This window comes from Hyalella azteca, unplaced genomic scaffold, assembly GCF_000764305.2.
Source record: "Hyalella azteca isolate HAZT.00-mixed unplaced genomic scaffold, Hazt_2.0.2 contig9858, whole genome shotgun sequence".
NCBI lineage: Eukaryota > Metazoa > Arthropoda > Malacostraca > Amphipoda > Hyalellidae > Hyalella > Hyalella azteca.
In genome coordinates this window covers 333,324-477,502 of record NW_025939917.1, presented here as the reverse complement: position 1 = coordinate 477,502, position 144,179 = coordinate 333,324, and the positions used below count along the sequence as shown (strand labels likewise).

Here is a 144,179-nt window from a genome sequence, read left to right as displayed (position 1 = left end):
ACACACAGCAATCAAGGACACTTGACTCACTCCTGACACACAGTGAGGCACATGACTCACTCCTGACACATCTCCTGGACGCCGTGGCCTGCAGTGACAGCGAAGAGACCAACAGTGTCGGGCTGACCGCTGCCAGCAGGAGCTACGAAGTCAGCCAGGCAGCTGTAACTGCTGTCGCTCTCACGGTAGCTCTGTACAAACATAAAAGTATTAATTCAATCCATTCATGAATGGCTTTTAGTGGATTTATGCAAATATTAAAAAAAAAACTATGATTTATTTTGATATTTCTGTAACTAGGTGCCTGGTTTCCAAAAGGGTATTACTGGAGGTAAAGGTATTACTAAAATTATAAATTATATCAAAAATCTAAGATTGAGAACGGTATTTACGGGTAAGGTAGGAGTAAAAATATTTCATAATATAGACCTCGAGATTAAATTTGCATAACATAATATTTACGGTTATTATATGGGCATTATATGAAGTGCGTTCTAGGCGGTTGAAAGATGTACCTACACGATGCCAAAGTTATAAAAAAAAAAGAACACTAGCGTAAGGCTCTTGACATTGATATATTAAAAAACATAGATGGTTCTTATGGTTGATTAAAATATNACACGATGCCAAAGTTATAAAAAAACACTAGCTAGCGTAAGGCTCTTGACGTTGATATATTAAAAAACATAGATGGTTCCTATGGTTGATTAAAATATACCATAAAACAAAGGTAATCAATGAAGAGGAAAATTGTCCTGTTGCCATAGGGCAAGAAACCCCTTTTTTACTAACAGTAAACTCTTGATACAAGGCCTTCAGATATGAATAGCAATAGAGTGTAGCTGGCAAAGCTAAGGTGAATGCTGGTTAATAAAATTGGGTAACAGAAACTTCTTGAAAATAATACACCAGTAGTAATGACTAGCAAAGCTTAGGTGAATGCAATTGACCTGGCTTTAAAAAATTTAGTACCGTACAAAAGTTCTTGGTAACACAATGCACTAGTAAGTCAAAAAGATTGTTACAAAAAACACAAAGCAAATTACAAAATTAAAGAATCGACGCACCCGTTGCCTCAAACCATACAAAGTCTCGATGGTAGCACCTTGGTCGTCCAGTATAAGAATATCATCGCCGAGACTACAGGCGCAAAAATATTGCTATAAAAACAACAAAGCAAATTACAAAATAAAATAAACCACGCACCTGTTGCCTCAAACCATACAAAGTCTCAATGGTAGCGCCTTGTTCGTCCAGTATAAGAATATCGTCGCCTTTACTACAGGCGCGGTAGAGGCCGACGACGCCGCTGCAGCGCAGCAGCCTGCCCGCCTTGATGCGCCCCAGCAGCGCCTGCGCGTCCGCGAACACCTTACGTGCTTCTTCGCCTGCCCACACAACAAAATTTTAATACAAATTAAATAATACAGAATAAACATTTCACTTTGTGTGCTTTTCGCCAGCCCACACAACAAACTTTTAATCCAAATTAAATAATACAGAAAAAACATTTCACTTTGTCTGCTTCTTCGCCAGATTACGGGATAAACTTTTAATACAAATATGATAATACAGAAAAAAACATTTATTGGAGGATCGTTCGGATTTAAAATCTTCGCCTGACCACGGAACAAACTTTTAATACAAATAAAATAATACAGAAAAATACCAAAAAAATATATTGGTGGATTGTTCGGATTTAATAAAAATAAAATGAGAATCACAGATATACCTATAGACAAAAAAAAAATAAAAATCATTTATTGGAGGATCGTACAGTCGAAAGTAAACAAACTGAAAATCGACGAAATGCGTTCACTAAAATTGAAATTCAGCGAGAAGTAAACGAAAAGTATTCATAGAACTAAACTTTAGGTAAATAGAAAACTTATGCCAAGACATACGGTACCTACGTTACCGTATAGCAATTATTGAACAATACAATTAAATGTAAGCATCACAAAATATAGCCAAAGATACCAAACGAAATTCGGATCCTTACTTTTATGGTCGTTATGGCTTGGCTCTGTTGGTAGTTCGCTACCTCAACAAGGAGCGCTCCGTTCCTGGTCTCGGTGATCTTAGTTGGTTTGCCTTTGATGTGGCTGGCAAAGCTTAGGTGAATGCAATTTACCTGGTTAAAAAAATTGAGTACATTGAGTACAGAAGCTTCTTGGAAATAACACAAAGCACTAGTACCTATGTAAAAAAGATTACTATAAAAAACGCAAGCAAATTATAAAATTAAAGAAACCACGCACCTGTTGCCTCAAACCATACAAAGTCTCAATGGTAGCACCTTGGTCGTCCAGTATAAGAATATCGTCGCCTTTACTACAGGCGCGGTAGAGGCCGACGACGCCGCTGCAGCGCAGCAGCCTGCCCGCCTTGATGCGCCCCAGCAGCGCCTGCGCGTCCGCGAACACCTTACGTGCTTCTTCGCCTGATTACGGAATAAACTTTTAATTAATTTGTATTAATTATTAAAGAATTAAAGAATTAATTTGTATTAATTTGTATTAATTGCCCATGCAATTAGTAAAAATAAAATAATACAGAAAAATAGAAAAAAAACATTTATTAGAGGATCGTTCGGATTTAAGACAAAAATAAAAAAAAAACACAGAAATATAGACAAAAAAATATACATTTATTGGAGGATCGTTCGGATTTAAGACGAATAAAATAAAAACACAGAAATATAGACAAAACAAATAAAAAGCATTTACTGGAGGACTGTTCGGTCGAAAGTAAACAAACTGAAAATCGACGAAATGCGTTCACTAAAATTGAAATTCAGCGAGAAGTAAACGAAAAGTATTCATAAAACGAAAATTCAGGTAAACACTGAAATATAGACAACAAAAGCATTTATTTGAGGATCGTTCAGTCGAAAGCAAACAAACTGAAAATCAATGAAATGCATACAGTAAAGTTCAAGTGAGATTCAGTGAGAAGTAAGAAAAAAGAATTCATAAAACTAAACTTCAGGTTAATAAAAAACTTATGACAAGACATAAGAATTATTGAACAATGTAAGCATCACAAAAAATAGCCAAAGATACCAAACGAAATTCGGATCCTTACTCTAAATTTTAAAAGAAATACAATATGAATTCTATAAACCTATTTCACGCGATGAATAGGAAGAACTTTAACACATCTACAGCCTTCATTTTGTAACCTAATTCATTTCTTTCACAGTTTCATTACCTATAAAGTCTATTTCTAAGGAATGAAGAAAAATTCTTATAATCAACAGAAATAACGCACCCACAGTTTTGTCCTTGAAAATCTTAGGATATCCCCGGTTAGGATATTTCCCTTTCAGCTGCCAAACATCAAAGAAAGGCTTCCAGTCAATATATTCCTCGAGTTCCTCTATGGGGAAATCATCATAGACTTTCGTCCCATAGAAAGTAGGAGGTTTAGGAGCGAGCGTGAAATCAATCACAGGTTTCTTTGTCCTCGCTTCAGCCAGGGATAAATATTTTTTATCCTTAAGTCCCTCATAATGCATCTCCTGGATAGAGGCGTAGTCTTCTTTGAGGTCTTCGTAGAACTCGGGGTATGAGTTAGGGTCTAGCAGGGATGAACAGACCACGACACTACGGGATGCATCTAGCACGTGTACGACGGGTTGACGGTATGCGGGCTGGATCTTGACCGCGGTATGTGTCCGGGATGTCGTGGCACCGCCGATGAGCAGCGGGATGTTTAGACCAGACCTCTGCATCCCTGCGGCAACTGTCGTCATCTCGCTCAACGATGGCGTGATCAGACCTGCATTAATAAAACTAATATATTAACAAGCACAACATAATTTTATATTATATTGAACATATTAACAAGCACAAGATTATATTATATTATAACACAAAGCTGGGATCGAAGCCGCACCTCTCTGCTCCAATCTTGGAACTCATAACTTTAACCACTGGGCCTCCCAGCCCATATTAACCTCTACCGCCTGACACGAATAACCGGAGCAATATTGTGACACAAGCCTACCAAAAAAGAATTCGTTCCAGTGAGCGCAAATTGACTTGCACTGATGGTTGCCGCCATGTACGACAACTTTAAAATGTTCTCTGTTGCGTACAAACGTCCTCAGGTTGCTACGTACTCTCAATAGTTTATTTATAATTTGAGTAAAAAGTTATTTTCCCGGAGAGTGACATACGGCGGTAGAGGGTTAACAAACACAACATAATATAATATTATAACACAAGAAATGGAGTTACCAGGTGCGAAAAAGTTTAGTTTTTGATCGTCTCGTTCAGGAGTATCATCTCGATATCATATCGGCAGGGTTCTCACCTGCCGATTTCGATTAGCTTTCGTCCTGTTAAAAATGTTACATTTTCATCTCAAGTACGGATCCTAAGGGATTTTCAACTTCATTAACCAAAGGTAAATGGCAGAATGACTAACTAAAACATGGCAGCTTTTCTCTTCAACGACTATTAAAGAAGTTAATCCCATAAGAAAAATTTTGGCAACAATTAACAAATATCCCCTTAATGCCGCGAAAACACAAACACACAATGTTCGGTATTCATGCCAAACTTTATAAAACATTACTCATAATTGAGTGCATTTTCAAGGCTTTCCGTTGTATGGGATAGAAATCATTATTATTCAACTATCAAGGTATTAATGTAAAAATATTAATCGCTAATATTTATCGAATAAATTATCGATTGTCCAACATTTTAAATAGTAATTTTAGTTTAAAGTATACTGCAGACTAACTGCGGAAGGATGAGGTGATAGGATTGTTGTGCCGTGGAAAGCCGGAGCGGAGATATTTACTGGGTAAGGATGTGAATATGTAAATATATATGTGAATATATTTGATTATGAACAAATTATGTGAATATTTAGGTTATGTATATATGAATACATTTAATGTTTAGCCTTCTGTTATTTATTTATCTATTTCAGTTGTTTTTTTAGAAGAGCGTCAAATCAAGAGTTAGCCACGAATCTCAGCACTTGAGCTGATAAGCAAGGCATCACAAGATGGAAGCTGTGAACTTGAAATGTTGACGTGCTAGTGTTGTTCTTTATCATACTTTGTAACACGTTGATTATTTAATTTGTTCATATGAATGTGAGGTGTAATACAGGCTTTAATAATTATTCATCATTATCCCGAACCTATAAAGTCGAAAAGGTTAATTGGGATTTCCGAGAGCCCAAACATCGTCGTGAATTACGGTAATTTACGTCCGTACCAATAAGCATTTAATTAATAATTCCGTATTAATTTACGTCCGTACCAATAAGCCTTTACTCTTCGCCTCGAGGTATCCACGTGCAATGCTAACATCAAAGGCAAAAAAAAAATCATTTTAAACAACAAAAGGAGCCGGAAAATAGCTGCACCTACCTTGAATACAGATTCAAAAACTGTTTCACCTCATCGCCCGGCTTACAAAATTCTTGGAAGACTTACATAAATTTAAAATTCTAGAAGACCTACATGAATTTAAACTTTCTAGAAGACCTACATGAATATAAACTTTCTAGAAGACCTACATGAATTCAATATTCTAAAAGACCTACATAAATTCGAAATTTTAAAACATCTACATAAAAATAAGCTCTCGTAAATTTTAAATGCATATGTCGTTATGTTAAAAATCTATCATTATTATGTAACGATTAAATAATTAATTAATAAGAATCTCACCCGAGAGACCAACGATATCAGCTTTTTCTTTGACGGCAGCATCAAGTATTTTCTCCATAGGACACATGACGCCGAGGTCGACGACCCTGAAGTTGTTGCAGCCCAGCACCACGGCCACGATGTTCTTGCCGATGTCGTGAACATCACCCTTAACCGTAGCCAGCACTACCGTGCCAGCGTACCTGCTGTTCTCATCTGCACGGCACACGATAAAATATTGGTCGTGTCGCCAGCACTACCGTGCCAGCGTACCTGCTGTTCTCATCTGCACGGCACACGATAAAATATTAGTCGTGTCGCCAGCACTACCGTGCCCGCGTACCTGCTGTTCTCATCTGCACGGTACACGATAAAATATTAGTCGTGTCGCCAGCACTACCGTGCCCGCGTACCTGCTGTTCTCATCTGCACGGTACACGATAAAATATTAGTCGTGTCGCCAGCACTACCGTGCCCGCGTACCTGCTGTTCTCAACTGCACGAAACACGACAAAGTAAAAAAAAATTCGATAAAACAGCAGAGAGTCTCGATGCTTTTTGACAACCTCATCTGCACGACACACGATAAAAAACGTCAAAATATTCGCTAAAACAGCAGTGAGTCACGTTTTTTTGACAACTTCATTTGCACGACACACGACAAAGTGAGTCGAAAAATTCACTAAAACAACAGAGAGTCACGACGTTTCTTGAACAACAGTGAGTTTTTTTTTACAATCTCATCAGCACGGCACACGACAAAGTAAAATAAAAATCGCTAAAGCAATAGTGAGCACGATGCTGTTAGACAATCTCACCTGCACGGCACACGATACAATATTAGTCGTGTGTATTGCTTTAGAGTGATTAAATTCCTGGGTTTCAGAGAACTCTCGAGTTGAATTTAAAAAGTTATGAATATTAATTCTATTTTATAAATATTCGCTAAAACAACATTCAGTCATGAGGCTTTTTGGCAATCACACAAGAAAAAACATCGACTGAATTATCGTCTTAAAAATAACACTAAATACAAGCGCATTCATAAAATATATATAGGTCATGTACGTAGTCAAAATAGGGACACACATTCTGCATGTACTACTAATAAGGTCTTTACCAGTGCTAAACTGGGTCAGGCAGCCTCACACCATAACAAAAGGTGCATCGTTTTTAAACCTGGTCTCGGTAATTACTTTGAGTGTAGGTCAAAAAAATTTTTGGAAATATACAAAATTTTGTGTAACACAAAAACAACAAAGCGCCACTGCATAAGAGGAGCCATGTTTGAAAAGATAGAACCACCCAACGGTGGTGTATGTTGCAGACCTTGAATATTAAATAAACTCAACTTCATTGTTGAATGATATAAAATAATTACCGTATGGATAAGAATAATTCTATTTAGAGGAATACAATCAAACTTACTGGAAATTGGTAATTTTAGAGCACTGTCTCGGTGCAGAGAATGTTTCGTAACCAAAAACAAGCTTCCAAATGATAGATGATGTACGCGGTGATTAGCATAAACTCCCAATAATACAGAAATTTTCTTTCAAACATATTAGTATATTTTAATCAGAAAAGCGCTGATACCACTAATTCCAATTAAATTCAATACCGTAAAATGGGGTTACTTTGACCGGCGGGGTAACTTTGACCACTTTTCGTTTTTTTAACAAAAACCCCCAAAACTCAAAAACGATTTGACATAGAAAAATTTTTTCAATGGCCATTAAAGGCCTAATACTGAGGCTATGTAACCAATATAGAAAGATTTAAAAAGTTTGAATATCTAATAGGTTAAAAAATTAATAATGTGACCCACAAAAAAGAGCTATTATTTAAAGCCTGTCGGAGTACCCCCTCCAATTTTTTCTCATTTTTTGGTAAAATAACTTCAGGTTTTGATGCATTGTAGTAGAACTCTTCTAGTTACATATGCAACAGACAAATTTTAGGAAAGTGTCATAGTTTGCAAATGGGGGGCGCCGCCCTCCAATGGGGGAACTTTGACCACCTAATGGCAGCCATGACAGGGTAACATTAACCGGCTTGGAAATTAAGTTAAAATTACCATAGGTACCTATATAACATATTTTATGTTTGATACACCTATTAATGTTTTTTCTTTATGTTTCAGACTCTACAGAGTCTTATATATGGTAATTTTAGCTTAATTCCCAAACCGATCAATGTTACCCCGTCACGGCTGCCATTAGGTGGTCACATTTTGCCCATTGGAGGGCGGCGCCTCCCATTTGCAAACTATGACACTTTTATTGATGATTAGATGTGGTAATTACCTGCAGTAATTAATAATTAGACGCAGTAATTAAATCTGATAATTAATAATTAGAGGTAGGAATTACAGCTAATGATTAATAACTAAAGGTAGTAATCACCTGCAATAATTGATAATTAGAGGTAGTAATCACCTGCATTAATTAATAATTGCAATGGTAGTAATTAATGGTAGTAATTACCTATGATAATTAATAATTATAGGTAATATTATTATTTGTTATGTTCACTTAACTGATACCTGTAATGTTATATATCTTATATACATTTTTATGGTTACAAAACCTTTATACCCTAATTATATTTTTTGGGCACTTGTACATGTAATGCCATTACCTTGAAAAACACGATGCATGATTAACAACATAATTTTAGGACAATTCTGCCTCCATGAAGGGAATGAGGTGAGCTACGGCGCGCTTCATTACACGCGCTGACTTGATTACCTGTGGTAATTAATAACTAGCAATAATTCATAATTAGACATAGTAATTAACTGTAGTAATTAATGATTAACAATAATTCATAATTAGACATAGTAATTACCTGTAGTAATTAATGATTAACAATAATTCATAATTAGACAGTAATTACCTGTAGTAATTAATGATTAACAATAATTCATAATTAGACATAGTAATTAACTGTAATAATTAATAGTTAGCAAATAATTCATAATTAAAGGTAGCGATTACCTGCAGTAATTGATAATTGGAGGTGGTAATTACCTGCAGTAATTGATATTAGAGGTGGTAATTACCTGCAGTAATTGATGATTAGAGGTAGTAATTTTTAAAAACTTGCAGTAATAATAATTAGCAATAATTCATAATTATAGGTAGTAATTAACTCTAATAAATAATAATTAGAGGCAGTAAAAACCTGCAATAATTAATTAGAGGTAGTAATTACCCGCAATAGGTAATTAATAATTAGCAATTATTAATAATTAGAGGTCTAACCTAATCTACCTCTAATTAATAATTAATTACCTGCAGTAATTGAAAATTAGAGGTAGTAATTACCTGCAGTAATCGACAATAAAAGGTCGTGATTACCTGCAGTAATGATTAGAGGCAGTAATTACCTCTAATAATAATAATTAAAGGTAGTAATTACCACTGATACTTAATAATTAGAAGTAGTAATTACCTGCAGTAATTCATAATTAGAGGTAGTAATTACCTCTAATAATTAGAGGTAATATTATTACATGTTAGGTTCACTTATTTCTACGCTTTTAAATCATGGGCATACTTGATAGTATTATTTATTGGGAAATAATACCAGTAATGCTGTTAGGTTTATACCTTTTTATCTTTTTGATCTCCAAGCTCCAGCTAGAAATTTCGTTCGGCTTATCGAAAAGAACAATAAGAAAATCGTAAATAAAAAGTACGCTCTGGTCTTCAACCAAACCTGTATAAATGAAGAACTTCTGCCTAACTACACTAATATATATATAAGAATATATGTTTAATATAACAATAAAACTGGTCTTCCCGGTTGATATGACAATATAGGTATATGATAACAATATACCGGTATGTATAATATAACAATAGAAGTGGTCGCACCTGTTAATATAATATATGTAGGTATAATATAGCAATAAAAGTGTTCCAACCTGAGGTAGGAACATTTTGCCATAATAACAATATATGAACAATATAGCAATAAAAGTGGTGTTACCTGAGGTAGGAACATTTTGCCATAATAACAATATATGTATAATATAGCAATAAAAGTGCTCTTACCTGTTAATACAACAATATATATAACAATATATGTATAATATAACAATAAAAGTGTTGTAACCTGAGGTAGGAACATTTTGCCGGCCCCGAAGAGGTCGCCGACGGTGGACATGCCCTTCATGAGAGGCCCTTCGATGATGTGCAGAGGGCGGGGGTAGTCTAGGGTGCGCTGCCGGGCCTCTTCTGTGTCTGCTACTATGTACTGGTCTACACCCTGTGTAATGTATGTGATTGTAATGATGTAATTAATGAGGTAATTATTATGTATTATGTACAACCTGCACAATACTTGCGGCATGTGACATGTACATAGCATCATGTAATTAGTGACATAAGCCAGCGTAGTGACGCTGCTATGTACTGATCTACACCTGCATCATACTTGTGACATGTGACATGTACATAGCATCATGTAATTAGTGACATAAGCGAGTGTAGTGACGCTACTATGTACTGATCTATACCCTGCATGATATTTGTAATTGTAATGTAATAATTGTAATTATGTAATTATGTACAACCTGTATAATATTTATGGAATGTGACATGTACATAATATCATGTAATTAGTGACATAAGCCAACGAGGTACGCTACTATGTACTGGTCTACACCCTGCATAATATTTGTAGCATGATTAATTAGTGATGCAACTATGTACACACTGCATAATATTTATGTCATGTGACCTGTACATAACATCAAATACGGTAATCAGTGACATAAGCCAGCAAGGTAGACTACTATGTAGGTAGTGGTGTACACCCTGAGCACCATTAGTGACGTAATGTAATAAGTCAGCAGTACCTATCAGCCAACTGCTATTATAATTCCACGACAGAGAGCAATGATAATATAAAACGATACTCAAGCTCAGGTTTCAATAGACTAAACTATAGGGTTAAAAATTTTATCGTTCCAACATCACATGACCAACTAGTGACAATGTAAAAACGCCTAAAATAATCCTTTGCAGGAAGTTAGAAAAATATTTTAGCGATACTTCAACAATATAAGTACATATCTCATTAACAAATTAACAACATCTTAATACTGAACAATATAAGTACATATCTCAGTAAATTAACAGCATCTTAGCAATACCTCAACAATATAAGCACATATCTCATAAGCAAATTAACACCATCTTAACAGTACCTCAACAATTCAACTACACAATTCATTAGTAAATTAACAATACCTCAACAATATAAGTACACATCTCATTAGTAAATTAAGACCATCTTAATAATAACCTCAACAATTCAACTACATAATTCATCAGTAAATTAACACTATAAATTAACACAGTACCGGTACCTCAACAATATAAGTACATAATTCACAATTCATTAGTAAATTAACACCATATAAATTAACACAGTACCGGTACCTCAGCAATATAAGTACATAATTCTCAATTCATTAGTAAATTAACACCATATAAATTAACACAGTACCGGTACCTCAACAATATAAGTACATAATTCTTAATTCATTAGTAAATTAACAATACCCCCTACCTTAACCAGCGAGTACACTAGTCTCTCCTCGAGAGGTTTGGTCCGCCAGTCCTCGACAGCGACGCTGGCCTTGCCCTGACTGCTCGAGCTCTGTGCGTACTGCAGCAATTTCTCCGTACCTGTACAAGTTATTCTCTTTGTTACTTAACTAAAACTCAAGTAGTACTTTGTTACTGAATTAAAACTCAATTGGTAATATTATAATTGGAAAAAATCTAAATGTTTCAAGGGCATTGGCCATTCAGTGCTGAAAGTCACAACATGACACCCAGAAACAAGGCGGAAGGTTTTCATCATCGAACTTTTTATGTATCAAAAATCATATATTACCAACATCACAGAGCGGGAAGTTTCAAATGATCTACTGCTGAAGCCGGTGAGGAAAAAGTATCACTATCATCGTGGAGAGACAAATAAGTGCTAGATCTTAACAGTAAAAGTAACAGACAATCAGTCATAGTTGTTATAAGTAACAGTGAAAGTAACAGACAATCCGTCATAGTCGTTATAAGTAACAGTGAAAGTAACAGACAATCAGACATTGTAGTTATAAGTAACAGTGAAAGTAACCGACAATCCGCCATAGTTGTTGTAAGTAACAGTGAAAGCAACAGACAATCCGACATTGTAGTTATAAGTAACAGTGAAAGTAACCAACAATCCGTCATAGTTGTTATAATTAACAGTGAAAGTAACAGACAATCTGTCATAGTTGTTATAAGTAACAGTGAAAGCAACAGACAATCCGATATACCGGTACCTAGTTGTACGTAACAGCAAAATTAAGAAACAATCCGTCATGGTCGTTATACGGAACAGTAAAAGTAAAAAAAAAATTATAATTAAAGAAATTATTAGCATACCATTGGGGTCAGTATTGAAGAGCAGTGCCTCGCAGAGCTGCAGCAGCCGAGGTTCGATGTCGTCATAGACAGGCAGGCAACCTGCATTAACTATGCCCATGTCCATGCCGTGCTGTACAGCGTGGTACAGGAACACGCTGTGCATCGCCTCCCGTATTGTCTCCATGCCTGTAGTGCACAGCAAAGTCGTGAAATATTCTCTTTAAATCCAAAATATTTAAATTGGTTCAAATTTAGGTTAAAAAATATATAAAATGAAGGTACAGGATTTCTCGATATAGATCTGGCAGTGAATAAATGGCCCCTGAAATATTTTATTACACAACACAATATTGTATGAAATTTTATTTCTACAGCAATATTCAAAATGAATTCATTAGGTTATAACGAGTACTTCCTAATTTATTAAGCGATAAAAAGTTCTTACTTCATGAAGTGTTAAAATAAATGTTTCGGGCTTCAATAAACCTATTTTTCAAACGAGCACATTTACCTATAAAATGTGCAACATTAGTTTAATTCAAAGTTCATTCCAAGCTTAGAATTGTTTCATTAGTTATTACATTTCATCATTAATAACAAAGATAAGTTACTCACCTCTGAAGGCGAAGCTGAAATTGCTGACACCGCCGCTGATGCGAGCGCCTGGACACTTGGCCTACAGAACAACATATGTGATGATTTATACAACATATATGATGATTTTTACAACTTATATGATTTATACAACATACGTACACAATTTATACAACTTATATGATCTATACAACATATATAATTCATACAACTTATATGATTTACACAACATATACAATTTATACAACTTTGATAATTTAAATCAACGAATTCTCGGGTCGTTAATCGCACACGTATGAATAAACAAATTCTGACATCTAAAACTAATTTATACAACATATACATTACAAAGTATACAACATAACTCTTGTTCCGCTTCAGCTGCCGCACTATACAAAGAGTTACGAGCTCATAAATCAGTCGTATCTTTGAGACGTACCATGAAAAATATTATATATAAAATACGGTATATAATAATATACCTATACTAACACCGTCAGACAATCACATACGGCTTTTCTAGGTAAACCTACAATCACAAACGAAAAAAAAATAAATTGCTTATTGGACGCTACGAGTACTTATGCGAATTTTGATAGCACAACCTCTGAGAACCAATTGGGCAGACTAACCCCAAAAAAATTTTTACGTCCGGACCTATGCAGTTTGTAAATTTCATTTAAATTTTTATGTCCGGACCTATGAAGTTTATAAATTTCATTTCAATTTTAATGTCTGGACCTATGAAGTTTGTAAATATCATTGCGAGGTCTCAGGAATAAGTACGGCCTTGAGAGCAATCTCTGGAGCTGTATTTGTCCATTATTCAGTGAGTGTGTAAGATTTTCAGAAAACTCCCAAGACAAACAGATCTGTTGCTTTAGAGGAATAATAATACTTACAGAGATAGTTAGAACAAAAGCGCACCTTAATTTCATTCACAAATAAGAACGGGACTTCCAACGCACCTTGATTTCATTCACAAATAAAAATGTATCTAAAAATCACTTAAATTTCTAGCGCTTACAGAGATGAAATAAAAGCGCACCTTAATATTATTCACATATAAAAATTGATCTAAAAATCACTTAGATTTATAGCGCTTACAGAGATAAAAACATATATAAAAATGGATCAAAAAACACTCAACTTTCCAGCGCTTACAGAGATGAAATAAAAGCGCACCTTGATTTCATTCACAAATAAAAATGGAACTAAAAATCACTTGAATTTCCAGCGCTTACAAAGATAAAATAAAAGCGCACCTTGATTTCCTTGATTGATTTAAGGAAATTAAGTCCGTATTCATTGTGTTCTGGGATGCCGGTGGCGACAGTAAGGATGTTGGGGTCAAAGATGATGTCCTGAGGGTCGATGCCAACCACTGATGTTAGCAGCACGTACGACCGATGACAGATACGAACTTTGTCCTCCACTGTTGTGGCCTGTAATGGAAACTTGTGTACAGTTTACAGTCATAAATGCTGTAGCCTGCAATGAAAACTTGTGTACAGTTTGCAGTCATAAATGTTGTGGCCTGTAATTAAAAGTTTGTACAGTTTACAGCCATAAATGTTGTGGCCTGTAATTATTTGTGTACAGTTTACAGTCATAAATGCTGTAGCCTGTAATTAAAAGTTTGTACAGTTTACAGTCATAAATGCTGTAGCCTGCAATGAAAACTTGTGTACAGTTTACAGTCATAAATGTTGTAGCCTGCAATGAAAAATCCGTTTCATTTTTTAATGATAAAACTAAAACAGGATTCGTCAGGGATCCCTTTTGTTGATTTTACGACATTTTAGAAGCAGTTAGAAGTGTAAAGCAGTTTACCATTTATCCTTAGTACCCTTGATTTACCACTGCGCACCTGTCCTTATTCATCAAAGGCCATGACGTTGCATCAAAGGCCATTTACCATATATCCTTAGAATCCTTTGTTTACCACTCCGCACCTGTCCTTGTTCATCAAAGGCCATGACGACTAAGGCGGCTCCATATCGCTTCACAAGTCGCGCCTTGGCAAGGAAGTCCTGCTCGCCTTCCTTCAAGGAGATGCTGTTCACGATGCCTTTGCCTTGACTAGCCTTTAGGCCAGCCTCCACCACCGCAAAGTCAGAAGAGTCAATGCACAAAGGCACCTGCCGAATAAACACATGTAAAAATAAAAGGCACAAAGGCACCTGCCGAATAAACAGCATCAAACACGTGTAAAAAGTACTTATAAACGTACTAAGTACTAAAAACTTATATTATTTAAAACCCTGAAAACCCCTAAAAGTAAACAAAAATAGAAGTACTTATAAATGCTATGAAAAAGGCATGCATTTCAGAGGTGATATTGATGGATTAATAAAAGTAAAAATCAATATACAATGGTATCAATTTGACATACATTATTTAAAATATAAATTAAACTTGCATAAGATCGAACATGGTTATGAAATTAATATGACGGTTAATTAATAAAATTAATATGATGAAAATATCATGCACGTCTCGTACCTAATATTTTTAGCCACTAATGTGTTTACACTTTCAGTTCTTTAGTTTCAGGAAATTAATAAACGATTTCATATTAGCGCTCAATTACATAATTCCATATTTTTATTTAACCCATGTGCCAGCTAACGTCAAGTAAATTTTGCTTGCTTCTTTCTCGTTAATATAAAGTGCTTAACATCCGCTGATAAATCAAACATCCATAATTCAATTTGACATCCAATCAATAAACAGAAGCAGTTTAGCCCAACGTACGGGTGGCTTTATTTCATTAAAAATTTTATATAGACCTACATGCGGAAGCCACTCTAGATTTAATTTTCAACTATCTGCCTTGAAGGTACAAACTTCATAACTTTAACTACCAGAAATTCATACCATCACAAGCAATATCGTGTAACATGACTGGCTAATTATACACGTGAAGAAGTAAAAAATTACAACAATTTCTTGTGGAATATGTAGCATACTGTAATAATAAAGTAACATACTATAACAATGTAACTAATTATAATAATAAGACTAAAGTAACATACTATAACAAAGTAAGATGGTATAAATGTACCTTGCAGACATCAGGCTCGGTGGCGATGAGGTTGAGGAACTTGGTCATGGCGGCCACGCCGTCCAGTAAGCCTTCGTCCATGTTGATGTCCAGCACCTGGGCGCCGTTCTCAACCTTCGATAAATAATTTTATTATAATATATAATTATATGTTATTTATACAACACTTTCAAGCTTCAATACATACTTTTATTATAATATATGATTATATGTCATTTATACAACACTTTCAACCTTCAAAAGATACTTTTATTATAATATATAATCATATGTTATTTATACAACACTTTCAAAACTGAGAAAATTTCGCTTTTTACGGAGAAGAAATGGAATAAGGCTAAGAATTCAATTCAAAATGTAAGCTGATTGTTCAAAAATTTTTTTGTCCAGTGATCTGTGTAAAACTTTGCAACATTTTTTAAAAATCACTGATGTGCAACCGAAATGAACTTTAAAGAATTTGTTGAAAAACTTGACGAATTTCTGAAGAGTTTCTCAAGTTTTATGACTTAAAGGGACCAGTCATTACAATTGAGAAAATTAGTCATAACATTCACATTACAAAACCAGTAAACGAGTAAGAAAATCCACAGTAATTATAAACCATAAAAAATTAATAATTAAAATCATAGAAAATTAACGATTATAAAGCGTGGAAAATTGATGATTATAAACCATCAAAAATTAATGATTATTAATCATCAAAAATTAATAAAAATTCTGTGTACTATTTATATTTATCCATAAATATCCATTGAGTATTTCGTCACACATTCATCCCACGTCAGCACCTGGGTCTTGGCAATAGCTAGCGCCTCGTCATATTTATTCTTTATACACGTGAAGAAGTAAAAAATTACAACAATTTCTTGTGGAATATGTAGCATACTGTAATAATAAAGTAACATACTAAAATAAAAATGTAACACACTATAATAATAACAATAGTTTAACATAGTATAATAATAATAATGTAACATACTATCATTTTAACAATAATGTAAAATACTATATTAATAACAATAATGTAACATACTATAACAGCAACAATGTAACTAATTATAATAATAAGACTAAAGTAACATACTATAACAAAGAAAGGTAGTATAAATGTACCTTGCAGACGTCAGGCTCGGTGGCTATGAGGTTGAGAAACTTGTAATAATAATAACGTAACCTACTATAATAATAATAATAATAATGTAACATACCATAATAATAATAATGCGAGATACTATAATAACAATAAAGTAAGATAATATATCTACCTTGCAGACGTCAGGCTCGGTGGCTATGAGGTTGAGGAACTTGGTCATGGCGGCCACGCCGTCCAGTAAGCCTTCGTCCATGTTGATGTCCAGCACCTGGGCGCCGTTCTCTACCTTCAATTCATACTTTTATTATAATATAGAATCATATGTTATTTATACAACACTTTCAACCTTCAATACATACTTTTATTATAATATATATTTATGTGTTATTTATTCAACACTTTTAGAACAGAGATAATTTCGCTTATTTACGGCGAAGAAATGGAATAAGGCTAAGAATTCAATTCAAAATGTAAGCTGATTGTTCAAAAAATTTTTTGCCCAGTGATCTTAGCGCCTCGTCATGTTTATTCATGAGCACCTGGGTCTTGGCAATAGCGAGCGCCTCGTCATGTTTATTCATAAGCACCTGGGTCTTGGCAATAGCGAGCGCCTCGTCATGTTTATTGGTCTTGACGAGGCGGCAGAAGAGACGAGACCCCGCGACGTTGCAGCGCTCGCCGATGTTGACGAAGTTCGTGTGGCTCGTCACGTAGGAGGGCTCGAGTCCGCTCAGTAGCAGCGTGTTGGGGTGCGGGTTACTGGGAGGTGTGCGTGGTCGACACGACTTAACAGCTGCTGCTATTGCTCTGTAGGGACGGAGGATATGGTGTTATTAAATTAAAATTGAATGTAAATTATTTTTAATGTTGGTTAGAATTGAATAAATGTGGGGGGCATGAAGCCCGCCCTATAGCATCACCTGATATCTAGCACTTTCATCTTAATTGAAGATGCTCATATTATGAACCAGTAAGAAGTTCCCGTATTTTAAAGCCTGAGAGCATCACCTAATATGCTGCTCTTTTGTCTTGAAGGTTTAACAATTAGCTGAAAACGCACATAATAAAGCTGTGAGAAATAATCTCCCTTTATAAGGCATGAGATTCGATGTGTCTTGTATCATCACCCGATGTGATGAGATGTGGCTGTATCATCACCTGATGTATGATGTGCCGTGTATCATCACCTGATGTGGTGAGGTGTGGCTGTATCATCACCTGATGTGCCCTGTATCATCACCTGATGTGGTGAGGTGTGGTGCCACAACATCCTGTATCATCACCTGATGTGGTGAGGTGTGGTGCCACAACATCCTGTATCATCACCTGATGTGGTGAGGTGTGGTGCCACAACATCCTGTATCATCACCTGATGTGGTGAGGTGTGGTGCCACAACATCCCCCCACGACGTTCACGAGACCATCACGAGCGAAGCCTCCCACGATCTCCGCCATCTCCTCCGGCGTCTCGTCGTAAGCACCGAACGCGTTCGGCAGGCCTGTTCATAATAATAATAAATATTAGTCCAAATGTACATAATAATAATAACTGTTAGTCCTAAATGTTATTCCTTTAGTAAATAATTAAGGTTTCAGTTATTCTATTATTAAAAAGCTCTCGTTCGGCGTCTCGTTGTAAGCGCCGAATGCGTTCGGCAGGCCTGTTCATAATAATAATAAATGTTAGTGCTAAGTGTTAGTCCGAGATGTTAATCCTTTACTAAATAATCAAGGTTTTATGTTATTCCATTGTTAAAGAGCCCTCGTCCGGCATCTCATCGTAATCGCTGGGCCTTTTAATACCGCGAATATAATGGACATTTATACTCTTATTTAAACTTCATGTTCCGCGATAGATTTATAGACTTTATTTATAGATAAGAGATTTTAAACTCGTATTAAAGAGCTAAGGTGCCATGTGTAATTTTTATATACCATAGTGAAGAGTATTGAGTGGTTGCCAAATGATAAAGTTGGTACAAAAATGAAACATTCCGACATAAAGAGCTTAGAGTAGGGAGTCGATGATTAAGGTAGAGTGGATAAGAAACATTACTAGGAGTGAAGGTATATAAATGAGATGTTAATCCTCTAGTAAATCGCTACGGTTAATGGGTAGATAGGGCAAAGATATCTCCAGTTTGGTGAGCGTGAGGGGAAAGAGCAGGTTAAAAAATTAAAAACCAGAATTATACCGTTACTGCCAGTTAAGTAAAATTTTGATTATTTTCAAACGAGATCTTTTAAAACATGATAAATAAATTTAATGATAAATTCAAAGTTCGTCAGGTAAGTAAACGTGCATGATTGGCATTTGACTTTTTTTTTAAATGGCGCTTAAACTTAGACACCAGTAGGAACACTAATAATACAGGCAACTGCTGTCTTCGCATACATTTAAGTATAGTTGAAAGAAAACTAAAAATCAACAAAGCGAATGAGTAAGTTCACTGAAAATTATGGTTCAACATTGACCAGCATCTAAATATACAAATGCACTGAATACACTAGAAATAAGGACTGATTTACAAATGCACTCAATACACAAGAAATAAGACTAAGTATTGACCAGCGTTCATGTCTACTAATGCACTGAATACATTAGAAAAAGATAAATAAGTATTGATAAGAAATAGGTATTGACCAGCGTTGATATCTACTAATGCACTGAATACACAAGAAATAAGGACTGATTTACAAATGCACTGAATACACTATAAATAAGGACTTTTCTACTAATGCACTGAATACACAAGAAATAAGACTAAGTATTGACCAGCGTTCATATCTACAAATGCACTGAATACACTAGAAATAATGACTGATTTACAAATGCACTGAATACACTATAAATAAGGTCTTTTCTACAAATGCACTCAATACACAAGAAATAAGACTGAATATTGACCAGCGTTGAGATCTACATATGCACTGAATACACTAGGAAAAGATAAATAAGTATTGATAATAAATAAGCATTGACCAGCGTTGGGGTAGCACAGCACTCTAGCGGAGGTGTTGGCTGCGATACGCGACAGGAACGGCCGCATCTCTGCGGCACCCAGCGCGCAGTTCAGACCCACGCTGTAAAGAGGGACATTGCAGTGAATACGAGCACCATACTACGATTCACATTCGTTTTATTAGCATAACATTTTCTTATGGCATTCTATAGTCCCGCGCTGCAAAGAAGGACATTGCAGTGAATGAGAGTACCATTATATGATTCATATTCATTTTATTAGCACAACATACTTTCACGGCAACCGAGTCCCAAAATGCAGGGCAGACATTGCAGTGAATGAGAGCACCATTCTACGATTTACATTCATTTTATTAGCATAACATTTCTTGTGGCATTCTAGTCCTGCATTGCAGGGCAGACATTGCAGTGAATGAGAGCACAATTCTATATTTCACATTCATTTCCTTAACATTACATCTTTTCCCGGCATTCTAGTCCCAGGGCAGACATTGCAGTGAATGCGAGTGGCATTTCATAAGAACTTTCCTTTTAACCTTCCAACAGAATTCAAAACAAACTTTTGCGTAAAGAATTTTTTTTCAATATGAAGCTAGAAAAGGGGAGGACATAATAAGTGACCAAAATTGCAACAAATAAAAATAGTACATCCAAAAATTTCAATATTTCTAAATAATACTAGGCACATATTATTGAATACAAATTTAGGAAGTTCTTAATTCGTTTCTTCTAGATCACTCATAATTGCATTCAACTTCAATTTTTTTTTCTAATTCATTACGAGCAAACTAGGATTCCAAGCCGCACATTGTTTCAAGATTCACCACACTAGCATGTCTCACCACACTAGCATGTCACACCACACTAGCATGTCACACCACACTAGCATGTCACACCACACTAGCATGTCTCACCACACTAGCATGTCTCACCACACTAGCATGTCTCACCACACTAGCATGTCTCACCCCACTAGCATGTCTCACCACACTAGCATGTCTCACCACACTAGTATGTCTCACCCCACTAGCATGTCTCACCACACTAGCGAGTCTCACCACATTGGCTTAGCATGCATCACGCTGATGAGGAACGCTTCCCCCGTCTGGCCTGATAACGTGCGTCCCGATTTGTCCACAATTGTGCCTGAAACCTGCATAATAATAACTAGCGTACAAAGATGGTACAAATAAAAGCCTCGATATCAGGTACCTATGCAAAACCTTGATAATAAACAGAAAAGGAAAAGAGCAGTTGCAATAAGATGAAAAAACATCAGGGAAAGGCAGACGCCAACATATTTATCAGTACCTATAAATGTAAAAAAAAATATTTTTAAAATCAGTGAAAACATTGCAAGAAGGCGGTAAAATCATCAGGACACAGATGCTAGGTAACATATTTATTGGTACCAATGGACGAAAAAATGCAATAACAAAATAGACTCTCACAATGATACAAAACAAAGCATCAGGAACAGGAATGCAGACATGAACATATTAATGTAAAACAAAGTGGGANACAACAACAACAATGTAAACCAATATGGAAAAATTTTTATAATAAAAACACATATTCGCAATATGACAAAAAAATCATTAGGGATGTTTAGCTAACTCACAAAGATGGGTCTAGGCAGATAATGGCCTTCATCAAAGAGAGTTTGTATAGCGAAGAGAGCTGCCCTGGCATTGGCCGTGTCAAAGATGGTTTCAACAAGTAGCAGGTGCACTCCTCCGTCCAACAGGCCTCGGGCTTGTTCTGTGTACGCTGCCACCAGCTCGTCAAACGCTGCTCACGAAAATCAATCATTGTATTAATGTATTTACAGTAGGTATATTGTGTATTTAAATTAAACTTTATTCATTTCAATGATAAGTTTAAGCATTATTTATCTGGGTTGTATGTAACCATAAAATTTCAGCTACGACGCATGGCGTTTGGGAAGGAAATGCAAGGTTCTGACAGTAAAAACAGATAACATGGCAGGATCTTGAACGCACACAGCTATACAGCCTCTGTAATTAAGAAATTTATCATCAAAAAATGACATTACCTGAGAGATACGATTTGTTGTGGGTTTAAATTTACTTATTTTGCCCGCTGTCACATAGGTACTGATAAACCACAAAAGAAATTTCCCCCAAGAGATGCAAATATGGTAAGCTCACTGACGTCCGAAAGCTCGGTTTACATCAGGCGATATGGAGTCTTGGGTTTCAATATACATATTTTGACCTATGTCACATACAGTAGGTACTGCAAAACCACAAAAGAAATTTCTCCTCAGAGATGCAAACATCAACTCACTGACGTTCCGAAAGCTCGGCTGCTCGACATCCGGCGATATGGAGAGAGTGCGGTTAGTTAGGTAGGTAGGTACATATTTTGACAGCAGTCACGTACTGATGAAACACATAGGAAATTTCCCCTAAGAGATGCAAACATCAACTCACTGACGTTCCGAAAGCTCGGCTGCTCGACGTCAGGCGATATGGAGAGAGTGCGGTTGGTGGGGCCCATGGCGCCCGCTGCAAATTTTGGTACACCGCTCCTGGAGCTCGCGGCCTCGGCAGCTGCTACTGCTAAGCGGGCTGAGCTCAAGTTCAAACTGTTGAATAATAATCATTAACTAAAATTTTTAATAGGCAATCAGTAGGATTTTCACACAAAGTAAGACTTAAGGTTAGCTTGAAAGTTTTCAAATGTGCAATTAAGTGGTAAAATCTGGAAATTATGCTTGCAATAAATGGTAATAAATAAATGCCAATAAATAAATATTGGCAAATTATATTCTTGGAATCAGCTGTTGCTTTCAATTTCTTTTGGTACTAGCTACCAGTAAGTACCTATATGCAGAAGCAATTAGTCAAAGGCATAGAAGCCCCAGAAGTCTAATTTTCAGACACATTTTCACAAAATATATATCCTCAAATAGTTTGAAAGTTAAGATTTGCTAGATATTACTTGAATTTGACTTTAAATCCTGTAACCATGGCAATTGATGATAGAAATTGCTCCCACTTTGTAGCTGAAGTAACCTAGTACAGCAATCCCTTGATTAGCACGGTTTTGAATACCGCGGTTTTGATTACCGAGGGAAAAAAATTTGCAACCTACCCTTAATCTACGCGGTGCCAGTTTTGATTAGCGCGACTTTTTTTTCACAACGCATCATTTTCATGCCTCTAGCCAGAGGTGTTACATTCGTAACAAAAGTGTTACCACTTTTTGCTTATTAGATCTTATGTTGTTACTTTTGTTATGACTTTTGGAAAAATTCGCCAAATGTTGTTACTTTATGAATTTCAGCCAATAATTTAGCAACACCCTGACTCGGATACACAAGTAAAATTTTATGTTGATACAAACAATTCATTTTAAAAATCTTCGTGGTGCAGGAAGGCAATAAAACGTTGACTCTGATTGCTGCATCTTGTACGTACTAGGTATTATTTCACTTGTTGTACTTTAATTAAATACACAAATTGAGGATTTATATTGATTTTTCATTGGACCTAAGCATTCTACTACCGTACCTGAATAATATGTATAATGTGTTAGTAGTACAGTAAAATCTATTTTGAAAAAAGTGTTAGTTAGTAGTACAGTAAAATCTATTTTGAAAAAAGTGTTAAAGTAATTGAAATGGGACTTATATGTATCTATCATTACTTATACTCTGAAGGAATACACCTTGTGGTATGCATTTGTCATTTTGGAATTAACATTTTTAATTGACTCACTTGTAAACCTGATCCTGCAATCCATAGTCAGCTTGTGCTATAGAAGTGCCACTGAATGTGTTGGTCTCAATGATGTCGGCACCTGCCTCAAGATAAGCCTGAAAACCAGCAATAAATGACAATCAAACAACCCATTAACAAACGTGTGTTATTCTAGACAGATACCATGAGCAGTGCTAGACACATTAACCTAAAAATGTCAAAGAATTTAAATTTCTTAGCATACCTCCAAAATTACAATACAAACATTCAACTTCAGTCTCTCAAATTATTTTAAAATACAAGAAATTAATAGATTCAATCCAAGATCCAGATGAATTAATTTAGTTCAAGTACTCCTATTGCTAGAAATTATTACCATCTTCCTTCAAGACTGGCCAAAGCTTAGCAGGTGAAATTGTGATAAAAACTATAGATTATATACCTACCGTACTACTATATTTAATTATTGATCATGAGAGTTTAATGTTTTATATTACACTGCTTCTCATTGTTATCAGCAAACTAAAACAAACACTAAAAAGAAATCTTAATCAGTTGATGTCTTCACTTACAAAATATGCACCAAATAAATTGAATGCATTAGTATATACCATATTTTAATGGGGTTGTGATGTTCAGAAATGAATTATACAGAAAAACTGAGTTCCATGCTAAATCATAACTGTATTTACACAAACCTTATGGATTTCAGTAATAATATTAGGCTGTGTAATGGAAAGAACATCATTATTGCCTTTGAGCGGCATGTGATGATCTTTGAATGCCGTGCCACGATAATCTTCTTCTCTGAGGTTATGTTGCTGGATCATCGTACCCATGGCACCATCAATGATAAGCACACGTTCTGAAAGGGCTGCATCCAGTGCCTCCATCTGGCCTGTCATGAAAATATAGGTGAAATAAATATTGGCAAATTATATTCTTGGAATCAGCTGTTGCTTTCAATTTCTTTTGGTACTAGCTACCAGTAAGTACCTATATGCAGAAGCAATTAGCCAAAGGCATAGAAGCCCCGGAAGTCTAATTTTCAGACACATTTTCACAAAATATATATCCTCAAATAGTTTGAAAGTTAAGATTTGCTAGATATTACTTGAATTTGACTTTAAATCCTGTAACCATGGCCATTGATGATAGAAGTCGCTCCCACTTTGTTAGCTGAAGTAACCTAGTAGTGTTACTTAGGCTGAAGATGCTACTGTAGTGATTCATCTTGATATTAAATATCCTGATTGCATAAACATTCAATATTTGTTATGTAGGTACATTTCTATAGATATTTAGTACAGCAATTTTTGTTTGTTGGACCTCTTCTGGAGGTGGCTACTACTACCTAGTAGAGGCTACTGGCCAGTACTACTACTATTGAGTAGGCCTCGTTGATATACTAACAAAATTCACAATTACTCTAGACAGGGCACAATGAAATAACATAATTATAATACCCAAAGACTGCAAAACACACTAATGACTAATGACAGTTTGAAACTATCAGTATCACTGTGTCTCACACAACACTGTCTACACACAGGCACCCGCACACACCTCTGATTGCAGATGTATTTTCTTGAGGAGGCATTTTGTTTTCATTTGCTGTAGCCAGTAGGATTTTTTGAATAACAGTTCTGCCTTTAGCTGTTGTAACTGCCAACCTGTACCTGGACCTGGCAAGATTATTCAACTCACAGTCACAGCCACTCTTCAGAGGTGGGCAGTAGCGTGCTACATTTTCAGTAGCGGCAGCAGCGCTACATTTAAGGCAATGTAGTGGTAGCGGTGGCGCACGCTACATATTTAAGTAGCGATACAAGGTTTTGCCGCTACAGTGCTACCGCTACATTTAACCATTTATAGATAAAGCCTTTAGATTTTACTTTATAGCTTAATATATTATTTAGAAACCAGCATGATACATACATAATATATATTGCAGAATAAAACTATACAAAAAGGTGCTTGTACATGGGGACAGTACTGGCAGCTAGTAGATCAGAAAAATGCCAAATGTCTGCCGCTTGGTGTCTATCCTGCAAGCAAGCATAGACAAGCGACAAGTTTAGAGTGCCACCGTGCCGGTATCTAGTTGTTACCAGCACGGCGGCACCTAAAACTTGCCTCGTGTCTAAGCTTCCTTGCGGGATAGACACCAAGCGGCAGACATTTGGCATTTTTCTGATCTACTTGCCGCCAGTACTGTCCCTGTGTACAAGCACCTAAAGATTTCACTTTCGGTGTAATGTTGTCAACCTCAGCCTGTTACTAGGCTATATAGTGTCAACAATCACCATGTTAGTTGTTACTTGATAAATACTTGTTAAGTTGCTACTTAGCGGCAGTCTTAGCCTACTTGTTATATGAAGCATAAAGCACTGCAAGACTGATAGATCCCAGCAGTAAAAAGCGCCTCGTGTGAAAGATTGCGCAGTAAATACTGCCGCGGCATTTTTGACGCGGCAGTATCTACTGCCCTGTGTGAAAGGGGCCTTAGTGATTTAGAGCATGCTGCATGTAGCGGCACTGCAGCAGGCGCCAGGCGGTAGGCTAGCAGTAGCGCCGCTACATTTCAAAGTAACGCTGCCCAGCTCTGTGCACTCTTACTGACTTACACTGTTATTTAACAGTATGTTTTTCCTAACACTCAAGTTAAGCTGGAGCTGGTCCAGCTGGACTGCAGGAAAACAGTTAGGAATGGGAAGAAACATTCTATTAATTCGGGGAAAGTTTTTAGATTGCATACGTTCATCAGTAACCAGACTATCAGACATATTTGCAACTAAACTCAATAAAAATATAGTTCAAATTTATTTTTTCCTAACTGTGGTAACTGGTAGGTGGTAGGAAGTATTGTTAGCCTATAATTGTTTCATCACTTTCACGGCATGTCGTTTTGTTTACATCGGAAAGTGTCTGAACATCACTTCGTCTTCACGCTTATTCTGTTCACGTTTCGTAAGCAGAGGTAAACGGAATGGAGAATTTTTATATAAGAAGCTTAAAATATAAGTACTCTACAATATTTCATCATCAAAATTAATAATTACGTTCATATTTCCTCAGCATTCATATACGTTACAGTTGCATCGCAGAATGCCGTCATGCCGACACTCAGTCAGTCGAACACAGTGAGAGTAACACGTGATCATCAGCTGACGTAAATCCCGGCAACTACGCAAATGATCCATCATCCACAAACGAAATATTCTTACCACGAAATTTGGTGAAGAATTGTCAACAGCTTTCAATGAAATTTATCACGAAAATTATTCAGCGTTTGGTCTATTGTCAGATCTTACCAAGCTTAAAACAATATTTGAATAATTAAATTTGTAACGAGGCGGGACGACCCGATGACCGAGTGGTTAAAAGTTGAGTTAGAGCCCAAATTCGGAGCAGGAGCAGTGTGCTTAGGGCTTAGGCTTGATTTTAATAGGTAGGTACCAGCAGCAGCTAAGGTTCGAAAAGTTGTGTTCATAATTGGCGAGGTGGCTGGACCCGGACATTTAATTAAGCACACTGGAACTGGATATTAGATGCTTAGAGCAGTGAATTCACTGAATTGCCTTTTCGTCTTTCGAGAAAGGCGAGTGGCGAGCTCTTCAACTTCAAACATTCTCTCTGGACAACTCTTAACCACCCGTGTTTAATTCCTGAGTTGTGCATTTTGCTTGTCACTAGATGGGAATTTTCCTACTCAAGCATAAAATCTCGCAGCTTCAAAGTGACCAATTCTTATTTTCACTTCTGAAATTTCACTGACCAGTGACCAATTGTGCAGTTTCATTCACATTCACTAATCACAATTAGCTAGGAGATACTAATACATCTATTCTAGGTTAGTAGGTAGTGGCGCAGTACGGCACTAACGGCAGTAGTGGGTAGGTAGCTAGCAGCTTTAAAAATGATGGAAAGCTCAAGCCTTGCCCTCAGGCCTCAGGTTATGGCTTGAAAGTTGAATGTGATTGGTAATTATTATGGTTGATATAGGTAATGACTAAATGACGTAATGTCAAACGGGGTAGCGGGTAGCCTAATAAGATAAGGGATGGGGGGAGGGGTAAAGTGGTACAGTCGTCCTACATTTTGGAGAAATGTTGTAGCAGGTAAACTAATCAAAATATTGCAAAACTAATAAAAATAGCTAGGCTAGTGGCATTATTGGCATAAAGTTCAACATTTTTACTTCTGAGTAGCCTAGCCTAGTAGCAGTAGCGGGTAGCCAGTAGGTAGGTTATAGGTAGGAGGTGTTGCCTAGGCTAAAGCAAGTTAAGAAATTGTATATTTACTACCTCTTAAAAAGTAAAAAATCCCTGAAAAAGTGTGAAAAGTGAGATTTTGGAAAATTGCCTCTGCTAAGGTCTGTAGCCAATAAAATAGCCATTAGCCAAAAACATTTGCTGTATCAAAAAATTGTACATGCCTAAAAGTTCACACAGGTGTTGGCTTGAAAGCATGGTTGACAACTTGACATTTGACAGAATTTGCATATCTCATTCCAAAAACAGGTGGCCATTTCTGCAAGATGGGGTAATAAGGGACACTCCTAAAAACACATTACTGTCAAACCCTGATTATCAAAGGCTCCATTTAATGAAAAAATCAATTAGGCTAACAGCAAACAATTTTGATTATATTCACCACACCTGGCAAAGAAATTTCACTTAACAAAAAATTGATGCATCACTGGTCATAACAAAATTGTGCAGAGAATGTAATAGAACATAGATAGAATTGTGCACAAAGCAACATAAAATGAAATGTTAATAACCTAAACTATGATTTACCTACTTCTCCAAAAAAATTCAATGGTTGTCCCTAAAATATTCCTTTCTGTTTCAGGTAGATTTTTTACAATATTTTTTTTTTTTTTGTTGTAATGAATTCACTTGACCAATTAAAATGGTGTGAAATTACAAATTGTCCTGTAAGCTTACAGATACAGAAAAATGCTATACGGCTGCTGATGGGAAGCTTGCAGTGGACAAGGTTGTTGTAAATGCCCAATGGCATGTTCATGGATATGGTAATATCACATCAATAATACAGGAATGTATGGATATTGTAATATATCTTTGTTTTGCCATGCAGCATTTTTTTCAGCTGATCAATGGCTAATTTTCTTATTCAATTGTTGATCTAAAATCATTGCCCCAGTTCAGTATTCCCAGCTGTCAGATGGCTGGTAGATACGCTTCTCTTAAACGGGGATAAAACAATACAAAACACACAACAAGGCCTACAGCACTAAAATTACATTTCTTCACAGTGAGAGATAAAATATAAGTTAATAGAAGCAATGCTTCTATTTACTTGAAAATGAATGTTGATACATTCGAAATGTTGTTAAATATATTATAAATCCTTGCTGAGACCTGCCTTTTGATCTGTTAATGTCATCTGAAGAATTTTTACTCCCTGCAAATTGGAATAAAATGCATTCTCTGATCATTCATCCTATGCGTTCAACTATAAAATCCTACCATCTAATGCTATATATCACTGCCATATACTGGTATCTGTTTTTGAGATGGAAAGATTTTGCTTGCTATATTGTTTGTCTTGTTATATAGGTATATGGTAGTATCTCTACCCTCTTACTTCCTACCTAGACTAGTATTTTATTGTTTCTAGAAGTTCAAATTGTATTTTGCTTATTATTTTCAGATGGGAAGAGAGTCGCCATTGGTGACGTCAGCAGAGTAATAAAAGAAGCAGCCAACCCAGAACTTGTACCTAGAGGATACTGTGAGCCTTGCAATTTAATTCATATTCTTTATTGTTTTATATTAATATCCTGCCATTTCTTGCATCATAAACTTTTGCACTGATTCTAAAGTGAACGATTACATATAATTTATTTAGCCAAGTTTGCAAGTTATACATCGATTTTATGTTACTGTGATTTCTTCTGCCTTATTCTGGTATTCACCAACTATCCTGGATTAATTGGATTTTTATTAATAACATGTCAATGCAAACATTATGTGATAAAGTGATTAGAATATTTCAGAAAATTACTTGTTGAATATAAAAATTATATTCATGTTTGGATGATGAGGAAAGCAGGCTGTTGATAATGATTACATTTGTATTGGGGTTCTAGAAATAAGATTTTAAAAACACGTTTTAGATGAAGACTAACTTGATTTACACCAAATGAATTACGGTATCTTCTAATGTCTTTAATTCAAAGCTGTAACTGTAATCGGTAGGTATTTCTTGATGTCTGTTGCAAGTTATATAAAGAATTTTCAATAATTATTTTTCTAATAAAACCTTTATTTATTTAAACCCAAGCATGTACACTGTAGTATTTTTTAAAACAGTTATTGATTTGAATTTTATTTTCAGTGAGTGGCAATCTCACCCAATATGAGCTACGTCATCTGCGATGGCTAATGCAGAAGGATGCAATGGGGCAAGATGTCTTCCTGATAGGAGGGCCTGGCCCATTGAGGTGATAAATTATGAATTAATTGTTTCTATTTGATAATTTTAGCGCATTTTCTCATTTATGGAAAAAATGCACTATAGTGCTCCCCATGTCCATCTGTCTGTCTGTCCGTCTGTCTGTCTTCTGTCCGTCTGTCAGTCTTCTGTCCGTCTGTCCGTCCGTGACTTCAAGTTTTTTTCAACAAGAAAATGCGCTCTCTGTCACTCACTGCAGTGAGTACTGAGTTACATTTTTTCCAGGCTGTACAATTAAAGATTTATATTTGTAAATTATTTCATTCTTGTACTGGAGAAATGGAAGTCGAGACTAGGTATCACTGATAATCTATATACCTATAGGTAGGTAGTATGTACAACTAGAGCAAAATGCTTAGCTCCAAAACATTGATAACAAATTGACTAGGTATTAGATATCCACAAGATGAAAACTAATTTTTTATGATTTCATATGATCTTCTTATGCCTTCTCATATACGGGATATATTGTTCTTTTTTATGAAAATTATGTGGAAATTGTGGGATATCTATCATTGTAACATATAACATTCATAACATTCTGTACAAGAATAGGTTATTGTTCAAAAGACTAGATAAAAATTTCATGCCGCAGCAAGTAAAAAATTGATTTCATGCTTTTTGTATGGTTTTACTGTCAATTAGGTGTTTATGTAAATTTTGCTTAATTTATTGCTACCTGCTCAAAGTTGGTGGCTTCAAAAAAATTCCTGCTATCAAAGTAATAAGCTTCTAGGTACTCATTTCTATTAACAAGTGTCTTCTTGTTAACTGCTCACTGTGAGTATGTGATTGATGGTCCAGCACAAATGTTTTCCCTGAATAATTTTTAAACCATAATTTACTTGAAAATTATATATGACATGCAAGTATTTTATATGAATCAGCAATGTGGCTCCTTGTCTGCTTTCAATTGAAGATAATTTCACCCAGTGTCTCTAATAACTACTATTCATATTTATGTTGATGTGACTGTGATGTATGAAATATTGATAATTTCCACAGACGGCACATTGCTCTGGCTTACCTCGAGCTGACACGGCGAGAGGCGGAATACGTGACACTCACGCGTGACACTACAGAGGCTGACTTGAAGCAGCGCCGGGAAATTCGGGATGGTACCAGTTACTACCACGACCAGGTAGTTATAGGTACCAGTTACTACCACGACCAGGTAGTTCTAGGCACCAGTTACTACCATGACCAGGTAGTTCTAGGCACCAGTTACTACCACGACCTGGTAGTTATTGGCACCAGTTACTACCATGACCAGGTAGTTATTGGCACCAGTTACTACCATGACCATGTAGTTCTAGGCACCAGTTACTACCATGACCAGGTAGTTATAGGCACCAGTTACTACCATGACCAGATAGTTATAGGCACCAGTTACTACCACGACCAGGTAGTTCTAGGCACCAGTTACTACCATGATCAGGTAGTTATAGGCACCAGTTACTACCACGATCAGTTTGCTGTGATTCCTACAATGCTGGGATTACGATGACCTGGTCAGTAAATGTATGCACAATGCAAACGAAGTGAAGAGTCATCATAATAAGCCTCGCAATCACCTATAGGTTATTAAGATTGTAAGCTCCACAATCACCTTGGATAATTAAGATTGTACTAATTCGTAACCAGGATAACAGCGATTTAGGTACAGACGCACTCACTAGAACGAGTTTGTGATTTTTCTTCTGCATTTAAAAGTTGAAGTGCTTGCATTATGCAGGGTATTGTTCTTCATTTTTATTGTAGTTATTACCTATATCGTGTTGTTATTAGTCTTGGTTGTGATAATCTAGGGATTCAAGCGCTTTAATTGTATAGGGTGTTTTATTTACAATGATTGTTGTTACTATATTGCGTTTTTGTTAATCTTCGTTGTGATTATCTTGTGATTGAGGTGCTTTAATTATGTATGTTGTTGTTTTTAGCGCATTTTCTCATTCATTGAAAAAATGCCCTATTGTGCTCGTCACGTCCGTCCGTCCTTCCGTCTGTCTGTCTGTCTTCACGTTTTTGTCGTTTTTGAGAAAATACGCTCTCTGTCACTCACTGTAGTGAGTGACAGAACTGTTGGAAATTGAGTTATATTTTATGTATAACTGAGAATTACTGGGAAGTACTGAGTAATACATTTTTATGTATTACTGAGAATTGCTGGAAAGAACTGAATTATATTTTTATGTATTTGTTGTCATTAAGTAGGGAATTAATTTCGCAATGCAATATGTGTGTAGGCTGCAGTTCGGGCGGCGACACAAGGCAGGGTGCTCGTGCTGGACGGCATAGAGAAGGCAGAGAGGAACGTCCTGCCCGTCCTGAACAACCTGCTGGAGAACAGGGAGATGAACCTTGATGACGGCCGGCGTCTCATACCCCACAGCAGATATGACGCTCTCGTCAAGGTGATTACTTATATCTTGTGTCACTAGTATCACATGTCACTAGGTATCCACATCCTGCCATCCTAGTATCCATTGAAATTAATTACGGTATCTTAAACTAGAAATTAATGAATTGCCATTAATTTCTAGAGTTTTTAATTAGATATTTTTATTGTCTCTGTAACGTTATTATTTTATTTAAAAAAACTGTATATTGATTGAATTCATTAAATATTGCCTACAATCTTATTACATGACTTATTACGTGGCGCATTTCATTCTATATATCATATAGTACAATTAGGTATACGGCGTGTTTGTGGGTGGCCTGAACGTGCTGCCGGTGACTTATTTCATGACTTATCTCTTCTATAAATCATATTATCACTGACAAAATATATATTTAATTATCAGTAGCATGGCGAGGTGGGCGGCCTGAAAGTGCTGACGGTGTATTTCATAACTTATTTATTCTATAAATCATATCAATGACGAAAAATATATATCTTATTATCAAATAATCCAATCAAATCTAATCATTAGCAAGGCGAGGCGGGCGGCCTGAACGTGCTGCGAGTGATTTATTTCATGACTCCTCCATTCCATAAATCATTTCACTGACAAAATATATATATCTTATTATCATATAATCCAATTAGGACCATGGCGAGGTGGGCGGCCTGAATGTGCTGCGAGTGACTTATTTCATGATATATTCATTCTATAAATCATATTATCATTGACAAAATATATATTTTAGTATCAGGAGCATGGCAAGGCTGGCGGCCTGAACGTGCTGACGGTGTATTTCATAACATATTTATTCTATAAATCATATCAATGACGAAAAATATGTATCTTATTATCATATAATTCAATCAAATGTAATCAGGATCACGGCGAGGCGGGCGGCCTGAACGTGCTGCGAGTGTCGCCAGATTTTCGGGTGTTTGCTCTGGGCCTCCCCTGCCCCCCTCACCAGGGACAGCCCCTGGACCCGCCCCTCAGGTCCAGGTTCCAGGCCAGGGAAATATCCCATGCGCCTTTCCAGGTTAGTTTTTTATTTAAAAGTTCCAGGCCAGGGAAATATCCCATGCGCCTTTCCAGGTTAGTTTTTTATTTAAACTCTTCTCTCTATTACGACCCTATTTTCTTGATTAACTTTTGTACCTGAAATTTGTAAATTTATTGGTGAAATATGTGGGTTTATTCTTTCATGAAATTAACTGTCATTTATGCTCAAATATTATTCCATTTCAATTAATTGCTTATGTTTTTCATCTTATTAAAACATTATTTCGTATTCTTGTTAAGGATATTTAATTGTGTTGTTGTTCTCTTTAAATTCCTATTTACATTGTGTTGGTCTCCTAAATTAAAAAAAGTCCTTAATTTCCAAAAAGTTCTTGATTTGTTATCATTTTAAATGCCTCCTTAGGTGAGAAGACTGATTACAAAATGGCTCGGTTGTTGTCACGTTCTATGACCCTGTACTTGTCCCATATATGACGCGATGTTTTCCATGGCTTTATTCAAGATTTATATCAACGTTCTCAAGGACATAAAGTTTTCCTTATTATCTCAACAGAACGAACTACATAAGCTACAAGCGCTGTACCCGTGCGTATTTACAATTGTCTAGCTTTTCGCCAAAAATTCTCCATTCCTTTATTCTACTCTAACATTCATAAGTGGCTAGAACATTCCTTATTATCACAACAGGACGAGCTTCAAAGCTACAAGCGCTGTACTCGCGCGTATCTACATTTGCCTAACTTTACGCCCAATATTCTCCATTCCTTGATTCTTCTTTAAAATTCATAAGTGCCTAGAACATTTCTTATCATCACAGGACGAGCTACAAAAGCTACAAGCACTGTACCCTCGCGTGTCTACAATTACCTAACTTTTCGCCCAAGATTCTCCATTCCTTGTTTCTACTTTATTATTTCTCTCTACATTTATAATGGCCTAAGAACATCACTTCTTATCACAACAGGACGAGCTACAGAAGCTACAAGCGCTGTACCCGCACGTGTCGCGTGACGTCATCACGCGCTGCCTCTCTGTGGGTCACGCGCTGCTGGCGGAGGAGAGCAAAGCCCTGGCGCTGCCCGACTACCCCCTGCACCTGCTGCATACCGTCCTGGCCGTGCTGGTTAGTTAGTCTGAACTACAGTGGTTGTCAGCCTAAAATTTTCGTCTTGATTCTTTTTCTGTCAGCCTAAATTTTTTTTTTTTGTCTTAATTTTAACTACAGTGGTTGTAAGCTGAACTCCTGTGGCTGTTAGTCTATAATCCAGTGGTTGTAAATCTAGAATATATTCTAAAGTACAGTGGTTGCTGATCTAAAATGCAGTAGTTATAAATTTTAAATACAGTGGTTGTTAATTTAAAAAACAGTGATTGTAAATCTAAAATACAGTGGTAAATAATCTAAACCACAGTGGTTATTAATTTAAAATACAGTGGTTGTTAATCTAATATACAGTGGTTGTAGATCTAAAATACAGTGGTTATTAATCTATATCACACTGGTTGTTAATCTAAAATACAGTGGTTTTAAATTTAAACCACAGTGGTTATTAATTTAAAATACAGTGGTTATTAATCTATACCGCAGTGGTTATTAATTTAAAATACCTACAGTGGTTGTTAATCTAAATCCAGTCGATTTTCATCTCAACTTCATTGGATGCATAAGGTAGTTAGTGCCTCTCCAGTTAAATCCCACTCCTCACTCACCAAATTGAAAGTGCATGTGAATTGTCATTCTTTCAACCCTGATGCTGTTCTTGCCTGAAACACTTTAGTCGTTTTTATAACAATTTGTTTTATTATTGAACACATTAGGGCATCAAGGGATTTTTATCACAATTTTTATATTATTCTACATAACAAGCAATTTTTATCATAATTTGGTTATTATTGAATGGAACATGGGATTTTTAGCGCAATTTTTGTAATTTTCAGCATGACATGCGATTTTATCATAAGCTGGTACTTATTTAACAGAATAAGGGATTTTTACCATAATTTTTGTATGATTCAACAGAACAAGGGATTATTACCATAATTTCTGTATGATTCAACAGAACCAGGGATTTTTACCATAATTTTTGTATAATTCAACAAAACGAGGAATTTTCTTCATAATTTTTGTATAATTCAACAGAACGAGGCATTTTTATAATAATTTTTGTATGATTCAACAGAACGAGGCATTTTTATAATAATTTTTGTATGATTCAACAGAACAAGTTTCCCAGCGTTGCCCCCGAGTCAGTGCTTAGACTCGCGTACCCCCACAGCGTGTGTCTCCCCAGCGAGTCTCANTCAACAGAACAAGTTTCCCAGCGTTGCCCCCGAGTCAGTGCTTAGACTCGCGTACCCCCACAGCGTTTGTCTCCCCAGCGAGTCTCAGGCCCCTCTCACTGACCTCCTCAACACCTTCGACCTCAACCTTCCCCAGCAGGTTATTAGAAGATAATAAATTTATATACGTGATCTACTTTATAACTTGCATTTATTCATTCATTTAATAGACCGTTAATTAATATTTATCAGTGTTTGTTACTTGTCCGACCTGAGAAATATTCATCTTCGACCTCAACCTTCCGCAGCAGGTTACTAGAAGATAATAGTTTCATACATGATCTACATAATAATATGCATTTATTCATTTATTTGATAATCTGTTGTTTAATATTCATCAACACTTGTTGCTTGTCCAAACTGAAGAAAAAGTCATTTATTGCGTTGCCGAAAATGTTAACTTCAACCTACCTCAGCAGATAATTAGAAGATAATCATTTTGTATATGATCTGCATAATAACTTGCATTTATTCATTCATTTAATAGACCGTTGATTAATATTTATCAGTCTTTGTTACTTGTCCAAACTGAGAAATATTCATTTATTGAGCTGCCGGAAATTTTGATCTCAACCTACCTCATTAGTTGAAGCTTGCTTCTTTTACATTATAATTTGAATTATTTCTCTATTTATTATTCTTTTGCGCGACCTATTCTTTATTATTTCGTTACTCATGAATATTTGTTACTTGTCCAAAAAGAAGAAGGAAAATTCATTCACCAGCTGGAAAAGTTGCCTTTATTCTTATTCATTAATTATTTGCAATGCACTGGATAATTCATACTTTCGTGCACCGAGTTTGGAGAATAATATGGGGTTAAGTGTAACTTGAAAGATGAATCGTGAAGTTTTATTTAATGCAAATTAATTTGGTTCAATTTTTTAATAGCCTAATTTCTTTTCTGAATTAGTCGAGTCAGGAGATACGAACTGCCAGCTATCCATTAAAATATTTCCCTGTGCAAATAAGCATTTGGACTGGGAACCTACTCTTCTTTTCTTTGCGCCATATTTCAATAATTCCCCTTTTGAAGGTACTAGTATTCTATTGATGGCACCATGTTTAATTCTCCTATATTTGATAATGGCGAAATGTACACAATCAAAGGCTCACAGACAATCAGAAGCAGAAAATGATAATTAAGGTATTTTATTATTGCAGGACGCAGCCATCCTGACGTTGGACGCCGTTCAGAGCGTGGCAGTTGATGCGGCTGGCGGCTCTGTACAGCTCAACATGACGGTCAACGGAGAGCCTGCTACGGCTCAGGTTGGGGCATGACTGTTAACGGAGAGATGATTAGATTCCATTTTGCATAATTAACAATTTTTAACAAGTGCAATTATCTTCTATAAGTGACCTGGGGCCATACTTTCAAAACTCGCTAAGTGAACGTAAGTACTTACACTCTATTTTCTTATCTATGATTGGTGGATTTTGCTTGAAAGACCGTCAATGATTGGCTGATGAACTTACGATCACTTAACTTTTTTTTTGAAAGTATAGGCCCTGGTACAAGATCCAATATAAAATAAAAATTTTCATGTCATTTTTTGTCTCAAATCTGGAGGTTTCTTGCTCGTCTTTAAATGCTCTTACATTTCAGGGTGGTTGGTGGTACATTACCTCTTAACCTCCCGTGTGATGGTGATGGTTCACCATCAGCAATTATCAGCACACCATACCACAGCAGCGTGCTGTGGTATGCTGTGCTGACATTTCTTAGCTTCAAACATAGAGGTTTCTTGCTCGTATTTAAATGCCCTAACATTCCAGGTATTTGGTGGTACTTTACCTCATACCATACCATGTGGTGGTGATGGTGCACCATCAGCAATGATCAGCACAGCATACCACAGCAGCGTGCTGTGGTATGGTGTGCTGGCATTTCTTAGCTTCAAACATAGAGTTTTTCTGCTCGTATTTATATGCTTTAACATTTCAGGTAGTTGGTGGTACTTTACCTCTTGCCATCCCGTGTGATGGTGATGGTTCAATTTAAATTGCATTACTTTGCCTCAAACATAGAGGTTTCTTGCTCGTATTAAAATGCCCTAACATTTCAGGTGGTTGGTGGTACATTACCTCATACCATCCCGTGTGATGGTTCACCATCAGCAATGATCAGCACAGCATACCACAGCAGCGTGCTGTCATCACTGCTGCAGCTGCATGCTGTAGGCAGCGACGTCTGCATTGTCGGGCCCAGAGGCTGTGGCAAGAGCACCGTAGCCATGCAGATGGCCAGGACTCTGGGCTACAGAGTCGAAACTGTTCTGTTATACCAGGTATAATTTGTAGTGACTAATTTGTATATTTGTATTTGTATTGACTATGACTCTTCCGATTAGAATATACCAGGTATACTTTGTATAAATTTTTGCTTAGAATATACCAGGTAGGAATTTCTGACAAACCTTCGCTTAGAATATACCAGGTATAATTTCTATACACTTCGGCTTGGAATATATCAGGTATATCTGATAAACTTCGGCTTGACCTATACCTAAATGGTACGGTATACATACTTCACCTATGCATAAATGAAATGGCGGTGGCTACAGAGTCGAGACTGTTCTATTATACCAGGTAAATTGACTAATTTGTGTATTTGTATTGACTATGACCATTCCGATTAGAATATACCAGAAATTTCTGATAAACTTTGGGTTAGAATATACCAGGAATTTCTGATAAACTTTGGGTTAGAATATACCAGGTATATCTTATTAACTTCGGCTTAGAATATACCAGGAATTTCTGATAAACTTCTGCTTACAATATACCAGGTATATCTTATTAACTTCGGCTTAGAATATACCAGGAATTTCTGATAAACTTCGGCTTAGAATATACCAGATATTTCTGATAAACTTCAGTTTCACCTATACCAGGGGACTTTGTATAAACTTTGGCTTAGACTATACCAGGTATACATTGTGTAAACTTTGGCTTAGACCATACCAGGTATTTCTGATAAACTTTGAGTTATAATATACCAGTTATTTCTGATCAACTTCGAGTTAGAATATACCACGTATTTCTGATAAACTTCGGCTTAAACTATACCAGGTATAATTTGTATAAACTTCCGCTTAGACTATAACAGGTATACTTTGTATAAAATTTGGCTTAGACTATACCAAATATATCTGACGAACTTTCGGCTTAGAATATACCAGGTATTTCTGTTAAACTTTGGTATACCAGGTATAATTTGTACAAACTTTGGCATTGACTATACCAGGTATATCTGATAAACTTCCGCTTAAACTATACCAGGTATACTTCTTCTTAGGGTCTACCAGGTATACTTTGTATAAACTTTGGCTTAGAATATACCAGGCATACTTCTCGTAAACCTTGGCTTTAATTATACCAGGTTATATTAGTATATATACTATGTAATAAAAATGCTTGCATTAGAGTGATTAGACCCTGCATTCAGGTTACAATATATTGTCTATTAGTGCAGCACTGAATTTCTTTAGTTTTATTTCATCAAAATTTGATAAAAATTCCTTTACAATAAAGACACACAGCCTTGCCTGTGGACATTGTTTTGGTTGAGATTTTTTGCAGTATACGAGTTTCGTATATGTTAGATAAAAATTGACCTCTATCTAAATAAATTATCTATCTCTAAAAACAAGCTATACGGTAGTATTGCAGAAGCATGCTGATCACGGCAGGACTTAATTTTTTTATTAAAACTGGTAACAATTTTAATATCTGCTTATTATCATTGATATTGAATTTTTAATTAAGTATAACATAAAAATTATAGGACATGACGTCGCGCGACCTGAGCCCTGGTGACAATTTTAATATCTGCTTATAATCATTATATTAAATTTTCTATGCTAATTAATTATTACTGAATTAATATACGCTTATTATCGTTATATTGAATTTTTTCATTAATAGTGACGTAAAAATATCAGGACATGACATCCCGCGACCTGAGCCAGCAGCGGGCGACTGACGTTTTTATCGGCAGTTCTGTATAGAAAGAGCAGCTTTGTATAGCCTGTATTTTCCTAGTTGATAATACTTATTTTATACCGGACTCTGTTATGACTGCACCCAGTTGTGGGGTCAAGTTGTTGTGTAGGCAGGGCAGTTGTGGGGTCAAGTTGTTGTGTAGGCAGGGCAGTTGTGGGGTCAAATTGTTGTGCAGGTAGGGCAGTTCAAGACCGCGAGTTATTATTTCGCTTGTGATTTAAAGTTGTTTAAGTATTATTTTATTAATAATAATACAGTAAAATACAGTAATACCAATTATTTCCTACAGACTCATTCAAGACCGCGAGTTATAAATGCGCATGCCATTTATTATATTAAGTATTATTTTATTCCTTACAGTAAAACTATTTATTTCCGACAGACTCATTCAAGACGCGACTTATTCTTATGGTTGTCATTTAAAGTTGTTGCAGTATTATTTTGTATTTACAGTACCTATATTTATGACAGAGTTTTTTTTGACCGTGAGTTATTGTTACGCATATCATTTATAGTTGTTGAAGTATTATTTTATGCTAACAGCAATACCAATTATCACTGAAATACTCATTCAAGACAGCGAGTTATTATTATGCATGTCATATACAATATAGTTATTGAAGTAAATACTATTTTATTCCTACAGAGTAATACGACTCATTCGCGACCGCGAGTTCACGACCGCGAGTTATTACTCATGTCATTTATAGTTATTGAAGTATTATTTCATTCCTACAGTAATACTATTTACTTCCGACAGACACATTCAAGACCGCGAGTTATTACTCATGTCATTTATAGTTATTGAAGTATTATTTCATTCCTACAGTAATACTATTTACTTCCGACAGACACATTCAAGACCGCGATTTACTATTACGCATGTCATTTACAATATAGATATTGAAGTAAGTACTATTGTATTCCTACATTAATACCGATTATTTACAACAGACTCATTCAAGACCGCGAGTTACTATTACGCATGTCATTTACAATATAGTTATTGAAGTAAGTACTATAGTATTCCTCCAGTAATACTATTTATTTCCGACAGACTCATTCAAGACCGCGAGTTACAGCTGTATGACGGCACACGTCTCCTCCGACACGACAAGTTCGATGCCCTCGCCACCGAACTTTCCCTCAGTCCTGACCAGATGGAGGCGCGAGGGCTGCTGCGCATACATCCCGCCTTCAGGATTGTTGCCCTCGCCGACCCTCCTCAGCTGGCTGATGTTCAGGGACAGTGGATGAAACCTGAGACTTTGGCGCTCATGCCTTGGCTGGAAATGCGGCAGCCTACGCAAAAGGAAATGATGGAACTCGTCGTAGAGTTGGTGTGTGAAAATTAAGTTATGTTTGTGAAATTGAGAGAAATAATCTATAATAATAAATAATATTTGTGAAATTGAGAGCAATAATGCGATGATGGAACTCGTCCTAGAGTTGGTGTGTGAAAATTAACTTATGTTTGTGAAATTGAGAGAAATAATCTATAATAATAAATAATATTTGTGAAATTGAGAGCAATAATGCGATGATGGAACTCGTCCTAGAGTTGGTGTGTGAAAATTAAGTTATGTTTGTCAAATTGAGAGCAATAATCCGATGAGACTATGAAGCTTATAAAGCATAAGAGTTCTTTGCTTTAAAAAATATATCGCAATTGACCCAATTGCGGGCATTTTCCTAAACTCGGCCTTCAACACGGCATTTATTGTCATTATTGACGATTGTTCAAAATAATCTTTATTGGCATTCCAAAACCAATAACATTCTGTATGGGAAGATGACGATTAGTGTACTTAATAGTAGGTACTATGCTCTGTAAGAGTAATGTACTTAAAACTACTGTTCTCTGGTGAAGAGTAATGTACTTTAAAAGTACTAGTATACTCGGGAAGAGTTTAACTCGTTATGTACGCGTGTGCTCAGTCGCTGAATCACATCAATAAGGCAAGATTACGTTTGTCGGTATTCCATAGCAGTAAATCTTCTTAGTGCGAGAATATTATTTCTGGGGAAATTATTTGACATTCCCACTAATTAGAGACTATGTTATTGCATGACAACCTGAAGTTAATGTGACCTATATAAGTTTTATACAACCAAGGGCGGGATAAAAGCCGTAAAACACTAACGTTTATTTATTCACTCCAATGATAATACGTTATCCGTATGTGTGATGACATAATTTACTCCTATTTTGCAAGCAACTAACATGTTGGTTCCACTTCCGCTAAGTTAGAATCCAAGTATACTTTTTGTACGATCAATTGCTGCCTCGTTTAGTATTATATTCTTGCCTAAAAGCTTGTCTGTTCGTCAGGTAAATCCTCGTGAAATATTACTGATCTATTAAAGTTTGAGTCTTAATATACTTATTTTACTGTCAATTGTTGCCTCGTTAGTGTTATTCTTACCTGAAATCTTGTCCGATTGCTAGATGAAGCCTCGAAATTTGTTACTGATCTATTCAAGTTTGAGTCTTGATATACTTATTTTACGATCAATTGTTGCCTCATTTAGTGCTATTCTTACCTAAAAGCTCGTCTGTTCGTCAGGTAAAGCCTCGAGATTCGTTACCGATCAATTAAAGTTTGAGTTCAAGTATACATATTTTACGGTCAATTGTTGCCTCGTTTAGTGTTATTCTTACCTAAAAGCTCGTCTTATCATCAGGTAAAGCCTCGGGACAGCGCGACCCTGCAGCAGGTGGAGCTGCTCACCGCCGTCAGCTGCGCCGTCAGTGACAGTGTTGGCAGCCTCTCGTCCTTGGCACATTCTCTCTCGCTCCGACAGGTAATGAAATTAAAAAATTAAAATCGTTTAAAATTTAATTTGAAAATCGTCATCATTTGAAAAAAAACATCAAAAATTTAATTAAAAAATCGTCACTAAATAATAAAAATTCAAAATTTAATTGAAAAATCATCATCATTTAAAAAAACGTTCAAATTTTAAGTAAAAAATCGTCATCATTAAAAAAACATTCAAAATTTGATTTAAAAAATCGTCATTAAAAAATCAAATTTTTATTCTAAGCCATCGTGGCTGAAATATTTCTATAAATATCGCACGTAATGGAAAATTGTGTAATAATTGGTTAATCAGCAGGGTGGCTTAATAGTTATAGTTCAGAGTGGTAAAATTGGAACAGTGAGTTGTGGTTTAATAAAAGCTACCTGCAACTGTTCTTGTCAAATCGGAGTTGTCCGGGCGTTTAAGCTGCATAAAATTGGATCATATTGAATTTATAATTGGTTTATAACATCTCTATATCATATTATTATTACATTTACATCGCTATATTATGTTATTATTACATCGCTATATTATATAGTTATTGCATCGCTATATTATATTATTATTACATCGCTATATTATATTATTATTACATCGCTATACATTATCTTTATTGCATCGCTATGTTATATTATTATTACACCGCTTTATTATATCATAATACAACATCCCTATATTATTATAGTATATAATTATAAATGCAATGTGCAGGTCGTGCGCATCGCTCGCCGTCTCACAGCCTACCCCGGCCACCGCAGCCTGCACGAGCTGGTGCAGGACGCCTGCTTGGCCCGGTACCTGGACATATCATCTAACCTGCACCTAACTAAAATTGATAAAAAATGTTGTCAAATTTTATCAAAATTCGTCCGTTAATTTTTGTCCTATTTACCTGATAGTAGTATATCAGATTGAACAGACATCATTATTAAACAACCAAACTGTTTCAGTTCTTTTTGATTTCACTACTATAAATGCTGATATTTTTAACCGATTTTTGAGTGGGCCGACATCAATGGTTATTGAAAGTAATTAATTCACCTGGAGGCAGGTTTCTTCTCGTGATTTAGGTCCTTATGTAACATAGAATATGATAATATTCATTAGGTGCATTAACATTTAAAATATTTTAAGGAGAATCAAGTCCGCAATAACAAAATCTGCCGAATAATATAAGTAATGAAAATTATTTTTACAAATTAAAACACAATGCAGAGAACTTTTTTGCAATACTAATTCTATGAAAATATAGAAAGGCAAAAACATGATCATCAAACGATAACAATTTTCTGAAATTATTATTATTAGTTGAACTAAATTTCTTGCTCTGTTAATCCTCTTATCTTATTTAAAAAATTTATTTATTTTGATATTCCACATTCCTGCCCATGTTGGTAAAGCAAGCCTTGGAGAGACGCCAATGTTATTATTTTATTAGTTAAACTAGATTATTTTAAATTAATTATTATTCACATTAAGCTTTGGAAGAGACCCTAATAAAACCCTATTATCTAATTTTTCAAATTGCATTATTTTAATTACATTACTTTAAATATATAAATTAAATTATTTTAATTATTTGAATAATTTATTTAGTTTTGATATTGCAGATTCCTGCCCATGTTGGTAAAGAAAGCTTTGGACGAGACACTGGTTTTATAATTTAAATTAAATTATTTTAATTATTTGAATAATTTATTTATTTTGATATTACAGATTCCTGCCTATGTAGGTAGAGCCTTAGACGAGACACTAGTTTTATTATTTAAATTAAATTATTTTAATTACGTATTTGATTAATTTATTTATTTTGATATTACAGATTCCTACCTATGTTGGTAAAGCAAGCCTTGGACGAGACTCTAGACTCATTAGGTGTCCAGGCGACCAAGAACCCGGCAACCGCAGAGGCCGAGCTGAGCTGCACGGTACAGGGCAACCATGTCACCATCGGCAACACCACAGCCCTGCGCTACCAGCCTTCTAGTACCACTAAGATACCCAAGACGCTCTTCTTTGACATCCAACAGGTGGGAATTGATGCCTTTCTTTTGACCTCAAAATTTCAAAGTGACCATGACGTTCTTCTTTGACATCCAACAAAAAAGAATTATGTACTGACCTTTTCTAATTACATATTTTTCGTGCAGAGGTCAATATGTTTTTCTTTGAACGCTCATAGGTGTGAGTGTAAGTACCAACCAAAAGTGAATTTTAATTAGAGCAAACTCCGTTTTAGGCTGTTTGCTTTTAACATTTAAAAGGTTCTAGCTCTAATGAATTTGTCTTTCCAAAATTGGAAAGACAAACTCATTACTTCTCAATTTTACCGAAGTAAAATTGAGATTTTTTATCAGGCTCTAATCTAACGTGTGTTTTGCAGCACGTTGAGGTCCGAGAGAACCTGCTTAAAAGTACTGTGTTTTGCAGCACGTCCAGGTCCTGGAGAACCTGCTGATAAGTACTGTGTTTTGCAGCACGTCGAGGTCCTAGAGAACCTGCTGATAAGTACTCTGTTTTGCAGCACGTCCAGGTCCTAGAGAACCTGCTAATAAGTAGTGTGTTTTGCAGCACGTCGAGGTCCTGGAGAACCTGCTGATAAGTACTGTGTTTTGCAGCACGTCGAGGTCCTGGAGAACCTGCTGATAAGTACTGTGTTTTGCAGCACGTCGAGGTCCTAGAGAACCTGCTGATAAGTACTGTGTTTTGCAGCACGTCGAGGTCCTAGAGAACCTGCTACAAGACTGGCAGCTCGGCGAGCATCTGCTGCTCATCGGCAACCAAGGCGTGGGCAAGAACAAACTCGCCGACCGCTTCCTCGAGCTCATCAACCGACCCCGCGAGTACCTGCAACTGCACAGAGACTCCACCGTGCAGGTCAGTTAGCTAAATCTGCAAGTCAGTAACCTAGGTCCAAAAAAAGTAACTTAACTTATGCCTGCTGTCATATCAACCGTCGTCATAGCATTCATATTTAAGGTTGGTGTGGAGACCCACGAGGCTACGAGCAGGCTCGGCTCTTCGCTATGAATTTCTTCACAAACTAGGCTGGATTTTACTCCACTCGTAAATGAGAAAGCGATACGCTTTATCCATGCTTGCCCAGTTATTCATTTACAAACGGTGGATAGTATCAAAAAATATGTAAACTTTGTATTAAAAGAGTTGTGATGCCGGAAATTTCAAGAAACTTTGAATATCAATGTTCATCAAGTCTGCGACTTATACAATTTTTTAGACAGGTTATAATTCTCATTCTCCACTGAATGGTATACTCATCATTTCTTGATCATCCTATTTGTATCTACCAAAAGCTAGTTATGACCGACTGTAATGCTTCTAAAGCAGTGGTTCCCAAAGTGGGCGATATCGCCCCCCTAGGGGCGGTGGAAAGATTTTGTGGGGGCGGTAAGGAAGAAGAGGGTGGTAGGGGGGCGATAAGGGGGGCGGTAGTCCGAAGTCAATGTCAGAAGTTCGAACGTTTGATTGATGTTTAGTACACAACACGTGCCGCACATGACTCCCAGCGATGGTTTTTTCACCCAGATCTGTTTTTTGACCTCTCCTGGGTCTTGGACAAATTAACGGCCGGACTCGCGGCCGGTCTCACGGCCAATTTCCAGATTCAATAATCAAGGAATATCTTTCAAACTAATGGAATTATCTCGATGAAACTTGGTACACGTTTTCATTAGGACCTAACGATAATGTTTTGCTCGTGAAAATTGTTTGAATGCTGTCATAGTTTGTTTTTGCCGTTGTTATATGGGAATACGGGCCGAAATTCACAGTGATCAAGTAATTTCTTCCAAACCACTGAACAAATTCGGACGGAATTTTGAATTTAAAGTCCCAAGTACCGAACGGTAAGGTTTAACTCGTGAAAAATTTTCCGATCGTGCCTTCGTTCGCGAGTTTTTTTATTTATTTCACTTTCATGTGTAATTTAAACAGCAATACGTGATTAAATTCGCAGTAATCAAGAATTTTTTTCTAAATTTCTAAGCAGATTTGAACGAAACTTAGTATTTAAATACCTAACCTCAGCAACGATGATGTTTACAATTTTTTCGTTTTGCCTTCGTTTGCGAGATATACGGCTATACGTATAAGGCTCTTGGTTAAACCGGCCGGTAGAAAATCCGCTCGTTCCTCCTATATCTGTAGAACTCGCAAACGAAAGCAAAATAGAAAAATTGTCACGAGCTAAACATCACCGTTGAGAGGTTAGGTATTTATACACAAAGTTTCATTGAAATCTGTTCAGTAGTTTATAAGAAATTTCTTGATCACCGCGAATTGAAGTGACAAATTACCCGGCGATACGGGCAGAATATAAGGAAGTGTGATATCAAGAATGACGGTGAAATAAAAAAAAAACTCGCAAACGAAGGTAAAATCGAAAAAACTTTATAAGCTAAAAATCACCGTTTGGTAGTTAGGAATGTATATTCAAAATTTTGTTCAAATCTGTTCAATAGTTTGGAAGAAATTCTTTGATCACTGCTAGCTTTTGGTCTCTGGTTTATTAATTTTTTATTATAATATGAGCTTTGCATAACTTTTAATATATTCTACTGCATATTCATTTGTGCCACTTGAAATTTGTCGGAAAAACTCGTAAACCTTCAAATCCCTTTTTAAATACTCGTTATTTAGTACTATAAATATGTCCTAATAAGATTTCTGTTTTTTATTTTATAAATTATGTGTTGTACCATTTATTGAATTCAACTTACACTCTCCTCCTAGCATATATAATATTCTCCACGAGATTCTACATGATCAATGTAACCTTATTTTGGTTATAGAGAGACCTTTTTTCTGTTTTTGAGGTTGAAATAATATCGAGGTTTATCAATATCTTTAATAATTGATGAATAATTACGAGGTTTTGTTTATATTTAATTAATTTTACCTGACCACGTGACAGGACTCGCCGCTGGTGACGGCGGTGAAGGAAGGCTCCGTGCTGCTGCTGGACGAGGCTGACAAAGCGCCCACGCACGTCACGTGTGTGCTGAAGGTAACACGTCTCCATTAGGGCTAACTTACAGGTCTTACAAATATATCGATGACTGGTAAACATTTTTTGTCAATTTCTTACAAAAACGAACTGTAAATATAATTTCCCGTTACCTCCGACGAAACCATTACCAAAAATATTACATCCGACCTGTTATGAAAATACACGAAGAAATGAAATGGCTTGTAATGCTTGTTTCGAACATTTTTTGTCGATATAATGGTTGCCTTGCCCTATAGTGACTTATCCCATCATAACCAATCGTAAATGCCATCTAAGGAAATTAGATAAATATATCATAAAAATGTTTTTTTTTATATTTATGTATAATCTTTATAATATTATATATATGTATTTTATATGAAATAAATATAATATATCGTCATGTTTCAGACTCTGGTCGAGAGCGGAGAGATGTTATTGTCAGACGGTCGCCGTATCGTGCCTTCGTCGCACCCTCTGGCCAGCTCCGCTGACACGTCTGACATCATCGTCAGCCATCCTGACTTCAGGATGATCGTCCTCGCCAACAGGCCTGGCTTCCCCTTCCTCGGCAATGATTTCTTCGCTGTACTCGGTGAGCTGCGGTTCTCTTCTATTGTACATGGGGCATTTTGTACTCTCCGTGACATTTTTGAACTCGTATTAAAATTTTTGCCCGAATCGTAAAGTTATGTTATGTGAAGTGTAGAAAGGGTAGAATAACTTCCGTTATAATCTTGAAATCCAAAATTGTGAGCATATGATTTTAATACGACCTGTTACTGTTGTTTGTTAATAGTTGCATTGGCACTATAAGTCATTTGTGTCATACCTGGCACTTAGGGTTGTTAAACTTCAGTGATTTCCTATGTGGCGTTGAACTATACGTTTCCATATCGTAGAATGTCCCGGTAGTTTATGACAAAAATTTATTCCTCAAATGTAACAAATCATCATTCACAGTGAGATAAAAGTGAACTGAAGGTGTTTGATGCAAGTATAGGACTAGAGAATTTGTTCGGAACCTTGTTTACAGTCGGAGAGGTTGCTTGCATGAAACTGTTTGAGAAATCACTTCACTCTCATCATCTGTATTGTTAATAGTATGTACTGCGATAAATGGATGTTAGTACGTGTTAATTAAAATGTAGTTTTTTGAATTACAAGAATGGTTTTCATTTTTTCGCTCCGACTGCTTCGTTTTTTTTTTGCTGACCATTTTAAAAGTTACGATTCTCATTGATAAAAAAATAGTTTTTCTCGCTTACGGAAATTATAGTTTATTATATACCTATGAATTATTTATTGACTTTAACATTCTCATATAAAAGAAACACTTCAACCAAGCGAATCAATTTATTGTTTTCTCATTTACAATGCACTTTCACGACCAAATTGATTGGTTCCTTATTCACCAAAACTTCATTGCTTTCTCATTCACAATGCATTTTCAAGACCAAATCAGTTTCAGTTGCTCATTTGCCAACTATATTGTATGTATGCTGTGCCCCATTCGAAATAGTTTTTCAATACTGCTGGGCAGAAAATTTAGCACTGCTAATTCCAATATATTCGGCGGAACTATTTCCCTGTACAATATTTCTTAGAAATCCTCGCACATAACTTCTTGATTATGAATTTTGTTAATTATTGCAAGGACACGCTTGGGTTCTAAGTATGCTAAATACTAATTCCAATATATTCTGCTGAACTCTTTCCCTCTACAATATTTCTGAGGAATCCTCTTATATAACTTCCTAATTATACATTTTATTAATTATTTGCAAGGATACACCAAATTCTAAATGCAAATTATTTCCAGCACTACCCCAAAGACGGCGTGTCGTTGGCCATACGCAACGTGTTCGACTTCGACGCGTGGAGCGCAGACGCTCGAGACGTCGTCATGAAGACGTTAAACAAGCATGGCTTACCTGTACAATCCTCGGACGCTTCTACGCGGCTCGCTACCAAGTAAGAAATGTAAGAACAGGCACTGTAAGCTTGCCGAATACTTCTGAATTTATCATGTTGGATATGTGGTTACCCCATTAGTGTCTTGGAGGACAGTAATCCGACTGAGACAAAGTAATGACATCCGTTTCTAGCACTTTCGTTACTTCCATATCTAATCCCTCTCTCAAATGGACTGGAATCAGATGTACGTTTTTCCTTATAGGATCTGTCGTTGTCAATTTTATTTCGACGACGGTGTTGATAAGGCCTGACGCTTTGAAAAAACTCCTCCAAAACTACGCATAAGACTTTGTGCCTGATGAATTCGTTCTATCATGTTTTATGAGGTTACAATGTTGGTTTCTTCAATTAAAAAGTTGCGAAAAAAAGTCATATGGGTATGAAGCCTAACAGAAAAATTACGGTTTGATTTTGAACCCCAAAATTCAAGCATAGTAGTTGGCATTCGATGAAAAATATCTCATAATCGTTGATGCCCTCGGATTCCCTCACCAGACCCCTGACGACCCTCTCTCTTAATTCGCTTGTGCATTTGCTCCTATTGATTTTGTATAAATTTCTCTTTTCATTATCTAATTGAGTTTTGCGATGCTCTAAAATTTTTTATTCACGATATAATTAATTAAGTTGCCATTAATTAATGACAACTTATTAATTAATTACTTAACTTGTCATTAATTAATGACAACATTAATTAAGTTGTCATTAATGATCATGATTATTTTGTTTTAGTAGTATTTCTCACTTCGTAGGCTGGAATTTATCAATGCATTTTGGGCATCGTAATTCAGTTGAAATGCAAGATGTTACATATCTATTGTGTTTCTACATCACAGCGAGACATCAATGACTGCATGTCATCGTCGTGCTTTAGTCTTTAATTTGTCTTGTTCTACCGCAGATTATCTATAGGTGTCATCGTCGTGCTTTAGTCTTAATTATGTCTTGATCTACCGCAGATTATCTATATGTCATCGTCGTGCTTTAGTCTTAATTATGTCTTGATCTACCGCAGATTATCTATATGTGTCAACGTTGTGCTTGAGTCTTAATTACGTATGTCTTGATCTGCCGCAGATTATATGTGTCATCGTCGTGCTTTAGTCTTAATTATGTGTTGTTCTACCGCAGATTATCTATAGGAGACCCCCAGTATTTAGGCCGCTGGCACATTTCCCGTCACAACGCCAGACCTGTTGAGGTCTCGTCTGAACGCATCTCGTACCGCGTAAGTTATGATTCATTCAGATGATTTTATGCATTCTACTCTTTATTTGCAGAGTCTGCTTATGAATGCACAAAGTGTAAGTAAAGTTCAAGTTTTTGATGCTTGTTCGGAATTACTGTTAGACGACAATTGTCAACTGGTAGTATTGACCTTATTCTTTACAGCTGGATCTCGATTCGAGGTGTTGCATTATATCGAATCCATTGTTATCATATTGTCTCTTACTGGTATATTTTTTCAATTTATTCATTAACAATGTGGATTAACGAAATAATTATTCAGATTTTTTAATTACATTTAAGATTTTTTTTCAGGGCCCAATCTATGTTCCGGTGACCAAGCAAAACCTCGCCGCTCTGGAAGCTCGCGCCAGCATTTTTACTGAGCTACACAGCTTCTATTCTTTGCCTCTGTCTGATACGTCGCTCATTACTGACATCATGACATCCTCTTACAAAGCAACAGATTCCGACAAGTTGTCGGGAAAAACAAGTGGTCGGCAAAGTCAGATGACCGACACCATGACTATCTTGCACAACCATGCACCTCAAAGTACCAATGGTAATGCCAAAAGTGTATCTGCCGCAGTACAGGCTTTAAAAGATCCTTTTGGCACGAGTAAACTTCAGGCCACGATTCATGTAGTTACAGTTGCACCGTTGGCTCTTCATACGTTGATGCCATCAGATTCCCTCGCCAGACCCCTGACGACCCTTTCTCTTCATTCGCTATTGCCTAACTTGGGCGGGTCTCATCAACCCAGGCTGAGGTTGTGGCCTGGTGCTGATGGAATGGTTGGGTTATATGAAGAACTCACAAACACGGTGCTTCTGGCAGACCCCCACAACGGAGAAGTTCTACAACTGAATAAAAATTCATTCTTGGAACGGATCAAGTTGCCCCTAAGGCAGCTTATGCAACAGTCTGTTGATAACAGATGCACACCTTCTGGAGACTCACTTTTTGTGTATACTCTAGGCCAAAATTTTGTTACCGTCGTTAACCCTAAAGAAGGAAGCATTGATTCTTTGGCTCTGCCTATCGATGTGGATGCGGTCGTTGCCGATTGTCAAGGCGGATGGATTATTAAAGATGATCGTGGTTCTCAGTGGCTCATCGGAGGAGAAATGGGATTGGAAACCATAACACCTTTCCAACTGGGATCGGAAGTTGGATCGAATATTAAACATATATCTAAAGTAGGGGACATAGTCATAAAAAATGCACTGAATGTAGATTCAAGTGCTGAAGAAATCTTCCATGTTTCATCGACGCACGGTCAAAATTCTGAAAATAGTGCAGGAATGTTATTGTCGTCTGACACGTCACAAGCGATGCTCTTGCCTGGCTTCCCATACGAAGCATCAGGTGGTGTCTACGCCTGGCCCAGGAAAGATAACCCCCAGAAGTCGAAGAAAATGACTCAGTTCGACAGTGTCTCACACACTCGTTCAGTGACACCCGTGTCTGACTCCGGAAGAAATTGCGTGGTGTTTCCAGCAAGTGGTCAAATTGTTCAAAGTCTGAAGGAGTTGCCGCCCAGTGCTCCCGACGTTCTCAAGTCAGTGCCAGCTTCGGGCTATCTTGAAGTTACGGACGTCGCTGATAAAACGGTCTCATACTTGCCAGTTCCGCAGGTCGAAGAGCACAACGAATACTGGCATTGGACCGTCGGGCGATTGGCACCCAAGTTGATGTTGGCAGGGGACGAGCATGGGGGAGTTGTGTCCGTTGACCGTGCGGGAGGCGTGCGAGTGTGGCAGGTGGGAGGGCAGGAGCTCAAGGCTGGGATAGCCGAGTGGGAGAGTATGGTGGGCCAAGGTGAAGGTGAGCGTCTTGAACTTGAACGTATCGGTGGAGACATGTCCCTCAGTGCACCTAAGCACGGCAAAATTGACACTAACAACGCACCACATGTAGGGGGAAACACGTGGGCCGGAGGAACTGGAGGCCGGGACACTGCCGGGTTAGGGGGCGTGGGCGGACCCTACCGTCTGGATGCGGGTCACGACGTGCATCAAGTGAGCGACGAGGTGAAGGCGACGGTGCCTCCTGAGATCACCGAGGCGGCGCGCAAGATGGCCAAAGCAGCGCACGCGAAGCGTCTCAAAGAAATTCAGATGTCAGAGTACGACCACGAGCAATACGAGGCTGTCAGCAGCAATGTCAGGACGCAAGTCAACCAAATCCGCGCTGTGCTGAGCTCCCTGACGGCCAAGGCTGGTGAGCGGTGGTGGGTGAGGCGGAGACCTGACGGGGAGTTGGACGATAATGCACTCGTCGATGGCCTCGCGGGTGCCACTAACATTTATCGGCAGCGCCGTGAGATTCCTCCTGAAGCTGGACAACCGCAAACCAAACCTAAACGCCTTCGACTCTTGTTGGACGCTTCAGGTTCCATGTATCGCTTCAATGGTCATGACCAGCGTCTGCAAAGATCCTTGGAAGCAGCCCTCATGTTGATGGAAGCTTGCCAGGGCCATGAAGCCCGCTTGGTGTACGACATCTATGCGCACAGTGGCGAGGATCACTCTGTCACGCTCTCACGCATCAAGAATCAACCTGACAACAACAAAAAACGTCTCGACTTACTTCGCACGGTGCTAGCGCACAGCCAGTTCTGTATATCGGGTGACAGCACTGTGATGGCCACCAAAAATGCCGTCGACAAACTAGCTCAAACTGCCGAGGACTACGACCAAAATTTTGTGGTGTTATTATCAGATGCTAATTTAGATCGTTATGGTATCAGTCCAGCCCGCCTTGCCAACGCTATGACGGCGCAGAGTTCAGTTCAGTGCTACGCGGTCTTCATTGGATCCCTCGGCAACCAAGCCAAGCGCCTTGCGGACGCCTTGCCCGCAGGCCGAGCCTATGTGTGCCTTGACACCAACGACTTGCCGCAGATACTCCAGCACATCTTTACTCATGCCATGACGCAGTAAAAATAAAAAAGTACACAGCGTTTTCATCATTAATTGAAGGCACTCAAATTAGCCAAACTGGTGCTGTTTATGCAGCTCATGATTATAAAATGACTACTTTGCTGGTGCACCCAACAGTGTTAGCGCATCGCCTCAACAATGCGTTTCATTTTCAAATTAGTGTTGGAACAGAATAGGTTGTTTTAGTTATTAGGTTCAAGGTAAGAGACACGTTCAATATCGGGATCTGTGGTTGTGTCGAGACAGGGGAATTATTACATAGGATATTTTTGATAAGTTTGAGCTAGTATTCATTAGAGTTCATTATGATATGCTTTATGTACCTAGCGCCTCGTTGACTCTTGGTTACTGTTTTGTATTTAATTGCTTGCTAATTAGATGTGCGTTTGCACTATTATGCGGGTGAGATGTTCAGTCGTACGCATGTACCTGCTTGGTATAAGCCGGCAGTTCATCGCAGTAGTACGCATGTAAGGCGTATAATGTAAGCGAGTGATACGCGAAGTCATTATTACACGAAATTGTGTAGCGCAAACCACTGACCTAACCCGAGGTCTCCAGGGATGTGCCACACTTCTGCTACACATGTGACCGTAGTAATGTTTGTTATTCATGGCCCTTGTAATGTTATTAGTTATTTCCATCGTATAAATACTTGTAATAATGATCAACAATTTACTGGCATACAATATCAATTGTAAATTGAAGTGACCCAAGGTATACGAGAGTGTAGTCACAAAGAATAACTTGATGCGTTTGGAGTTTTGACCTCTGCTTTAGAGTTGTCTTTTTTCTTGTTAGGTAATTATAATTTTTTATTAGTTTTAAAAGACTATAGAGAAAAGTTTTGATTTTTAAAATTTAAATATACATAAAGCGCCTTTGATTCATCCACTACAACATTACGCTCTGTAAATAATTTTTGGTGACTTGGATGCATTTGTTGCGAGCTCCACAAGTCGTCTTTCCTAGTTCCCGAGACTAAAATCACACCGCAATGTTTGCTATGATGCTCCCAGTGCTGTAGCGTTGCAAATTCTAGACTTGTAGTAACGTGGTTATCAAGATAATTGTGCTCCTTTGATACAGTTTCAGTAGAGGCTTATTCAGTGACGACCACATTCAAGATTTTATACGTATTTTATTTGGAGTATTTATATTTCGATTTTCGACACTTGTAACGCCGTGTTCTTACACTGTGTTTTTAATTCCTGTTAACAAATTTTGTATGAATATCATGCTACTTAGTTACAAAATTATGAACTTACCATACATAGCAGGTGTTGTTGCTCTACCTGGACTTACCTTTGCGATTTTTTGCAATTGTTCACCATTGATAAAATAAATACGGAAAATTTATGTTACCAAAAGACGCCGGTAGTTTTATCTCTCCGCTCCGGTGTTTTTGTGCGATTACTTCTACTGTTTAAATTGTATGGGTTGTCGGTAAGTGCTAGTTTTATCAGCAATTTTTATTACTTTATTAAAAATTTGATGTTCCTAGCAGTTTGTTATCTGAAACTTGATGCCTTCTTTGTATATTAATATTAACAATAAGAGAAATACTCAGTCCATATTTAAGAGGAACTCAGGAGTCTAGTTCGCTGAAGTTGCCGCTGCCTTGCTCACTCTCACTCCGTTATGGTTTGATGTTCAGCCGCTAAAATAATAGGTAGAGTTATGTACAAATGATAAATATATATTTTTGTGGCAAAATGAATCTAATTTTATCCTTGAATGCATGATTTTTGTATTCAATGCCGATGCTTCAATGGTTAAAAGCCATTTTCTTTTGATAATCTGAAAAGCAACTGATATTTCTCCAGACGATTGCTACTGCGCGTTCTCAGCCTACTCACCTATGGATTAGCGGAGTCGGCAATAGATTGTGATAAGCCCGGCAAAGATAATGAAGATTGTCATCAGTTACGCGGGTGCATGAACTGGTACGGTGATACCCAATACTTATATAGCAAGCAAAGTACGGATTCCGATCACAAGCCTCCGTAGAAAGATGTTTAGGGTTCTTTAATGTTTAGAACAGTCAGGAAGTAGTTCCATGGCGGCTAATATCCATCACGGAAATCCCATCCAAAGTTCCGATTCTAGTTTTGTACAAAAAATGAACGTAGCTGTATTGAAAAAGTAAGTAGTTTCCTCCCATATTAGTAAAATAATTTCCTGTTTGTTCAGCGAACTTTGATTTAAATTAGTAAGGAATTAATAAACTTCAGTAGAAGCAACATTATTTTTCATCTTATTACGCCATCGTGCTGAAGGAATTTGAGTCGTTTCGTTACTCGAGGCGTTTCGTTGTTCCGCCATATATTTGGCTTGGCGTAAATACCACAAAATTTTAGGAAGTAAATAGTGGCTTCTTGTATGATAGCTTGTTAGCTATCATAGAATTCATTTAATCGTCCGCCAAATACGAAAATAGACACATAAGAAGTAACACAAATTTGTTGAACCAAGCTTTATTGGTATTATGAATATGTGTATATCAATTTACAGCAATTCCTTTACACAAACTTCTGTTCTCGTATATATTTGACCAAATCGTTAATATGTGTGGCACCCTACGAACATTTTTCGAGATAATATACAACGAGCATCCCAAAATTCTCTAGCCATCTTTTTACTGCCGCTACTTCGTTAGTAATCCGATAACGGCCAAAACTCGGCAGCGAAAAGCCAGCGTGTCTTGATGATTCGCCTGCCCATGAAGTCTTCTTAAAGTCAAATAAAATAATAGGTGATGTGGAAGCCAAGATAAATAGTGTTTTGTAACATTCATTAAATGCCATTTAAACTTGGCTATTGTATAAGTAGATAGATAAATTTGTATCCTATGGTTTGTCCGACACAAGAATTCTCACCTTGTTGATTGGATCTTATTCTTATTGCTATGCTATACATGAAGGCAATGTAAATGCGCAATTATAGTTCCTGATATAACTTCCTTGCGTTACAGTGTTTTAAGTATGAGCGTTATGGTATGAGAGGTCACTTCATTGATTAGCGAAAAATATTACCCTTTTATCATCAATTGTGTTAGCTTTTTTGCATTAATTAGCGAAAAATGCTACCTTTTTATACTCGCGCATAACGTCTCCATTTAGGTTTTTAGTTCACGTTTTCTTTGGTGTTTTAGGGCATAAACAGACATATTTGCAATGTAGTACTGTAAGTTTTCACCAAACTCACGATACCATTATATCTAATTGGGATTTTCGAACCTTTTCACCATCGTAGATTCAATGTATATATATTCATTTTAGTTAAATGTTTTCTCTGTAATTTTAGATAACAGTATTGCTTACTTAGCGGATTTTTCGCTTGCTGACAAGGTGTACTCTGTCAGCGGCGGCTCCATCCGACCTCTCGGACCCTTTTCCGGCCGGTCTCCAAGATTCAGTGAAAATAAAGTATCTCTGTAACTAATTAAACTATGAAATTTTGCACATGCATTCAGTGAGATCTAATTGTAGAAGTCTTGATACGAGAATCTGTTGGTGAGTTACACTTGTATGAAGCCTGTAAGCGTGTTATGCTCGGTACGTCATGCTGCTTTTACCAAAAGATGGTCGATTCATCCTTCAATTCTGTGTGAATATAATATATAATTAAAATATATAATTGTAAAATATATAAAAATATAATATATAATAAAAATTGATTACAGATTGTCGTTGTTCTATCGCATTTTTTGCGATATTTTTAGCGTTATTTTTAACCTATTATTGCAGTGTTTAATGATGATAATGATCAGTTCACACAAATTGCATCGTGAAATCATCCATTTTTTCTTCTCGGCAACATCATTTCAATTTCTATTCGGCTGAGTCGGTTTATTCGGCAATTTCTCTCGAGTCTCTTTATCCAAAATGGAATCGCTGAACCTGACCAAATTTCAAGATTATTAGTTGCCACATCGACACTCTGTAAAATTTGGTCGAAATAAATGTAATTGTTTTAAAAATTGTAAATCTTTTGTCGGAAGAATATATTAGGCTTTTTTAGTTTTTGCGTGAATAATATCAAATACATAAAATCGGGGGCGCAGCCGTGCACCAACAATTTTGTGCACCAATAAGCCCTGAATCGAACGCCTTGGATCTCTCCGGACCTACACCAATCAGCCGTGCACCACTCGGCTTTCTCCTCTTCCGGCCTTGACCACCACCTGCCGTGCACCACCAGGCCGCGGATCGAATATGACTTTCAGGCATCGTTAAATTACGTGATTTTACGTTCACCACATCTGAGGTTAGGTTTCAGATAGCATAATTCTGTTCCAAAATTTATCGTCCTTCGACAAGTGGCCGTTCGACCGAGGGCTGGTTCGACCCACGGCCTAGATACGGACGGCTTGAAGTGTTGAAGGCTACGTTCCGGAAGGCAGGAATTATTATGGTCCATTATATCCAGAGCAGTGATGGTCTTCGGCAGGCGACCCCATAAAATCGTTAAACCTGCTAATAAATATGAAATTGGATCATCATAACGAAAATTCCGTGCCAGACGCTGAGTCAACGCGAAGCGAAAAATTTACCGACTTGTGACAATAAAAAATTATCATTAGCACACACAAAGAATAATATATATTTTTTCATTTGATGATGCGTGTTTGATGCATTAGTCGAAATGGTTGGCGAACTTTTTCATCCTATTTAATACTGTGAAAAGCTATGTTAAGCTATACAAGTATACAATGCTGTACCTATGCTAGTATTTCCCCTTGTGGTGATCTCACTCGAGATGGGAACGCGTAGGCACCACTGTAATGGTCTACCCCTTTAAAAATGCTTCGTCTTAAGCTGTAAAATAACATAAAGTAAAATTTTACGCTATTGTATACTTTCTACAAATCTTACTGTTATTATTAGTAAGGAAAAGAGCATATTTCGTTGCTCGTTCGCTCGATTGCCGGATATATCTGAGTGCAATCTAATAATGTTACTTAATTTCCGAGCAAATTTATATTTTTTAGAATTATCGCTATTCGAAGATCTTCAAAATTTCACAAATTTTTCTTTTTCTTAGATTAAATTCCTTTCTTTTGAGTTCAATCCTTATCTGTGCTTTCCTGTAAATCAAATATTACGACCAAAGACTCAAAGAATTCATATTAATATTAAATGTCTTATTAAATTCGTGTGTAAAATTCGCATATTGCGAATTTTTTACACGACGTATGCGAATTTTACAGCATATAATTTTTTACAATATTGTTTGCAACGTAGGTGCAACAAAACGGGGTTTAGGCGTGATTAAATCTTTAGCTACCAATTTTCTTGTGAGTGTAAAACACCACATTGCGCCCTTATCATATTACGGAAATCTATTATCTGAAAAATATCTGACAGGCAACATATAACTCCACATGGTCATATCGCAGCCTGTAATTAAAAGCCACATATTTGTCCAACATATTCGCCGTGTTAAAAGGTGATATTTATGTGTACAGCTAAACGCTAAAGGGTTAAATTGATAACGGGTTAAATTAAAGTCACAAACCGATCACTTACATGTTTAATAATATATCATGATCGTGTTGCAGCTACACATTCAACTATATTATCGAAAGCAGGACACATACCTATATGGGTGCAAAATATATATTAAACTTCGAATAGACTTTTTCTCAAATAATGAGTTTATCAATTGTTGAAGCATTAAATACACATTAATCATCGATTTCTGATGGTTGGAACACAACAATCACTATAGTTATTTCTATACACTGAAACAGCAAATGTATATACTTGGGCTCTGAATCACTTGCATGAACAAGCATTATTTCCACACTTATTTTTCTAACACTCACCTAGAGAAATGAGTGGCACTTTGTCCAAGATGTGATGCACTTTTTGCGCATTTGTGGGTCATCCTGACATAGTTTGCCACGGCAAACTGGCGTATCAGCCTTAATATAAGCAAAATTGTGTCACTATTTGGGCACTGTGACTCATTCATTTGTCTAGGTGCTTGTTTGTCTTGTACACTACAGTAGTAGAATCTCTGTAAAGTGAAAATCGGTTCCATAAAGGTATGTAAAAATTTAGCTCGGGAATATTATATAGCGCCTTATAAGGAACAGCAGCCTCGCCGAATTTAACAAAAAAAGATTGAGTTTAATTATTAATTTATTAAATAATCAAATAAAATTAAATTAAATGATAAAAAGTATTAGTTAATTAATAATTAAATAGCACAGTTTGCTTTTGAATCGTTCACAGTATGTGCGCGCGTCGTATGGAGTGACACTAAACTGCATTTACGTGCAAAGCTCATCTATGTACGTATATAGCGATTCTATAGCATCAACCGTGCATTTAAATTTACCGTTTCTATTTATAGTAGCATCACTCATAAGAATTCCCCCAAAATATATAAACTTAATTTACTCTATGAAGTACTTGTACGAAGAAAAGCAGACAAAAATATTAAGAGTATTTCTAATAAATGGAAGAATGACTTTGGTGTCAGAAATTGCTCACTTAAAAAGGCCAAGTAATATCCCGACACGATTAGTATCCTGGATACACGCCCGAACAGCGCTTGTGTCCGGCATGTTTTTATCCACTGTGCTAGGCTTCACACAAAAACATATGAACTTGGCCAAATATTGATAGGATTACATAATTTCGAAGTTTATTAATTCTTCTACGCCAAATATTTATAAGATTACATATTTTTCGAAGTTTATCAATTCTTCTATGCCAAATATTTATAAGATTACATATTTTCGACGTTTATTAATTCTTCTACGCCAAATATTTATGAGATTACATATTTTTGAAGTTTATTCATTCTTCTATGCCAAATATTTATAAGATTACATATTTTTCGAAGTTTATCAATTCTTCTACGAATAACTTGGGGGAGAACAGAGGCTATTCGAGCTCATATCTAATACAACAAACGTATCAGGGTTTTGCCTAAAACTTAAATTGTAACCTGACGTTATTTCAAAATTATAGAGAAGGCAGTTATAATAAGGGTATTATACTTTTGTTTTTAGGGCACTATGTCATTTATGAAAAAAATGCGCTTTTATGCTCGCCATGTCCGTCTGTCTGTCTGTCCGTCTATTTATGAGATTACATATTTTCGAAGTTTATTAATTCTTCTATGCCAAATATTTATAAGATTACATAATTTCGAAGTTTATTAATTCTTCTATGCCAAATATTTATAAGATTACATATTTTTCGAAGTTTATTAATTCTTCTACGCCAAATATTTATGAGATTATATATTTTCGAAGTTTTTTAATTCTTCTACGCCAAATATTTAAAAGATTACATATTTTTCGAAGTTTATCAATTCTTCTGCGAATAACTAGGGAGAAAACAGAGGCTATTCGAGCTCATATCTAATAAAACAAACCTATCAGGATTTTGCTTGAATTGTAACCTGACGTTATTTCAAAATTATGGAGAAGGCAGTTATAATAATGGGATTATACTTTTGTTTTTAGCGCATTTTGTCATTTATGAAAAAAATGCGCTATTATGCTCGCCATGTCCGTCTGTCTGTCTGTCCGTCCGTCCGTGACTTCACGTTTTCGTCGACGAGAAAATGCGCTCTCTGTCACACACTGCAGTGAGTACTGAGTTATACATTTTTATTTAGTGTTATTTTTATAAAAGTTGAATTTCGAAACCGGAGATAGATGGAAATTACATTTTAGCTGTAGAATTAAACGAATTTAATTCAACGAGTTGAATTTAACTGCACTTTGATTAAAAATTTTGCGCAACAAGATTATATATCCCGAAATTGGGATCTTTGAAATTTAGTTTCTTCTGACTATTCTCCTCATGAAATAATTTAATCAAAGAGAAAAAGTGTGAATTCGTGCAAATATCAAAATATACGCTAATACTCTCCTCTCCTATCCTACCGTCTGACTCATTTACGTGTACATGGCGATAATTCACGTGTACATGGCGTTAATTTTCGTGTACATGACGTTTAATTCACGTGTACATGGCATTAATTCACGTGTACATGGCATTAATTCACGTGTACATGGCGTTAATTTAAGTGGACATGGCATTAATTTACGTGTACGTGGCGTTAATTTTCGTGTACATGGCGTTAATTCACGTGTACATGGCGTTAATTTACGTGTACATGGCGTTAATTTACGTGGACATGGCATTAATATACGTGTAAATGTCGTTAATTTACGTGTACATGGCGTTAATTTAAGTGTACATGGCGTTAATATACGTGCACATGGCGTTAATTTGCGTGTACATGGCATTAATTTTCGTGTACATGGCATTAATTCACGTGTACATGGCGTTACTGACCTGCACTGCAGCAATTGCGTTATTAGCAACGATTTTATAATTCGTTTAGCCTTTAATGTGATGTTAAGAACACATTTAGATGACGAGCAAGTGATGATCACTCATTCATCGATGATACAGGCATTAGAAAACTATCATTTTCCGTGCAGAAATAGCCATGCTGTCTCATAACGCAAACGAGATGTATGATTATTAGGCAACTATACAACTATAGGCCAACTTATTTTGGTGAAAATCAGACACTTAATAAATTTTTTGTGAAAAGACTAGAGCTTCACCTCCAAATTCTGTACGAACATCATCCTCTCGTACTCGTACATAATATAAATCGTTTCTGGAGGATGACCTATCATAATCGACATTCCCTTACGAAGAAGCAAACACTCCGTATTTTTAAGCAAAAAATACATTTTCTTGTTTACACCAAATTGTTTAGTATTGACATTGAAAAGTTCACATTAATAAAACAAATTAACATTAATATGTCGAAAAATTATTGAAATTTCAAATCTTTATGACTTTATCTTATGTGACGTTTATGGTTCATTTCGTGCACTGAACAATGAATGAACCTCTGATCGAGTGACGTTAGTATTTTATATGGAGAACATCACGTTAAGTTACACTAGAAATATCTTAGTGTAACTGACTGACTTGAGTGCACATGTTAAAGAGTGGCTAATTAATTATTCATTCATCAAACAAGTATAGCTCAATGCGTTGGTATTATTCACTTTTAACAACTAGTTAAAATAATAAATAAAAATTACATTGGCATTTTAGTAAAAGTGGCAGAGTGACGAATTGAAGTGAGGTATATATTTTTGAATTACATTAATCGTAATCATTAATTGAATTAATCGTAGTATCCCAGCAGCCATTGACGTATTCATTGAAAGATAAAAAAATTTTCAACTTCGTTTATTATTTTTTTGCACGGATACATATTTATTTTCCAATGTTATTTGTATCTTGAGCGCATCAAAGTAACTTCCCCTTGGTAGACAAAAGGTCAAAGATGCTGTAAACTTATCATGAACTCAACCATCGATTAAATTACTAGAAAGAAATGATACGTATCATTCAACTTATAGTATAATTATATGTCAACATCATTTTATATAATTTTTGTATTAGACCTACAATAAATACCACTTATACTGAATAACCTCAAGGCAAACCCGAAATAACATCGCCTTGCCTACACGGGAACTCGTTCTATAGATACGGTGAACATCAGTTATATTGTACATATATTTCTTGAACACACAATATATATTTTTCTTGTAGAGGACCATTTTCACACATATATTTCTTATGGCTATTATAATATTTATATATATTTCTTTACAAATAGTTTTGGAAATCAATGTTTTTCGTTTCACCTCCATACTTGTTTCGTTTTCCTATTATTTCATTGACTGAGCAGACAAATTTCGCAAATTTTTTAGTCCTACTGACTCAAGCTTGTACTTGTCGTTAATTTAATTTGTCATGCTCGCCTTTCAACTTAATGTTTGTGTTCAACTTAATGTAATGTTCAACTTAATGTTCACATTAATGTTTATCATAAAATACTATTATACCTTGTTGGAAAAAGCATTTTTCAACAAGCAGTTGAAAAAAGCAGAAAGCATGCAGTGGAAAAACAAAAATTCTCATTAAACGATGAAATATTTTGAGATTTGCCCGCACGAGCCAATATTCCTATTTTATTTTTATTCTCCCGTACGTATCGGCCGTCTGTTAACCTAATTTTTTTATTATTTATGTAGTAATTTGCATGTCTTTTCAATGGTATTGTCCAGATCACCAGACCTCTTCATGTTCGAACAAGATGACGTGACACGGAACATGTTCGAACATGGTGACGTGACGCGGAACATGTTCGAACATGGTGACGTGACACGGAACATGTTATAACACGATCGAATACATGCTCGTCGCTACACATTAACATGATTGAAACATGATCCTGTCACTCGGTTTCATATTAACTTCATCAGTCCAGAGGCCGAAGCATTGACAATCATTCTCTACATCCTATTTATAACAAAAAAACTGCAAGCTAAAATTTTGCACGTTTCAGATTTTTTGGAACTCAGCAAATATTGCAAATTGTGAGTAAGCTTTTCAATGTTTCGCCTAGGCGTTTGGTACGTAACCTTGTATAGATAAATTATTCCAGCAGTTGGATCAGTATATATTTAATAATAGAACATTTATATATTCTTATACTCGTATGCTGTTATTATATTCTAGCTATAAAATTTTCTTTCAATAAAAATATTCCAGATGATAGAATCGAACAAGTTCCTCCAATCTCTCAGAAAGTCTCGATAATTCCTGTCAAATATTTATTTGAAACTATGACTGGAATTTCGAAGCAAATGAGAAATTGTCTCTGAATCGTTTTATATGCGTAAGGATATAAATACAGAAGATATGTAGCGTAACACTGGTATTGCAAAGAATACTCTACGATTAATACAAATTATTTATGTTTTAAATAATACAACTATTATGGGATGGAAAATTGGAAAACAACAAACTGGAATGTTTTGAATATATAAACCAAATAAATCATTTTAGCGAATAAATAGAATTTGAATGAATTAGACAATACCCGATATTACGAAAAAACCTAATTTCTCTGAGGTGGCCCTGAACATGTCCTAACATGATGACGGACATGAAACATGTTCCAACATGATTACGAACACGTCATTAGGAACATGTCCTAACATGATGACGCGATAGAAAATTTGGATTCTAAACGAATTTCCCTTCCACCCAAATGAAAATCGAAAATCCAATTACGTTTCAAACATCTAATTGTTATCTTTGCAATCGTCGGTGGTCAAATAGTAAGACAATGACTCAGCATTCCCGACGTCCGCGTTCGTGACCTGGGACTGAATTTATGAGGTTGCAAAGTCTGATGTTTCACCGCCCAGCGGATCGGCCTACATGACTCTTATTTAGCACTACGCTCTTTGTAATACTATACATTACTACTTACATTAATATAGTAAGATTTTGACTATTCTCTTAGTACTAGTGTATTGATAGTGTCGCCCAGTGTATTGATAGGAGGTCGTTACATGAAGCTTGTATCTGCTTTAAATGACGTTTTTGATGTATAGCAACCTCCGACATTGGTATAGGGGACATATTATTAAATATTACTGTATTTTTAGACTGGGTATGTAGACAATAGAAATGTGCAATTTTTATTAGCAACTGAGTTGTAGACTTCTTTTAGCGCTCTCCTAATCACTCCAATTACCTGTTTGTGGTCTTTTTCATCATTAAGCAAATCAGACTAACTATTGTACAAAGCTTCACCATGACTTCTTTTTAGCGGAGTAACATAATAGCTTTCTATTGCTGACTATATAAGCGAACGTCTTTGTGTATTTGTGTACGTAGAAACACAGCTTGGTTACACTACATAGAAAGTAGCTTAATCGAACACATGCTTTCTTTGAGTTCCTAAAGTAGTGTCATAAGAATTTTTCAACCACGCAAAAAGAAGCTCAAATCTAGGGCAGCAATTCACTAACGTTGTTTCGGGACAATCTTACCAGCGAATGCACTCACACCATGCAGCCGTGTTCTCGATCTTTCTTTTTTTTTGGGGCTATTGGTTACTGGACATTGGATCGGTACTGTTAAATTTAAGTTCAATTGGTCATTTTGTGAAAATTGAGTGTAGCTTCTGAGCAACACGGAGGTCCAATTTATTTTAAACCTGGAAAACTAAACTAAACATGTGCAACTAATCTTAAATTCTCATGTAACATTCTTTACCAACATGAGAAAATATTTCAAATACCGGTAAATACGCCTTCGGATCTTCTTATTATTGACCGTGATTTGGAGCTAAAAATCTTGTTGAATGTAAACATTTCCGATTGTTGTATTATCGATTAACGCAGCGTAAAAGATGGAAAACATTATTCCATTTTTCGCTCTTTCGGTGTCTCTGAAACCCAATCTTAGGTACCTGCTGCTTTGGATTTAACCATTAACAAAAGTGTTAGATATGAAATACTTATAGTTTATGACAGCTTGAACCTGAATTGACTTTCAACTAAATTTGGAGCAATAAGTTGCTTATTTTCAATGCATACGGCCTTTTCAGCAAGGTTTTAAATTATGTTGTGTTTGAAAATTCTGGTGCGGTTATTAATATTTCATTAAAGTTTTATAAGCGATAGAAAAAATTCTGAAAATTAACTTATTTACTAATTTTTTGCCTTCCCTGTATTTTCATAACTAAAGGTGTAGAGAAAAAGAAATAATTCAAACCCTATCAAAATTTGGCGAGCCTGGCGAGCCTGAATTAGGAACCGCCTAGGACTCGGACCGAACGTAAATCAGCTTCTCTATGTCCGCTTTTTAGTCTACATTCCGGCCCCCGAATCAGACAGCTACCAGAGCCTGGTGAAGGGACTGAGGGGTTTCTGCCAACTCTTGCCCTACTCTCAGGAGACTATAAAGTCGGCCAGGAGGTTCTGACTAGTCGCTGATTGCGATCAGTTGGCCAACTGACCCAGAATAACTTTGCGCCGAGTGTAGTGACTATTCGGCCGAAGCCTATGCGGTCCCCTAATTTTGTTAGGGAAGTTTTGCTTACTCATTTTGATCAAAATAAATTATTTTAAACTAGATATGTAACATAAGTTCATTTTGGTTAAAAAGCAAACATTGAGAAACCTCTTCACTATCGGCAGGCTTCTACTCGTATATATATAGGTGCCCAAAACGTTTATCTGAAACTCTCCTACCATTATTTCTTGTTGATGAAACCGATCTAATTACGTGGTACTTTTGCCTGGCTAATTTCAGATCAAGATCTTTCATTCACATTTTACCGCTGCTCAACTTTATCGCTATTTCGTGCATTCATTGTCATTGAGACATAATTACTTCATAGATTTCATTAGATGAAACACACCCGTCCTTTCTAATACTGACTGAAAACGGCGTAGCTGAGATCAAGATCAATACTCCACATCAACCTTCTATTCATAGGGACTTTCTGCCACAGCCACCAACTATCATCACATAACGAACACTTATTCTTATTCATCGGCTTTTTCTCCCCGTCTCCTTCCATTTGCCAAAACAACGCACTAAAAGCTATGATCACATTCTCGTGTTATTTCCTTGGGCTTTATTCTTACGCAATGTTTCCCACTAAGCAATATGAATAAGTGTCTAATAAAGTAAAAGTATCATTCTGTATCAAGTCAACTGCCTCTTCGGAGTGTACTATTCTGACGATGATAACAAAAAAATGAATCTATCTCTCTTCCGAGTATCATGCGATTTTAGTTGCCCAAATTATTAGACAACTGAAAGGAACATCAAAAATTGTCGCTTTCCGCTTCAATAAATCATACATCAAATATCTCCCAACAACGCAATGTAATTAAATTTTCAAGTTTTTTCTATGGAGCTGTTGAGGTTTCACTGCCTATATTTTTTCATTAACCGATGTTGTTCTATCCCTCCCTATTTCACGTCATTTGCAAACGGCCAAGGCCACTTGCATTTAATCAAAGTTCCCCAACGTAAGTCCATGGTGACACCGATTTATTTCCTTTGAACGTATAATTATCATTAATATATTCACATTCTCTTCTTGTTCTCGTGTGCTTTTTTAACGATGGCCAGCTTAGAATGTGGATCAGGAGCAGGTAGGTGCGTGTATGGGGCATCTCGAGTGCCATGCAGCATCAATGTCCACTCCTTCACCACGGCCTCCTCCTGACGACCTCCAGAGTTGAGGTGAACCTGTAGCGGAAATCCAGAGTCTTGGCGATGTTGCAGCATCAATGTCCACTCCTTCACCACGGCCTCCTCCTGACGACCTCCCGAGTTCAGGTGAACCTGTAGCGGAAATCCAGAGTCTTGGCGATGTTTCCGATATGATAATTATTGTAATAATTAGATGTTATTCAGATAATGAACTCCTCGAGGAAAAAATAGTACGCAAAATACTGAAGTACATAGCTGTGTCGGGGAAACTATCGTAAGCCCGACCGTAACATACGGGACCGTCCCGTAACTTGTAGTTAGTAAGTAATGTTAGTCCATTCTTCCCATTTATGTCAGTCAATCTCCAGCAAGCGTCCATATCACATGTCAAACTAATTCAATTTGTGTGTAGTCATTCATATTCCTGTTAATACTTCATTGTCCGTCATGTGTAAATAAACCATTCTAAACCATCGCCGACTTATACTGTAGAACCCGGGTTTATTCCATTGTATAGCAAGCCCTTTATATCATCCGCCACAAGCTGAGTATGAAATGTGATTGTTATTATCGATTATCGAGAAGATTAAACAGTGTCCAGTGCAGTTCACAAAGGGTATACTTATGCTCGTAATACGAATAAATTACATTATTTTACTCACTTCTTTGATTAAAATCTTAGCCTAGAACAAGTTTTTTTTTCGGTCGATTCCTGATATTTTATACGGAATATTTCTTTCAATACAGCAACAAAAGAAAAATTCTAAAACTTTTCATTCATCATTAGGAAAATAATATCAGTTAAAGTAACGAAATGAAATTAAGTCTCATTTTGAATTTTAATTATTTTTTTGTTGTATTATCAATATTATTCACCTCAAGCTTCCAGGTGCCCTTGGGGTTCTCGGCCCAGGTGTGAGTAGTCATGAAAGGCCATTTCGTGAAGCCGTCTGTGCTGTCGTCGTCATTGGGACGCTTGCTTAAAATCATCGACCTGTGCACCAAAATAAAGCAGGATTATAATGTAAACGGTAGGATATTTTGTATGGAGTAGCGTTGCATCTATTCAGGTTATCGTGTAATATAATTAGGATTAAAATTTTTAAATGGTTTAAGAACTGGGCATGAATAAAATTTCCAAAAAATTTAAAGTACACAGAAATTTTTTTATTCCACTACATGGCCATGACGACCTAAGTTGTACTTTTAGTAAATTATTTGAACTTGCACTTTACAATTAATGTATTTTTAGAAAAAAGTGTTGCCAATAGCAAATTAAAAATGAGAGAATATTTATAACCAAAGTTAAAAACATTTTTGGTGCTTGCATCTTCTTTTTCATATGCGCTTATTCATCGGTCAAGAAATATGACACCATGTCCCGAAAAAGCAAATCTATCAACCAACGCTGAAAATATAGGATTGAAATGTTGAAGTTGTATGTTGAAGATGTTGAAGTTGTATGTAGGCAAATCATAATCGATTTATTTCAGAACATCTCAAGTGCCATGGCTAACCTATTTGTTTTCATAGTTATGTCGGCGCTGAAGAATAGGCTATAAGTGGACCGGTTCTGTTTATATTGCATAAAGGCACGCGTTCATCACGCAAAGTAATATCTCATCAATCATCTGACGTATAAAAAAACATTGATGAACGTTGTTTCAACGATATCCACATCTACTCGTAGGCAACTATGTTTCAACTTCATTGCCTGAGGAGTAAGCACTTCATAAGACTAAATATTCAAGGCAAGGCTTCGTCGTTTCCCTTTAAACTTCACCGCAACCAGATTCAACACGAAACATAAAGTGTTTGTACATGGTAACATTAGTGGCGTTGAGAAAAATATTCAAATACAAAAAGCCTTGACATGTTATCCTGCATACATGAAACGTATTGTGGTGTTAGCACTCGCAACATTGCGTCATGGTGTTGACACGTTATCCTGCATACATGACACGCATTGTGGTGTTAGCACTCGAAACATTGTGTCTTAGTGCTGACATGTTATCCTGCATACATGACACGTATTGTGGTGTTAGCACTCGAAACATTGTGTCTTAGTGTTGACATGTTATCCTGCATACATGACACGTATTGTGGTGTTAGCACTCGCATCATTATGTATTAGTGATGACACATTAGTAGCATGCCTACTCGATCACGTATGCTCAGTGTACTATACTCACGTATGCTCAGTGTACTACTCACGTATGCTCAGTGTACTACTCACGTGTGCTCAGTGTACACGCCTCCATGGCAGTGGTAGCGAGGCGGGACGGTCTCCCAATTTTTGGCCAGAGCCACCATGGCGCCGGCGTCCAGGACTCCAAAGCCGAACAGGTGATTGTACTCCAAGCCCACGCCGTTCATCTGCCACGAGAAGCGCCGTTTCACGTCGAAAAGCGAGTTGCGCTTCGACGTCAGCACCGTCAGATGTTGCATGTCGCGCCATGTCAGCCGAGGACTGCGCAACAATGTTTGTGAAACTCATTACAATCAAGGATATACTTCGATTTTTATATACAATCAATCATTATATATTATTTACGATCAACGATATATTTCGATTTCTATACACAATCAATCAATATGTATAATTTACGATCAACGTTATTCTTCGATTTTTATATACAATCAAATATTATGTATCATTTACAATCAACGATATACTTCGATTTTTATACACAATCAATCAATATGTATCATTTACGATCAACGTTATGCTTCGATTTTTATATACAATCAAACATTATATATCGTTTACAATCAACGATATATGTACTTCGATTTTTATATACAATCAATCATCGTACATCATTTACACACAACGATATACTTCGATTTGTATACACAATCAATCATCATATATCAATTACGATCAACGATATACTTCGATTTTTATATACAATCAATCATCGTACATCATTTACACACAACGATATACTTCGATTTTTATACACAATCAATCATCATATATCAATTACGATCAACGATATACTTCGATTTTTAGACACAATCAATCATTATATATCATTTACGATCAAAGATATAGGGCAACATGGGGCAGCGCGCCCCCCACTTTTTTTAAACTAAATTTTTGATGAAGTTTTAATTGATACGAGGTGGTTCTTTGTTTTTTTTTAAAGGTGCAACTAATGAGGAATGTATGATGTGAATTAGGCGGGTATAGAGTTGTTCAATTTTTAATGAAACACTATTTAGTAAAAAGTGTCAAAATGGGCCCATTGCCCCACCCCTGGGGCAATGGGCCCATGGGCTTGGGGCAAGGCGCCCACCCTTGGTCCCTTTACCTCAATTAATTAATTTAACACTGACTTGGCCTCGATAGCGAGAGCGAAAACTCCGGCCGCTTCCGGAGCCGCGGCCGAGGTGCCGGAGTGGGTGAGAGTACACTGGTTGTAGAGGTCCGTGGTCGCCTGCCATCAGAACGACAAGCTTTTACGACAGTCAAAATTATTTAGTACAAGCAGATTAGTGCGGCCTTACTATATCCCTCTCTAACGAATATAACTAAATGTATTTTTGATGGATAATGATCCTTTTAACTAATATTTTCCACGGAATATTTGATTTTCTTTATAAAATATGGAAACAATTATAATCGTCTTCCGATTTAAATTTATTAATACAAATTTAATAATATACGTTTAAAAATTACTTTTTAAAGACAACACTTCCAAAGAATCCAGTGTCTCCAATCTTACAGATGTACGATGAATTTCTCATTTAATTTTCGAATATTAAAAAAATTAATTTTTCAATTTTTTTTAATATATAATTTTTTTTATTTATAATTTTTTTTCAAAATTATTTTTTCTATTAATTGATTCATGCATTGCCTCTGACTTCACACAAGTGTGCAAAATTTCATATCAATTAGACAGGTAAAAGTGTGTCAAATATCAGTTATAAGATTTGTAGCTGACAAAATTGTTTTTTCAATTTTTTAATATAGAAAATTTTTTTTAAATCATTTATTTTGACATTTGATTCATGCATTGTCTCCAACATTACACAAGTGTGCAAAATTTCAGATCGATAGGATAAGTAGAAGTGTGTTAAATTTCGATTACAAGATTTGTAGCAGACAAACAAACCAACAAACAACTAGAAGTGAAGTTAAAGAGAAGTGTTGTAAAAATCAAAGGTAATTATTTTATATAGTCCTTTCATCCCTGTTTTGTAATGTATTTGGACACTAGGAATAACTCTCAGGCTACAGATACAAGCAAAAATGCAAACACACCATAACCCAAACTTAAAAAAATATAATTTAGGAAAGGTACAATGTTCATACCATAAGTGGTACTAGCATTTGAATCATTACTTAAAAAACGTTGAAAAATACAGTATCGTCAATTATTCATTTCAAGTAAATTATAATTATTCATAAAACACATTGAAATAAGAAATTATTGACTGAATCTGAGTCCTACGAAGTTATGAAGCAATTTGCTTCCTATAAAACAGATAAATAATTAAAACGATATTCTGAGGTTACTGAAACCAAGTTTAAATTGAAAGCCTCCGAGTTCCTCATTTTTTTATTATTTGTCTAATTAATTAGCAGGGATATTCCCGACACGGCAGAATCGCGGTGATTTTCCTGGGCAGAATCGGGTAAGGTCGAAAAAGCTCGGGAGGTTAGGTATGACAACCAAGCTATTTTTTCTTTAATTATAGGAATTTTGGATGTCTTACATAACCTTCCGAGCTTTTTCGACCCTACCCGATTCTACCCGGGTAGAATGGTATGGGTAACTTTCACCCCATATAGTAAGTATCTTAAGGCACCAAGTTATTGTAGTTTTATTTACCACGCCGGTGCTCGGGTCCTTGGCTCCGTTGCTGAAGATGGAGGCGAGTGTGGATGAGCAGCTCTCGTCGTAGTGGGCGTTCTCAATAATTTAAAACTAGTTCTGAATCATCTCAAACTAGTTCTGAATCATCTAAAACTAGTTCCTAATCATCTAAATTATTAGTACCAAATAGCATTAGCAATTCTTATTTACCACGCCGGTGCTGGGGTCCTTGGCGCCGTTGCTGAAGGTGGAGGCGAGTGTGGATGAGCAGCTCTCGTCGTAATGGGCGTTGGAGCCGTCGTTGATGGCGCTGTTGATGCTGATGGTCCACATGCTCGCTGCGTACCCGTCACAGTTACAGTCGTCGTCAGCGCCGCCATCGCCTGATGCCCATACGTAGATGTTGCCTAGACCGTTACGGCCCTGTGGTCATCAAATATGTAAAAAATTAGAAATTTTATAGTAATATTCAGCTATTCTGTAATTGACCACATTAATGAATCAGAGAAATTCAATAAGTTATTATGACTTACAGAATAAGCGAGCGCAGTCGTTTGCGATCCAGGCCATGCAATACGGTATGCACGAATTTTATAGCAGATATTTAGCCATTGAATGACACGGAACTTTATTCATATATTGCCTGGAGTGAGTAATACACTGTTAGAAAAATTCCCGTTAACGGTATTACCGGCGTTTCAGTGGCCGGTCGGCACGTGAGAATAAACACCGTGTCGCCGTTTTTATTCTAATTCAACACTAGAAATCCGTAAAACATCTGATAAAAACGGCGAAACAGTTTATTTTCACTGGGCGACCGGCCACTAGAACGCCAGTGGGACTGTTTTTTCACCGTTTTTTCTAACAGTGTAGGCTAGGACAACGTATACCACAATCAAGCCTAGGCTATAGCAACCCTGACAATCAAATACCCACTCATTCGATAACAAATATTCTGCCAGCTAATAAATGCGATATATTATTAGAATACCATGATTTTTCTACTATTATGAATATTAATAGAATATTATTTGAATAATGTAAAGTATGATTCATATTTCGTCAGGGTTGATAAATACCAGCGCGACAAGGCTGTTGCGATTATGGCTGTAGGAAATAAGAAATTTAACAACTTAAATTATTACAAAGATAAAGAACTTTTCTTTCTTCTAGCATATATTTGCCTGTGATCACCTTACATCCACACGCGTATCTAGCAATTAGAGGAGACAAAAAGTAAAATAATTTTACCAATAAATTGACTTTCATAATATAAGGAAAAAATAATAATGGTCAAGCATTAAAAGAACTAGATTCTAGTTATATTCCCTCAAATGTGACTTATTAAATGGAACCATACTTTCCTTCGGGTGATTATCAGCACTCTATTGGTGGGACTTGCAATTTAGTGGGACGATCATAATTTTATTAATAATGAGCGACGCCACCCTTCCCATATCACTTTATCGAACTCTCATTCACTTAAATAACCTCACAACGATAATTGAAGTAGAAAATGAAAATAATTTTCTCACATGTTCTAACTCGGACATTTTACAGTTCCGAGCTTAAATTTCATAAATAGACCATGAAGCCAACCGTCATTAGTTTGTCAAATTATTCGACTACGGTAAACTCGAAATAACGACAATCGGCACCAATTTTCATTATGCTGTGTTAGGAATTGTGAAGCAGCAAATCGACCGCTAGGTTAACTTGGGCAACAAATGGTCGATTTTGCGAGTTGTTGGTACGTTTCCAAACAACAGCGCGTTGAATGTTAGCCGTAAATGGGATTCAACTTCGCTTCCAACTTCGGCATTTTGTTTTAATTCCTCCATGAGGACTGGCTGTAACGAATTTGCGACACTGAAGTCATTTCCGAGAATGATGAACACTATTAAATGAGCTCATGTGTTGAGAAAAGTAATATCCCGTGACGCAAATTCGTGCGACTTGAAAAATTAACAGCTTAATGCGAGATAATGTAAAATAATGACATGGAATTTTTAAATATATTTTTTTAATAATCCAGTAGGAAACTTTGGGGTTATAACTAAGGTACTGTTAATGAACTGTAAAGTACTTATTAAGAAAATACAGCAGCAAATCAAAAATTAATTCAAATAATATATGAATTTGCGACCGGATTCAAAGTATGTACGTACGAATTTCTAAAAGTTTGCGCTAGGCAAACAGAATAAACTTAATCTTTTTTGTATGTTCAGGCATAAAGTATTCTGTTACGCAACTTTACGTATTTGGGCCTAATTATCACGAAATTAGTCTTGAATAATTTTAATTAACATTGAATTAATATTTTTAATTAAGTATTGAATAATTAATTTGTTTTTATCTTTTTATCTCGTATTCATTCCTATAAACAATACACTAATTAATACAATGAATTTATCAATCAATTAAAAGGCGGACCTCGTTGACGCCGCGCACGATGGCCTTCATGGTAGCGTTGCGCGGCCCGTCCACCGTCTTGCCGTCGTCCGTCGGGCCCCACGAGGCGCTGTAAATGTCGATCAGGTTGGGCTCATGGCCCATGCTGTTGGCCTCAATCAGGTCCGTCATGTAGGGCTGGTCTAGCATGCGAATACCTGCATCATACGAACAAACCTATTATACAATAATGCGTTTATCATTTAAACTTATTATTGAATGAACGTATAATCCATGCTTTTATTATCTGTTCCTTTAAATAGTTCACTCTACCATGTAGGGCTGGTTCAGCATGCAAATACCTGCGAAATAAGAGCAGACCTATTATTCATTAATTTGTTTATTATTATGAACTTAATATTGAATGAACGTATAATACATGCTTTCATATTCGGTTTCGCTAAATGGTTCACCCTCGTCAAACTTGCGGATACCTGCGGCGAACGAACAAACCTGCCAATAAATCAATTAAGAACCACCAGCTTAATTAATTATTAATAACGTTTACAATATTCTTTTACAAGTGCTTCCATTCACAAGGTATCGAGCTAAAACTTCATGATAAGGTAGCGCAAATACTATGTCGCCAAGAATAAAGTTATAATGTTCCAACTTACCCAAGCGTATGGCTGACAACGTCAACGCACAAACATGATATTAGAGCTTCTATGTTGCATAGCGCAAATTAATTAATTAAATTAATTAAGCGACAAGAAGGTGAATAAATAGCTATATCACTTAGCAACATAACCAGACTCGCCACTAGGCTGTCGTAAGTCGTAATTCACCCGCCACCAGGCTGTCGTAAGTCGTAACTCACCCGCCATCAGGCTGTCGTAAATCGTAACTCACCCGCCACTAGGCTATCGTAAGTCGTAACTCACCCGCCACTAGGCTATAGCAAGTCGTAACTCACCCGCCACCAGGCTGTCGTAAGTCGTAACTCACCCGCCACTAGGCTGTCGTAAGTCGTAACTCACCCGCCACCAGGCTTCCCATTACTTAAGTGATTAAAGTCTCTTTGCGTTTCATCTCGGTGTTGAGGCGTACAGTTTGAACTTGGATGTATAGCTTGGCATATATGAATAGGGAATTGGGGAAAGCCACTGTATGATTGATACAGAAAGTGCACTCAAAATGTATTATTTCGTTTGAAATGATAATTTTTTGTTTGTGAAAAGTAGAGTAAATATCTAAATATAAATAAAAACAGAAGGTTCATAATACGGCTTAACATAACTCATGACCAAATTCTAAGTCCTTGATTACTTTGGATTTGAAATAACATATTTCCAATATCAAATTGTATGAAATAAGCAATATTTGTCATACAGCTATCTGTATGTACCTCTGTACCTAGGAGCCTATGTCCCTGAAAAATTTAGGTAAATTTCGTTGATGGTACAGCGCAAAGTGGAAGGTATTGATGTTTTAAGATAAACCCATTAGGATAGTAAGACAACCTACTAACAATTTTTGATTCAATATTAGTTGATAAATATTCGGAACTAGATACTACTCGATAAATATTCGTAATTTCATATTACTTGATATGTCGTCGTAATTCAATGTTCCTTAAAAAATCATAATTTGATATTACACAGAAATTGGGTTTAAGTTAAAAAATGCAGTTAAAACATTGATAAGGTGGATAATTGCAAGGGTAACACATTTTGCATAATTTTTACATTAGTTGATTAAAATTTATCGTTAATATTAAATAAATTAAAAATTGCATCATTTGTAAGGAAAGTGGACAGTTTTTATTACAAAAATTATAGCTAAATGCTAATTTTTCTAATTCTAATCAATTAATTAGGTCTAATTAGGCTAATATCATTACCAAACAATGAAAAGTGAGTACAATATTTTTGAACTCTGGCATTGAAACCCCTTTAAATATGAGAAACTTTTTAGACACTATCAAATTAAATGAATTCGGTTCGCGATTCATCAACATAAGCCGCAGTAAAAAATTAAATGGAATTTGTAAAAATTTGTATAATGAACCATCAGACATAATTTTCTCAGTCTGAAGCTGCAGCTTGAATAAATAATCGAAACGTAACTAATGAGGAAGAAAACTCTACTAATCCTGGACTATTTTATTTTACAAATTATTTCGTTATTATTTTCATGAAGTATGCCGTGAGATTTGGAATTAAGCTTGTGTTAAAAGGTAAACCCTAGCTTGACCCCTAGGATGTTTTTGCTATTATAGAATATCTGGACGCAGTTTACGGAAGTCCCAACTTGTTCGCATCGTGCAAGAATAACCTAAATAAAAAAGAGACATTACATTTATTCACTGGAAATGTTTTCGATATCGACAAGCCTGTCATTTTTGAAATCATTTGTCGGCATGGAGATCTATGACTGACATCGGATAGTTGATAATGAGCACGCTTCAAAAGCCAGGCCATGATCGGTCGTGCTATAACATGAGCGGTATACTTGTGATCCCGGAAATTGCGAGCTTCTTTAGCTGTTTTCCAGAAAGTTTTTAGATAAGTTTCACTGAAGTTCATATTATCCTTTTCGTTATTTTCATTTCCAATAGAGCCGTGCGTCGAAAAATAATATATTTTCACAGAGCCAATGCATGATTCTCATTACAACTATTCATTGATATATGCCCAATTAGTTTTCAAATATTCGCAACAGAAAACCGTAACTGCATCACGATCAATAATCGAAATCAATTTCTCAGAGCCAATTAATTCTTCTCGAGGCCATCGTAAACGAGCTAGAAGAAAAAGAGCATGCTAATCCTAACAGTATCGAGGGCGGCAGCAATTGATCAACTTTTTAGTTATTAGTTCCGAGTACAGGTACCATCAATCTCGTATCGAATGTTGGTTGTAATTAACTATACGTGCAAAGGAACGAGCGGTAACTTGGTAATCTTTTGTAGCCCACATGCGGAGTAGTCTAGTAAAGTTATTTGCCCACGACACTATAGGCCGTGAGAATTTCTCTCCGTAGGGAAACTTCCCAGTTCATATGCTATAATTTTCTTTGGGATCAATTAAGTAATAGTTGACATTTTCTTCATATATTCAGGTAATAACATAACATAACATAGTGCTGTCGGCGCTAAAGAGTAGGCCTGATGTGGCCAGTCGCCGATTCTTGAACTTTTCGTGACTCACAGAAGATCTAAAATCGTGTCATTTGACCGGATATTTTTATGACTGACGATGCCACGATAGTTTGAAATAGCTCCTAGACTTCCACCGGGTTCGATATGGTGCTAGGCATTTCAAATCTGAACATATATTTATCCATAGCTTTATCTAGTCTGTTCTTGAACGCGTTCATACTCGGAACGCTAAAGATGTGTAATAGCGTAAATTTGCAACTAGAATTCATGGTGTTTGTAATTTTTGGCTTCGAAAGTTGAACAAATAGGCAAAGCCTTTGTAGTACGCCTATCCAAACTACACGCGTAACTGTCGATCATAAGAATTATTGACTCCACACTTTTATTCATGGCTGCTTATCCTTGATATTTTTTTCCTATTTTTCAATTCTTTTAATTGAGTAAATATAGTTATTCTAATCATGATTTTAAAATTTTTAATTTAGATATAATTTGTTTTATCGAAGCGAACGTTTTTTTCACCTGTTGAACCAGTCGTCGGTGTAGCGTGGATACGGGAACGGGTCGTTGCTGCTGAAGTCCCAACTTGCTCGTCCGTTCTGGAATATTTTTTGTTAGCGACGTCACATATAGGGAAATGAGTGGCATTTTATACAAAAGTGATGCAGTTTTTACCCTTGTGTGTGTCGTCCTAATTTTGTTTGGTTCTACAAAAAGACTTATGACATTTTCTCTTTTTTTTTATAATATGACGCACTCATTTCTCATAGGAGCCAATGACCATATGTTATCAATGAACATATTCTGTCCGTACAATCACGAGAAGTTTGTTTTCTAAAAGTTATCATGCGAAGATAAGTATGTCTTTCTAATATTATTTTACCATTATGAAAATTTATTAGTTACTGACTGAGTGAAATAAAAATTCCCCGAACAGCACTCACTCTGGTGAGAAAAAATAAATTAGAGGATTGGGAGATCATAATGAATTGGAAACGCATTTTCGCAAAATTACCGTTTCATTTTTTACCGCTATAACTTCGCATTATCACCTTAAGTAACAAATAGAATGAGAAACAAACATACAAAAAATCCATTTTTAGTGGTGTAAGTTGAGCTGGATTATTTTTTTTGTGGGATGGAGGTGATTTGTTGGTGATATATTATGTTATAAATTTAATTAATTTGTGCAGACCCATTTTGACAAATAAAAATTACAAATTCCCAATTTTGAGGGCATTTTACTCACATAGTTTCTTTTCAGATCCTCGTGCATGTAGTCGACACCTGTCAGCAAGTACAGAAAAACAATTAATTTCTTTTAATTTTTCTTCTAATTTAATTAAATGTATTCACTTCACTAACTTTCGAGTCATATCTTGTCGACCATTTTAATTAACTCTCAGGAACATTCGAAAGCCATTTAAATTATTCGACCGTAAAATTAATTACTTTCATTGTCACTCGTGCCAAAAGTTATTAATTAATCGTCAATTTCGCATATAAATGTCTTCAAATCAATTAAATAATCAAGCATGTTCTAGTGAGCGCATGATGTGCGGAAAGTATGAGAAATACGGGCGGTATCAAATGCCGCTTAGCATTACGGGATACTCGGATAAATGCAAATAGAAAATTACTCTTCACTGTCGTCGAAAAAAACAAAAAAAAAATACAACTCAGTACTCACTGCAGTGAGTGACAGAGAGCGCATTTTCTCGTCGACGAAAACTTGAGGTCACGGACGGACGGACAGACAGACGCACATGGCGAGCACAATAGTGCATTTATTCCATAAATGAGAAAATGCGCTAAAAAGTATGGTATTTGCAATTAAATAATGCAGGAGGACAATTTATTGACAATCGTTACTTTGTGATTTTGTAATTTTAATAAATACTGAATTTAATAACTTATTTGATGCCGTGTGTTTCCTTAATATCCGCTATCGACATTTTTTGCACAATATCATTCTTTTTATTTATATCACTTGATGCCAAAATTTTTTACTATAAATGATTTTTTATAAATAAAATTTGCACTTCGTATTCTAATTACACAATTCAATGGTCTTGGATTACATTATAAAAGTCTTAAATACACATTAACTTCTGATAACATCATTCACCTTAATCTATTTGTCAATGTGCCAAACTTTTTATTTTCCGTGCCTAATTTTCAAATTCAATTGCAATTCTCTATTATAATGTAAATATTTATCTAATTGAAATATTGGATACAATTATATATGTTAAGATTTTGATGTGATCTCCATTTCTAGTTATAAAAAATGAAGGAGTCATACTCTCGTCATGATTACATGTTAGGTACAAGAACAATTCTGCATGAATCGATAGCACGTATGTATCAGGATCAGAATGCTTATTCTGAGTTAATATCTATAATTACCGAAATTGTGAACCCAATTTATAGCAAGCTTTTTCACAATCTTTATTAATATTAGGTTATATTTCACCGCATGGAATCACATCTAAATTTGGTGCGGTCAGAACTGGATACGTTTTACATAAAGTCATCGATGACGATGTTTTTCTAGAATATTTATTGAGCTTTTGCCATATTCAACCGCATGGAAACAAACTTAAAATGTGTGTGGTCGGGACTCAATAAGGTTTACGAACCGTCATTCATGATGACGTTTTCTATAATCTTTATTGAGCTCTTGTCATATTCTGTCGCACGAAAAAATTTAAAATTTCACTAACCGTCATCCATGATGGCGGTTGTGACATTCTTGCCCGTGTACCCGAGCGCCCACGCGGCCTCCACGTTGAGATCGAGGTGTCGTTTGCCGCCGTTCTGACCAACGTTGCGCTGCAATTGTTAGCATAGCCTCGTTATTAATTACTGGTCATCGTTTGCCCTCGAATATTAAGAATTGATGTATCATAATGCCATCTAGTAATTCAAAATTCTGGCCCACGTTGCGCTGCAATTGCTAGCATAGCCTCGTTATTAATTACTGGTCGTCGTTTGCCCACGAATATTAAGAATTCATGTATCATAATGCCATCTAATAATTCAAAATTCTGGCCCACGTTGCGCTGTAATTGTTAGCATAGCTGCGTTATTTATTACCGACCATCGTTAGTCCACAAATGTTTAGAATTCATGTATCATAATGCCATCTAGTAATTCAAAATTCTGGCCCACGATCGCTGAAATTGTTAGCAGAGCCTCGTTATTTATATTGCTGGTCATCGTTAGGCCACGAATGTTTAGAATTCATGTATCATAATATCATCTAGTAATTCAAAATCGCAGCTAAATTATGGCCACATTTTTGCCACAAAACCTGACTTCTTACATAAATTTCTGTTAAATTACTCAAGGTGCTAAAATTTATTATCAAAACTAAATAGCTCGTCACTCACCAAATACCACTGGTGCTTGAAGTCGGGGTCTGTGGGCAAGGTCCTAGACTTGAACGACTCGGGTGGCACGAGGTTCTCAACCCGCAGCGGCAAGTAGCCGCGCTTCACCCGCCTGAAGCCCAACTGCTGCACCGCATGTGTGATCTGACGGAGGAACAAGAGGCTTGATTATCGGTCGGTGTATAGACTTAAGTTCAGCACATTAAATAAGTTAAGCACATTAAAATATAAGATAAATAAACTAAACTGCTGCACCGCATGTGTGATCTGACGGAGGAACGAGGGGTCTGATTAAAGGTCGTTGTGTAGTGTCGGTGTATAGACTTAAATTCAGCACATTAATACATAAGATAAATAAACTAAAATGCTGCACTGCATGTGTGATCTGACGGAGGAACGAGGGGCCTTTTTTTATCGGTCGATGTGTAGAATTAAGTTCAGCACATTAAATAAGTTAAGCACATTAAGATATAAGATAAATAAACTAAACTGCTGCACCGCATGTGTGATCTGAAGATAGAACGAGGGGCTTTTTTATCGGTCGGTGTATAGACTTACGTTAGGCACCTCAAAAATGTAAGATGAATAAACTAAGGAGCCGTAATCTAAAGGAGACCATATGTCTTGATTGATCGTTGTGTAGACTTAAGTAAGGTACCTTAAAATATAAGAGTCGTAACTAAGGAGTCGTAAGCTGAAGGAGACAATGGGTCTTGATTGCTCGTTGTGTAAGCTTGAGTTCGCACCTTAAAATGTAATATGAGTAAACTAAGGAGTCGTAATCTAGAGGAGAGAATGTGTCTTGATTTGTGTAAGCTTGAGTTCCGCACCTTAAAATATTAGATAAACTAAAATGCTGCTAGTGAATGAGTTGATATGCTGCAAGCTTTTGTTCACTCAATCTTCAGAAAACAATTTTGAAACCATAATTGATACTTGATGCTATCGAATTATCTAATTCACGAATTGCAAATGCCGGGATTTTTTGAAAATGGTAATATAAACATAATTTTTTAGGTTACCGATGATAATATGAGATCAATTCATAAAACTCATATATAAGCTGTCAATTTCACAATAGAACTGGCGTACGAAAAGTTAGATTAAAACCTGAACATGCAGTACACTTCCTGAATAACATACATATTTTTGGCTCAGCAATAACAATCTGTAAAGATTGTGATTGTATTGCTATGATCGACTAGAATGCACAGTACCTACAATAAAGACTTGAAAGGTCTTTTCACGCAATCAACTAAGTCTGAATCCGCTGAATGACCATCATAATTTGCTGCTAAAAAACCTGCGTAGTGATTGACATATCGTCTTTAGTCTCCATTGACCGTTTTTTGGTGGCATTATCGAACTAAAACATTACAACATGGAATTTAAAATAATGTTTGTTGTAAGGAATTTGTTAAGAAGCCATAAAGATGACAGGGTTGTAATATACAGTCAATACGCCAGATAAATAGTTGTACCTATAGAGTTGTATATCTGTTCGCAATTATGGAATTCTAATGCATTAGTAGTTTTGAAAAAATTTCACACGCACAGAGTTAAAGCTTCGAGATTGTTTAGGAATACATACAATCTCACATCGTTAATGCATCTAATTCTATTTTACAATTTTCTTACTGTCATGTAACGTGTAAAAACTTATACAAATCCGATATTTTTGATATTTTCGCAGTAGCACTTGATTCTTAGACGCGTAACATCGGCCTAATCGACAAATTGGTATCAATGATTTGCCGAATGTGACGGTGTGCTTACTTTAAAAAATTAAAGTATATTATTTTCATCAGATTTTTATTTATTTATACCATGGAAATAGATTTGTCCCTTATTTAAATGGCTTCATCTTGCGAAAAGATCTAAAGCGAAAAAAAAGAAACATATTTAATATGAAATTCAAGTAAAACAAAAAAAAACTTTGCCACAGTATGCCGGTTCGAATATTATTACTTTGAGACGATATATATACATGTTGGTCGTACATTACGTAAATATTGTTATCATCGTCGACTATTATTATTACTGAATTCTTGGAATTATGAGCATTGCATTGAAGTTGCGTGACAATCAAATCATTGTTGCGTGACAATCAAATCATTGTTGCGTGACAATCAAATCCGATGTCAATCTAATTAGCCAGGCATATTCAGAGCCTCTGAATGCGTGCGTAATTACCCAACTTGGTGAGAAAGAGAATGTTCATCTCATACGAAGATGATTTAGTTATTGAACACAAGTCATCAACCGCAAATCAAAGGGAAGTTGCGCTCAACATCAAATTCCTGAAATTCACTCAAAATTTGGTTTCTTTTGAGGCTCATCATCTTACGCTGTGGAAATAAATTCATGAAATATATAATGAAGAATGTTCGATGCGCATATGTAGGTTTGGGCAAGAATCTCAAACATTACATTTTCCCAAGCAATTCTTCAGCCCAAGAAATATGATTTGATTCTTGATAAGGACTCCCTAAAAATTTGAACACCTAGTCAAAAAATATTTTCTCTGCCCAGCTTTTTAGCGCATTTTCTCATTTATGGAAAAAATGCACTATTGTGCTCGCCTTGTCCGTCCGTCCGTCCGTCTGTCCGTCCGTGACTTCACGTTTTCGTCGACGAGAAAATGCGCTCTCATTCACTCATTGCAGTGAGTACTGAGTTTTATTTTTTGTATTTTGTTCAAGTATCTAATCTCAGATTAGATACCTGCAGTTCAGTTTCTGCTAAACAATATATTATTTTACAGCGTGACCATAAAATGTTCTTCAATATAAATCGAATAACTTCTATGGCTTCTAAATCAAAATAAAATAAAATATTTAATTTCTTCTTAAAATATTCGAAAATTCAGCAACATTGAATCAAACTTATGCTGCAGTTGTCTCTGAAGTCTCCATATGCCATGCCACAAAAACTCCATGTACCACTGGCGCGCAATTATTAATGCTCTCGAAATGAGCTTCCAGCTTCATGGTGCTGCTAGCATATTTGGATCCTGTGGGTAACATCTTCAGAAAATCTTCGTTTAGGATAAATACTACTGATGCTTTGAGTGTTTCCTTCACGTAAGATATGGTGTGGGGGTTGTTGCGATACATTATCTTTAAGATTTCCCCACAGACACAGATAACGATCTGGGGCCATAATATCAAACCTCGTTCAAGTACACGTAGCGGACAATTTCTTGCCTGTAATTGGTAAGTTTAGCTGGAAAAGCCGTCCACGATTGACTGAGCGAAGCCGTTGACCAAAAATTCAACTCATAAACAAGCCCTAGCGCCAACGCCTACCCTCATAATGCAATAACTATACTCATGCATCCCTATTGACTTAGGCAGTTCGTAAATATTCATGATTGTTTGGCCCCAGGCATGACTCAAGGACTTTCTTTTGTACCTCAACGACTTTCTTTTGTATTAATTGGCATCATTGGCATAGCTACAGAAGAGTGTTCTTGACCGACAAGTGATCGACTGGCAGGAGTACGTGATACAGAGTGCTCGCTGAATTTGTCGGAAGTGAATGCGACAGATTTTACAGTTCATTAACATTATAATGAATGCATATACGAACATTTCTACGCACAATTTCACATAGAGCTGGTGTACCCATTATCATCTTAATATTTCCCTCTTATCGACTTCTAACGCTACATTGACAAACTATTTAAATGCAACCCCAGGGAGGAATGTTTAGATTACAGGCCTAAATGTCTTTTTTACAGTCATTGAAAAAATATATTAGATGTCCACAGAAATACTGCCAAGATATAGGCGCACGGATATTATGTTCCTCTCGCGAAACGGGCCTAATGAAGATCTGACCACAGATGAGATTAACGATTACTAAAATGAGAAAGATTGTGATCAGAGATCCAACGTGAATTCCCAGTGAAACTGATTATTTCTCAACAGATTACTAATTTAAATGTGCGATAATATAAAAATTGTTGATGGTCCAATTTTATTAAGCCGCTTCTGTTTACAGCTGTCAGTCGAATCAATTTGATATTTGTCAGGCGATTTTTATTTAATAAAACCCCGGAAGTTCTAACGGTAGTCTAGGTCCTGATATTTGCAAAGAAAATCGAGAGAGTAGAAGGAAAATAGTTTGAAAAATTGATCTGTGATGTCTAAAAGCTTTTGAACAGAGAAATCAAAACACGTCAAACCAAGAAACTTTTGAAAACAAGTAAATCATGAAGAAATAATGATTTTGTTTGATAGAAGTAATTCAGAATTTTAGTGTGAAATTACGGATCAACTTTGAATGTTAATTAACTTCAGGAACGAAATATGTTATGAGACATGGGCTCTAATCGCGACGGTATTCAATTCCAGTGAAGAACTCAACGTTTTATCAGTGTTGAGCTTGTCACTGAGATTATTTACATGAAAAAATTATTCCATTAATTTTGAGCCACTAATCACTGTACCTGTTATAATCTATAGTATTTGATGAGTCATACTATCGGTGTAGATTATTATTTATTCTCTCATTCAAGTTCCAACACCTACTCTCATCGTCATAGTTTTGTTTAACTTCATTTCTTTATTGCAGTTAAATTCATTCGTTGTTGTCAATCTCACCTAGATTTACTAGCGCGTGACTATGACAGCACAGATTCCATGCAAGTCTATACGTTACAAACGCCGTGGGCGTTCGGCGCTTAATCTCAAGGTCTGACCGCGATCAAATAACTGGCATGCAATTCGACCGAGTTGTCTCATCCGAGAATTGATCGAGCAACGTGACCGCCTCGCTGGATTGCGATATGTGACCACAAATATCGAGCGTGTCACCGTAATATCGAACTCACAGAATCGAGTGCGTCACCGTAAAACACGATAAACACGATCGAATGAATCGATTCAAACGCGAGCGAGTTGTCGGACATGTAAAAAAATTTGAACTGTCGGTGCAAGCAAAGATTACAATATACGTATATATATTGAACGAATTATCTTGAATAGATCGCGAAATTGTATCACACACCAAATATTTCAGGTAAAGTTTATTAATTTGGGTGAAATGATCAAGAGAATTGATTCGGAAGCAATATAAGAAAACTAGAGTTGGATAAACAGAGGACTTGAAATGAGCATACATGCGGTCTGAATTGCCTTGAATGCACTGGGATGGGACACTCATGGAACTTGTGACCAAGCAACAATAAATTACTCGGAAATGCGAATGCGCTCTTATCATTGTTTTATGTAGCGAAAATTATTTATTATTTCTTCGTAACGATAAAATTCAGGATTCCTGAGAGAAGGGGAAATTTACAAATTTGCATGAAATTTATGCCAATTTTTCTCCGGGAAGAACCGTGATCATTTTTATCTGAGTTGAATTATAAATTGAAATGGTAAATGGTAAACAGAAAGTAGAACTTATTTAATTTAAAATGGATTTGGAATTGGAGTATTATACTTTATAATTGTATTACAAATTATTATTATTATTATTATTATTATTATTATTATTATTGAGTGAAAAATGTATTCTAGGGATATCGGGTATGAATTTCGGTGCCATGAAGCAGTTTAAATAAAGTTAGTAAAGTTTTAAGTGAGGTTGTTTCAAGACTGTAGGAATATCTTGCTCCAAATGGGATTTAAAGCCACAAAGTTCCTGCGTTAAATGGCTGTAGGAGTTCCCGCATTAATTGTCGTCGAAGTTTTTGCGTTAAATAACGGTCAAAGTTTCTGTATCATAATGCAGTGGCACCGACTAAGGCAATCTTACAAATTATAAAGCTTGCCTCAACTATAATCCCCATTACATATTTTTTGATGATTTAGATTTTTAATATTTTAAAGCAGGATGTAGTTTATGATGCTTTTTTCTCCGCTAAGCTTCTGAAATTTTATATTTATTAATTTTTTTATTGGAAATGTTTTTCAACAGAAGAGTTTACATTTAATCCTAAAATCTCTCTTCCTCCCCTCTCAAATTTTGTATTCTGCTTATTTCATGATTTTTCTTTTTATTTCCAGATAAGGCTTTCCTGCTCTTTTCATCTTCCTTAATTCTAGACATGTGCACAATGAGCAATTGGGGAAATACTCATGATATTTGATTTAAATATCTTTTCTATTGAATTCAATCTGAAGATACATTTCGCCAGATAAAGGCTGCTTCCAAATGATGGATTAATTTAGTATAAATACGTTTGTTCATTTTTCTTTGTTTAGAGAAAGTAGTTATCATAATTAAAATTAGAATTCCACTGACGTTCAATAATAAATAATTCAGCTAAAACTACGGAACCTCGATTGGGAAATAGATTTACTTGGAAACCGATTCTACTATTCCATGAACCGTACTTCCCAAAAATCTAGAAAGCAACGAAGTTTTGTTCCAATTTTGGGCGTGGGTGTCCGTTTCTGACCAGGGTTGTATTCTGTGAATCATTTTCCTGAGCAGCAACTTTGATAGAATAGAAAATATGTTTGATGGAACACGAGTTCGAGCAGAAATAATTTGAACGACAACTATGGAATGTGCGCACTTGCCCACTGAGGTGCCACCAGAGATAAAAATTTACCTTCCAATCAATATTTTAAATAAAATATTGTATTAAACTGTCATAATACAATGAAGTAATAATAATACTGTAACCCTCATCGAAAACTATTTATCTATATTATAAATCAGAAAGTTCGTTTGGTTATTTTTTGTGTTTTTGTAAAGTGTTTGAATCCTGGCAAGGTGAAGATTAGTTTATGGGAAATGTGAACACGCCATACAAATCGGATTGAGATATTTTTCGGGTAATTTTTTAAATTTTTAATTTTGGCATGGAATACCGAGGCATTACGGAAACAAGAGAAGGAAATTTGTTGGAATACATTGCCGTTATACTAGGTTGCTGCTATCAGTAACTTGCCTCGTTACAATTACAAGGGTTATCTTAATCAACCCGATGTTTATTTTCGCTCGTAAAATCTTATGCATGCTCCACGAGATGAAAAAGCTGGTATGGCTCTTGTGATCTTGCAATAAATATTTCCAATTAAGAAACAACAAAAACTATGCACCGCTGATCTTTGTACGGTTTCTAAGTGTATGACTTGTACTAGTCACAGAATTTTTTGTCGTTTCTTCAAGGAACGAATTTCTTCTTCTCCATTAGAGTAATTTAAGCGCCAAGTCAAGAAGTCTAAATATCAACTGAATAACCGAAAATACATCATGAACATTCTTACCCATGAAATTTTCTTTCTTCGAGGCCCGAAAAAAAAACCAACGATCCCTGCTGAACATAATTAGCCTCTAGCTCTAGCCTCCTCGTCGCAAGGTTTAAATCGAGGCCGACGCTAAATAAAATAAGGCTTCCTAAAGCCGCGCATGCAGCTCAAAGTATCCCGGATATTGGGTCCTAGAAATAGCTTACGATATTTGTTTCTCTCCCAGCAAATTGAGCCGCTGCTCATTTCTTTATCGGACTAACCTTGGGGCGACGGAGCGAGACATTCTTTGAACGCACAACATTTCTTTGTCTAACTTTAGGCCGCGAGAAGCTTTGGTATTTGAAAGCTATTAAATTCACATCGCTTCAGTCGCCAGTGAGTTCCACTAAGTTGTCACAAAGAGCACCCAAAAATTATCTCAGTCTCTCAATAAACCTATACGTGATATATTAAAAAAGCCTATAGTAATATATTTCACGTCACAGCACCGAGACTTTAAGAATAGCCCGCAATTTTTCCTAATCTTATTTCAACACAATAAAAATCTTTCTGAGATCACACTTCAATTTGCGTAAATCTCATCGTTTATACTGTATGAAAACATTCAGTAAATCTAATTATTTGCTAGTCGCGGCAAATCAATGTCACATTAATGCTCTACTTTTGCTGAAAAATAATTTAATTGTTTTGTGAAGAGATGATTTATTTACCCCCTAAGGATTGAGTTTATAGTTTGAATCAGCACCAGCATCGTATTCCAGCAATACAAAAATTTCGAATTTAAATTGTTTTCATCGCTGCCGTTTTGCAATTCTTATTCTGGCCACGAGATGTCGCAATGATTTGAATAATGGAGAGCGAGAGTTGATTGGTTATGGCGGGCTGTGAATACGATTGATTTTTCGACAGGCTGCTTCATGGCAATGAATTGATTTGTTGCCATGCTGTTTCATGAAAACGGATAGATTCATTGCTACTTTTTTCATGGTAAACATTAATTTGTTGCCGCGTTGTTTTCTGGCCATAGATTGGTTTGTCACATTCCTGTTTTATAGTCGAAAAATTTATTTTACGCCACTTTGTTCTCTCGTAATAGAATTGTTTCTCGCTCGGCTTCTTGATTTTTATGTCAATGCTCTGACTGAGAATGCCAATAAATAACAAGATTCCGATGATAAGTTTATAGACTTGGCGAGTCATGAATGTATGAAAGTAATACGTGAGAATAGAATTTAAATAAAATGTCAACTTTGAGAAATGCATAAATTAACGTTAAAAGATTACTGCCACGCATCACTGGACTCTGCATAAGCGAACAGTATAGATATAGGCTAAGTGAGTTTTTCAAAGCCTTCAATTTCAAGGCAGTATTCCGCACTAACCATATAATTAAAAAACTAATGACAGCTTAACGTTTAATGGTATGAAATACTTTACAGCCGCTCTGCATTAATGGATTTAGAATTTTCGCTGCGTTTCTACCACTTGCCAAAAACTCTGTTAGATTTTATGACAGTAAGACTTAATTGTTTGATGATGTTTGTCACAGTATTGACAAAAATTAGTACTATACAGTAGATTGACTAAAGCATGCCAAATTTGAAACAAAATATTTTTGTAAGATGGACGATAGTTATTCTATCGCGAGCTCCGGCATAAATTTGTTTGTGGTTTTTTTCAAACGCTCTCCTCAGTTTAATATAACTTTCTTCTGAAGACTTAAATTAAGTGAAACTTTAACCAAAAATACATTAACCAACTTTTGGGATATGTTTTTAGTTATTCATTACATTCAGTTTAATTGGGTGCTTTAATTAAGTTTAAGTTTAATGCAGCTCACCATGGGGTCAATCTTGAATTTATTTTTATATATTCATTTTATTTAGTTTAATTGGGCACTTTAATTAAGTTTAAGTTTAATACAATTCACCATGGGGTCCACCTTGAATTTGCTTTTAGATACCGGTATTCATTCAGTTCATTTTAATTGGGTGCTTTAATTAGGTTTAAGTTTAATACAACTCACCATGGGGTCCACCATGAATTTGTTTTTCGATATTCATTCAATTCAGTTTAATTGGGTGTTTTTTTTAAGTTTAAGTTTAATACAGCTCACCATTGGGTCCGCCTCGAATTTGTTTTTAGATCTTCATTCAATTCAGTTTAATTGGGCACTTTAATTAGAGAATAGCCTTAACTAGTTTAATACAACTCATCATGGGGACCACCATGAATTTGTTTATGATATCCATTCAATTCAAATTAATTGGGTTCTTTAATTAAGATTAAGTTTAATACAACTCACCATTGGGTCCGCCTTGAATTTGTTTTTAGTTTTTCGATAAATTCAGTTTAATTGGGTTATTTAATTAAGTAAATTAAGTTTAACTTTAATGCAACTCACCATGGGGTCCGCCTTGAGCTGGCGGGTGTGGGCGAGGGAGCCGCGGGGGCGCGAGTGCGGCAGTCCGCGGTGCTGGAAGTGATGCCCGTCCGGCTCACCTACGACCTGCAACACAGGCGTCATGTTTGTGCTTAATTATCTGGCGAAATTGATAGGTAAAAATAGTTATAGTTGTAATAAAGTAAGAGTATAACACGCGCGTCATGTTTGTGCTTAATTATTTAGTGAAATTAACAGCTGAAAACAGTTATAGTTGTAATAAAGTAAGAGTATGACACGCGCGTCATGTTTGTGCTTGATTATTTAGTGAAATTAACAGCTGAAAATAGTTATAGTTTTAATAAAATAAGAGTAGAGAACGCACACGTCATGTTTGTGATCATAAACGTGGTGAAATTAAGAGCTGAAATTAATCATAGTTGTAATAGAATAAGAGTGGTGAACACACACGCCAAGTTTGTGATCAATCGTGGTGAAATTAAAAGCTAAAAATTGTTATAGTTGTAATAAAATAAAAGTGGAACACTCACTTCATCTTTGTGATCTCTAACTCGGCGAAATTAAAAGCTAAAATTAGTGTTAACTGTAATAAAGTAAAAGTGGAGCACAGGTCATGTTTGTGATTAATCGTAACGTACATTCTAGTGGAAATACAAACGGAAATTGTTTACTGTTTACTTCCTACTATTAAAGTAGAAATGAGACTGCCGTAAATGCAGAAGTTGCATTAGAGCCAATAATAATATTCACGTCACATTCATAAGCTTTTTTAATGTAAATTAGAGAAACTGATATTGTATTGATAAAGCGATAATTTACGTAGGGTCTTGTAAGGTAATGATCATGGAGCAATCATATTAGTGTAAGTGCTTTTTGTGTATTTTACGAGCAATACACAAGAAATACTTTTTCAAGATGTAGTAAGTAATATGGGAAGTAATATACTGTCAACAGAGATTATGTGACACTGTCAACTGGAGCAATCTGAGATGTCAGCAGACTAAAATGATATTGTGTAAGATCTTGTAAGGTCTTGATCTTGGAATACTGACATTAGTGTGAGTAATATTTTGCATTTTATGTGTAATACACAAGAAATACTTTTCAAGATGTAGTAAGTAATAAGTGAAGTAATATACTGTCAACAGAGATTATGTGACACTGTCAACTGGAGCAATCTGAGATGTCAGCAGACTAAAATGATATTGTCAACAGGGACAATTTGATACAGAAAACAAGGATAAAGTGATATGGTCAACAAGGACAATTTTACAGAAAACAAGGATAAAATGATACAGGCAACAAGGACAATTTGATACAGAAAACAAAGATAAAATGATGCAGTCAACAAGGACAATTAGATACAGAAAATACGGATAAAGTGATACAGTCAGCAAGGACAATTTGATACAGAAAATAGGGATAGAATGATACAGTCAACAAGGACAATTTGATACAGAAAATAAGATAAAATGATACAGTCAGCAAAGCCAACATGTCGCATTCAATAATATAAATAAGTTTAAATGTTGTTGAAAAAGCATTCAATTGATCAACCATCATTGCCTAAACTAATTTAAAGGAGCTACCAAGTTATTTACCTTGTCTTTTTGAAATCATGGTTGCCTATTATACCGCGATGAATAACGTAATAATAAATGGGCGATAATATCGAGTTTTTAAATGCGGAGTTTGTCCATAAGAGCGCCGAATTTCTTTTAATGGAGCACTGTTGATCACACGGCAATGATTGGCGATGAACGTGAACGCTCTGACAAACAGTCATCACCATCAAGGCTAAAGTCAGGCGAAGGGACGACTCTAAATAATGAAGGTTTGAAAGCAGACACTAATACAAACAGAGTTGCTCAACTCTAAATAATGAAGGTTTGAAAGCAGACACTAATACAAACAGAATGGCTCAAGTCTAAATAATGAAGGTCTGAAAGCAGACACTAAAACAAACAGAATGGCTTAACTCAACATAATGAAGGTCTGAAAGCAGACACTAATACAAACAGAATGGCTCAACTCTAAATAATGAAGGTCTGAAAGCAGACACTAATACAAACAGAATGGCTCAACTCTAAATAATGAAGGCCTGAAAGCAGACAATAATACAAACAGAATGGCCCGACTAAAAATAATAAAATTCTGAAAGCAGACAATAATACAAACGAAAAAGCGATATCGCCGTGTCTTATTGAATTGAACATTTGGATCAACTAATTCTCAAATTATCCTTTGATTGATTTTTCCTTTGGTTAATGATGCTTGCTCATCGTGGAAAAAGTCCGCTTTATAAATTAGTATACACTTCGAACGCTTAGATTCATTTATCGGCGCGCATGATATCTAAAAACTCTAAATGTTAACGAATAAGTTGAGAACAGCCAATAAAGATTCTATCGTCTGCAATAAATCAATTTGAAATCAGTCAAAACTATATTGCTCAGTTTCATTAGTTGAAGCTGGGTTATTCCCAATTTCATCTCTCCTTTCAAAAATTTTACCAAGTTTTACTTAGTATAATTCACATATTTTTAAGTATATATATATTTTGATTCATTTCCAAATTCCCAAACACATTCATGTTAGTTAGATAAAAAATTTAATGTCAACCGAAATTAATTTTTAAATTACTGAAGAACGAAAGCTAATTTTTTCTGGTTTCAATAAATATTTCGAGTTGAAAAACTCGTACGTGACAATGAGTCCAAATTTATGTAAAAAAAGTTGACATCGCATTATCAAGGATTCAATTTATTTCAAGACGAGTCAAAATCCTCGATTGTTACTGATGCATAGCAAAACTTGAAATTTTAGCTTATTTAATTATAATTTGAGCAACTTGATTGTGAGTAAATTTAAACACGTATGTGTTTTCTAATGGCCTGCGAAAACGACTTCAATAATAAAGGTATGAAATGTATGTGGAAAAATATTTCCCGAAATTCATAAACCGTACGGCTTTTTGAATGAAATTCGCAAAGTTTGAGGTGAATGATGAGTATCTGTGTTATATGAAATACTCATCAAAAACTATATTTGAAGAAAATTTTTATTTATTTTAATAGTCCTTGAATACATGAAGGAGAAGTAGGCATTCAAAAATTTTCAAGTCACTGTTTAGTGATTTTCATAGTTAATGTTTATATAAAAAGAAATTACTCATCCTAAATGATATTCGATGTAACTGCTTTCTATTGCTTTGTGACTCTCATCGCCCATGGTTATATGGAGGAGAAATACCCATCCAAAACAATGTTTGCGGTCATTGCTTATTGACTCTTATAGCACATGATTCTATGGAGAAGTAATACCCATCAAAAACAATATTTACGGTCACTGCTTAGTGACTATCATCGCCCATGGTTATATGGAGAAGTAATACCTATCCAAAACAATATTTGCGGTCACTGCTTAGTGACTCTCATGGCCCATAGTTATATGGAAAAGTAATACCCATCCGAAACAATATTTGCGGTCACTGCTTAGTGACTCTCATGAACCATGGTTATCTGAAGGCCACAAGGAGACAATAATTTGCTCTCCTCCTGAGGGTATTGATCGCCCTATGCTCGCCCACGTTCTATCATCCGGCTACACCCGAACACTCGAGCTGAGCACCGTTTGCGGTCTCCTAAACTTATTAATTCCACAAATCGATTATCAAAGGTTTGATACGATTTGAAGTTTTGTTTACATCACAAATTATTTAAAATAAGAATTTGGTCCAGAAACTCATAATTTATTCTTACATTTTAAATTTTCAATTAGGATTTGAATTAATCCTGCCATCAAAAGATTTTGAAAGTTCATAGTTTGCGATTAATACCAGTTTGTTCTTCATCCGACCGTCTTCGCTGAGGTTATTCTATTGTTCGAGCTTAACTTCAGAACGCATTCTAAATAGACGCTCCAGTGTGTGAAGTTAACTTAGGCGAGTGCTTGCGACNGTGCAGAGTGAAGGACTCTAAAGTATCGGGGATTTGCTCGAATAGTTGAAGGATGGAGAAGTTTGTTGTTGCGGCTAGCTCGAATGTGTTATGTTGAGGTAACTTTAGTTACGTATAAGATATGTCAGTTATCTTCGCTATATTATTTTCAATTTATATTGACGTCAGCGCTTTACGCACTACCTCATGTACAATTCAAATTACTTTCCGTAATTTAATCTGACAAAAAACTGTAATTTTTCGGAAGTTATTGCTGATTTACATAATATAACTTTTGACCAAGATTTTGAAATCTTGGAAAATAAATTTAAGCAAATGCCCGCTCGTATTCGGGTTTTATCAATATGTGCTTTTTATGTTTTCAAATCATGATAGTTCGTAGTCTGCGAATTATTGTTTTAGGTACTAAAACACGTGTATGTTGCTTGCTAAAGTGAAGTAATTAGTTCTAAAGCAACGAAAGGAATGAAGTTAAGATCAAATTTCTCATCCAGAATAAGTTATCCAATGAATATTTTGTTCTTGCCTTTACTAAAGTTGTTATTATGATATTTTCAACGCTGAACGTCAGCTCGAAAGTACTTTGTTAATTTATTTCAATACTTGTGAATTCGTAATTCTAAAATAAATTAACAACATCTCTTTAATAAAAAATTTGTTTGATTTAAACCGATTCCTGTCATTACAAAAAGATAAAATCGAAGCCTTTCTTTGAAAGGCTAATATTGTGTCTAGCTATACCAGAAACTTTTAGATCTGAAACTCCGAGTCTGTAAAATTTTCGCCATGCAATAACGAATAAACTTCGTCATCTGCCAATTGCGGACCATGATTCTGGCTTAGTACGGCTTCTTATCCTTCATCATCTTGACACTAAGTCTTCATTTAAAAAAATATTTGCTCACGAAAGAGGAGCTTTTGGATTATTTCGTCGTTAGCCAACAAAAAGTCTCAGCCAAGACATAAGCCGGCTTCATGTGTCCGGAAGTTCTGCATCAAGACAACACTTTTATCAAGTTTGCGGTCCATAGCCATGGAATTATAAGAATTTTTTCTTAAAAAATCTAAGCTTTGAGCGTTCGTTGTTCCACTGTAGCGAAGCCGATCATGTTCCAGCATTAGGAGCAGCTGAGCCAGACGTCTGGCCGGGCAAGGAGGCAATTTCCTGATCGTTCCGTAATTTAGGAAAGCGCCGTTTCTCTTGCACTAAGAGCCCGGTCCGCTAACGCTGATGGATTGATCACCGATCGAGTTCCGGAGAAAATGATCTCGCGAGCAAAATGATCTTCAGAGGCCAGTTTGAGACGTCGTAAGTAGAGACCAGAGACCGAGTTCGAGAGTCGACTGATTGTATGCAAACGATGCGATGACAGTTGGTCCCTAAGCGTCTGGCACTTGAGTGAACTGAAGAGACGATTGCGACAAAATAGCTCAGTCAATGTTTATGTTTCTGAGACAGAAATTTTTCACCAGTCATGTTATGTTCGAGATTTATTCCGTGTGAAAAAATCACGAAAAATTTTTCAACATTGATTATATTTTTCGGGAATATTTGGTGTATACAAAAATTCACACAATTTCCTTTGCAGTTATTTGATCAAATTTCTTAAAATATTGAGTTTAAACTTAAATAAAATTAAGACCATATTGGTAAGTGGCTGAAAAATATTATTGTCAATGTTTCTGCGTTCCTCAAATTGTAATGAAATGATTTCTGACTTATTTTTTCTGAATCATGAATTGATGAGCGAAACCATATTTTCCATCTCTTGAAGTTAATTCGTTTTTTCATGAAATCGTAATACTTATCATAGTAATTCTCTTTAAAACTTTTACGGTAAAATTATCGGGGACCTTAGGCGGTCCTTTTATAAATAAGTCATTTGTCTATACCATTTGTTTTCTTATTATACATTAAACATGAATTTAAACGCAAAGAAAATGCCCGGTTCTCATTCATTCTATTTGCCTGTTTCTCATTCAAAGTAAAATATTGTTGAAATCAGCACAAATTATTTCCATATTGTCGACTCACGCTGTTGTAAGAGTAATTTAATTTTGTACAAATTTCCTGCTATTGCTATACTAGCGCAAAATAGATTGCAATCAACAACACATTTATCGAGTATATTGCATTAAATTCCGAATGTCGTCAGATAATTTGATCTCAGCCCTTAATTGTGATATAAATCCGCGTGCTGACAGAATTTTTTTTTGTTTCTTCGTTACAATTCGCCAACCCGCAGCCCCTAGGCTCCAAATAATTTGCGATGTTTAATTAGCTAAGTGAAATCTCGTGCGAAGAATAACTTCGTTTAATCAAATGATTAGATAGCTGACTTCGTAATTTGTGGGAGATTAGCGGATAAATGGAGAACCCCTGGAGTACTAATTAATTGACTCGTTGGGTCATCCAAAAAATTTGAAAAAATCTCTTATTTTCAAATTTCACGAAAATAAATTAACTAAAGAAAGGTAACATGTTCGTACAGTTTTTATCCCACAATATTCCACGGTTTTGAACATTTCTTCGCTCATCATGCTACGCTTTTTTGTACTCTTTGAAAAATTACCCTTTTTCTAGTATTTCTGGTCTCTTTATTTTATTGCTAAAAATGAGGTGAGCACTTTCTGAATTTTAATCTTTTTACTTACTCAACGACCAATCTTTTTAGTGAAATTATTACTGAGTAACTGTATTGTTTTTATATTAAAATGGAAAATCATAATAATTGTAAATAAATACTTGAAATTTTTGCTAATCGACCTGGGAAATCCCTAGTTTCTTAGGTCAGGGACACGTCTCTTCGGTGAACAACAATTAATTCAGGAATAGAATTTGTTAAAATACGCTATTAACTTAAGAAAAATAGTACAACCTGTTCGATCTTTTGCATTCAAATACAGTAGGTATTATATATTCCCATTGAGATCCTTAGATTTTAATAATTTTTTATGCGGCGTTTTATCGTTTACGTCGAATTTTGCGCGTTCATAAATTTAATTGAAGACTTCAATATGAATGGCACTTACGTAAAATTGAATACTGACTGAAAGAATAAAATTACTCAAATCAGAATGGAAACGTCAAAGATCAAGAAATTACATTCAATGTCGGTTAGATGGCGATCGTATTTAATCAACGTCGCAGTTCTGGAAACTGGTACCGATTTAAAAAATCTGAAATGATCAAATTCGTTGATTTCAGTTTCATTTGAAGGCCAACATAGATTGAAATATTTGCTTGGAATTGTTTATGCCAGCATCACAAGAGAATATAACCGTGCTGTGTGAGGCTCAGTTGTGGTCGGAGATTTCATCTGCAGTAAATTCAAGCCATTGTTAAATCTGATCTTGATTGGAAAATTGAGACTTTAATCTCGATCCTAATTGAAACTTCAGATGGTTCCAGAAAAAGCGCCGCGCTTTATGAGAGAGAAACGTACTTTTTGGTAAAAATGAACGCGCAATGCACCAGTGGCACAAATAAGTGAAATCAGCATGAAAAAAAAATCAGCAGTAGTTTTTAGTGAATAATTGGAATTCGCTAGCAGAAAGAGTTGGTACAGAAGTGGAGTTGGCAGCAGAGCTTGTATTTAGTTGAATGGCTTAAATTAGATGGTTAGACACTCAATTAATAGTTTTAAGTACGAGAATTTGGTTAATGGAAATTGATTTTTTAAACACTTCTCTTTAACTTCACTTCTTGTTGTTTGTTTGTTTGTCTGCTACAAATCTTATAATTGATATTTAACACACTTCTACCTGTCCAATCGATCTGAAATTTTGCACACTTCCGTAAAATTGGAGACAATGCATGAATCATTTGACATAACCAATATATGACACAAACCAATATTTGACACAGTTCTACTTGTCCAATCGATCTCAAATTTTGCACACATGTTCAAAATTGGAGACAATGCATGAATCAATTGATAGAATAAATAGTTTAAAAAATTTAAAAAAATTAAATATTAAAAAAAATTAAAATAATTTTGTCTGCTACAAATCTTATAATCCATATTTGACACACTTGTACCTGTCCAAGCGATCTGAAATTTTTCACACTTGCATAAAGTCAGAGACAATGCATGAATCAGTTGACAGAATAAATAATTTTGAAAATTTACAAAATTTTTATATATTAAAAAAATTCTGTAAAAGCAATTTTTTAATATTTGAAAATAAAATTAGAAATACATTGTACATGTGTAACATCCAAGACACTGGATTCTTCAGAAGTGTTGTCTTTAAAAAGTAACTTTTAAACGCATATTATTTAAACATTTATTAGCGAACAAACAAAGTTTTACGTGAGCGACGAGATCTAAGCCTGGTCATAATTAATAATTATTTTCAGTTTCTCACTCAACAGGCCCTAAAAACAATTTCTAGAATTTCTTTTTCAATTCTTTATGTTAATGCTAATTAATTAAATTCCGACTCATCATTAAAAACCAATAATTTAAACGCATCATTTAGACGCGTCATTCAAGCGCATCATTGAAACGCAGTTTTAAGTGCATTATCCAAATGCTTCATTAAAATGCGTCATGTTAAGACGCATAATTAAAATTCAACAATTAAACGTATATTTTCAGGTATAACTGGCAAGATAATCAATCTCAGAGTGCACGGAGCTCCTACGGAGCGTGCAGCGGAGCTAAGAGAAGTGCTTGAAGTGTTAGGCCAACAAACCTTGTACAAGAGGTCACTCTTTATCGCGACCGCTGCTCTGTGAAGATACCATACGGCGGCACTCTCTTTGTCATGCTTGTTCTCTTTTCCTGCCCCTACCTCTCTCTTTTCTGCTCTTTCTGGAACGCAGCAGCTCCCTGACCTCTGTTATCCCATCGATACAAAGTGGGACGGCTAAGGCGATATAAATTCTAGCCGCTGCATCCGATTCTGGCAATTGAAAAAGCGAGTTTTTTCTTGGGATCTGAAAGTTCAATGATGACCTCTTTAAATGAAGTCAAGTCTTTAAAGGAATCGAATGATCTTGTGAATCCGTTGAGTGTACAGAAAATTTTAAAGAAGGGAATTATTAACAAATAATGTAAAATGTTTTTAGTGGTTTCTTCGTGACGACATAAAAACTGAGCAACAATGTTGTTTTAATTTCATTGCTTCACTCGTGCATGGATAAATATCACTGAAATCACAAGAAGTTTTATTATTTTAACAAAAATTTAAAACAAATTGATCTTTCAAGAAGCTTCGAAATCCTTAAACAGGATGTTAATCAAAGAGCTACCATTATAAGTTGACTAATTAATTACTGATCACAATATTCAATTCAAACTAAAATTGAATATTACAATGATGTGTTCAAAATCATTTGATGCTTCTATATTTTGATATTTCGTTGGAAATATACTTCAATATCCGTATTCTCAGTTTATGGCGACTTTCATGTTCAAGATCGAGTCCATGCTGCATGTACATGAAAAGTTTTGGAAAACTTTTCCGGAAGTCTGGAAAAAATTCTGCAGAATTTCTACCCAAGATATTACATAATTTATTCTGATTGTCAACAAATGACGATTCACAGATTTTTTCAATAACTAAGCCGCTAAATTTTGGATTTTTTGTGGACTTTGTGAATCATTTGTAATTTTGCTAGGGTTTGCACGCTGTTCAATTTTAAAGGGTAATTTTTTTAATTAGTAAAGAATGGTCAATAAAAAAATATGCAACGGGAACAGAAATGAGCACCGCGGAAAATTTCGAACGGATAATAGCTTTCGTTTTGTTATTCATTATTTGTTAGATATAGTCATATGGGATGGTATTCGCAATGAGCATGCATACTTATCAGCTGGTTGAAGTTTGTATAAATCAGCTATGAGCATAGAACTCAGTTTTTTTAGACCAGACATTTCCCCCTAGTTTTCATTTATTTATTTCAACAATTTCTACAGAAAGTCTTAATGGTATCGAAGCTTCTTTAGATTAGGCCTCACATATTTTCACTTTTTAGAGCATGGCGAACCTGCAGAAAAAGTACATAAGGGATTTGTAACTTTTTATATGACACCAAAGTTAACCAAGGTTGAGAAATAAAATTTACTTTAACAATTAAAAATTAATAAAATTTTTGAAACTTTTTCCGTGGATTATTCTCACTAATTCGATTAAATTTAGGGTGAAAAAATGAGCTCTGATTAAATAAAACTACAGTAAATTTAATTTGTAAATAGAAATACTCAATTGAATTGTTTAAAATACAAAACTAATGTTAGTTTATCATGGTTTGTTCAAAGAAATTAGCCGGCATTCACGTAACTTTGGAAAAATATACATGTTTCTGATTTTGCATACCTAAAAATATTCCAACCGTTGAAAGTAAATTAAAAACTGAACATTGATGTATGCGTCAATTATGATAATATTTAGCTTCGACTTATGATTAGAATTCAATTATTTTTTAGGATAGACTATTAAAAAACTTGAGTTCACTGAATTTTGTTCAATACTTCTTGAACTTGAACAGGCTACGAGTTAAGTTAGTTGCCAAGGGCTTGCTTGGCTTGCACCGGCTTGAGAAAGGCAAAACCTTCGGAATTTTTATCAAAACTTCACATCTCAGTTTCATAAAATTCCACCATGAATCCATGAAATTTCAACAGCGCTAATCTAACTTTGACCAACTTTTGTGGCCTGGAAATCTCGGAACTCTGGCAAAATTAAGTGTCGAAACTTGACATTTAAATTTTAATCGTTTATTTTTAAAGATGAATGGTTCGAGTATGAAACCTTAAGATTCGGAAGTATATTCATGTATGTTGGAAAAGATCATTATTTTAAAATCGTGATATGAGGAACTACAATTTTTTGTTGTAAGCATTGGGCCACCCTGTAGTTACTTTAAGAGCTCACGAATGGGATATGATATTAAATACTTTATGAGTTGAAGAATATGATATGGTATTGATTACGTCATGATCCCAAAACGGTATTGGAAAATAGTTATTTTTATCTGCAGCCAATGGCGGGAGTGCTAGCCTTGAGGATCGCTATAGCAAAATAGAGCGTACAAAAATGTTGCTCGTTACACAGATTGATTTTTATAGGCAGTGAGCTGTAAAATACGAAAATATTGAAGGTTTCCATGAATGCTGGTCACGGCTAGTGTCGTTCGCGTTGAAAATAAATTAGCCAATGTTGTTGATGTGAAATACCTTTTTTTAAGGTTTTTTTGACAGGTGAATAATACGTCTTTTTGGATTATCACTCAGTTATATTGAATTTAAAGACTAAATTAAGAATAATATTTAAAACTTTAGCCTGTCGTTGCTCGGGCTTGATCGGGCTTCTAGATTGAACTTTTAGCAATTTGGTCCAGAAAAACAGCCGCTCAAACTAACGCATCAATTGTCTGTTTGTTGTGTAATATCATACAATAATAGCTGTGGTCTATTTTTCTAGTATGCTTTAAAATCAGTTCTTCATTTTATCTGAGAGAATTGAAGTTACAAGTCTAAACGTATATTACTAATAAATTTGCCAGCGTTTCAAGAGGAATTGCGAGTTCTAGGAAATAAGAAATAACGCTTTATGGATAACGCCGATGAAAATGTATAATTGATTATTTGCTTATTCTATCATTTTATTTTATAATTCGAATATTTGTAGCAACATAGTAGGGGCTTCCGGGTACATAAAAATTTTCGTTTCCTGGCTTCCGAGCCCGTGAAACATGATGCCTGATGCGACAATTTAAGCGAAATAAGAGGCATATAGCACCTCATTTGCCACGTTGAAACCAACACTTCAATATCCTCATTATTCCAGATCTCCACACCAAGGCCAATTAACGCTGTTGATGATATCGTGGCTACGACGTAGCACTCATTACTCCGGGTCACTTGCGCGGTAAAGAACGCGGAAATTTGTGCAATGCAAAGCAGAATCTCAGTGTCGTCTGTTATGAAATAAAGCGATAGATCAGTGTCAATACATTAAATTTTCACGCGGAATTGTGAACAAACTTGAAATTTAAATTGGTATGCTACTGGATCTTTTATCTAATTGATTTTTTTCTCAAATTCTGCCGACCGCGCTTTGCCAGAGAATTTAATATACCTGCTTCAAGAAAAAACTCAGAGAATCATTTATTGGTACATTTGTATTTCCTTATCATTTTGTGAACTGACGGTTTTATTTAAGGAATGCGAATACTATGAAAAAACTTCATCTCAAGTCACGTAAAAATGGCCTTTGAGATGCCGTTAAGTATTTTATATTAGGAAACTGTCTTCTTTTATTCGCTGCATGACACAACTGGTCATTAGAAGACATAAATGTAAAGATTATTTCTGCATATCACTTCTCACTACGCCCATGGCCTTTCTGTAGAAGTCGACTGTAATTTATTACTTTAATTAATACTAATTAATACTAATACTAATGCATGGGCATGGCATGTATCCTGACATTTTCACCGATGTTCTGAAAATACAGTTTGAGCGTTCATTTTTTTATTACTGTCAGCTATCACAAAGCTTGAAGTGCCATCAAGATTCAACTACAAAATAAATTCATAATATGTTAATACTGTAATATTGGATCAATGAATGCAATTGGTGATAAATAATTGTTCTCATTCGTAATGGTAATAGTGAAAACACTTTTACAAAAAATGTTAGAGCTTCCAAATATCCTATTTCCATTTTTGTGCACTAGTGGTATAAACCTTAGGCTCCCGTAAAAAATCCGAATTTTTTGTGTCATCTGAAAAAATTTGTTACTGGCTCCGCTCTCGTATCACTGGAGGACTCTCGTGAACGATTGGTGCACTCACGAATGATTGGCGCTCTCATGCATAATGACTGGCGCACTCATACTATTTAACTGCTTGTCAGCAGTTTTTAAGCAGTTCACTGCTCAAATATTACGAAATAGAGAACTAAATATCTGCCACATCGGTCATACACATTTTCCAATGTGTTTCTCCATTACTATTTTTCATGGTCACTGCAATAATATTACATTGCGAATTTCTACACATGTCATCTACTTACATGATGAAATTTTCACGAACTCATTCCTCCTCCATTGCTCTCAAGGAAATTATTATTGATCTTAGAATTAGAGCGTTATGGTGTGCGTCTTGAGCTAGCTTCACTGATGCAATTGTGCGGAAACTTTTCTATTAATATAATAGTTTTCTATTATAAAAATATATGAAATGAAAGAATATGTGACTCTATCGTGCAAGTAAAACGTTGTATGCATCGGTATGCAATATAATTTCAGAAAAACATCGGTACAAACCATCAAAATAGTCGTAGAACAGTGGCAATACACCTTTGACGCATAAAAGTATCATTGCATTTCCAAAATATCAACGACAGTATTTCAATGAGATAAACATTTGAAAACATTTCAAGTATTAAAGCGGTAATTACCTAGTCAACATAGTGAACCTTCTACATTAATGCAGGGCAGAAAGCTCTACTATGATGCTTGCCGGGACCACAGGTGCCCTCACAGAGAAACTCATTACCGCCATAGATTGCGTCTCCAGCCCACAAATATTGTCTTGCATGAGAAATGAGGTCCTCAAACTCTTAAAAACTAAAAGCGGCTCTCGCAAATATTAAAGTAAATACTTTTACCAACAGTTTTTTCAGTTAGACAAGAACTAAATGAAAATAAATAGTTTTATAGGTACTGGAAAGTTTATGGTAGTTGTAAAATTGCCAGCCATCGTAATATTCCGGCCGCAAAATATTCTGGAAGATTTTTATGGTATCCCGAGCAATACAATCGTTTAATGAGACCTATTTAAAGTTTTAAATCTTGGGTGTTCGCTTCAGATTCTATCATTTGGGAATGCGTAGCAAAATTTGAGTTAATTGAAATTTGAGTTCAGCTATTCAGGATGTCACTGGAAGATATTCATGATGTCGATCTTATTTGCTTCACTTTTAATGTCCATGACTCAAGTCAGTGTCTCCGGCATCGGAAAAATGCCAAATGAATATCGGAAAAATTCCGAATAAATATCGGAAAAATAACCGACTACTGTAAAGTTCGATGCTTAAATCTGATATGGAGAGGCATGGAGTCTCGCCTCATTTGAATAAACGATGGAAGTATCTGGTGCATAATTAAAAATCGTTACCGAAGTTATCGCTCTAATCAAGGAATATTGGCCGGTTGGTTCCGTGAAAGCTGTCGTGCGCCCACACGACAATTTTAAGCTAAAGCTTGTGAACAATTTTTCTCTCGAAAATGATGGATTTTAATTGTTTGTGTTACAAGATTCTGTTCTTTTTTAGAGATGATCAATGCTGAATCAAGAGTAAATTATTATTCATGGAGTGGAATTATGTATCATTGTTATCCATAAAAAAATTCGTCTGCCACGAAAGATTTGTTTTAGTTATTTAAATGGTTTTCAGTATTGTCTACGAGTATATGGGAAGAAGGGTCATGAAAAATCTACTTGTATCATTGATAGTCAAGTTCAAATAAAGCCTCGTTGAAGGTTCTTGATGCTCGTGTTTCGCAAGTCATACATGTTGATATAAGAGCCAGATGATCAATTTTGTTTGTGGTTGCTGGATTAGCAGCTTAACTGAGAAAATGTTAAATTGTAAACATATGATAACAAAATCACGATAATGCGTAACATTTCGCACTTTACCTTTTTAATTATTACGTTTCCTTAATTGAGAAAAATATGGTTGAAAATTGCTTGCCAATTCTATGCAGGGAAGCAGAACACTTATTATTCTCCTGCTTTTTAATAAGAGTATTTTAATATTTTGTAGATATTACGATAAAACTTTTCGGATAACTCAAGCAATGAATGCAGCACCTGCAGTAGGCAGGCTGCTTGACATTATCTGCAGAACCTAAGCCTTCAGAATCATCTCGGTCGCGACCTGACATCAGACAAGGGATTTGCCAAACGACGGTCGTAAGTTTTTCTGATGGAAAAAAATCGAAGCATATCCCTGACATGTTGTAGCCATGTTGTCGTTTTGGAGAGATCGTGCGGGAGCTTTACGAAACTATTTCCGACTAAACCAATGGCTGACATTTTCCGAAGGTATCATTCCGACTTATGTCATGGCTGGGACGTCCTGTGGAAATTTGATGAGATGAAAGTTTGTTAAAGAAGATTTATAATCGATATGCAATTTAAAAAAATAATAATAAATAAAATTGTGAGAGAATTACGCAGTTCCATCTGACAAACAAACGCTACGAGTCTGAAATGAGAGCTAGAAATAGACACTGCTCGTTCCGTCGTTACGGATGTAGCATTGATTTTAGCGGCAGATTTGTAATAAAAAAAAGAAATTCCCATAAAGGTTTAATAAAAGCCTTTATGAAACTTTTAGTTTGCGTTAGCACTCATCGAGCCGTGTGAAAATTTGCATAATCCGCAATTTTTATATGCTCAGCATTGAAAAGTTATTTGCGGTCCCAGCAAAAATTATTATGAGAGATGGCGAAACTAACAAAACAGTTTCTAGACTATTTGTGTTAACAGAATATATTTATTTGATAACTATATTGATGAAATTACTGGCAAAGTTTTATTTAGGTTTCAACAATTTAAGGGCGTTCGAAAAAATTCTTGACTGAAAGTGAAAAATGTTCACTTTCAAAAGTTAAAGAATATTTCTTTCACTAGCTTTCTTTCATTCTTTCTTGGGGCGAGAGCTAAGTTTTAGCACTCATCGAACCGTGTGAAAATTTGCATAATCCGCAATTTTTATATGCTCAGCATTGAAAAGTTATTTGCGGTCCCAGCAAAAATTATTATGAGAGATGGCGAAACTAACAAAACAGTTTCTAGACTATTTGTGTTAACAGAATATATTTATTTGATAACTATATTGATGAAATTACTGGCAAAGTTTTATTTAGGTTTCAACAATTTAAGGGCGTTCGAAAAAATTCTTGACTGAAAGTGAAAAATGTTCACTTTCAAAAGTTAAAGAATATTTCTTTCACTAGCTTTCTTTCATTCTTTCTTGGGGCGAGAGCTAAGTCCTTTCACGCCGAGCTTCCTCCTTCTTCCCAACCACGACTGAAATAACTCAGAGATTCTGAACAATGACTTCTGTGATACAAATGGATCGAAGTCCATCAGATATTGTCGACTAGTGAAGGTTAAAGCGGGGAATTAGGGAATTAGAAACCAAGCCGTTTTCAATGAAGACAATTGAAAAGGCTAATTTTTCTGAATCAGCCTTTCTTAATTCTCTTCTCAATTCTCTGTACATGTATTTCTATATAAGTCGGGATGCGAAATCATTTCTTTTATTATGGCAAAGGTTACGATAGACTCGGTGTCTTGAAAACATGTTACCTCGAGTAAAACAGATAAGAATCCACATTACTATTAGGAGCAAAACTGAATGGATCAAAATAAAAAAAAAATTTTTAACGATGTCTGTGATCATCCAAGAATGTGTGACTGTGAGACTTTCCGACATTGAAATTTTCATAATTTGTCATCAATAAATTTCAAGCGCCTATTTTACTTTTCTGTACGATGGATAAAATTGTGTTTCCCCTATTTTAGGCGATGCTGAGGTAGGAGCCAAAACTTGATCAGATGTAAATCAGAGGTTATAAGTAAAAGGTTCAGAAGTTAGAGGTAAAAATCATGGTGCAAAGACTATTACATGTCACCCACCGAACCCGCAAACTGACATATGTCAAAATTATTCAAAAAAACAATTTGGTCAAAATTTCACATAACTGCATTCAAAAGAGTTTCATTCACATATTTCATATGCGACCGAAAAAAATTAAATCCCTATGCGAGATCGACTCACATCTGAGGTTCATTGAGTTCAACAAAATGAACAGTTCAGTAGTACGAGGCAAGGGCCAAATAAGATAAACACTTCACTAATACGAGGCATGGGCCAATGTGAAAATTCAAACACTGTTGTTTAANGTTTCACTGGCACAAAGAACATTTGTTTCTCTGGCACAAAGAACATTTGTTTCTCTGGCACAAAGAACATTTGTTTCACTGGCACAAAGAACATTTGTTTCTCTGGCACAAAGAACATTTGTTTCTCTGGCACAAAGAACATTTGTTTCACTGGCACAAAGAACATTTGTTTCTCTGGCACAAAGAACACTTGTTTCTCTGGCGCAAAGAACATTTGTTTCTCTGGCACAAAGAAACAATTGTTTATTGAATTATGCAAACAGATAAATCGTATTAACGATTCAAACCTAAATTTCTAATTCCATACCTAATTGCCACTGGAACATAAATGTTATCTTTAATTTTAACTGTAATTTTTTGAAAACAACATTTCCTCGCACTGATTGTTTTACATTAATTTATTTCCTCTGCATTGCATTTGTTAACAATCTTTTCTTTTCGTTTTCGTCAAAAGATCCCAAACTTGAATACTGAACGTTTACGTAGTTAGGGCTCGTGAATAAATTAATCCAATTAATTGCATAGTTCGAGCGGTCCCGTGAGACTGATTTCTTTGCAAGACTTGTTCCTAAACTGACATTAATTAAATTATTTCTGAACAATAAGCTTTTGAGAGAGGAAAATTTTGGCCTTTGAAGGTCGATTTCGTTCAAGAATTGAACGGCTTTGTAGTTAATTGTCACGAATAAATGATTGGTAAAACTTTTATATCGTTCAGTTTGAACCTCTGAATAGATGAATACAATTTTCAATTTTTTGTATTCGGGCACTGAAATTGTTAACTTATCATATGACCTTGTCAAAAGTTTTGCCCTGATTGCTCTGAACAATGGATTGACAGTTACTCATGGATTGACATGGGTGCGCAGCCGTCGGCCACAAATTTAACTCTTTAACAAGCCTTCAATCTAATACTCTGTACAAACATGCCCAGCTAAACTCAGCCTCAGGTCGCAGACCACGCTTGAAACACCGCCAGCCATGCCAGTTGCGCGACGGCTGGAATCCAGCAGCCTCTGCTCCAGCCAGTATATTCTTCACGGAATCTACACCGTAGCAGCACCTACCTTTACACTTACCCCGCTTATCCACCTTTCTGAAGCCAATGACCAGCAGCTCCAGTCCCTAACACTCTCCTCCTGTTTAGGCTCTCAGCCTGCAAAACTGTAGTTGACTCAACTAATCGACGAAACTAATCGCCCCGTGTAAGCACCTTTACTTTTCTCGCTTCTCCACCTTGCCAATGGCCCGTATGCTAAATAGGGCACTGGCACTACGAAGTAGCACTACGCACTACAAGCCGTAGTGCCTACTATAGTGCGACATGGAACACTACGGTTGGCATGCTAAATAGGGCACTAGCACTACGAAGTAGCACTACGCACTACAAGCCGTAGTGCCTACTATAGTGCGACATGGAACACTACGGTTGGCATGCTAAATAGGGCACTAGCATTATGAAGTAGCACTACGCACTACAAGCCATAGTGTACAAAACGGGTGAGACAAAACGGGTGAGACATAACGGGTGAGACCTCTCTCCAGGTGAGAGTCGGACATCTCATGTTTTGAGGTATATGCTGAGTAGCAAACCTTCCGAGGCGAGCTCGATCCTCGCGTAACTCATTCCTTTTACGAACGCTCCTGAATAATAATAAGTCCAGCCGTTATGCAGAGTGATCGTTCCATGCAAGTGATCTTTGTGATGAAAATGAAAGACTGCGCAAAAGTTACTTGTGTGATTATGAAAGAACTTGAATTATCATCATAAAAGATACACAGAGAAATTTTAAGTCCACTGAAAGATTTTCTTGTTAAAAATAGAAAATAAATGGCTACAGAGCAACTCTTCAGTCACATTAAAGTTTCGATGGATTTGCAAAGCTAGTAGGTGGCACTTAGACTCATCGATTTCTTCAGAAAAGCTTCCTGAGAAGCTTAGTCTTTTTTTTCGGCGCCATTTTAGCCTTGCAGTCGTTGTTTCGTGCGGAAATTTAAGTTGATTTTTTTCCAAGATGCGAGAGACTGAAGACGTTACTCTGTTTTCCTGACACTCATTCAAATATCGATCAAAATATTACACCGACGTTCTTGAATTTTAGCAAGTGCAGGGAATTTATAGTACGGTTGAACTTTTAAATATTAATAATTAGTAGTTCATGGATTAGAATAGAATAAACGTCGTCCAATTTTCTGTAATAGTTGTTTAAATTCATTGCAGTTGGAAAAATTGTTGCAAATTTTATTCCAGATTTTGTTTGTGAGTTTGTCCAAAACGGCACCTGGCCACTAGACCACAACCAAACGACAGGATTTCAAGATTCTAAATCTTGTTTCATGTGTAATCGAACAAGATTTGTGAGCATCTGAATACGCTATATGGCTCAAGCTCAACATTGCTCTAAGCTTCATTATTAATAGTTTACCCATACTTATTAAAATAAAGTTTAGGGTTCTGAAATAAAGTTCAGGCTATTTCAATTGATCATTCCAATGCCGCCAATTATAGGTTCAGTTCTTTCGTAAAATAATAATGAATGACATTAATGACAGTGTTACCTGCACGCAATAATGAAAAAAAAAATTATTCTCCCAATTTGGTTCAAGCTATTAATTGCTTCTTGTTGAGGGTTTCCGTCTTTTGCCTCTCTATAAATTGGATTGCCAGAAATTTATCAAATATCGAAGAAAAATGATTGGCGAAGCTGTCGTTGCATTCAGGATCACAGCATGTATAAGTAGGTGCAAATCCATGTTAGAAACTTTGAAAGGAGCGAGCTCGATTCCATCAGTTCTTTAATTCACATGTGCATCACCTGCTCAAAAGATGATGGTGCATAAATCTTCAGGAACAATGTACGTTGTGAACATTATTTACCAGTGTCATCTACACTAACTTCACCACAGCAATTATGTCTCCTGCCTACAACGAAACGAACTTTTTTGTTAACTAAACTGTGCCACAACTTTCTAGCGCGATCGAAAAAAGCTTTTCAGTTATTATGTTGCAATCGAACCTTGCAAATTGTAATTCTGACCAGTATTATACATTTTTTGTTGAGGAGCGGCGAGTTAAGTGCGGTTGCTGCCTTATAAGATACTGACGGTAACATGTAAGGTGACTTACATGAAACTGACGGTGACTTACATGATACTGTCGGTAGTTGTGGTAGTTACGGGCAAGTGAGTAGTACAAAAAATATAACTAAGTACTCACTGCAGTGAGTGACAGAGAGCGCATTTTCCTGTCAACGAAAACGTGAAGTTGCGGACGGACAGACAGACGGACGGACATACGGACAGACGGACGGTCGGACACATGGACATGGCGAGCACAATAGTGCATTTTTTCCAGGAATGAGAAAATGCGCTAAAAATGTCCTAATTTTTCCTCACAAAAGATCAACGCTCCGAGAATGCGCTAACGTTTGCCGACATCGAGCCGCAGAAGCAGGTGAGAGTGCATCAGAAATCGATATGTTGCTGGAGGCGTTCGGCGTCATACGGGCGATGCTTGCTTTGTTATTATTGTGGTACAGTTTAACTAACATAGTTAATTTTTGGACATTGTAAAAACGCTTTCCGTTTTTGAGTTTGGGTTGCCGTAAGTCCGCGTTCAGATTTTAGGATAACCACGGTTTCAACAACAAATTTCCTTTTTATTGAATGAAAAATTGTATCTGTAGGAACAAACAACACATTAACAGGAAAATTAACCCTATGAACTTCAATGTATGCTTATAATATTCAAATTTAACAAATAATAATCAAAACTATAAGCAAGTTATTAGCAGGCATAAATCAACTCACCGAAATATTGTGGGCAGTTTTGACGCGGGGATACGAACAACTGATCTGACAAGAAACTATTCGATACATCGTTGGCTAGCTTTTATACTCTAAAGGTCGGATAAACAAGTAAATCATAGGAGCGCATATAAATAAACTATTAAAAACTAAGCTAACAAAAGGTTCACTAAAAATATTTACAGACATCAATAACATTGTAAAAAAATATTGAGCCGCAGAAGCAGGTGAGAGTGCATCAGAAATCGATATGTTGCTGGAGGCGTTCGGCGTCATACGGGCGATTGTCGCTTTGTTATTATTGTTGTGCAATTCAACTAACATAGTTGATTTGTGGACATCAATAACATTGTGAAAAATAAGGATCTATAATTTCACACACGAGGATTTAATCGAGGATTTTAACATTCATTTGATTGCCATCACCTTGAGTGGGCTAACATTTTTATTGACGATATAATAATCCATCCTACGTTATTCACAAATCATTTAGAAAGAAAAAATTAATTATAGTCGACTGAAAATTTAATGGTTATTCATTGAAGAACTTTAGAATAAGGATAGATAGTGAGGTCCATCTCGTTATTTTGGCATTGCAGTAGCAATGCGCCTTTGGAGCAACTTCAAGAATAAGCGATAAAGAGTTTAAGCAACTCTGAAAATTAGACTGTACCTCATTTCGCAGCAAAACATGTAACAAAAACTCATTCAGTAACAGGTTATAAAGTTTCAAATTGATGCATTTAAGGCAACGCGCTTTCAAGTATTTAAAATTTAAAAGTAAAATCAATTACACGGTACTGATACAGATTTAAAGTTTGTGAAACGCTCTTAATTCACCACGAACGACATTAGAATTATTACTTTGTAAGTTATAATTTGAGAGGTTCGTAAAGCGCAGCGCACTCATTCCGCAAGGAAAAAAAACTGAAAAAAGTGAAAAACCCTCATTTCGCCGTGAGAAAAAAGTACAATGCACTTATTCTGCAGTGAAAATAAAATCAAGGTTCTTTAGCTGTAAACTCCGTCGGTATCGAACACTAGTCATGTGTTGCAAATCAATACTGATTAAGAATCGATCCCTGGTATTTACTAAACAATTACTGACTTTTCGGCATAAATTCTTGTTCTTTAGGAATCTTTCTTCGCTTTAATAGGCATCGATCATTGATTATCAGGCCACAATTACTTAAATTTACTCATGAATCACCGTTCTTTTAGTAGAGTTAACTTCCGAGTTATTGATTATGCTCATTAAGCACCATGCTCTTTCTTGCGTTCTAATCAATACTCTATGCATAAAAACCACTAATCTTAAGAAATAATTATTCTTTATTAATGATAAATATCTGCTCTACCGGTAACATTTTTTTCTAAAGAATCAATCACAGATATTAAGATCGTATTATATATCTTTCCATTTTTATTTGGCGATCCAATTAGTGCAAAAAAAATTAGTGCTCTATGTTCAAAAGAAGATTTCAGCTTTAAATCCAAGCTAAAGTTCACCCTTTACTTATTAAATGTCATGCCGCTCCTTTCATGTGCTTATTAGTAGCTAGATTAATGTGTGTTTTTAATACTTTGAATTTCATTGAGGTAGAATAGGACTCGAATTTTCCCAGTTCCAGTCCTATTTAATCTGTGCTATCTTTCCGCTGCTGAGTTTGACCTACTGTTTTCATATTCAAATAGTACATCACAAATGTTATGAAAAATTTACTATCAAATATATGCCACTATTTACTATGATCCGTTATATCTTGTGACAACCATATACGCAATTCGGGAAGCGACTCTTTAACCTTTTATATTTAATGTGTAGTTCGCGTGAATTAAAGTAGCCAATTACGTCTCTTAAGCTCTATATAAATGTCGCTCTCCTTAAATAACCTTGAAATTAATCTAAACCATATTTTTTGTGCAACTGATTTGCTGTCAGCTATGATTGTAAACAAATAAGTTTTGTTATTATATTCAACTTTTACGCACAGCAACGGAGTTCCGCACCCTCAAAAAAATATATTCTTCTAACCGGTTGTTGCACTGCACTAGAACAAAACTTTCCTTTATCGAAGATCTGCAGCAACTGGGCGCCAAGGGACTGATAGCCTCCCCTGCAAGGCTATTGTACGGCCTGCAAGGCTATTGTACGGCCTGCAAGGCTATTGTACGGCCTGCAGGGCTATTGTACGGCCTGCAAGGCTATTGTACGGCCTGCAAGACTATTATACGGCCTGCAAGGCATGATCACACTGTAATCCAAGTCTAATCATCTCAAGCATTTAACCATTTGATGAAGTAAAAATGATATGATTTCTCATATGTTATCTCACAAGATTTCTCATAAGTTATCTCCTAATCACAGAAGTAACCCTTTGCGCAAAGTCTTTCATTCTCATCATAATTAACCGGACAAAAAGTTTAATCAAGACTCACGGCCTTGGGAGACCAATTTCTGTTTTTATCTCGACAGCTCACATAAAAAATGGCGTAAAATTTCGGCGTAAACAGGTGGCGTAAAACCACGCATTTGCGTCGCCTCAGGAATCGGGAGGCGTTATCAAGTTTCCTGAAAGTCAAATGTGGGCGCAAGCAATCACGACCAGATGGGGCTGTAAGAAACGTGCTCGAGTTCTGCTGCTGGACTTAATGAGAAAACACGGACTTTTTCCTCAGTGTCTGCCGTCGGCGCATTCAACCTTTAGCGATTCCTCAACAACGATCTTAAGAAGCAATTGTTGCTGAGAGATTGTGTTTGTATTGCTTGCATTTCAGAGGTGCGAGTAAAAATTGCAGGGTCTTGAAGATTTATTCAGGCTTGGCGATATTAATATTACGTTTTGCTCGTTCGATAAGGTGCTGTTGATTTTTTTTCCTGACTACAGTAAAAATGAGCAAAACCATTTGAGCTCGGGGCACCGGAAAATTTTGTTCATGAATATGGCCGTGAATATTAATGTCGCCTTAATTGTCGTCATGCTGAGATATTAGAAACATCTGCTCGGCCGATGTTCGATATTAGCGAAATTTTCCGACCTTAAAAGTATTCCAGCCAATTCTAACATATTTAACTAATTCATAACTAATTAAATGAGAACTGCTAACTGGCCCACAAATGTTGTCAATGAATGTTGTAACCATTTCGCCTTCATATAGTCATCATCCTCAGAAGTCATATAACAATCTCATGACACTGAACATCAGCAAAAAATAATGACGTCATAAATATGTCAGCCAATCACTATTCACGATCGAAACTTATTTCGTTAATGGCAGGCCGTGAAATTTGGGAGGATTTGAGATCATCGTTGACCTTCGAACCTTTTATAGCGTTGTCAAGAAGATTGCCTCGTTTGAAAAGAATAAGTCATAACCTCGGACTGGAAGCAACAGACGAATCATAAGACTTCTTCGTGAACCAAAAATTAGACAAGATTTTTTATATGTGCGGTCATAAAATGAACAGCTTTACATGGATGAACAGTTTTATTTGAAAGAACAGATATGAATGAACAATTTTATACGATTGAACAAATTCATATTTACGATTTTCTCAACATGAATGAACACCATTATATGAATGGACAACTTCGCGTTCATTAACAGATTTATATGAATGAATAACATTACATTTGTGAAGAGCTATTTGATAAAGATCTCCAAATAAATTAATAACTTTTCCACTGCTCGTAACCATGCAGCTCGGGTGCCGGGCAGTAGGTATTTCCAGCTAATGAACTCATACAAATTATCGTATATTTAATTAAGTAATTCTCTGAAATTTTATCCTCATGTCCTCGGGAGGCATGTTTAGGATTTCTTCGCCTCAAATGCCTGAAAATTTTATTCCACGCAGGAGTCTAGCTAAGCAACGTGATTGATCCTACTTCTATTTGATCAAAGGAATTTGGTTTAAATAACATGAGCATCTCTATGTCAAATATATTTTGGTTTCAAATATAAAATGCTATTTATGACCCTGCAAAGAGCTTGCAACAGCTCCAATTTCATTGGATATCATCGTTCAAAATCACAAAATATTTTCATTTGCTGAAAATGCCATTGGATAACAAGTATCATTGAGGAATGGATTTACTGGCGAACAAAAATATTCAAAAATATTGACTTACATAACCGATTCTGGAATTTAAAAATTATTCTGCACTTTTTTGGCTACATAGGCAGGCACGCAAAAACCAAAGCTTGCAGCCAAATTCATCAATAGTAAAGTTAGAACCTCGATTCACGATAATCCGAAAAATCGTCGCTACACCTAAAGAATTGTTGAGTATCCATAATTGGTTAGCAAGCCTAGATTTATTTTCCTCTCTTTCACGCAAAATTATACGATGAAGTATAGATTTATTTTCCGTTCATTGACTGCAAAATTAATCTATAAAATCTAAATTTATATTCCTCTCATCCACTGTAAAATTGTTCGCTGAAGTCTAGATTTATCTTCCTTTCTTCCACTGCAAAATTGTTCGCTGAAGTCTAGATTTATCTTCCTTTCTTCCACTGCAAAATTGTTCGCTGAAGTCTAGATTTATCTTCCTCTCATCCACTGCATAATTGTTTGTTGAAGTCTAGATTCAGCTTCCTTTGATCCACTACAGAATAATTCGACAAAGCCAAGATTTAACTTCGTTTTATCTGCTGCAAAATTGTTTTCTGAAGTCTAAATTTATCTTCCTCTAATCCACTGCAAAATAATTCACTGAAGTAAATATTTATCTTTATTTTATTCACTGCAAAATTATTCGTTTAGGCAGAGCTTGCATGGGCGGTTAGCGACCACTCAAGGAAGCCTTGAGGGCACAGCCTTCCCTCACAACGGCTGTCCTTCACGCAGCCTTCCCTCCCTCCCTGTCCTTCACACAGCCTTCCCTCCTTCCCTGTCCTTCACACAGTCTTCCCTCCTTCCCTGTCCTTCACACAGCCTTTCCTCCTTCCCTGTCATTCACACAGCCTTCCCTCCCTCCCTGTCCTTCACGCAGCCTTCCCTCCCTCCCTGTCCTTCACGCAGCCTTCCCTCCTTCCCTGTCCTTCACGCAGCCTTCCCTCAAAGCGGCTGTCCTTCACGCAGCCTTCCCTCAAAGCGGCTGTCCTTCACGCACCGCTGCCTTCGCTTCCACATTGAAGGCCATAGGCGGAATAATGATAGACTTTATCGACCTGTTGTGGAGTGTTCGCAACTGCGTTGTAAGGTTGATTTATTCTGAAGGCTTCCCGAATGCTTTATTATGGTAGCCAACTGAAAAAAGAATATGTAGAGTTTTATTTATATCAATTTCTGGTAGGAATAAAATCACAAAAAGTGATAAATTATGTTCTCATGGTCAAAATAAAACATATTCTTTTTCTCATACTATGTTAATGAGCTCATTAAATATATATAGATGCTGTTTTCTTAAAAGATAATCAAGCTCTTTGAAACAGAAATTATTAGAACAACCCCTGCAAAACAGAGCAAATTACAGAACATATTAGAACAGAATCTACAAAAAAGTTTCACTAAATTTCAAACGAGAATAAAGATGTATTGAAACTGAATACACAAGATAAGATGCTTCTGTCAGCCGTATCAGTTTGGTTATCTAATAAAAGATTGTATGGCACATATATAATAGTTTTGTAGTAAAATTTAGTATGTTATAAGAAGTAATTTTCCCTCTTGCAACAGTATATTCATTATCATTCTGGTATTTGCTGCTAATTTTGCAACATTCGTAGAAACGTGGGTTGTTGGAGAAGATTTCCACTATTTAAAATCAGATTTGAAGTTAGACTGTAACAAGAATGCTGGAAAGAATGGGTTTATCATACCAATTTCAATTATGTCTTTGCTGTAATTTCAAATGCAGCTCATCATAAAGGAAAATTTACATTTCTAGAATGCGGAATCGTTTTTAGCACATTTTCTCATTTATGGAACAAATGCACTATTGTGCTCGTCATGCCCGTCCATCTGTCTGTCTGTCTGTCCGTCCGTCAGTGACTTCAAGTTTTCGTCGACGAGAAAATGCGCTCTCTGTCACTCACTGCAGTGAGTACTGAGTTACATTTTTTTATCACTGTACTACTATCGAACCTCGTTAGTAAGTAGGTAGTTTGTTCCTTACTCGGCTCTGGTCACATGTAATGATTTTAACTATTAATAATCTCTGTACCAGAAAGACAAATAAAGATAACTGACTTTTCATAGTTCGTTTCGGTTAAAAACAAATAATTCGGTTTGTTTTTAGTGAAGATTACTTCCGGTATTGTTGTACGGAATCACATTTCATATTGGTTGATGTCTTTTGAAAATTTCAACCATTTATAATGCTGCCAAAAAATTCAGATGAATAAAAAATCATTGCTTTTGGCTCAAACAATGGAAGATATAAAAATATTTTGCACTAATAATTAAACTCATGTTTACTTCTAAGAGACATGATGTTCAAAAACAAGCTTTTGTTATTTTATAATACCATGACCGTACGTAATCGGATGGCAGAATTCACGCTAGATTTGGACGCTTTTTTATACTATATACTTCAAAATGAATGCAATTGATCCAATTAATCGTTCTTTGTGGTACATTTTTGTATTTTTCAAAATTGTCAATACCAGTAGAGTGACCAAAAAGTTTTCAAACTGAACTCGTGATTTTTTCAGAAATTTCTGGTGTTATTTATTTTTTCGCTATATTTCTTGAACTTGTTATGCCTCAAAAGGAGTTAACACATCAGAATACGCAGCACATTTTTTGCCTATTTGTATTTATTAAAAACATTGCTTCTTATTGTCTATAATATTTCTCGTGTTGCAATTTATTCTATAAACTTTCCAAGATTCTTTTTTAATTGATACAATATGAATTTAATGAATAGTTACAATTTGAATTATATTCAACGTTGACTTTAATTAATAGTTACTCAATACAATATTCCTCTCAGGAACTTACATGTATATTGTCGAAATCTGATTAGATTCTGAGCGCACAACAGACTCCAGAGCTGTTTGTTCAGTTATTCCATGAAATCTCAATTATGGATCTCAGATCTACAGGATTTCCGAGATTTCCATTCGTAATTTGACGGTTTGTTCGCGCAAACCAACACAAACACCAAATATTATACATTAAAAAACAATTATATCAAAGACTGGATGAGCATCTGATTCAAGCTTTTGGTAGAAAACTTGCGGAGGTCGACAGGATAGAAGTGTTATTGAAAGCGTACTATGAAAATGTTTAATCGGAATAACCTATTTGATAAATATACTCTGAACAGCAAACGTATTAATTCAAATAATTTTAATAGATTTTAATGTAATAAGTGAATTACAATTTATGTATATTATTTTCCCGCGTTGGATTGTTTGCTGTTACTCGTACGAAATAATGGTACATATTGTTCTATTGTAACTTCTATACGCACTGGAAAAAATACACTGGAAAAAATACCATTAGTAATAATTAAGAGTTATGTAGCTAAAGAACTCCTGTCTCTTAAATTATACTTTTTAACGATTCAACACGCGTGAATATTAATGAAAAACATTAGTTATACATGGTAATGAGTAGCATTAGGTAAGTCACCTTTAATCTATTTGTTAGCATTGGAGACCATAATTTATTATTTCAAGCAAGTTTTATTGAAGACCAGAGAATCAGTTTTATTGACCATTTTGCTTCCTGGCTTTTTTCAAAAATATCGAACAAAATTTTTCGATTTGTCGAACGCAAACGAAAAATATTCTTTGACACATCGAAAAAATAATAATAAAAAGAAAATTTTTCAATAAAAGTAATTCCCTGGTCTTTAATCCAACCTGCTTAAAATTCATAAATTCTATGCTTTATAAAGTTGAGTAAGTTTATTGTAGCATCGCCTATGAGTTGCGAGACAGCGCACGGAGGTTGTTAATATAGGAGATGAAGTGCGGCTACGGCAAGCGTGGGTAGACCGCGCAGCGGTGCTGCCAAAGCCCGCCACTTTAAGATCACGGCCATTGACACTCGGATCGCGATTACGAACTCAACATTTGTTGATGTGATGCAAAGTCATGTTGAATCATAAGATAAACAATGAAATTGCTTATTATTGATAATTATTTTGAAATTATTATTGATAATTATTTTGAAATTATTATTGATAATCTTTATCTTACGAAATGATTGTTGAAGGAAATTAAATTATAATAGTGTTTTAATATAAGTGATTTCCAAGATTGATTCAAAGTAAGAATGGTGATTGCGTTTGCAAGATAAATTGCATGGTGAATCGAAATCAATCCAACATATAGTAGCGCCACAGGGCATTCGCCATAGCTGATGAACAAGACACATTCTGCCTGAAAGTAAATCGGTAAGATAATGAGCAGAATTTCTCAGTCCCTTAATTTTCAAATTACTAGCTTTTCTCAATAAATAAATAATTTTCATTGCGTAAGGAAAACTGCGAATTCATAAAGATTTCCTAACAGGTGAATTAGTTCTGAAATTATTTAACGTTTAAAAGTTGTAATCGTCATAATATGTGTATGTTGCATAAATAAATCCGTGGTACATAATTCAACTTATAATAGGGCTAAATATTTTAGAAAAAGGCTAGATTATTTTCATGAGCTGAATGTGCACCAATTAACATTATTATACCGGAGCTTGAAAAGTGCCCAGATTACATTGCCAGTAAGGAACCTCCGCTCTAAATAAATGCTTCATTAAGCCGTGGACTAAAGCTTAAAAATTCTCCTAATGAACTTAAGAATGATCAGCTTTCAAGTTATCTCTCGTCACGTCTAAGCAGTCGTAATTCTCCTGCATGCTATAGTCTGCCACAACTACTATACTCTACGGAGTTTGCTTCTCGCATTTCATTTACTTTTATCTCGAGCCTCTTTCTTAAATGATGCTTCTACTGATCACGTGTACGCTAGTGAACGCTGAAAGGGAACTTAAAATAATTTTTTATGGATGGGTTTTATTTAGAACAAATTTACATACGTTTTTTGACTGACACGTGCATCGAAATTTTTAACAATGAAGCATCAAAATAAAACAGAGAAACAATGACGCGGTCTTTTATAAATTTTCGATTGCATTTATCTCTAATTATTTTCCTATCTCCATTTTATGGATGTAAAAATACACCACTAACACTTGTACTATAATTTACAGCCAACGCGTCACTTATAAATGATAGACGCCGCAAGAATTCTAGAAAAAATTCCATCAGCCTCATGAATAAACAAATTTGATCATTGACTGATTGCCACTTTTTAGAAAATTCAGAGTGGACGTCAAGAAACGAATATAAAATTTCGATATTTATTTCTTTTTAACTTTTTTTATGACTGTTTTATTGAAAGTTTTCAGTGTCACCTGTGGATGAATGCAATGAGAAGTTCTGGCTGCAATTATATAAAATAATTTGACCTCAATTGCTTCTAACAATGTAAAATGTGTCATCATTGCATATCATTTAGATGGGCTTACGATTTCCAATTTTGAATAAAATTTGTTAATCGGTGTTTGTAATAAAATCAAATTCATTGTTACTTTAACTATGGATTCGTACTCCGTTATCGAATCATCATAAAATGATGGAATTTTGAATTATACGCGTCATATGTTGTACCATAGGTGGCAATTATAGAAATTTTAGTTCGGAAAATACCTTTTTAAAATACTTTTATTGGCTCCTTCTTCCATGTTTATTGGTTCCTATTTGATGCCTTGTTGTAATAGCTCCTTTTTAATTTGTTTGCTGTTGTCTCATATCTTTTTTTAAATTGTTTGCTGTTGTCTCATGTCCTTTTTTTAAATTGTTTGCAGGTGTCTTATGTCCTTTTTTTAAATTGTTTGCTGTTGTCTCATGTCCTTTTTTTACATTTTTTGCTGTTGCCTCATGTTTCGCATCTTCCTCATGTTTCAAATATCTGCGATCGATGCCACTGTGATGATAAAGATGTGAAACCCTCTTCACACATGACCTAATTCACGCCATCTCTTTATTCATTAAACTATAATTTGGTAAATAATTGTCGATACTTCTATTGAATCAATAGCACAGGTTACTGTTACACTATTTTTAAAACTATTAAAAATCCTTATTGTCACGATATTTACGATACTGATTACTAATAGAACGTTTAAAAACTATTTAAGTTCGTTATGTTACCGCCATTTATGGTACCATTAATAGTTATACTGCCACGCTATATCTCGGATCCAATCACACTCGTTGCTTTCTAACATCCGATCGTCTAAGATTTATCGTAATGCTAGTGTAATAAATAACATTATTACGACTATAAATTCCGAGTAAAATTGCCTTCGGCGACGTACAGAACAGCCGCTGGAGGTAGAAGCCCATCGTGTATGTCAGTAAAAATATTTTTGCCCACGCACCAGCACGTGATCGCTAATATCATTTCAACAAGAACTGATTAAAGAATATTTCAAAATTATTACATCTCTTAATTTCCAGTAGGCTGAAATGACATTACTTTTTTATAACTCCTAATCATGATTTGTGACGTAGAAAAAAATTATTCTGGTTATAGTTTTGCATCAGCCATTGACAGTTCAATTTAAGAAACCTGTCAAGGAAAAAGTAGATTTAAGAGAATTTTTTTTAAACAACGCATTTCTATTCGAATTTAGATAACTAAAAATTGCCCATATTTATTCAGTTTGTGTTGGGCAATTGATTGGCTCGCGATTCGTTTACCTCAATTGCCCGTTAGAAAATTCCAATGCTAATGTCTCACACATTTTTACCATGAAGGGGCTATTTAATATTTTCCCAATGCCCTTGTATGGTGGAAAACAAAAAGATATAAATTCCCGCTTGCTTCGATTAATACTAATATTAAGATAGTTCAATATTCATGCCGCTAGCACTTAAATACTGTTTAGACAGTGCACTTTATTGTAACGCTGCAATATACTAATGAAAATGGCAAAAAATAGTATGTTTCTATTTGATATTAGAGGATATTATTGGCGAGTCCAGCCTCTTCATTTGGAATCAACCTTACTTGAAACCATTCTGCAATTTTCTTGTTTTCATTTCATCTGCAATTTCATTTGAATAAAAAGCATGAATAAATCGCAACTATTAATTAGCAAAATCGAACGATTAAAAAATTGCCGGTTGACGACAGGTGAGCAGACGTTTACACGAGAGCAGACGCGTTCATAAAAAATTATCATACGAAGTTAACCTCAATATGATTACAATATACTAATAAAATTGGAATATCTCTTCGCACTAAGAAATTTCATTGTAAATTTTACGATCACTAGTATACGAATTTCTTAGAATCTTTCTTCAAATATATTTCAAACATTTCATAATTATATTCAAATAACCATGCGAGAAAATTCCTAAGATAAATTAGACATGTGTAGTCGTTTTTAGCGATAAACATAAAAAAAAAATAAATATTTACATAAATATTTTATTACATTGACATGGTCATAAATATTGCATTAAAGTTTTATGTGATTATTTAATTATCTAACAACATTACCGTGTGCATTACGTCCACTTAGTGATTGTTGAACAAGGTTCTATAAAAAAGTTTTGACATAATGTCAATTTCTGATAGCGTTATTTGATAATTGCCCCGATAATAATACTATAGTGTGGTTCTCATATGAAGTGTTTATGCAAGGTTTGGAGAGTATCAAGACAGGATTAAGCTGAGCTCGCCATATGCGACCTCGTATCATACCTACCTTGCCCATGTAGTGGAAGCCGAGCTTGCGTGCGATGTCTTCCGGTTTGTCCGCGGACCTACGAAGTCGAACCAAAAATGAATTCGTGAAGACATCCCGAGAAGACAATTTTTGGGGCTGTCGTGCACCACTAACACTTGTGTTCACTACCAGCAGTATGAGCGTCACCACACATATGGCGATGGTGGTGATACTAAACCGCCTGGTGGTGAACTTAGACTTTCCTAAGCCGGCCATAGCACCGGCTATCCGTCCCAAAGCGGCTTTTACCGCTGCTACGGGTTGCTGATGCCCGCCCGTCAATTTACTAATGTTAGTACAGGCTTCCCGATTTATGGTCACTTTAATGAACTTGACCTGGCACACGAGCGTAGGACGCTCGCACTATCACTTCTGGCACCTACTGAGCAACTCCCTCAACTGGAGCGGCTTTTATATTCACCTCGCAGGTCGTGACGTCATAGCATCGATCGCGCTGTAAACAAACGCATGTATGTATACTGTACCTCGGCTGCATGCTTCGTTCTTCTTGCGTGCACTCTCCTGAGTGTGCGTAGCACATGTTGTACCTGACCCACCCACGCTAAATGAGTCAAGATTAACTGAAAACAATGTAAATATTGCGAGAGTCACACTAATGGCGCGGTCTGGAATGTAGCCACACTCTGTCCCGGCTCCGACTGGCTCCGGCCGGCTCAGTGCTCACCATATTGCTAGCTAAGCCTTTTGTGAGCCTCGACCGTTGACGTGTGTGACGTCATAGCTCATTGTTAGCTACGTCACAGTGCACGTTGCCGCTTCTTGTTCTACTTCCTGAGGACTTTTTTCAGTTCACTACTTAATTGGTGAAATTTTTTGCACATGTGCTCATGACTTATTTTAAAAAAATTCTGAGAAAAAATTTCTCATTCTTATTGAAAAATTTCTTCTGAGAATCTTTCATTCTGAAGTATTATTATTATTATTATTATTATTATTATTATTATTATTATTATTATTATTATTATACTTCCTGAGGACTTTTTTCAGTTCACTACTTATAAATATAACATATTTTGTACAGATCTGAGTACTTTACATGTACTTGAAGTTGCGTGAATATGCCCGATGACTTATTAGGAGTACCAGGATCTTGGTCAATTACCTTGAAGGTAACAATTACATGGTTACTTTTCTTCGCATCCTTTGTCACCAAGAAAAGCTTCGAATTTCGATCGGCTACGCAAGGTCAATTCAAAATTTGTCGCGGATTTTAACAAAAAAATTACTGCCGTCATTGCAAAAAATGATGTCTTGAAATTCCTTTTTAATAAATTTTTCCATTTTTGCTCGATTATTATGAATTCTTCATGTCTAGAAATTACGCTACTTAACTCCCTTACGCGATCCATTAACTCATAATCATAATTTACATCTATGTAAATATGAAGAATCATTATAAAATTTTCAAAGTTGTTATGTTACAAATGCAGTATAAACGACGTATTCAATCTGAAGTAAGACGTAATAATACATATCAATCACTCTGTATGTCAAGTGCCAAGTACAGATTGCGACTTAATAAAAATATTAAGTCGCAAATGAAAAAGCGAACTTAAAGATATATATATGTTAAATTTTCAGTGCAGTGAAGTTTTCTTGCAAATATTGAAAAACGTCCAGAATTTGGAATGTTTTCTTTTTTTTACAACGCAAGCTCCATTTATTGTGAAATGCTTATTAAATACTGTGCAGCTATATGCTGATTGTAAAACTGAAGTTTCTAGTATGAAAAATTGACACAATCGCCACTTTTAACATTCATCCAAAGCAGTTTATCAGACTGGTATACAGGGGTCTTAGATTGCATTTTCTGCCTCAAATTATTGCTGTTGCAAGGAAATCTCTGGATTTTTTTTTGTATGGTTAAAATTGTTTCAGTAAGTATTGATGGATGTCAATGTGTGATGTGGCGTTGACAAATATCTTGTCAAATACGTAAAAGAATGAAAACGAAGTTGTTTGGTACAATACCAACTGAAAAATTTTAACGGTGAGTTGTCTTAAAAATTCATAGCAAAACATACAATAATCAGATTGAAATAGATAAATTTTTAACAGTAAGAAGGGAAAAAACATTGTTCGATTTTTCGCCTGTGCAAGATTATTTTCTTCATTTGAAGGAAAAGGAAAAAATGTCCCCCGGACGGCCTCATCTGCTTGATGGAAGAGAAGCTCGTGGGCAGAAAATGAAGATGAACGCAGCTTTGCTGCACGCTATGTCAAGACCTGCATTGCTTGTAATCTTTTTCTAGTTACAAAAATCTCCTACAATTTTTTCTTGTCTGTGGAACTCGAAACTTTCGTCCTGATGATACATGTATTTGGATTTAGACTTAATGGATGTCCTTTTTTGATCGCTTAATGTTTATAGACCACCGAGTAAATAACCACTTATTGATTTTGAATATTAAGACTTATTGGATGACTTTTTTCATCGTTAAATGTCTGCAGACCATTGAATAAATGACCACAAACTGATATCGTGGTAAAATAAAATTCTAAGAGCAGCATGATCTACTTCGCAGAATTTCAGGTCATCTGCATCATCTCGCGGTGAATATTAAACAACAAATAAGCACACATGTGACTCTGACAACGCCGGTAGTCGGGTCACAAAGTCCGAAACTTGTCAGCCGTAAAACAGGTCCTGTGCTTCCAAGGCTCCGCCAGGTAATGAAAACGAAGGGTGATTGTATCAGGGCCGATGCCGATGGGTCCTGGCTTGACAAGAGGCCGATGGTCCTGGCCGGCCAAGGGGCCGATGTATCAGGGCCGATGTCGAAAGTTACAGGTCAATTTTCTTCAATCGAAAATTATAACTAATTAATGTTGGTTTTAGAGAAAACTGGATACTTGAACATAAGGAAAAATGAAGGACATTTTCGAGAATTGGGAGAAAAATCTTCAAGCGCTTGTGGGAAATAAATTTTTGCTATTTCTACCGCGAAAGCAGCTGCTGACTGAAAATTAAATTAAAATTCTCTTTAACAATTAATTTTATTCCAATTATTTATTATAAGGTATATTTGCTCGAAAAATATGTTATCGAAATTTGAATTTGGAGACCGACCCCATGAGCAATCGGAAAATTACCCGAGAGGTCTTATTCATGCACCAGATGTCAGGAACATTTGCCAAAAAGGCAAAATGTGCGAATTTTATCCCATATTTTATCGTTGCGAGACGATGGCTTATAATATGTAATATGTAATGTAAAATCTAAGAACATGATTCGTGTCTAACCTTCCAGATATACGAAAAAGAGGAAAAATGTTATTTCATGACATTAAAATTCTAGTTTCACAAGTCACATCGTTCTAAAGATATTACAGTCGAGAGGCTTTAAAAGGGTATCTTTCTTAAGAAAGAATAAGCGTCCTGTCGTAGATGTCATCTATAGGCTATCTAGATACACTTACTTTTTATGATAAAATGCGATATTTTTTATCAAAAAAAGGATTTTATGCTTAAAGACATTCTACGTTTCAGGTCAGATGATCGGCGCCAGTGCATAAGGTTCATATCTTCAACCCTAAAATAACAAGCAGATTGCATCATGGAATTTATTAGCTCGTGTTTACTCAATTGCAAAATTTCCAACCAATTGATTATAGGATCACGTAAATAAAACTGATCTTTTTATTATATTGTGACTGGCCTGTGGTCTGTGATACGGTATTACAATCTTTTTTAAATCAAACTTAAATTTTTCGTGCGGGAGGAAAACGTTGAAACGTTCATTTGCTTCCAGCTCCCAAAATATTATGAGAATTAGGCATATAATGTTTCTTACTTTTTTTAGCCTTTTCTCATCTCTAAAGACGAAATTATTACTAGTGTCATATTATCACGTATGAAAATTTTTTTGTATTAAATTTTGCGACACAAATCCGAGTAATAACGATGCACAATAAAAATAAATTCATTATGAAATGCATTTATTTGAGGAATTGGCTGAAAGTTGCAGTGATCTTGAGAACAAACAAAACCCGATGCCAGTCTGTAAAGTTGGGGCATTTGTTTCCGGTCATCAAGTTTGTGTCAGCGACATTCTTCGCGAGGCTTTGTCTCGCCGGTCGTGGCTGCCTGCTCCGCGACATCCATTAGAACACAAACCAGACAAGTGATCGACTTCACCGACACTGGTATCTCCAAAAAACTTTCCATTGTTTGTGATAGGTTGTAAAATAGATCTCTTATTGATGTAAAGTTTCCTTGAGTTATTTATGTAAGTTATTTTAGTTATTTATTTAAAAGTTACTTATGTAAAGTTTCCTTAAAGATTAAACGATTTTAAACCTACCGTCCGTTGAAAAGATTTTATCAAGAGGCCAGTCTAGTCAAGAAAAATACAAGAATCGGCGACAGGCCTATTCTTCAATGCCGAAGATACTATACTATACTATACTAAAGTTGAATAATTCATTCGAGTCGTTTTGTTTGGTTTAATTTTATTTGTTTTCTAATAGTTTGATTAACGTAGTTTAAGACAGATATTCTTTACGAATAATCTCAAATTGACTTGTTATTCCTGGAAAATGAACACCGTCAGAATGACAAATTGAAAACGAAATTCTCTTATTCGATTCGTAAAATTCGTTGAAATATCTCGCGCTATTTGCAAAAAAAAAAAAAAATTACGTTCGCTCAGGATGCTGTTTTCTTATGAGTTGTCACGTTTTATGTGGCTTACAAGTTAAATGAAAACCTTTTCATTGTGAGCATTAGGACTATGGAGGGTGGGATACACAGGGGCGTGGGTTACGGTGTGACGGGTCGAATTTTTTATTTGTTAAAGGGTAACCTTCAACAACAGTGTAGGGTATTAATGGCATACAGTCAGTGCCCTGACAGATTTGGCAAAGGGAGCCGTCGTACCTTTTAATATATTAAATAACTGACGTTTCCTTATATGACGTTAAATATATTAAATAATTGAAGTTTAATATATTAAATAATTGACGCCATATCCAACTGTACCTCATTTTCCCCAATATTGGAGCCTAAAATTGTGAGAAGTAATATTATGCGCATTTTCCATCATATCAAAACCTAAAATTTCTCTACGGGCTAATGCAGGAAATATTTTTTATAAAATTATTTTCAATGGTTGAAAGTATTTTTTTAACTTGTTCAAAAATAGGAACCATGTGCGACTCAAAATGCCTTACGTGCTGTTCAATCCCGGTACCACATAGTGCATTCACTTAGCATGTCGCACACTGCAACATATAGTAACGCTAACGTAAACCATCAACAGTTTCTTAATATGATTTTGGGTAATGGATAACATCTAATATTGATTGCAATAACGTACACTACAATTTGACGCCGAATCCTAGCATCCCGGAACATAGGAATCTTCGTATCTTTTTCGCAGATCACTGTTGTCAATTAGCTTTAGCATATGGGAGTCTTATATGGGAGCATATTTAGCATATGGGAGTCTTTATTTGCTTTGTCATTGATTTTTTTTAAATATTCATTGCATGATTCATAACTAGTATAATTTAGCCATACGTTTATTATATGTTCAATTGTTACTTACGTACATATGCGTGTTAACCTTCAGTTTATTTAGTCACACGCTAAAAAGTTCTCGCTGTTTAGTTCTGACGCTGCGGTAACTAAAGTCATATTTTGTTGGAGGTGCGCTGGTATATCAGCTTGAGGTCACTAGCCCGGTCACCTCCGAAGCCATCTTCTTATTTAGTTTAACTTATATGATGTAGAACTCCTCTAAAACCACAGTACTTGAGAAAGATAGTTCTAGAAAGGATGACGTAGCAGCCGGCCGAAGCCGGCTACTGTCACGGGAGCTCAACACAAGGAACCTCTTGCCTCAACAGTTAGAACAGAACTCGAGGTCAATAAGCAATCAGCGCGAGAATTGCGGAAAAGTTCCCGCGATTGCGGACCTATTCCCTCCAGGCTCCGTAATGGCCGAGGTCACATTGCTCGAATAGGCGCGACAATTTGCGGCCGCCTCCCGCTGCCTCAAGTGACGGACGACCGAAGCCATTAATATGCATCGCTTTGCGGTATGTTGCTGATCATGGATTACCAAGATTTTCGATTCATTACGCTCATAATAATTTCAGTTCGAGAGTTTCCGCAATTTTATTCATTGTAAAAAGATTTAGGACGTTTTCGTTTCTTAATTAATCGATTAATCGATGATTTACACTCGAATTGATTTCAGAATTAGTGATTACCAAAGCAAACATTCAGGATTAAATAATCTTACCTAGGTTCGTTGAAATTTCTTGCACTAGAATAAGTGCATATGAAATTTGAAAGCCTAAGCACTGGAAGGCTAAGCTTCTTGATGTGCTCTAAGTAGTACTAGGTACATCCTGGCAGCTTTCATTAATGAAGTATGCTAAGAGAATTCAAATAGGTTTCAGTTCTTGCTAAACGAACGCTAACATTTTAATTTACACTTACGATCTAAGCGAAAAAGGAGAGGAAATAATTTAATAGAGTCGAAATTTACTACAGAAATAAAACAACATGCACCAAAATAAAAACCATAACAAACCTCAACACCTAAACAGAAGCGCATAGAACTGTTAGACCTCAGACACACCGTCATTGTTCCCCAATTAATCTTAATAGTGTAACATGGGTGACATTGTAAACATAGGTTTCAAAATAATTATATCTATCGCGTTATTCATAGATTTGTTATCATTATTAGTGACGTTGTTTGTCGCCGAAAATGTACAATTGATTTGTCGCTTTCTCACTCAAAAAATGCCATTGTAAATATTCCGAAAATTTTTGAATTTTCATTTTTGTCGTGCATTTTTTATTTAAAGTCGAAATTTATTTATCAACAAGACCAACATTGACAGTTTAAAGTTTTTAGAAGAAAAAAAATACCAAGTAACTATAGAACGAAATGAATTAATTGTTCAATTGTGATATGGATGAAGTCAAATTTGGCTTCAATTAAAACAAACCTTATCCTGACAAGCCAGGAACCACACAGTTTTTTAACTGAATAATCAATTAATTAACATGATCATCAGGTAACGTCCAACCAATAACATTCACGCTTCATTTATCGAGTTCAGTTGTCTCGGTGTTTAAATAGAGACGTGATTTGAAATTAAACACTCAATAATATAATTTATCATCTATACCTACCTAATTTTAGCGTTCCTGATCGCTAAAGCTTTAGATCTGGCCATCAGTATCATAATAATCAGTAAAAATGACAAATAATCCAACAATAAAAACTTCTTTCGATATCCGCAAAGTCCCAAAAGTTTGATCACCTCTGTCGCCTACTGTAAGCTGGATACCTTCTCTCCAAGTATAGAAGAAACAGTTATAGTAACATGATACATCAAGTACTGAGCAAAATACAAATAAAACATAACCTTAAACCAACGCAAAAAAATTATCATCAGTTCCGCGGTCCAGTGATAACTTACCACTTACTTACTTGACCAAAACTTATAATATGTCATTGAAGTTTAACTTAAATTAGAAACAACACCAAACCAGACAATCCAAGTCTGTAAATTAGAACAAAGAAGCAGCAGCAAAGATTATGAAAAAACCTAACATAAATTAAATTTTGCAGCAAGAAAGTTGTTTTAAGTACATTTCGCAACATTAAGATACCGCCGTTTGAATATATTCGCACAATGCAAGTACAATAGACGAGTATATAAAGTCCAATTAAATTAGTAATTTATTCGCAGATAATTAGGTTTGGTAGACGTGACTCGATTATCTAATTTCAACAGCCAAGCAATATTCGTATCCTCTATTGGTTCGCGATTTGCTGACAAGATAAAGAGGTTTCGAATGATGTGTAAATAAGAGCTTGAGGAAATCTTAACCCAGCAGAAAGAAATTACGGTTAAAAAATAAACGTGTTTATGCTAATTAAGAAGAAACAATTCAAATAACTTTCCGTCTTTGCTTAAAACTAGCAATTATCGCATCCTTTCATTTCCCATACATAATTATGAACAGTATTTGTGAGCGAAGCATTGCGGAAAATGTAACTTACTGATCAAAACAAATTTATTGAAATCTATTGGCTGGGACGAGATATAGTTGGACCGCTCGAATTTTTAATAATTATGATAAAATTTCAAGTACAAAAGTGTCATGGTAACAGAACAGGATGGTACAAGAGTGAACAATGTATCAAGATATTCAATATAATTTATGGCACAGACATAGCAGTATCATGAACTGCGTTAAATTGAACACGCAAAATTATTACTTAAGGAAGATGGGCGTGGCTCCTAGTTTGAAAGCATACTACGAGGATATGGAACACATTGAGCTTAAAGAAAATGGCTTAAACATTTAAGCATATTTAAATGGGTTTATGGGACTTGCCAGTGTAGAACAAACGACTTAGTGAAGAGTAGGAAAAAAATAACTTAGATTCAGAGTCACGACGGCAAATAGCGTTGCGTTTCGAAGGAAATTCTTAAGCAGAGCAGTTGAAACAGAAATGCTTGAAAGATTTTCGTGGCTGAAATTGATACTTCACTAACAGTAAGAATAGAAAAATTCATCTGAATAAATGAAGAAGTAAAATGACTTCGAAGAGAGGAAGAAAATTTTTGTCTAGAGCAGGAAAGGCAAAATGGCTTTGCGTCCTTTGGGATAGTCCTTGAAGTCCTTCTTGTAGTTACGGTGCTTGCCGAGCGCCCACACGGCCATCTGGTAGAAGCCCGCCAGCATGAAGAGACCAGCTGTTGGAATATGCAGGTAGTTAGCTTATGCCATATAATATCATATACTAGCAGAGATACTACTACTAGCATTCATGATACTAGCAGAGACCACTTTATGACCACTTACAGAGATACTACTACTAGTCTAGCAGAGACCACTTTATGACCACTTACAGAGATACTACAACTAGCATTCATGATACTAGCAGAGACCACTTTATGGAAGCCACTCGTGATTCGTACGTTTATCCTGTAAGTTGTTTTGAGTAGGTACCAGTATATATTTAAATTCTCGTCAGATTTGGTAGTACGTAATATTTAGAGCTGGAACTGCTGCTCAACAACGAGCAGTATTCAAGGCACGAGTATTCATCTAACTTAACTTAGAAATGCAATACTGGCGATACTGCTACCACTTTGAACGTTATTTCCCTTTAAAAACGCTCGAAATAAAGTTGCACGGGTGGTTTAAAATAGAATCCAAAGAAACATGCGGCAAAATTTAGGCGTTTGAAGCTGTTCACCCCCAATAAAAAGTTGATCCAAAAAATAAATAAAGGTTATCCAATCAAAGAAAGAGGATCCAATACTACAAATTATCCAATAGAACCAATTACTCGGTACAAACTATTATCCACGGGCATATGAATGAAACAACTCGGCGATAACTCATTGTTTCTAACTGATAACTCATTGTTTCTAACTGATAACTCATTGTTTCTAACTGATAACTCAACGTTTAACTTAGTAACCAGTACCGTAAGTAACCATTGACAATTAAATAGAGCCTGGATACAGTTGTTGCATCACTGACCTGGAATGCACTGTGTCATGACGCTGAAGGAGAGCCAGGCGCCGACCTCATAAGTGTAGTTGGGGCACGACACCAAAGAGAAGAGCCTCGTGAAGGGGTTGTTGCTAGGGTAGGGGATGCGCCGCACCTTTGAGCCCTCAGGTCGCAGTTGACGCAGTGCCCAGTGGATAGACAGGTTGCCCAGCTCGCAGACCTGCACGATGTTAATTAGGTTCAGTGGTTGACGTAACGAGCTAATAAACATTAATAAAAATTTCAGTCTTTGAAATAACGAGCTTCTGAACATTTCAGTCGTTGGGATAACGAGCTAATAAACATTTCAGTCGTTGAAATAATAAGCAAATAAACATTTCAAGCGTTGAAATAACGAGCTCATTAACCTTTCAGGCGTTGAAATATCGAGCCAAAAAATAGAAATGCGAGCTCATGAACCGCTTGCGTCCCCTGGCACCACGGCCAGAGCCTGGAACAGTCTGCCAGCTTCTGTAACATCGGCTTGTACGTCGGTGCCAGTGTTTAGACATTGCCTTAAGACTTGACTATTTTGTAGATCCCATGACTTGTATACAGCAGTTTCTAACTTTTTTGCAATTTTTTGTACGTACTTATGGCCTTCTTCTCAGTTCTCTTGATATATAACGTGCGTACCTCAATAATATTGTTATAACAGACGTAACGATGGCATCTTCAAAGTGTAGCAATAATAAAAATAATTAAACTTACAAGTAGAGCTGGAATGGAGCATTTCCCAACACTTTAAATAAGGATTAGGAAGGTTGAAGAAATCAACAAGATGGGTTTCTAAATATATTCTGTAAACTTTCTTCATTATGAATCGGTCTTTTCTTGACGAATATATAGTGATAATTGCCAAAAATTAGTTCACAAGTTAGGTACAAATCATAATCATAAGACTAATATTCTTAAGAGCTAAATAATGCGAACATATTCTTTAATATAACTCCACTAATTAGAAATTATGTTATATTCAAGTACATATTTAAAAAAATAAAACTCAGTTCTCACTGCAGTGAGTGACAGAGAGCGCATTTTCTCGTCGACGAAAACGTGAAGTCACGGAAGGACGGACAGACGGACGGACGGACATGGCGAGCACAATAGTGCATTTTTCCATAAATGAGAAAATGTGCTAAAAACTTATTACTGACCGAAAATGCCACAAGTGCGGCATACATTTGAAGCTCAGAAGGGGTGGTGAATAGCGGGTGGTTGACGTGGTACGCCACGTAAGCAGTAAAGCCCCAATAGTAGCTGCAGTTCTTGAATAAATTAAAGATGGGCATAGTGCCGTGAGAGAACCTGTGCACAAACAGCGTCTCCAGCAGCCTCTTCACATAGTGCACTGAGTAGCAGCCCATGGCGATCCTGGTGGAATAAAGAAAACAATTTATATTCATCAATTCATACTCAATAATGCATACTCAATAATGCACACCTACTCAATAATTCATACTCAATAATTCAAACTCAATAATTCATACTCAATAATTCATACTTATCAGTTAATACTAATCAAAATCGTAGTCATCAGTTCATACTCAACGATTCATACTCGTCAATTCATACTCAACGATTCATACTCGTCAATTCATATTCAACAGTTCATACTCGTCAATTCATACTCAACAGTTCATACTGGTCACTTCATACTCAACAGTTCGTACTAGTCAAATTCATTCCTACTCAACAATTCATAATCATCAAGAAAACAATTTATACTTGACACTGTATTCTACTCATCCTTTTGTAGTTCTGATTATTACAAGGGACGGGATACTGGCAGCAAAAAACTCGGGTTTAACAGGCTACTATTTTATTAATCTGAATTCCATAAAGAATACCTAATAAATATAGAAGGAATGTAAGAGGTTCTCAAGGCTTTGCTAATGACATTGCCATATAGTCAAGCCATTTGCTTGAAACATTTCACTTCACATTCACAACAGCCATCATTGACTCACTTCACATTCACAACACCCATCATTGACTCACTTCACATTCACAACAGCCATCATTGACTCACTTGGTGCACAAAGAATAGGGCTTGTCAGCAGCTCCCACTCCATAGAAGAGCCATGGTCGGGTGTAGATCCAGGCATAGATCAGTAGAGGTCCTAGAAAACATTGGCGATTTGAATTGAATAAGTCTAATTATCAGTCTCTAATAATTATATAGGAACATGTACAATGTATATCAGTCTCTTATAATTATGTTGAATATCTACATTTCTATAGAAAATAATCTGAACACAAGATTGGTTGTCAAGATCGATTCAAATATTTTGACACAGATAGAGAAAGAACGAGGGAGTTTTATCAACGATACATACATAAACATCAACCAACAATGGAACCAAAATTACACAAATGGCAACAATGAATTTCATTGATATTTTCCAGATCTGAGATTAAATATGTGAGAACATTAGGCTCCTCCCATTTTTGTATTCAAACTTTCACCTTTTATTCTGATATTCAATTTATATACATGGCTAATATTATATCTAATGGGACCTGAATCTTTGACTTATTAGCAACTAAATTTTCTTCTTGATTGAATATTTCTCAGATTTTCTTCATAATTGGATACTCTGGAAATGATTCAATCACTGTTTGCATTATTTATAATTAAAGATAGGCCTGCAGCATCACACTGCATAGTGTCAAATTTTTATAAACCAATTTATATTAAATTTCTTTGATCTAGTTTAGAATTTATTTACTTTCTATGTATGATAATGACGGTACATATACATAATACTTCAAATTTTAATAAGTCACTTTTAAACTTTTCAACTACAAGAAGGAGATGCATCATCTTACCTGCATACTCTGCTAAGAAGACTGTACTCCAGCCAATCTGAGGGCCAAGATCCTTGACATAAATAGTGCCACCAGCAGGAGTGATATTCAGGGAGGAGAGAGTGGCATCATCGCGGCATCCTGCAAAAAGTTGTACGTGTTAACTGTATCTATGTATATAGGTAAGTATTAACAGTATCTACGTACATAGGTAAGCATTAATGGTATCTACATATATAGGTGGGTAAGTATTAAGTGTATCTACATATATAGGTAAGTATTATTGTTTCTATGCATACTGGTATATGTAAGTATTAACTGTATATATGTACCTATTTGGGTAAGTATTAACAGTATCTACACATATAAGGTAAGTATTAACAATCTCCAGAGCTAATCTTGGAAATTTTTCTAATCGAAATGGGCTAAAAATTATGTTTTCTAATTTTCTTTTCATACACCATAGTTTGAATTCAAATGTAGAATGTTCAACAATATTCATTAATAGAAATATGGCTGTTACAGCAATATAGGTACCTACCTTATTAAAGTTGAGAAAAATAATGAAAATGCAACACAAAATAGAGGAAATTTCTCTGTAGTTTACCAAAACATCAAGACACACCAAAAAACTGCAGAAATGAATGTTGATTACTTCTTCCACTAGATGATAAAGAACTTGAATCATATTGCATTGTTCTAGTGAGAAATTGTTTTCTAGTAAATGAATATGCACTAAGCTTATAAAAACTAAGTCCAGAATACATCAATTGCAGTAAAATGAGTTGAGATAATTATTGAAACTATGATACTATCCAATCAAAATAGACTTTCGTGGATACATCATAAAAAAAAATCTAACAAATTTTACAAGCATTTTTCCAGAATCAATATCTTTCTTGGTGTGACTTAAAGATTGTCTCAGAATTATTGGAAAGGGAAATGCACTAAATTTATTTATTAGCATCAATACACAATAAAAAATTATAAAAAATTGTGCTTAATGAATCTTGGCATCAAATAGTGATCACAATACTGAGATGTCATGAGTTCTACACAAGATCTTTTGAGCTCCATGACAAGAATATAATACTAATATAAATATGCTAGAAATAAAGGAATTCAATATACTTAATGACTTGAGTGAAGCAGATTTAATTTTGTTGATGCTGGCTAACTATAGCAAAGAAGAAGAAGATGAAGACAAAGAAGAAGGAGAAGACAAAGAAGAAGGTAAAATACTAGACTAACTGACCACACCTTTGGCTTTCTGTTGTGGTCTGATCTCCTGCCGGTCAGGGATGAGGTGCTTCTTCTGTTTGTGAATGGCGTCCTTGACTTGACTGATTGTACTGCTGCTACTCAGCTGGGAAAGAGAAAAAATGTTTCAGGCATCATCATTCGCCTACAAAAGGTTTATACAACTCATTTGTATATCTTTGTCATTTGAACCAACTCAATATTTTTGCGAAAGCAAGTAAATAAGGTAAAGGTAAGGGTTTCATGGGTGAAGACTTGTTGACTGGGTTAGCAATGCATTGTCTAATTTTAAAACAACCTCAAGACCAACATAATTTCCCTAACATTATAATGCAGAAATACAGGGATATATTAAAATAAAGACTGCTAATTGGTCAATTTGGTCCTAACTCATGGCCCCAGACTAATGAAACTATTATGTCTTTAGGATTTTGTTATACAAGGCAGGTTATATAATATTGATTGGAAGACTTACCACTAGACCATTGTTTTATGATATAAATGCCTTATTAATATCATATCAATATATGTAACCCACCAATCCAAATTATTCCATAATTACTCCCAAACCACTAGACATAGGTAGTGCAGGCTTCAAAAATAATATTTCTATTTTCTGAGTCTTAGCTAGAGCATTCTTGCCATTTTTTGGAGCCACAAGATTATTGCTTTATGAATTATCTCTTAAACAATTGTAAACAAAAGTGACTGATTGAGTGGTGAAGGTCCAATTCTACTGTAGCTGCTAGCAGTAGCACTAGCAGGAATCTCACAGCTGCAAAAATGGCAGAAAAGCTCTAGTCATTGCTTGAAGTTGAATGGTAGAATGATTTTTAAAATTTAGTTAAAAAAATCTTCAAGTCTAATAATTTCAGATTAGTTTTCACAAGATTATCTAGTACACATGTAATGATGTAAGTTGAGATTAAAACTCACCCCATCCAGAGAAGCTACTAGTTTGCCTGTTTTGGCATTTAATACCTCCAGTTTTCTACTCATTGTGCTGAAATATGAAAACAAAGTTCAGTTAATGAGTTAACATCTATGAGAACAGTGAACAGTAAACAGTGAACAGAACAGTGAACTGAGGCCTGAGCCCTGTGGTGCTCAGGCCTCAGAGGCTGAGCTGTGTAGTCAAGCATTCAAGATGGAGAGAGATGAAAGCACTAAATTTAAGTTTTTGCTCCATCAATCAAGACTAAAACTCAAGAAATTTTGGTAGGTACTCTATGACTATGTTAAACTCTAAAATATTTTATAATTAGGTAGGTAGACTAACTCACTAACAGCCAAACAGGGCTTTACTAAAACACTTAAAAAGTTAAAGTTGGTAAAGGTAAATTATTGGAACTAACTACATCCAAATATATAACTAAAGAGAAAAAAATTTGTGGTAAAAATCTTGAGGTACCAGTACCATCAAACGGGGTAAAAAGGGATGGGCAGGGTAATAAGGGACAGTCCTCCAGCATTTTGTAGAAATGTTGTAGCAGGTAAACTAATTAAAATATTGCAAAACTATAAATAGTGGTGTAAAATTCACCATTTCTTCCTCCCATCAGTAGCTACTGTAGTAACCCAATCCAATTCCCAAAAACGAAGAAGGTGTGACCGAAGACCAGCAAGAGCATCTGAGCAAGGTAAATCATTATATCATACAGCCTACAGGTACAGTTCTTCCGCCGTTAGTCCTATTGAAATGGACGAGAAAAAAAAGTAAAAATAACACGTCGTCCGATTTGGAAGTACCGGCAACTGGCAAGTCGATTTAGTCAAGGCAGAGAATGTATCATCCAAGTTTAGAGTGCCAAGTATGAACATGAAGTACCTAGTAAGTACTACGGTAGCCTTACTAGAACTAGGTAGGCTTAGCCGCTTAGGTACTACTTTGGCGGCCGCCGCGGTCCTGGCTTGCAATAATAAGGTTGAACTTCGTGCAAGCACTGCAGCAACAAACAATAGTAGCAATTTTTTCGTCACAAAAATGTTCATGTTCGAGAACTGGAAACAAACAGTTCTCTCAACTTCCCAAGTGCCAAAAACTCGTACTCAATTAAATACACAACCGAAATACGTCCATTACTTTGGGAGATATTCTATGCTCACTGAATTTGGAGTCCGGCCGTAAATTTGTCAGAGACCTACCGAGTACCGAAAGTGTTTTGCATTGCAAACACCTGCACCCAACGGCTACGGGTGCACAGAGCAAACTGAGAAAAATTCAAATATTGGTGAATCATTATGATAGTCTAGAAGAAATTGATGAAAAATATCTGTTAACGTAGTCGATTTGTTTAAATACTATAACCACATGAAAATAATTCCAATCGAAAGTAAATGCCTGGTGATAATAATGACGGTTTCAGCGTTTAGTAGGCCGTAGGCCTGTCCAGTGTTGCCAGGTTTTTTCTCGGCGAGAATACCAGATTGCCTAGCTCAAAATACCAGAATTATGCCAGAAATTTTATTGTTAAAAACAGATTATAATGATGATTTTCAAGATCAGTGAAATATTGAATGGCACCCCAGAATTCAAGTGGCACTCCAATAAGTGGCACACTAGAATTCAAAACCACCAAACAAAAATGGTGGAGCTTGCGTCGCAGAGATCGGTTCGACAACCTCACTCGACCTAGGCCATATCATCACTGATCAGTAATCAATCAAGGATCATCACCCTCGTGCTTATATTGTACTAAACACTGTTGTTAAATGTTAACAATTAGATTGGGGTTATTTCATCAAGCGGTAAACTTGCGGTTCCAAAAATGGCGAAAAACCTCTAGTCGCGCCGCTCTGAAGGTAATCAATATAATCCACGCCTACGCTGGAGGAAGTTCAAACTTCCGAGGTGGAAATTAATGCAGTAAGCCAGAAAACACCAGAAAAATACCAGATTTAGGCAAATATACCAGTATACCAGATCTAAAATATTCATACCTGACACCTGAAAATACCAGATTTGTGAAATTTGGTATAGAAATATACCATCTGGCAACGCTGGTGTGGGGTCTCCAACGTCGCGCGAGTGAGTGTCTCATTATGAGCCTCTCTCATGTGGTTCTTCGGTCCTCCGGTACAGGGCTCCCAGCCAAAATTTTGAGAAAAACTTAGATGCTTGCTGAAAAACACCCTGATTCTGCAGATTTTGTGGAAAAAAACCCAGACAACATATTTCATCCAAAACATTGTAATTTTACTTACTTCTAATGGAATTATAAATCTTTGGCTGCTGCTAAATTTTGTATTTTGTGAGTCTCTGTCTTGGTTACCTCTTAGATGAGCGTAAAATCCCTATTTCTATTGCTACTCTCGGAAAAACAGAAGGCAATATTCTTTAAAAATAATTCGAGATAGGATGGCAACATTTTCACAACGTGACTTGCGCAAAGAGCAAAAGAATGGCATACGCAAGTAACGCAACCCATAACAAAAACTGATGGAATGTCTTTCTTCAATAGGGTTTGAAAGTCTCTCCTGTTACCACCACAGTAGAACAATTATCGCTTTCAAATCCTATGATGTTTGAAAAAAAGGAATTTTTTCTCATTCAGAGTCGTTTTAACAGCGTAGTATAAACCACTGGCTCTTCCATCTTCAACAACAGTCGAGTCAAGCAAACCATCACAGTTCATAACCAGTGGGCAGGGTGGCCCAGTGGTTAAAGTTCAGAGTAGTCCAAGCTGGCGCAGAGAGGCGCGGGTTCGATCCCAGCTCTGTGAGACAGTCTCTGGTCAGAATCGGCAAGGAGGCCGGGCGGTTAAGCACAGCAGAATTGTAGCAGTGAGTTGCGAGTTCGAGACCGCAAAATGCTGTGAATGTTCTGTGATGTTATGAATCGGCCTAGTGGGCCTAGCCCACTAAACGCTGAAACCGCTATTATCATTATTATTATCACATTTATTCACATATATCATTTTTTCAACATCAAAAATTTAAATATCTAACTACAACAGCTAATACTTGTGAAATGGATATGTCTGTGCTCTCATCGCTTATCAGACATTTAGACTGAACTTTTCATTTCTACACTGATCAACAACTTCCCATTTTTCATAAGCAATTCCTTCCTGAATAACATATGAAGCTTTTGTTACGTGAAGTTTTGCATTTTTATCAAAAGTGATATCATGAAATGCTCTCTTACACACTTCCACTAGATGATCTGCATGCGCAAATGGCACATTGTGTTCAGCAATAGAAGCAGATACAAGTAGCTAGTTCTGCCTTTGCAAATTCCTCATCAGTGTAATCACTCTCCTTAAGAATCTGTTTCTTAATAAATGAATCAATTTTAGTGGCTGCTTTAGCTGTTTTCATGTTGTTGAGGTGCTTCGCAGTCTTACGATGTGCCATCAATATGGATCTATTAGCATTTCTGAGTTGAGTTTTACATCATGCGCAATAGGAAACACCTTTTTCTTTTGTTTGTGCCACTTTTAGCTACTTTTCTTGAGGACTCGCCATTTTCGGGGCTTTCACTGTTCACTATATGTCAATTTAACAGCACCGATAGGTACAAAAGCGACAGTAGGCAACCTAATGACGCATGTCACGACTATAACTTGTCACTTGACGAGCACAGTACTGTACAGTGTGCGCTGAGAAGTTGGAAACCTCTGCTTTGACTGGTAACGAACGCGTTCAATACGGTTAACGAAAGCGTTTAATGCCACTGCCGTCTGTCAGCTAGGTAAAATATACAGTCTGACGGTTAGTGCGTCGCTACATTTGTTTTGTATTGACTTCATAGTAAAATTGAAGGCATTGGGAATATTTCAAGCACTTTATTAGCTAAAATTAACTTACATAACGAAAAAAACCCAGATTTTGCCATTTAGAAAAAAACTCAGAACCCAGGTGACGGTCAAAAAACCCAGATCTAGGTGGAAAAACCCAGCGCTGGGAGGCCTGCTCCGGTATGGAGGTGGCATGTTAGGCGGCGGCTCAAAGTCGTGCTGGTCAAACCAATGTAATTTAGGTTCTGGAGAAGTCTACAACCTTCTTTGTGACAGGAATATTTGTAAACAACATTAGTTTCTTGTAATGGGCCCGACTTTTTGCATGGGTTATTCTTCATTATTAAATTCTTGATTTTCATATTTTTATAGTAAATCAGGAGTTTTATTCGGTCGGCTGCGGTTGTGCTTCTGATGTTATTCAGCACAATTGATTTGAGGACTCTTTCGTCAGTCTTGTGGCCTTCAGTCATCTGATTTTGGTAATAAATTGTTATAATACTTTCGTTTGATGTCGGTTCATTGTCCGTTCGGTTATTAATTATATTATAGCTAATAATTATATTAATTTAATTATATTAATTATAATATACCTATTAATTTGCAAACTACCGGATTTGTCAGTACGTTGAAACTGTTCTCGTAATTTAAGCTTTGATTCCAATCTGTATCCATAATACCTATGTTTGTACTAATGTCATTTCAAAATTTCAAATTCAGTTGTTGCAAAACTCTTCCTCTACTTGATAATGAATGAAGTTGCATTCGAAACGTCGTAAAATTATAATAAAATGTCACTTGGAAACCTAATATTTGGATTTTCACTTCCTATCAAGAGCCTAATTCAGCAAATAGAGAAAAACAAAAAGAAAATTGCCAATAAGAAATACTCTCTGGTCTTCAATGAAACCTGCGTTAAAAATTAAATATATAAATTTTAATATTTCATTGAAGACCAGAGAATTCGTTTTATTGACAATTTTCTTATTAGTTTTTTCAATTGATCGAACAACCTTTTTCGTTTGCACTGGTAAATTGAAAATCAGCGTACCGATGTACATTTTTATTTCGTTAACGACGTTTCGAATGTTTCAATCATTCATTATCAAGTTAAAAGGCGCATTGAGTGACGAAATTTGGGTCGACATAAGTACAAAATCATGTAAATAGGATACTACTCAAAAAACAGAATTGGTTAGAAATAATGCCTAGTCACTAAAATATTAAGATGATCAAAAATCAAAACAAAATCTTGAAAAATATTGCGCTGTGAAATTTGTGGAGCGACTGTAGTCAAGATACCGAAGACACGACCGCCTATATCTGTCGTCTCCGCGAATTCACGAAGATGAAAATTTTGTCCAAGCTGCAGTTCAGAAGGCGAAGATTATTGACGTCTTGAAAGAGCGAAACAAAACATCCAAGTGCGGCATGATGGCGAAATCCTCGGATTCGGTCAGCTTCGATTTGGAAGAGCCTTCGACCGAACAAGATCCGGGAAGGTCAGCAGTGTAATTAGGACTGGAGTTTCTGCACATCGTTATTCAAAGTGGCAACAAAAGTGGCTTCTAAAAAGATATAAGAAACACAAGGGAGCGCCTTACAGGCCCCAACGAGATCAAAAAGCCATTCGTGTTAAAGAACTTCAAAATCAACAACGTATCTGTGAATGCGACCATTGATACCGGCTGCGAAGAGACGGTCATGGCTAAACAGACCATGGAAAGGGTCGGAATATCTGCCCTTTTAAAAAGGAAAAGGAATCACGGAAACATGAAAAGGCGAAGTACAAGCTCAAGTGATCGAAGTTGGAGAATTCTAGGAAAATGCCACCTAGTTCCCGCAACTGTGGACGACATCAGTTTTGTCTTTTGGACCTATATTGGAGTTGGCCACGTTGCTGAAGACGAGCTGCTGCTTGGCCTGGACTTCATTTTCTTCGCCTGTCAAACCATCCGAATGCATAATGCAAACAAATGCTTGGACAAAACAGTACTGCGATCAAATATAATACGCGATGCAGCTGAGGATGTCAAGATCCTCAGCTGCATCGCGTA

General features: G+C 35.9%; 4 protein-coding genes across 4 annotated transcripts in view; 1 reads left to right on the top strand and 3 right to left on the bottom strand.

Annotated features, from left to right (window-relative positions):
• LOC108671758 (methionine synthase) overlaps positions 1-26,730 on the bottom strand; it is a 30,595-nt gene extending 3,865 nt beyond the window's left edge. Inside the window, exons 1-22 of the mRNA XM_018159334.2 lie at positions 26,668-26,730; positions 25,140-25,258; positions 24,272-24,471; positions 23,592-23,689; positions 22,302-22,456; positions 21,467-21,636; positions 20,904-20,998; positions 19,846-19,946; positions 18,232-18,361; positions 17,450-17,669; positions 17,035-17,148; positions 14,655-14,840; positions 13,965-14,144; positions 12,721-12,781; positions 12,124-12,291; positions 11,261-11,379; positions 9,800-9,952; positions 8,368-8,427; positions 5,699-5,933; positions 3,274-3,783; positions 1,207-1,388; positions 61-191 (exon numbers count right to left, since the gene is read on the bottom strand). Of these exons, the coding sequence (XP_018014823.1) occupies positions 61-191; positions 1,207-1,388; positions 3,274-3,783; positions 5,699-5,933; positions 8,368-8,427; positions 9,800-9,952; positions 11,261-11,379; positions 12,124-12,291; positions 12,721-12,781; positions 13,965-14,144; positions 14,655-14,840; positions 17,035-17,148; positions 17,450-17,669; positions 18,232-18,361; positions 19,846-19,946; positions 20,904-20,998; positions 21,467-21,636; positions 22,302-22,456; positions 23,592-23,689; positions 24,272-24,471; positions 25,140-25,258; positions 26,668-26,675 (3,395 nt within the window). The 5' untranslated portion in view covers positions 26,676-26,730. The remainder of the gene's footprint in view (positions 1-60; positions 192-1,206; positions 1,389-3,273; positions 3,784-5,698; positions 5,934-8,367; positions 8,428-9,799; positions 9,953-11,260; positions 11,380-12,123; positions 12,292-12,720; positions 12,782-13,964; positions 14,145-14,654; positions 14,841-17,034; positions 17,149-17,449; positions 17,670-18,231; positions 18,362-19,845; positions 19,947-20,903; positions 20,999-21,466; positions 21,637-22,301; positions 22,457-23,591; positions 23,690-24,271; positions 24,472-25,139; positions 25,259-26,667) is intronic.
• LOC108671739 (von Willebrand factor A domain-containing protein 8-like) lies at positions 26,690-55,534 on the top strand. Its single transcript, XM_018159314.2, is given in 25 exon segments — positions 26,690-26,702; positions 29,256-29,336; positions 29,943-30,048; positions 31,065-31,200; positions 32,306-32,473; positions 33,345-33,503; positions 34,452-34,610; positions 35,708-35,793; positions 35,795-35,927; positions 36,992-37,099; positions 37,897-38,118; positions 39,775-39,834; positions 40,482-40,534; positions 40,893-41,175; positions 42,521-42,640; positions 43,355-43,437; positions 44,466-44,673; positions 45,356-45,545; positions 45,989-45,993; positions 47,455-47,478; positions 47,577-47,669; positions 48,063-48,269; positions 49,474-49,625; positions 50,760-50,856; positions 51,171-55,534. Coding segments are annotated over 25 exon segments (5,577 nt in total). The 3' UTR covers positions 53,802-55,534.
• An 11,229-nt stretch (positions 55,535-66,763) lies between these two features.
• LOC108671730 (neuroendocrine convertase 2-like) lies at positions 66,764-124,123 on the bottom strand. The gene is made up of 14 exons (XM_018159302.1): positions 123,734-124,123; positions 91,294-91,398; positions 81,676-81,819; positions 81,007-81,115; positions 79,530-79,567; positions 78,803-78,879; positions 77,559-77,611; positions 76,126-76,152; positions 75,160-75,335; positions 72,937-73,149; positions 71,240-71,340; positions 70,134-70,367; positions 68,774-68,903; positions 66,764-67,933 (listed from the first exon to the last, which is right to left on the bottom strand). The coding sequence occupies exons 1-14, from the start codon at positions 123,968-123,970 to the stop codon at positions 67,769-67,771; spliced, it is 1,809 nt and encodes a 602-aa protein (XP_018014791.1). The 5' UTR covers positions 123,971-124,123; the 3' UTR covers positions 66,764-67,768.
• Positions 124,124-130,255: 6,132 nt separating this feature from the next.
• LOC108671836 (probable very-long-chain enoyl-CoA reductase art-1) lies at positions 130,256-138,408 on the bottom strand. The gene is made up of 7 exons (XM_018159432.2): positions 138,320-138,408; positions 137,384-137,489; positions 136,145-136,264; positions 135,345-135,435; positions 134,470-134,686; positions 133,301-133,493; positions 130,256-132,504 (listed from the first exon to the last, which is right to left on the bottom strand). The coding sequence occupies exons 1-7, from the start codon at positions 138,380-138,382 to the stop codon at positions 132,377-132,379; spliced, it is 918 nt and encodes a 305-aa protein (XP_018014921.1). The 5' UTR covers positions 138,383-138,408; the 3' UTR covers positions 130,256-132,376.
• Between the last annotated feature and the right edge of the window lie 5,771 nt (positions 138,409-144,179).

Bases quoted from the DNA above. Each gene is read 5' to 3' on its own strand.
- LOC108671730 (XM_018159302.1), bottom strand. From the start codon at position 123,970: ATGGCCGGCTTAGGAAAGTCTAAGTTCACCACCAGGCGGTTTAGTATC. The intron at 78,880-79,529 runs GTGAGTAAAATG...AAAATATTCCAG, and splicing joins AGGATCTGAAAAGAAACTAT to AACGGACGAGCAAGTTGGGA. The intron at 68,904-70,133 runs GTGAGTAGTACA...ATCCTGCTTTAT, and splicing joins GGCGTGTACACTGAGCACAC to TTTGGTGCACAGGTCGATGA.
- LOC108671836 (XM_018159432.2), bottom strand. From the start codon at position 138,382: ATGAGTAGAAAACTGGAGGTATTAAATGCCAAAACAGGCAAACTAGTA. The intron at 136,265-137,383 runs GTGTGGTCAGTT...AACTTTTTGCAG, and splicing joins ACCACAACAGAAAGCCAAAG to GATGCCGCGATGATGCCACT. The intron at 134,687-135,344 runs GTGAGTCAATGA...TTATTCCACCAG, and splicing joins CCCTATTCTTTGTGCACCAA to GATCGCCATGGGCTGCTACT.